This window comes from Oncorhynchus kisutch, linkage group LG1, assembly GCF_002021735.2.
Source record: "Oncorhynchus kisutch isolate 150728-3 linkage group LG1, Okis_V2, whole genome shotgun sequence".
NCBI classification, from domain to species: Eukaryota; Metazoa; Chordata; class Actinopteri; order Salmoniformes; family Salmonidae; genus Oncorhynchus; species Oncorhynchus kisutch.
In genome coordinates, this window is record NC_034174.2 from 55,251,437 (window position 1) to 55,395,615 (window position 144,179).

Consider the following 144,179-nt stretch of genomic DNA (forward strand, 5'->3'; position numbering starts at 1 on the left):
TAAGAAAAAACTAGAATCATCAGCATACGTTGACACTTTTGTTTTATCCACTGGATTTCTAACCCCTTGGTGTTCTTGTTGGATCTAATTTTAATAACTAGCAATTCAATGGCCATAATAAATAGATATGGAGACAACAGACAGCCTTGTTTAACTCCTCTTAAAAGCTCAATACTTTCTGAGAAGTAACCATTGTTTACTATTTTACATCTGTGGTTGCTGTACATAACTTTAACCCATTGTATAAGACCGATCAAGTGTAATATATTTAAAAGTAAAGCGAATTGGATGGAAAATGGGGAAAAATGCCAAAAAATTGTATAAGAGATACACCAAAATTAAAGTATTCCAGGCATTTATATATCAATTCTAATCATACTTTATCTAACGCCTTTTCAAAATCTGCTATCAATACCAGACCTGGTATCCTCTATGTTTCAAGTAATTGTCGTATATTATCTCCAATATACCGTCCATGTAAAAAACAATATCTGGTATAACCTTTTTTATTTTATATGCTATGCATTTCGCCAGGATTTTCGCATCACAACATTGAAGTGTTAGAGGCCTCCAGTTTTTTAAATGGACTGGATCTTTATACTTACCACCTGAGTCCTGTTTTAGTAGTAATGAATCAGACCTTCTTGTTGAGTACCTAAAAGTCTACCATTTATATAAGAGTAATTAAAACATGCTAATAATGGATATTTGAGTACAAAAAAAGGTCTGATATAACTCTACTGGTATACCGTCAAGCCCTGGTGTTTTTCCAGACTGAAAAGATTTTATTGCCTTAAAGTTCCTCTTCTGTAAAATAAATTATTATTATTATTGTCATTATTATTATTATTAGGAAAGAAATCCTTACAGTTAACATCTTTCAGTGGAAACGGAGGAGACTGAATCATGGATATCTCCATCATTTGTAACGAGTTTCTGTCAATTCTTTTTGGTAGAATTTCTGTGCTGAAGATTCAAGAAACATTTTGTGCATTCTTCCAAATTTTACATCCAATTCACTTTATTTTTGTAATACATTACACTTGATTGTTCTTGAATAAGTACCTCCATTTCTTTTTGTTTTTCCTCTAACCAATTTTGTGCCTCTATAGTACAGTTTCCATTACCATCTACCTGCGCTGTTACTTCCTTTATTTCCTTTATCAGTCTAATCTCTTTTGACCTAAACTGGTTTTGTTTTAATGATGAGTATTGTATTGAATGTTCTCTAAAAGTGTCCAAATCTATAAAGGGATCTGTTGTACAAAATAGTAAATTATTAATTATTTTGTCTTAGTTAAGAACACATTGTCATTCAATAGGCTTTGATTAAATTTCCAATATCCTCGTCCACGTGGAAATTCTGTAAGTTATATGGAAGACAATTAGATGGTGGTCCGATCGCATTCAGTTTCCTATTAATACTTTTTAAAACTTTTGATGCAAGCAAGAACGAGACTAGGAAGTAATCAAGATGGCTAGCTTGATTAAGCCTCCTCCGTATATATCTCACTAGGTCAGGGTTTTTCAACTTCCAAATATCCACTATTTCTAATGTATCCATGATCTTTGTAATCTCCTTAAGTGCTTGAGGGGGATAGTTTGTAGAATGATTTCCTTTACGATCCATTGAGGTACTTAAAACCATATTATAATCTCCCACCATAATAATTGATTATTTTGTTGCTTGTGAGCTCAATAGATTATTATATATATTTTCGAAAAAATATGGATCATCATTATTTGGCCCATATAGATTCATTAGCCAGATCTGTTTTGGTCAAATAGCATATTTAAAATAATCCATCTTCCTTGCGGATCTGTTTGCACAGTTTGCACAATCAGATCAAAATTTGTATTAATTAGTATAATCACCCCTTTTGAGTTTCTTTGACCATGACAAAAATATATTTCTCTCTCCCAGTCCTTTTCCCACCCAACCTCATCTATATTTGTAGAATGAGTTTCCTGTAAACCTGTCACGTTCTGACCATTGTTCTTATGTGTTTTCCTTGTTTTAGTGTTGGTCAGGACGTGAGCTGGGTGGGCATTCTATGTTGTGTGTCTGGTTTGTCTATTTCTATGTTTGGCCTGATATGGTTCTCAATCAGAGGCAGGTGTTAGTCATTGTCTCTGATTGGGAACCATATTTAGGTAGCCTGTTTTGTGTTGGGTTTTGTGGGTGATTGTTCCTGTCTCTGTGTTTGCACCAGATAGGGCTGTTTAGGTTTTCGCACGTTTATTGTTTTTGTTAGTTTATTCATGTATAGTGTCTTTATAAATTAAACATGAATAACCACCACGCTGCATTTTGGTCCGCCTCTCTTTCACCTAAAGAAAACCGTTACAAAACCATAGATATTATATTATTTCTCTTTTAGCCATGTAAAAATGTATATTCTTTTTTTATGATCTGCTAAGCCATTACAATTACAACTTACTATACTTATTTCCTCACTTAGCATAATGAGACACAAGTTTCAATTATATTTACCACAACCAATGTTTGTAAACTTACCATTAAAAAGAACCATGATGATGAATTGTCCATATAGCTGTTACATAATAATTTGTACTGTTAAGCATACTGTAGCTGCAAATTTGTAAACCTCCAATTGTCCTTATATTCCACCCACCTACTTTCCTAACGTTTCGCTCGTAGAACTCAAGAAAAGGTCTTCTCTTGATCAATTCGATGTATCCGTTTCTTTTTTGAGCGTATCAAAATGCCGATCAATAAATAGTTTCAGATTCTCTATATTGTCCAGAATATTTGTTTTGTAGTTATTAGCTAATCCTCAATTTTTGTGATTAATTCATGGGACAAGCTGTGCCTACCACGCTGCCACCTGTCACGTCATCCACCCTGATTAGTATGTTTTAAAGATGAGTATTGCATGGCCTCTAATTATGGGGTGCCATACAATACGGGGATCTGCTGTACCTACAGTATGTTATGTAGGAAAAAGCAAGTTGTCATCCAGTAGGCTTTGATTACCTTCCAATATCATTGCACTCGCAGAAATTTTGTAAGAGTAATGTGTATACCAATTATTTGATGGTCCAATCGCATTCTGTCCCCAACCAACAATCTTTTGGTGCCAGTGAAAATGACATAAGAAAGTAGTCAAGACGACTAGCTTGATTGAGCCTTCACCATATACAGTGGGGCAAATAAGTATTTAGTCAGCCACCAATTGTGCAAGTTCTCCCACTTAAAAAGATGGTACACTATGGAACTATGACAGACAAAATGAGAAAAAAATCCAGAAAATCACATTGTAGGATTTTATGAATTTATTAGCAAATTATGGTGGAAAATAAGTATTTGGTCACAAACAAGCAAGATTTCTGGCTCTCACAGAACTGTAACTTCTTCTTTAAGAGGCTCCTCTGTCCTCCCCTCGTTACTTGTATTAATGGCACCTGTTTGAACTTGCTATCAGTATAAAAGACACCTGTCCACAACCTCAAACTGTCACACTCCAAACTCCACTATGGCCAAGACCAAAGAGCTGTCAAAGGACACCAGAAACAAAATTGTAGACCTGCACCAGGCTGGGAAGACTGAATCTGCAATAGGTAAGCAGCTTGGTTTGAAGAAATCAACTGTGGGAGCAATTATTAGGAAATGGAAGAGATACAAGACCACTGATAATCTCCGTCAATCTGGGGCTCCACGCAAGATCTCACCCCGTGGGGTCAAAATTATCACAAGAACGGTGAGCAAAAACCCAGAACCACACAGGGGGACTTAGTGAATGACCTGCAGAGAGCTGGGACCAAAGTAACAAAGCCTACCATCAGTAACACACTACGCCGCCAGGGACTCAAATCCTGCAGTGCCAGACGTGTCCCCCTGCTTAAACCAGTACATGTCCAGGCCCGTCTGAAGTTTGCTAGAGAGCATTTGGATGATCCAGAAGAAGATTGGGAGAATGTCAGATGGTCAGATGAAACCAAAATATAATTTTTGGTAAAAACTCAACTCGTCGTGTTTGGAGGACAAAGAATGCTGAGTTGCATCCGAAGAACACCATACCTACTGTGAAGCATGGGGGTGGAAACATCATGCTTTGGGGCTGTTTTTCTGCAAAGGGTCTAAGACGACTGATCCGTGTAAAGGAAAGAATGAATGGTGCCATGTATCATGAGATTTTGAGTGAAAACCTCCTTCCATCAGCAAGGGCATTGAAGATAAAACGTGGCTGGGTCTTTCAGCATGACAATGATCCCAAACACACCGCCCGGGCAACGAAGGAGTGGCTTCATAAGAAGCATTTCAAGGTCCTGGAGTGGCCTAGCCAGTCTCCAGATCTCAACCCCATAGAAAATCTTTGGAGGGAGTTGAAAGTCCGTGTTGCCCAGCAACAGCCCCAAAACATCACTGCTCTAGAGGAGATCTGCATGGAGGAATGGGCCAAAATTCCAGCAACAGTGTGTGAAAACCTTGTGAAGACTTACAGAAAAAGTTTGACCTCTGTCATTGCCAACAAAGGGTATATAACAAAGTATTGAGATAAACCTTTGTTATTGACCAAATACTTATTTTCCACCATAATTTGCAAATAGATTAATTAAAAATCGTACAATGTGATTTTCTGGATTTCTTTTCTCATTTTGTCTGCCATAGTTGAAGTGTACCTATGATGAAAATTACATGCCTCTCTCATCTTTTTAAGTGGGAGAACTTGCACAATTGGTGACTGACTAAATACTTTTTTGCCCCACTGTATATCTGACTAGATCAGGATATTTAAGCCTCCTGACAGGGATGAACATACCTGAATTTGTCCAATAGAAACTCTCATTTACAACTGTTGGACTAATGACTACACTCTAGATCAGCTAGATGCAGGAAATATTGTGCAATTGAATGTGTCAATGTCTGTCACCTTGATTATTCAAATTTCTCTCAACCTCTGCACCTACGTTGTAAACTTTCATTCATAGACTAGGTTGTAGCAACCACCTGATGGGTATATGGACATTTGAGCATCATGTAGTAGCATAAACCTATCGATGTTACATTGAGCTGGGTGAATGGAATATGAATGACAGTCATCCAATAGGCTGTAATAGAAATAAGGCCATCCTCATTAAAACATTGTTTTTGTCCTTCCTCATCTTAAATGGCACCTACCACCACTAATAGCCACCCCTCCCCCTTTTTTCAGTCTGTAACACCTGAAGATGTTGTAATCAGCAATGTCAATGTACTTTTTCGGTATCAAGCCGTTTAGCTAAGTCACTGTGAGAACCAAAATATCCGGGCTTGTGTCATGCACCCAGATATCAAGAAGGTCCATATTTGACATCAAACTTTGCACATTGATCTGTAACTGTGACACGGTGAGGCTGGACCCAGGTGCAGAGAGGAGACCAGACGAGGAATCAGTGGTTAAGGATAAACATAATACTTTACAGAGAAATTGTAACGGAAGGATCACAGTAACACTGGGAAAACAACAAACACTAAGTCACAAACTCACTCAGGAGACACACGCACACAGCACACAATTCAAGCTTCTGCAAAGGACAACAGAAAACATACCTTTTTTAACAGGGAAATCATAATGAGTGAATAGGTCACACCTGAGTGCCGTTAATGTCTCTAGGACGGTCTCTGCGCCCTCTGGTGACAGGTGGAACCATGACAGTACCCCCCCCCCTTCTAGGAGTGACTCCAGCCGCAGAGCCAGGATGACCACCACATAGTTGGTTGAAGTACTGCCTGGATCTAGGATGTCCCAGGTAGGCACCCACTCCCGCTCCTCAGGGCTGTAGCCCTCCCAGTCCACCAGGTACTACAGTGTGCCTCGGACCCGACGAGCCTCCAACAGACGCCATGCAGTGTAGGCCCGGGCAACCATCAACAAGTCGAGTCAGCGGAGGAGCAGTTGTAGGGGAAGAGAAGGGACTGGGCCTTACCAGCTTGAGATGGGAGACATGGAAGGATGGACTGACCCTCATAGACCTGGGAAGCTTGAGACGATAGGTGACCGGTTGATGCGACTCAGAATCTTGAATGGTCCTATGTAGAGTGGAGCGAGCTTCCATGAGTCCATCTTTAAGGGAAGATCGTTGGTGGACAGCCACACTCGTTGACCTGTTCGGAGGTGCCAGTTTGCCTGGTGTTGGTGTTGGGTAGAGGAGCGGAGCAAGGAGGATCGCGCTTTGATCCAGGTGCGGCAACATCATCTAATGAACACCTTGGCTGATGGCATCCCCGCTTAGGCCTCTTGTTCAGGCGAACCCGAATTGACACTTGAACGGCAACAGTCCAGTGGACGAGTTCAGGCAGTAGGTTGTGAGCATACTCTGCCCAGACGAGGAACTTGCTCCAGTTGCTGGTCTGGGTGGGGAATAAGCAGCAGAGGAACTTCTCCAGTTCCTGGTTGGCCCGCTCCGCTTGCCCATTAGACTGTGGGTGGAACCCCGAGGAGAGACTCACTGACACCCTCAACAGGGAACAGAAGTCTTTCCAATACCGTGCGACGAACTGAGGCCCATGATCCGAGACAATGTCCTGGGGAAGTCTGTGTAGTCGAAAGACATGGGTAGTCATGAGATCAGCGGTCTCCTTCGCTGAGGGCAACTTGGGTAAGACAATGAAATGGGCTGCCTTGGAGAACCGATCAATGACCACCAGGATAGTGGTAAGCCCTTGGGATGGAGGTAACCCTGTGATAAAGTCTAGCGACAGGTGGGACCAGGGCCAGCTGGGGATGGGCAGAGGTTGGAGCTACCCAGCCAGTCACTGTCATGAGGACTTGATTTGGGCACAGGTGGAACAAGATGCAACAAATGTTCACACATCCTCAATCATGTTGGGACACCATCATTTCTGCCTCAGGACCTCCAGTGTCCGATTAAACCCTGGATGCCCAGTTAATTTAGAGGAGTGTCCCCATTGTAGCACTCGAGAATGGGCTGATCGCAGAACATAAAGTCTGTTAGTGAGCACCCCGCCGGGATCAGGTTCTCAGGTCTGGACTTGTCGTACAGTGGTCTCTATACTCCAGAACACAGGAGCCACAATACGGGAGCTGAGGATAATGAGCTCAGAGTCCCTCTCCTTGTTAGAGACATCATGTTGGTGGGACAGTGCAATCTGCTTTCTGATTCTTGGATCCTGGGCGGTAGACTAGAGTGAAAACAGAGCCCACCTAGCCTGGCGAGCGTTCAACCTCTTGGCTTCTTGAATGGAGACCAAGTTCTTATGGTCCGTCCAGATCACCAAAGGATGAGGTGCACCCTACAGCCAGTGTCTCCAAGGGCCCACTTGACTGCCAAGAGCTCCCGGTTGCCTACATCGTAGTTGCATACTGCTGGCGAGAACCGCTTGGAAAGAAAGGCACATGGGTGTAGTCTCTTGTCCCCTCGTTCTGCTGTGACAGGACCGCTCCGGTGTCCGAGGTGTCCACCTCTACCACGAAGGGACGAGTAGGATCAGGATGAACGAGGATGGGTCTGGAGGTGAAACGTCCCTCGATATCCATGAATGTAATTGTCCATACCTGCATGTCCAGGGATCAAGAGGGTGTAAAAACAGCCCCGGGGACGGCTGGAGCTGGGTAGGAGTTCTATGGCGCAGTTGTATGGATGATAAGGAGGGAGGGTGGCTGCTTGACTTTTACTGAAAGCCTGCCGTAGTTCGAAGTATTCGGGAGGGAGAGAAGAGAAGTCTTCTTGGTCTTTAATGGATGCATGGGGATGTGGCGAGGCTCTAGGTAATACTTTACTGAGAAACGGTATACCTTCTTTGTTTTCTTTCCAAAACACTTGAGCGTGCTGTCTCTGACCAACTCTCTGGCTATTTATCTAAGAACAATCTTCATAACCCTAACCAGTATGTGACCCTACTGGTCACTTCTCAATACTCAAAAGGTACTCTATTCGTGGAAAAAAGGTAAATTAGTCTAGCCAGCCTATCTGAAACTTGTAGTAATCATGGACAAATTGCAGACCGGCTCGCAGAGCAAGTCCCCAGGGGCTGCATCTCAGCTTTTATTTCTTTCATCACATTCTCAGTGGGTCAGAAGTTTACATGCACTCAATTAGTATTTGGTAGCATTTCCTTTAAATTGTTTAATTTGGGTCAAACGTTTCGGGTAGCCTTCCACAAGCTTCCCACAATAAGTTGTGTGAATTTTGGCCCATTCCTCCTGACAGAGCTGGTGTAACTGAGTCAGGTTTGTAGGCCTCCTTGCTCGCACATGCTTTTTCAGTTCTGCCCCCCAAAAAATTATATAGGATGAGGTCAGGGCCTTGTGATGGCCACTCCAATACCTTGACTTTGTTGTCCTTAAGCCATTTTGCCACAACTTTGGAAGTACGCTTGGGGTCCTTGTCCATTTGAAAGACCCATTTGCGACCAAGATTTTACTTCCTGACTGATGTCTTGAGATGTTGCTTCAATATATCTACATAATTTCCCTCCCTCATGACGCCATCTATTTTGGCAAGTGCACCAGTCCCTCCTGCAGCAAAGCACCCCCACAACATGATGCTGCCATCCCCGTGCTTCACGGATGGGGATGGTGTTCTTCGGCTTGCAAGACTCCCCCCTTTTCCTACAAACATAATGATGGTAATTATGGCCAAACAGTTCTATTTTTGTTTCATCAGACCAGAGGATATTTCTCCAAAAAGTACGATATTTGTCCCCATGTGCAGTTGCAAACCGTAGTCTGCCGTTTTTATGGTGGTTTTGGAGCAGTGGCTTCTTCCTTGCTGTGCGGCCTTTCAGGTTATGTCTATATGGGACTCGTTTTACTGTGGATATAGATACTTTTGTACCTGTTTGTTCCAGCACCTTCACAAGGTCTTTCTGGGATTGATTGATTTGCACTTTTCGCGCCAAAGTACGTTCATCTCTAGGAGACAGAACGTTTCTCCTTCTTGAGCAGTATGATGGCTGCGTGGTCCCATGGTGTTTATACTTGCGTACTATTGTTTGTACAGATGAACGTGGTACCTTCTGGCGTTTGGAAATTGCTCCCAAAGATGAAACAGACTTGTGGAGGTCTACAATGTTTTTTCTGAGGTCTTGGCTGATTTCTTTTGATTTTCCCATGATGTCAAGCAAAGAGGCACTGAGTTTGAAAGTAGGCCTTGAAATACATCCACAATTGGTACACCTCCAATTGACTCAAATTATGTCAATTAGCCTAATTATTTGTGTCATGCACAAAGTAGATGTCCTAACCGACTTGTTAATAAACTATGGTTTTGGCAAGAAATTTGTGGAGTGGTTGAAAAACAAGTTTTAATGACTCCAATTTAAGTGTTTGTAAACTTCTGACTTCAACTGTAAGAACAATTAGCACCTCTAAAAAAAATGCTTATCAATTGACCTCATTGGACAGAAAGGAGCACACCTCCCCACATATACACCATGCAGCCAATATTCAATATATTTTCATATATATATATATATATGAATGCTGGTTGTATGGCGTATTATGTAACATGAAACACAAAGGGGCACAGCTCCCCACACTCATGAGAAACAGCATACAATGCTTGCATGAAACTGAAAATGTTTCATGAGATAAGAAATGTATTCAACAATCAAGTAAACATTTTATATAAACAATTAGCATCTAAACTTCCATAGTGTGTCTTTAAATCAGAACTTTGAATAAGAAAATACTTAATTACGGCCTAAAACATTGCTAATAACACTAAATAAATACCTTATTAGCTACTTATATACAGATGTACAAACGAGTAATTAGTAGCTAATATGTGTACTTTAAAATACAATTTCACCAAATAAGTCCCAGTAGATTCATGCAGGGTAGTAACGACATGATTTAGCACTATGTTCATTGTTGTTTACCTACCTAACGTTAGCTGGCTGGCTCATTAGCTAAGGTTACGTGATGTGTGTGATCTTACACGTTGTTTACCTAGCTAGGGTAATTGTTTACCTAGCTAGTTAGCTACATGTCTTAAGCTAAAGTGTACTGTTAGCTAGCTAGCTGTCTCCCTAGCTGACATTATTATTCGTATCTCAGAGCCGTTTGATTTGCTAGTTAGAGCCTAATGCTGGTTAGCTCCCAGCAGATTCATACAGGATAGTAACAACATGATTTGGCACTATGTTCATTGCTGTTTCAATTTAAGTAACATATTAGAATGATTTGGCTGGATGCTACAATCCTTATTGACAGATTTAAAGTAACAGTGCAAAGTTTATTTTCTGAAAGGAATGAAAATAGTACATCCCTTTGTGTCAATATCGTCAAAATTATATAAGTAAATTTAGCACCTCTAAAAAAACACGCTTATCAATTGTGAACAATTGACTTCTTGATTACAGGTATAAACTATTTTACACACAGCCCTATCATTCACTATCACCCAATATGTAAATATACTCTATAATATAACCTAAATTACCTTTGGGTCTAATCCAGTGCAATATTCAGCCTACATTTTATTAATACTTTGCAACCCTGTCAACACAATGTTTCTTATGCAAAGTGAGCAATTAAATTATGTAAGAGCCTGCGGGATCCCAAATAATATTTGCTCAGGGGAGATAGCGTGGCGATAGCTTCAGCCTGCGCACAGCTGAATTGCTCAATGCTAAAAACATACAATGTACGCACCAAAGTCGAGAGTTTATCTAAAAGGTTTGAATGGTTTGTATTTTAACTGATATGGCTTGTCGCTTGAATCATTCTTTAGCCGAGGTTTTGCAAGACACATTTGAGTTTATGACTCTTTGGTACCCTTTAACTACCGCATAAGATATGGCTGAACTACGGAACATGAGGACAGGTTGCCATAAAAGGAAACCAGGGTTGTATTAATTAGGCACCAAACTGAAATGGATGGAAAATGGATTGAAAAAGTGAGGGAACCTGGTTTTCCATTATAAAACATTTTCCTTTGCATGTCCTAATGTATATGATCCAAGTCTCATATTCTCTTCTCTTTTCTAGTCCCAATGTATTTCACGTTTTGAAAGCATTTGTTAAAAGACAAGAGAGACCTGCAAACTGATCTTGCCAATATAATTTTGTTTATTAAGCTTTGAATGAGCACATTTTGGGACTGTTAAATGCACGTTTTAAAGGCAATGTACCACGGAGACGATCATTCACGGTAAACGCTGCATAATATGGCTCAATTGGAATTAGTTTTAAATGGCACATTGTCTAAATCAGCGATCGGATTGAAATCCCGGACATGTTTTGAGGCTACAGTGTTTGTTTACAATTGCATTGTTTATAAACAACGGAGTAAAACAATATTATATTTGGGGTTCTGATGGGGTATGAAAGTTTAACTAAGGAGGCATTTATATATATATTTATATTTGTCAAGAATCAATTGGTATACACAGAGAGGTGCAAATGTATTTGGACAGACACATTTTTGTTGTTGTTTTGGCTCTTATAGCACTTTAGATTTGAAATGATACAATGACTATGAGGTTAAAGTGCAGCTTTAATTGGAGGGTATTTTCATCTTTATCGGGTCAACCGTTTAGTAATTACAGCACTTTTTGTACATAGTCCCCCATTTTAGGGAACCAAAAGTTTACACTTATATGTGTATTAAAGTAGCCAAAAGTGTTGTATTTGTTGTACATGTTCTTACCATGCAATGACTACATCAAGGTTGTGACTACAAACTTGTTGGATGCATTTTCAGTTTGTTTTGGTTGTGTTTCAGATTATGTTGTGCCCAATTTAAATTAATCGTAGATAATGTAGTGTCATTTTGCAGTCACTTTTATTGCAAATAAGAATATAATATGTTTCTGAACATTTCTACTTTAGTATGGATGCTAAAATGATTACGGATTATCCTGAATGAATCTTGAAAAATTATGAGGGAAAAAGTTACAGAGGCACAAAGATCATAGCGCCAACACATGCTAACCTTTCATCATTACCTAAAACAGGGGTGGTATGTTTGGGGGAGGAATGCTATTTATACTTCTGTAACTGTACTATTCATGTAGAAATCACAGATTTTACCTTTAAAATAGTTTAACATAATTTTATTTCAACCTTATTTTCACAGACTGAAATGTGAAGTATTATTTGGATTCAGAGTTCTATGGTAATCAAGGACTTGCTTCAAAAAACAAGTTAATACCATGGCATTTGTTGGTACCACAACATAATTATTTTTGCCAATGTCATACAACATTACAAGAATACACCATCACCAGACAAAAAAGGAGAGCTGTTTTTAACAGACTATATTGTCGGAGGAAATGAATGCTAGATGACCTATTTGATACTGTGATGTTTAATCATAAACTCAATTCCCTTAATTCCTCTATCAAGAACCGTTACATAAGTCTTGAGTGAGAAAACTGACTTGTAGGAAACACAGTGTTCACTCTGTTCCACCCTTTGGATCATTAACTATACAGAATAATGTGGGATTCCTTAAAGCCACAATCCTGAGTTTGTGTTTCACCTTATAACAGCAGCCCCACCATTTTGTTTGTATTAAGCTGAGGGATGGGTCTGGGAAACTCCTATCCACAGAGCTATGCATGCAATGAATGACAGTCAATGAGATCAAAATGGGTTTTAAACATATTTTGAAGCTATTCATTTCGCAACAAAAATATACAAATTTGAGTTATACAACTTTAGATTTAGGGTTACAATAGGGTGATAATCTTCAAAGACAAATGCCTTATAAAGTGAAATAATGAGTTATATTATTTAAGAATCAATGGTATATTGTCAATTGAAATGACCATTAACAACTGGAAATCTTGTGTATTGTGAATTTGAATATGCTGTAGGGCAGGGGTATTCAACTCTTACCCTACGCGGTCCTGAGCCTGCTGGTTTTCTGTTCTACCTGATACTTAATTGCACACACCTGGTGTCGCAGGTCTAAATCAGTCCCTGATTAGAGGGGAACAATGAAAAAAGCAGTGGAACTAGTTGCAATGTCCAGAGTTGAGTTTGAGGGCTGTAGGGGGTCAGGTTGGGGGAATTCAGAACTTAACCTGTACTGCAGCTTAGTAAAATAAAGCATATGCTTGTGTAACCGCAAGAGTTTGTCACATTAAAAGGTATAGTTCAGTGCAATTACATATTTAGATATTTGTTTGGTTGGCTTGGGAGTAGGGGCTAGAGGTCAATTTGGAATCTAACATTAGTATGTAACTAGTACTCCAGCTCGTATACTGTGTGTGGTCTAGTAATAAGAATAAATTATAAAAGCCTACCTCCTGCTGGATACTGAGTGTCACTGCCTACAACTGGTGTACACTAGCATGGGGGAAAGCTGCAGCAAAGCGTTGCTCCAACAATTGTGTACAACTGCCATCTTGTGGTAGTAACCAATATCACTGTCAAATAAGCAACTGATTAAACTGGTAAAGTATCAGTGAATGACCATATACAATGTTAGGACTTTACTAATATTGTACATCCTCAGAGCAGTGAAAACTGTGAAATTGTCACTTATACTCTTACAATATGCAACAAAATAAATTGTGTAGTTTCAAGTTTTATTTGTCATATGTACAGGATATACGTGGTATACATCGTCCAACTAAATGCTTACTTGCAGGTTCTTGTCTTAGTCTCAACAATGCAACAATAAGAAATAATAAACTAAATATGGTGTGTTTTAATGTCTTCTATTCTTCAGGGTCAATGACGTGAGTAAAAAGTGAGTGAGTAAAAAGACAAAAAGCAGACAGTTTTTATAAAATGTTTTTACTTGTTTAATTGGGGGCTAATTGAAATGTATCAGATTCATAGCATGTTCTGTTATAGACATTGTCTCCTGTTCTTATCAAATAGAGATACAAACCCAGTAACACTTTAAGGATCCAATATAAATTTAAATAAACAATGTTGATACACGTAAGCAATTATTGTCGACAACAGTAGGCATCTATATATTTACTGCAATACATCTCGGCATAGAACATGTTATAGAATAGAACTGATTTTATATAGACAGTACAACATTACCTCTTCATCAGTACACAAAGCGTCATAACAAAATAAGCACCAGGATAGTCGGTTTTTCTGTACAGTTAATAAATTGCTTAAGAGTTTGATAAATATGCTTATACTGCAACCATATATATTTTTTTAATCATTGCTCATTTATTTATTTCAAAAAAGAAAAGACTCAAAGCAATGCTAATTTGAAGGGCAAAACAAGCAAAGCAACAGAACAGTAAAAAAAAACAGTCAAACAAAGGAAAATAACAAAGTTCAAGTCATTTTGACTCTTGACAGTCTAAAAGAGTCTGGTTAGGATGATTCCTTCTTTGGAAATGCTTTTTTTCCCCCACACTGAAACCCTCAACAGTAACATATTGAAGGAAATATCGGAATCTAAAGCAGATGATGATTACAATGCAGCAAAGTACGAACCCCTGTTTTATAATGCAGTAGTGGGACATGTACTGCATAATAGGACAGGTTCTGTTTGCTATGTTCTATATTCATAGAGCTGGGCCCTTAGAAACCTCTCCATCCCATGCTTCACCCATTTGGTTTACTTTAGTGCTTCAAGGTTAATATTTACTCTTATCGGTATGCATGCAGCGAAGTTTGAAATGATCATCGTATGATAGAACATGGGAGTCAATTCTCTATTGTATTTTTTGGTATTGTAAATAACAAGGGCGATTTGTTTCATGTGAAAAAGGCAACAGAATCCAGAGGAAGAAAATTGCGCTATAACACAAAATAAGTCTCAACCACAAAATCCTCAAAGGCACACATCTAGAAACTGAGCATGTGGTGGTGAAGGGAATCTATAGTGATTTGGGTATATAGACCAATAGGTAATATGGCAGAATTTAACCCATCCAGGTCCACTTTATGGTGTCCATATTAGGATGGCTTTAATCTCAGCTGTCCTAATATGGACTCCGTAAGGTTCACACTGGTCAAGGAGGCTGTAGTTGGGAGGGTGGACGAAGGTAAAGAAGGTTCTGGCCCAGGGTGATGCCTTTGAGCCTGTCCCCATCTGGTTGTTCCTTGTACTTGTCTTCAAAATGGTGCCGCCAAAAGCAAGAGGCATATATTCCACACTAAGTACTATAAGCGCATGTTGAAGACGACTAAAGGGTTCTCTAATAGCGAATAGGAGCAAAGGCATCGATCTGGCACTTGGTCACCTAAAAGTACTTCTCATCAACTCTACCAGTTTAAATAAAGTGCAGAAACCTGTGGTACTGGCTGCATTGAAACGAAGTGATGCCCAACCTGGTTTGGGCTATTGTCTCCAAAGCCTGACTCACTATGGTAGACAATATAGTTAGTGAAGACAACTGGTGGTCAAACCATGGAATAAATGTTCTGTTATCCATTCAGCAAAACCCTTATATGCGTGTACAATGAATTGGAGCAAAAATATATTTTTTTAAAGAAAAAAACGGAAGAAAAAAAACCCCATTACATTTCTCTAAGTTAAACAATTACTACATTATCAAAAGGCAAATAGTAGGTATATTGCAACACTCTCCACGACAACTCTGTCAACATTATCATCCATACGTCTGTCATTTTGTGAGTCAGTCTAGGGCAAGTCTAGGCAGACTGACAGCACAGACGGAGCCTAATCTGTCATCACAGGCAGGCGCACATAAACACTGAACATTTCCAAGGGGACCGACACCCAGCCAATGGCAGCACGAGGAAGGTCTATGTGGGACTCCATCATTGGACACGGGCATCTCTCTGGAACTGTAGCTCATTTCAGATGGGGACAGGGGGTGATGTAAGGTACCAACCCTAAGGGAACACCATTTGGAATATTCAGTATTATTTGTTTTGTCTGAGTGGTTCTGTTTGCTTTCATCTGAGCACCCAGTCTAGACGGTAAGAGGTCATTAGATGGGTAAGGTAGTGTACGAAAACAACGCAACCAAATATGTTAGGGGTTATTGGAGCTTGCAATGCCTTAAATTTCTGTACGAAGTGCATTGTATTAACAGAAATGTTGACAAGTTTAGAGTTCGGAGGAAAATGTAGCTCTTTACTTCATGCAAATTGACAGGATACCCACATTATGTAGTTGTCATTAGCATGTCTGTCAGCATTATACATGACATTTAATTTCAAGTACTGATATTGTTTTATTGTAACGAACAGTCATAGAATGTTACGACAGGCATAACGCCATGAAAGTGTTATGTCAAGGTCAAACAGGTTTACGGTTTAGTACGCTATGCCAATAGTGGTTCCTTTTTTTTGGTTCGTAATGTGTCACTTCCCCACCCTGCCTGTATTGTAATCAGTCAGCACTGGTTTCCCTGAAGCAAAGACTGAAATCAAAACCAAGCTCTCCTCCGAGGTCATCAAACTGCATCATGAGATGTCACTAGGGGTCAGAGGTCAAATGGCCACACCCCTTAAATCAATCCTTTGGCTGCTTGCTTATGAAGGGTCAGACATTTTTATTTTAATTCAGGTATTTGTCCTAAAATGAAATGTAAACATAAGAAATAAATCAAGTGGGGCCAACGGGAAGAAAGCGCATGGTGTCTTACACATATAGACATACACTACATGACCAAAAGTATGTGGAGAACTGCTTTTCAAACATCTCATTCCAAAATCATGGCCATTAATATGGAGCTGGTCCCCCCTTTGCTGCATTAACAGCCTCCACTCTTCTGGGAAGGCTTTCCACTAAATGTTGGAACATGGCTTCCATTCACCCACAAGAGCATTAGTGAGGTCGAGCATTGATTTTGGACAATTAGGCCTGGCTCACAGTCAGCGTTACAATTCATCCCAAAGGTTTTCGATGGGGTTGCGGTGAGGGCTCTGTGCAGGCCAGTCAAGTTCTTCTACACCGATCTCGACAAATAATTTCTGTATGGAGCTCGCTTTTTGCATGGAGGCATTGTCATGCTGAAACAGGAAAATGCTTTCCCCAAACTGTTGCCACAAAGTTGGAAGCACAGAATTGTCTAGAATGTAATTGTATGCTGTAGTGTTATGATGTCCCTTCACTGGAACTAAGGGGCCTAGCCCGACTATGAAAAACAGCCCCAGACCATTATTCCTCCTCCATCAAACTTTACAGTTGGCACTATGCATTAGGGCAGATAGCGTTGTCCTGGCATCCGCCAAACCCAGATTCGCCAAATGGTCAAGCGTGATTCATCATGCCAGAGAACGTGTTTCCACTGCTCCAGAGTCCAATGGAGTCCAACACTTGGCAAAGCACATGGTGATCTTAGGCTTGTGTGCGGCTGCTCGGCCATGGAAACCCATTTAATGAAGTTCCCAAAGAACAGTTCTTGTGCTGACGTTGCTTCCAGAGGCAGTTTGGAGCTCGGTAGTGAGTGTTGCAAATGAGGACAGACAATTTGTACGCACTACGCGCTTAAGCACTCGGCAGGCTCGTTCTGTGAGCTTTTGTGGCCTACCACCTCAGGGATGAGCCGTTGTTGCTCCTAGACGTTTCCACTTCACAATAACAGCACATACAGTAAAACGGGGCAGGCCTAGCAGTGCAGAAATTTGATGAACTGACTTGTTGGAAAGGTGGCATCCTATGACAGTGCCACGTTTAAAGTCACTGAGCTCTTCAGTAAGGCCATTCAACTTCCAATGTGTTATAGAGATTGCATGGCTGTGTGCTCGATTTGATAGACTTGTCAGCAAGAGGTGTGGCTGAAATAGCCTAATCCACTCATTTGAAAAGGTGTCCACACACTTTTGTACATTTTTTTACATTGTAGAATAATAGTGAAGCCATCAAAACTATGAAATAACACATATGGAATCATGTAGGAACCAAAAATGTGTTAAACAAATCAAAATACATGTTATATTTGAGATTCTTCAAAGTAGCCACCCCTTGCCTTGATGACAGCTTTGCACGCTCTTAGCATTCTCTCAACCAGGTTCATGTGGTATTCACCTGGAATGCATTTCAATTAACAGGTGTGCCTTGCTAAAAGTTAATTTGTGGAAATTCTTTCCTTCTTAATTCATTTGAGCCAATCAGCCAATCAGTTGTGTTGTGACAAGGTATGGGTGGTATACAGAAAGTCCATATTATGGCAGGAACAGCTCAAATAAGCAAAGAGCAATGACAGTCCATCATTACTTTAAGAAATGACGGTCAGTCAATACAGAACATTTCAAGAACTTTGAAAGTTTCTTCAAAAACCATCAAGCGCTATGATGAAACTGGCTCTCATGAGGACCGCCACAGGAAAGGAAGACCCAGATTTACCTCTGCTGCAGGAGATAGGTTCATTAGAGTTACCAGACTCTGAAATTGCAGGCCAAATAAATGCTTCAGAGTAACAGACATCTCAACATCAACTGTTCAGAGGAGACTGCGTGAATCAGGCCTTCATGGTCAAATTGCTGAAAAGAAACCACTACTAAAGGACACCAATAAGAAGATACTTGCTTGGTTTGATGAGTCCAAATTTGAGATTTCTGGTTCCAATCTCTTTGTGAGACGCTCTTTGTGAGAGTATGTGAACGGATTATCTACGCATGTGTGGTTCCCAGAGTGAAGCATGGAGGAGGTGGTGTGATGGTGCCTTGCTGTCGAAACTGTCAGTAATTTATTTAGAATTCAAGGCACCCTCAACCAGCATGGCTACCACAGCCTTTTGTAGCGATACGCCATCCTATCTGTTTGTGCTTAGTGGGACTATCATTTGCTTTTCAATAGGTCAATGAACCAACACACCTCCAGGCTGTGTAAGGACGATTAGACCAAGCAGGTGAGTGTTGGAGTGCTGCATCAGATGACCTGGCCTCCACAATCATCCGACCTTAACCCAATTGAGATGGTTTGGGATGAGTTGGACCGCAGAGTGAAGAAAAAACAGCCAACAAGTGCTCAGCATATGTGGGAACTCCTTCAAGACTGTTTGAAAAACCATTCCAGATGAAGCTGGTTGAGAGAATGCCAAGAGTGTGGAAAGCTATCATCAAGGCAAAGGGTGGCTTCTTTGAAGAATCTAAAATACACTTTTTTGGTTACTACATGATTCCATGTGTTTTGATGTCTTGACTATTATATATACATGTAGAAAATAGTAAACATAAAGAAAAACCCTTGACTGAGTTGACGTGTCCAAACGTTTTACTGGTCCTGTATATGTGAGCTCCAAAAGTATTAGGACAGTGACACATTTTTGTTTTGTTTTAGCTCTGTACTCCAGCACTTTGGATTTGAAATTATACAATGACTGAGGTTAAAGTGCAGACTGTCAGCTTTAATAAAAAAAATGTTTAATCCATATGGGGTGAACGCCAAAATGACACAATACATAATTTACTATTCATTTCTATTGGGCACAAAATAATCTGAAATACAACCAAAACAAAAGGAAAATGCTAATTTGTAGAATCACAAGCTTGATGTAGTCATTGCGTACTATGAATATGGTACCAAATACTTCACTTTTGACTACTTTAATACACAAGTGAATTTGTCCCAATACTTTTGGTCCCCTGAATTGAAGGGACTACGTACAAAAGGTGCTGTAATTTCTAAACAGTTGAAATTACCCTCAAATTAAAAATGACAATCTACACTTTAACCTCATAGTCATTATATACATAAAAATCCAAATTGCTGGAGTACAGAGCCAAAACAACCAAAAATGTGTCACTGTACCAATTTTTGGAGCTCACTGTGTGCACACGTGTATGTATGTGTGTGTGTGTGTGTGTCTGTATATATATATATATATATATATATAAAATAATATATATATATAAATACATTATTTATATACATATACATATATAATTTGTATGTTATTATTGTCACACACACATCTCTCTTCTTTGCTGTGATACCATCTTAAGTTGGGCCCCCTTGCAGTTTGAGTCTCACCTCAGAGGGAGCAGTTGCATAATATCAATATTGAAGTGAGACCAATGCTGACTGAGGGAGATTGCATCTCTCTCCTTCTTCATTAAAGTGCTAAGAGATGCCTGTTGGAGAAAAGCCCAGACGGTAGGAGGATGTGTGCAGCGTACAGTTGCCTGCTAAACGCTCAGTCATGCTCTCTATTGACAAAGCACTCTCGCGCTCACCTGGCCGCTTCAAAGGCCTGACATTCAGATACAAAGCTTAGAGGAAAGTGGTGAAGGTCACCACTCCAACTTTAGTTTCCTGATTAATCTTTTTCTGTTCCAAACCTACACATGGTGGAGGCTTGCATTAAAAAAAAAAAATCCATGAGTTGAAATTCAATACGGGCACTAACCATGAAAATATCTCAAGGTAGGTGAGACTACGTGCTTCACGTGTTGCTTGTTGAGGTAGTTTGTCAAAATAAATTATTTGACAAATACATCTTGAGTGATAGTAGGTAATTGAGGTTAATGGAGTTGTGTTGATTTGGACTTTCTAAAGGCCAAGAAAGGTGAAAGAGTTAAGCATATGGAATAGGGCCTACGAGCAGAATCCCGAATTAAAATCTGCAACTTTAACTCTAACGTTTGCCTAAAATCAATAGGAGATCAATTTGAAAGTTTTAAGTCCGATTTTGGCCTTACGGTACTGCTGTTTTGTTTAGTAGGCTACTGTACGCTGCAGTCCTATGAAATGGTGGTCAGATCCAGTTTCCCCTAGGTACAGATCTAGGATCAGCTTCTCTTCCCCTATCCTTACCTTAACCATTAGTAGGGAAAAAGCAAAACTGACTCAAGATCAGCATCTAGGAGCAACTTCACCCTACTTCTGGTCAGAAATCTGGGGGTTCTGCAGATAAACTTGAACTGGAGTTCAAAGGTGGGGGTTCAAAGGTTGAGGGCTCTGTCACTCATGATCACACATGCACGCAAAACTCCAGGTCTCTTTTTTCCTCGTTCCATTTTGTTATATAAAAAAATAGTGCAATTATTTTCAACAATTATATAAATAACTCTAAAATCGTGCTTTTTAACTTTGTTTTTCCGTTTCTATATACGTGTATACATGTTTACACACATACATTGATACATATACATACGGATGTATATGTATAGATAGCACAATGTTAAACACATTTGAGTTGGCACCCCAACAGATGACCGTTTTCACTTTTATTTCTAGAGCAGACAAAAAATAAAAAACAAAAAATGTATTTTTCTCTTTAGAATCCATGTTTACAAAAATACCCCTGCTCACACTCTCCTCTCTTATGATACATATTGCAGACTTCTTTTCTTTTTCTCCAGATAAACAGTCTTGAATCTTGTGCAAACATCTCTTTAAAAAAGATCCAGAAAAAAATGAAGAGCATTTGCACACGGGAACTCCTGAACTTGTCTGTCCAAAGACCCAAAGACAGTACTAAAATCGACTGGACAAGACCCAAAGTACAGTACTAAACTCAAATGGGTCCAGATAGTACAGCAAGATAGCCATAAAGCACTACAGTGGGCAAAGTACTGTACTCAATTGACCTCAAAGGACTCTCTATTCCAGTGCACATGTTGATACACAGACCCAGTCAGCTGTCAATCATGTGTTTCCATGGATGCCAACGCTGACCACCCTTTGATGTGGATTGATGAGCGACGGGGGTGTCTACACTGTGGCCAACTGGGTCATGAGCTGAGGCTAACTAGGGATAACATATGAGCTTCGATCTGGCAACCCGTGAAAGCCTGAATCTGGCAACCTGATACAAGATTGCTATCAATGCACTGTACAAGCCTGTACACAGCACACAAAGCTAGACGGGGTTAGGTGGCGGATCACTAAAAGAGCCATCTGCATCTAAAAAAAGGAAGACCTGGTCATTCTAAAAGACTCTGGGAGCAACTAAGGATAAACTACAAGGAGATAAGTGACTAGAAATGATGCAAAAGGGATACAAAAACAAAAACCTAAATACAAAATAAAATAAAAAATGTAACTCTTTTTTTGTTTTCGCATTTGTCAGTATAGAAAAAAAGCTGTAAGCACGGAGCAACAAAGAACAAGTAAATATTTATACAAAGTAAGTCAGGGGCGACGGTTGTCAGTTATGACGGTGACCGGGGGGGTAAAGTTCAGAGGGGAGGCATTTCTTTTTTTTGCGTCTGCCTCCCCCTGCCACCCCATGTCGACCTCCCCTCCCCAACCCTGCCTGACACCAACAGTTCAGCTGAAGTGCGCAGAGAAAGAAATAAACAGCCGACACCAACACTGCCGTCACACTTGCCGAGGCTTCTGCTTCTCCTTTTTGTTGCGTGCGTTCCTGCTCTCCAAGCTGCCCAGGTGGGCCTGCTGGAGTATCCCATGGAGCAGCGAGGGACCCGGGCTTCCTAACCCGCCTCCGCCCCCCATGACCCCACTGCCACTGGAAGTCTGGTGGTGGTGCCTGGGCAGGGAAGAGGGGTGGTAGTAGTGCCCTATAACCTCACTATAAGTCGGCGGCGCCCCTTCCACTCGGCTGGAGTAGGCCTGTGCGGATGTGGCTACAGTGGTAGCACTGACTCCTGCATTGAGGCTGGGCGGCGGGCACAGGGAGGTATCGAGGAGGTGGCTGTCGTAGACAGTGCGGTTGGGGGGCGCGCGCACCGACTCCCTGTTAAGCTCCAGCTGCTGCTCAGGGTCGCGAAGCTGCAGGGTGCAGGGGCCCTGGTAGGGCGGGGGCTCCTCGCCGTCCGACAGCGATATGGTGGGCGGCAGGTCAATGATGGCATGGGGCAGGTAGGGGTAGGTGGGCTGGAAGCGGGCCAGACGCTCCCTCTGCAGGTAGGAAGGGCCGCGGTCCGGGGGCCGGGGGGTGTACACCTGCTGCTTTAAGGGAGGAGTAGAGGGAAAGTTAGCACAAACACACATATTTGGTCATTCATTTTTGTGATGATTTTGATTAAATTGACAACTTGTATTTGGATGCAATGCACTTAAAATAATTGAGGATAACACAAAAAAAGTTGAACAACTTATTTCCATTGTGGTCCTCTTGTTCAGAACACTCTTTTTATCCACAGTGTCAAAATAGTGTGTGAAGGTATATTGAGTGAGGGTATATTGACAGGGGGCCGAGCAACCATAAAAAACAATACAGCACCATCGTTGTCATTTCTTTGCTATGAACATCCATAAACACCCATAGCCTCTCTTATATCAGCGGACAAATCCATAATACATTTCCGCCCATTTGGGATGAATTTTAGGTCCCTGGGTTTAGGGATGACCCCTATAGACGTAAAGTCTTAATGGCTAAACAAGATTACCCATAATCCCCCTTACCTCGCTCATTCCACTGGTGGACCCTGGGCCATCTGAGGACCACAGACTCCCATCCTGAGAGAGCGATGGCGAGGTGCAAGGAGAAAGACAGAGAGAGAAGAATTTATCATTCACTGGATACCATGTTGTGCAACTAAGTGGAGTACTTACCTTTCCAGCCAAAGAGCCAACCACCTTTGAGCATAGGGTGAAGGTGATGAGGTCAACCCCAAAGCCAGACAGAGTAAGGTATACTTGTATAGCATCTCTTAATAGGCAGAACCCAAGGGCTAATACTGGAGTGCCTTTGTAAACTTCCTGTCCTTCTATCTGAGCCTTGTTCTCTACACCTAGATGGGCTGTGAATTGGACAAGAGCTACATGTACTGTTCAAGTGCTCTTCACACAAGCAATCCTAAACAAACACACAGCCAGACACTGACCGTGACACAGAAAGCTCTGTCATCTCTGACTCATACCCCCTCCTGCAGAGTACACAGACGTCTGCCTAGCCCAAAACACACACGCACACACGGCATCATTCCCCACATCTCCTAACGAATGAATCACAGGCTAGGTGATTCAGAAAGCAGCAGTGTGTGTGGGTGATTCAGAAAGCAGCAGTGCAGTCATATGGTTTTGGAATCTTCAGATAACTGCACTGGGCGATGTGTCAGACATGTGGCAGACAACCTGTCTCCCGTAAGCCTCTGACAAAGACACACAAAGAAAGAAACACCAGACATTAAAACGAGTATACAAAACATTACATAGACTGACCAGGTGAAAGCTATGATCCCTTATTCACTTGTTAAATCCACTTCAATAAAGAAGGATTTATAAGCCCTGAGACATGGAATGTGTATATGTGCCATTCAGTGGGTGAATGGGTAAGACAAAATATTTAAGTGTCTTTGAACGGAGTATGGTAGTAGGTGCCAGGCACACCGGTTTGTGTCAAGAACTGCAACGCTGCTGGGATTTTCACACTCAACAGTTTCCTGAGTGTATCAACAAAGATCCAGCACATGAAGGACATCTAGCCAACTTGGCACAACTGTGGGGGCTGTCCCCGACTAAAACAAATCTTGTTAGATTGTTAAACATTTTTAAACGTGTATTTTTCCATATACGGTGCATTCAGAAAGTATTCAGACCCCTTGACCTTTTCCACATTTTGTTATGTTCCAGCCTTATTCTAAAATGGATTAAATCGTGTCTCCCCCCCATCAATCTACACACAATACCCCATAATGACGAAGCAAAAACTTTTTTTAATACATTTTTGCAAATGTATGTATGTATGCATGTATGCATGTATGTATATATATAAATAAATCACGCTACAAACTATCATCACCATGCCCTTAAGGAAATCACAAATATTATGGACACAGAAATAATGGATATTTGGAAACTCAGAAATAATGGCTATTTGTAAACTAAAAAACCCTGACCTAGTGAGATACACATGGAGGAGACTTAATCAAGCTAGTCGTCTTGACTACTTTATTTTTTCTTTCTCTCTTGCGTCAAATGTTTAAAAAGTATTGATAGGAGACAGAATGCGATCGGATCATCATCCAATTGGCCTTCACAATAACTGTTACAGAATTTCCACGTGGACAGCAATATTGGAAATTCTATCAAAGTTTACTGGGGGACAATGTATTATTTATAACTGAATTTTGCCAGTACAATATAGCTTCAATAAATCTCCTTATTGTTTGGGATACCTTTAAATGTATGTGCAGAGGTCATTCAATTCAAAATGTATCAATAAAAAAAAAGCAGTTTCTGTCTAAAGAGCCAAGACCAACAAGGGAAATACATGAAATAGTACAGGTAGATCAAAATAAAAACGATACTAGAGATTCAAAATAAGTTGGAGGAAAAAGAAAAAGAACTGGAGGAACTTATTCAAGAAAGATCTAATGTAATCTATTACAAAAATAAAACAAACTGGATGGAATATGGGAGAAAAAAAAGCAACAAATTCTTCCCGAATCTCCAACACAGGAATGCTACCAAAAATTATTTGCAGATACTCGTTATTATGATTCTACAAATGATATTTTAAAAGAGGAAGCTAAATATTTGAAGCAGATGTTCTCTATTCGGTCTCATCCTCAACCTCTTAATGATGATTACTGTAAGGAATTATTTGCACAAAAAAAAAATGTACAAAAAGGATCAGTGCGAAGACTAAATTACAGATGAAGAACTTTGAGGCTATATAATCCTTTCAGTCTGGAAAACCCCCAGGGCTTGATGGCATACCGGTAGAGGTATATCAAGCCTTTTTGATATTCTCAAAGCTTCATTGTTAGCTTGTTTTAACTACTCCTATAGAAATGGTAGTCTGTCAGGTACTCTGCAGAAAGGTCTGATTTCACTATTATTAAAACAAGACCCAGATGGCAAATATAAAGATCCAGTCTATCTAAAAAAAAACTGGAGGCCTTTTACCCTGTAATGTTGTTGCAAAAATACTAGTGAAATGCAGAGCACTCAGAATTTTAAAAAAAAAAACATTTTTTTTACCAGGTATTGTTCATCCTGATTAGACCGGTTTTCTACACGGACAATACATTGGAGATAATATATGACAACTACTAGAGATAAAAGAACAACATGAAACATCTAAGAAGTCAGGCCAGGTGTCAGTGGATTTTGAAAAAGCCTTTGATAAAGTAAGAACAGAATTTATTTATAAATGCCTGGATTTTTCCAATGTTGGTGATTCTCTTATATAAATGGGTAAAAGTAATGTACAACAACCCCAGATGTAAAATAGTAAATACCAGCTACTTCTCAGAGAGTTTTAAATTGTCAAGAGCAGTTAAACAAGGGTGTCCGCTGTCACCATATCTATTCATTATGGCTATCGAAATGTTAGTTAATAACATCAGATCAAATAACAACAACTCTCCTTCTATGGCCTCCAACCGCTCTTAAACGCAAGTAAAACTAAATGCATACTCTTCAACCGATCGCTGCCCATACCTGCCCACCCGCCCAGCATCAATACTCTGGACAGTTCTGACTTAGAATGTGGGCTACAAATACCTAGGTGTCTGTTTAGACTGTAAACTCTCCTTCCAGACTGACATAAAGCATTTCCAATCCAAAATGAAATCTAGAATCGGTTTCTATTTCGCAAAAAGCATCTTTCACTCATGCTGCCAAACATACACTCGTAAAACTGACTATCCTACCGATCCTTGACTTCGGCGATGTCATTTACAAAATAGCCTCCAGCACTCTACTCAGCAAATTGGATGCAGTCTATCACCGTGCCATCAGTTGTCACCAATACCCGAAAAACTACCCACCAATGCGACCTGTATGCTGTCATTGGCTGACCCTCGCTTCATATTCGTTGCCAAATCCACTGGCTCCAGGTCATCTATAATTATTTGCTAGGTAAAGCCCCGCCTTATCTCAGCTCACTGGTCACCATAGCAGCACCCACCCGTAGCACGTGCTCCAGCAGGGATATTTCACTGGTCATCCCCAAAGCCAATTCCTCATTAGGCCTCCTTTCCTATCAATTCTCTGCTGCCAATGACTAGAACGAACTGCAAAAATCACTGAAGTTGGAGACTCATATCTCCCTCACTAGCTTTAAGCACCAGCTGTCAGAGCAGCTCACAGATCACTGCACCTGTACATAGCCCATCTAAATACCTCATCCCCATACTGTTATTTATTTAATTTATTTTGCTCCTTTGCACCCCAGTATCTCTACCTGCACACTCATCTTCTGCCCATCTATCACTCCAGTGTTTAATTGCTATATTGTAATTTTTTCGCCACTATGGCCTATTTATTGCGTACCTCCCTTATTTGCACACACTGTATATAGACTTTTTCTATTGTATTATTGACCGTTTGTTTATTCCATGTGTAACTTTGTGTTGTTTGTGTCGCATTGCTTTGCTTCATCTTGGCCAGGTCGCAGTTGTAAAGGAGAACTTGTTCTCAACTAGCCCACCAGGTTAAATAAAGGTGAAAAAATAATAATAATAATAATAAATTAGAGGATTAGAAATCCAAGGCTTAAAATCAAAAAGGTGTCGATGTATGCCAATGACTCAGGTTTTATATTAAGTCCTCAAGCTAGATCACTGCAATGTCTCATTGAAGATCTAGATTTTTCTGGACTCTTTTCTGGACTCTCTGGAATAAAACCATATTACGCATTGGATCTTTAAAAAATACAACTTTTACATTACCCTGCAGTTCACCTATAAAATGAGCTGACGGTGAAGTAGACACACTTGGTATTCATATAACAATAGATATAAATGAGCTCTCTACAATGAATTTCAATAGAAAACTTGCAAGATCCTGCAATTATAGAGAGGTACAGTGGGGCAAAAAAGTATTTAGTCAGCCACCAATTGTGCAAGTTCTCCCACTTAAAAAGATGAGAGGCCTGTAATTTTCATTATAGGTACACTTCAACTATGACAGACAAAATGAGAAGAAAAAGAAATCCAGAAAATCACATTGTAGGATTTTTAAAATTAATTTATTGGCAAATTATGGTGGGAAATAAGTATTTGGTCAATAACAATTGTTTCTAAATATACCCTTTGTTGGCAATGACAGAGGTCAAACGTTTTCTGTAAGTCTTCACAAGGTTTTCACACACTGTTGCTGGTATTTTGGCCCATTCCTCCATGCAGATCTCCTCTAGAGCAGTGATGTTTTGGGGCTGTTGCTGGGCAACACAGACTTTCAACTCCCTCCAAAGATTTGCCAACAAAGGGTATATAACAAAGTATTGAGAAACTTTTGTTATTGACCAAATACTTATTTTCCACCATAATTTGCAAATAAATTTATAAAAAATCCTACAATGTGATTTTCTGGATATTTTTGGATATTTTTTCTCATTTTGTCTGTCATAGTTGAAGTGTACCTATGATGAATATTACAGGCCTCATCTTTTTAAGTGGGAGAACTTGCACAATTGGTGGCTAACTAAATACTTTTTTTGCCCCACTGTATATACACCTCTCTTTATGGAAATATTGCCCTGATTAACTCCTTAGTCATATCTTAGTTTACTCACTTACCTATGGCGCTGCCTACTCCTGGTGATTCATTTTTCAAATCATATGAGCAAAAAATATTACGCTTTATCTGGGATGCTAAACCAGGCAAAATAAAGTGTACCTTATCTATATATTGAATATGAACTGAGTGGGTTGAGATTATTAAATATAAAAGCATCTATTGTTTAAAAATGGCCTTTTTGTCTTTGTGCAGATTGCCACGTCTCATTTTCGATTAATTGAAAATGAAACATTTTTCAAAGTCTCTCTCTTTTTCAAACAAGCATCGCAGAGCTGGCTACAATTCCAAATTAATTCCCTTGAAAAGATAGAACAAAAATTACAACAAATATTATGGCTGACCACAAATGTGCTGGTTGATAAAAGACCTGTGTTTATGAATGTTTGAGGGTATTTTGTTTTTAAATTATATTGTAAATTGGAATGGTAGAGTTGTCTTTCATGGAGTTATTAGAATTGTATGGGAAGGTCTGCTCAATCCAAGATTACAACCAATTGATTACATCATTACCCCAAAACTAGGCAGGTGCCAGCGGGAGGAGGTAGGGGAATGGTCATCCAGAAGCGGCGCTCCTAGTGGCTGGGGACTTTAATGCAGGCAAACTTAACTAATTTCTAACAGCATGACACATGTGCAACCAGATGAAAAAAAACTGTAGACAACCTTTACTCCACACACAGGAAAGCATACAAAGCTCTCCCTCGTCCTCCATTTGGCAAATCTGACCATAATTCCATCCTCTTGATTCCTGTTTATAAGCAAAAACTAAAGCAGGAAGTACCTGTGACTCGTTCAATTCTGAAGTGGTCAGATGACGTGGAAGTTACGCTACAGGACTGTTTTGCTAGCACAGACTAGAATACATTCCGGGATTCATCCAAAGACATCGAGGAGTATACCACCTCAGTCATCGGCTTCATCAATAAGTGCATTGACAACATCGTCCCCCCAGTGATCGTACCTACAAATCTCAACCAGAAGCCATGGATTACAGGCAACATCCACATCGAGCTAAAGGCTAGAGCTGATGCTTTCAAGGAGCGGGACACTAATCCGGACGCTTATAAGATATCCCGCTATGCCCTCAGACGAACCATCAAACAAGCAAAGTGTCAATACAGGATTAAGTTAGAACCCTACAACACCGGATCTGATGATAGCAAAAAGCTTGGAGCACCTTAAATTAAATTCTGGGGAAAAAGGCAAACTCAGCTCCATCATTCATTGAAACAGATGGCTAATTCATCACAAAACCAACTGATATTGCCAACTACTTTAAAGATTTTTTTCATTGGCAAGATTAGCAAATTTAGGCATAACATGCCAGCAACAAATGTTGACACTACACATCCAAGTATAACTAACAAAATTATGAAATACAAGCAGTGTAATTTTTTAATCCGTATAGTTAGTGTGGAAGAGGTGAAAAATTTATTGTTGTCTATCAACAATGACAAGCCACCGGGGTCTGATAACTTGGATGGAAAATCACTGAGGATAATAGAAGATGATACTGCCACTCCTATTTGCCACATCTTCAATTTAAGCCTACTAGAAAGTGTGTGCCCTCAGGCTTAGAGGGAAGCAAAAGTCATTCTGCTACCTAAGAATAGTAAGGCCACCTTTACTGGAAAAAATGGTGTTTGACCAGATACAATGCTATTTTACAGTAAACAAATTGACAACAAACTTTCAGCATGCTTATAGAGGAGGACATTAACAAGCACAGCACTTACACAAATGACTGATGATTGGCTGAGAGAAATTGACGATAAAAAGATTGTGGGGGCTGTTTTGTTTCAGTGCGGCCTTTGACATTATGGATCATAGTCTGCTGCTGGCAAACCTTGTGTTATGGCTTTACACCCCCTGCTATATTGTGGATAAAGAGTTACCTGTCTAACAGAACACAGAGGGTGTTCTTTAATGGAAGCCTCTCCAACATAATCCAGGTAGAATCAGGAATTCCCCAAGGCAGCTGTCTAGGCCCATTACTTTTTTCAATCTTTACTAATGAATTTCCACTGGCTTTGAGAAAAGCCAGAGTGTCTATGTGGAATACTCAACACTATACATGTCAGCTCTTACAGCAACTGAAATGCCTGAAACACTTAAAGAGTTGCAGTTAGCTTCAGAGTGGGTGGCAAGGAATAAGTTTGTCCTAAATAGTTCTAAAACTAAAAGCATTGTATTTGGGACAAATCATTCACTAAACCTCAACTACATCTTGTAATAAATAATGTAGAAATTGAGCTAAATTGCTTGGAGTTACCCTGGATTGTAAACTGTCATGGTCAAAACATATTGATACAACAGTAGCTAAGATGGGGAGAAGTATGTCCATGATAAGGCACTGCTCTTGACACCACTGTCAACAAGGCAGGTCCTACAGGCCCTAGTTTTGTCACACCTGGACTACTGTTCAGTCGTGAAGTCAGGTACCACAAAGAGGAACCCCGGAGAACTACAATTGGTTTAGAACAGGGCAGCATGGCTGGCCCTTAAAATGTACACAGAGCTACCATTAATAATATGCATGTAAATCTCCCATAGCTCAAAGTGGAGGGGAGATTAACTTCATGACTACTTGTTTTTGTAAGAAGTGTTGACATGTTGAATGCACTGAGGTGTCTGTTTAAGCTACTAGCACACAGCTAGTACACCCATGCATACCCCACAAGACATGCCATCAAAGGTCTCACAATCCCAAAGTCAAGAACAGACTATGGGAGGCGCACAGTACTACATAGAGCCATGGCTACATGGAACATCTTTTCCCCCTCAGGAGACTGAAAATATTTGGCATGGGTCCCCAGATCCTCAAAAAGTTCTACAGCTGCACCATTGAGAGCATCCTGACCAGATGCATCACCGCCTGGTATGGCAACTGCTCGGCATCTGACCGTAAGGCGCTAGAGAGGGTAGTGCGTACGGCCCAGTATATCACTGGGGCCAAGCTTCCTGAAATCCAGGACCTATATACTAGGCGGTGTCAGAGGAAGGCCCAAAAAATGGTCCAAGACTCCAGTCACCAAAGTCATAGACTGTCCTCTCTGCTACCACACGGCAAGCGGTACCGGAGCACCAACTCTAGGACCAAAAGGCTCCTTAACAGCTTCTACCCCCAAGCCATAAGACTATTGAACAATGAATCAAATGGCCCGCCGGACTATTTACATTGACCACCCCCTTTGTTTTCACACTGCTGCTACTCACTGTTTATTATCTATGCATAGTCACTTTACAAATGACCTCGATACCCCTGCAATGATTAGGTACCGGTACCCCCTGTATATAGCGTCATTATTGTTTTGTACATTTGTGTTACTTTTGGATTGATTCGATGTTTTAACTCTATTTCTTGAACTGCATTGTTGGTTAGGGGCTTGCAAGTAAGCATTTCATGGTAATGTTGTATTCGGCTCATGTGACAAATAACATTTGATTAGAACTGGTCTGGCTTAGAACTGGTCTGTCTGCCTATAAAGGATCAAAACGGGCAGAGGAATAAAAATAGCATAAATAGGAATACCAGTTTCATTTGAGGACAAGGATGTTGACAGCTGTGCCATAAGGATTGCTAAATAGTTGGGAAGAGATTTTTGATGTACCGATTCCATGGTACAGGGTGTATGAGTTGATATACACTGCTCCAAAAAATAAAGGGAACACTAAAATAACACATCCTAGATCTGAATGAATGAAATATTCTTATTAAATACTTTTTTCTTTACATAGTTGAATGTGCTGACAACAAAATCACACAAAAATGATCAATGGAAATCAAATTTATCAACCCATGGAGGTCTGGATTTGGAGTCACACTCAAAATTAAAGTGGAAAACCACACTACAGGCTGATCCGACTTTGATGTAATGTCCTTAAAACAAGTCAAAATGAGGCTCAGTAGTGTGTGTGGCCTCCACGTGCCTGTATGACCTCCCTACAACGCCTGGGTATGCTCCTGATGAGGTGGAGGATGGTCTCCTGAGGGATCTCCTCCCAGACCTGGACTAAAGCATCAGCCAACTCCTGGACAGTCTGTGGTGCAACGTGGCGTTGATGGATGGAGCGAGACATGATGTCCCAGATGTGCTCAATTGGATTCAGGTCTGGGGAACAGGCGGGCCAGTCCATAGCATCAATGCCTTCCTCTTGCAGGAACTGCTGACATACTCCTGCCACATGAGGTCTAGCATTGTCTTGCATTAGGAGGAACCCAGGGCCAACCGCACCAGCATATGGTCTCACAAGGGGTCTGAGGATCTCATCTCGGTACCTAATGGCAGTCAGGCTACCTCTGGCGAGCACATGGAGGGTTGAGCGGCCCCCCAAAGAAATACCACCTCACACCATGACTGACCCACCGCCAAACCGGTCATGCTGGAGGATGTTGCAGGCAGCAGAACGTTCTCCACGGCGTCTCCAGACTCTGTCACATGTGCTCAGTGTGAACCTGCTTTCATCTGTGAAGAGCACAGGGCGCCAGTGGCGAATTTGCCAATCTTGGTGTTCTCTGGCAAATGCCAAACATCCTGCACGGTGTTGGGCTGTAAGCACAACCTCCACCTGTGAACGTCAAGCCCTCATACCACCGTCATGGAGTCTGCTTCTGACCGTTTGAGCAGACACATGCACATTTGTGGCCTGCTGGAGGTCATTTTGCAGGGCTCTGGCAGTGCTCCTCCTGCTCCTCCTTGCACAAAGGCGGAGGTAGCGGTCCTGCTGCTGGGTTGTTGCCCTCCTACGGCCTCCTCCACGTCTCCTGATGTACTGGCCTGTCTCCTGGTAGCGCCTCCATGCTCTGGACACTACGCTGACAGACACAGCAAACCTTCTTGCCACAGCTCGCATTGATGTGCCATCCTGGATGAGCTGCACTACCTGAGCCACTTGTGTGGGTTGTAGACTCCGTCTCATGCTACCACTAGAGTGAAAGCACCGCCAGCATTCAAAAGTGACCAAAACATCAGCCAGGAAGCACAGGAACTACGAAGTGGTCTGTGGTCACCACCTGCAGAACCACTCCTTTATTGGGGGTGTCTTGCTAATTGCCTATAATTTCCACCTGTTGTCTTTTCCATTTGCACAACAGCATGTGAAATGTATTGTCAATCAGTGTTGCTTCCTAAGTGGACAGTTTGATTTCACAGAAGTGTGATTGACTTGGAGTTACATTGTGTTGTTTATGTGTTCCCTTTATTTTTTTGAGCAGTGTATGATGTTGCTATGGATGGTTACAATGTGTTTAGGGATGATAGGAAAGGCAAAGGTGGTGGTGTTGCTATTTACACAAATAATCTTATTTTTGTGTCTTTGTTAAAGGCTACTTCCAGTCCTAAACAATTTGAATTGTTGGCTTTAAATCTGCATTTGTGTTTCAACTCAAGAAAAACAGTTATAGAAATCTATCATCCACCTTCCGCCAAAAAAATGTGTACTAAACAAACTCACTGACCTAATTGCCATTTCGATTACACCGGAGGTGTTGATTGCTGGAGATTTTAATCTTGCATGGATAACGCAGGATTCTGATTGTCTAAATGATTTTTGTACTAATATAAATTTGACCCAGCTGATTACAAAGCCCACTCATCCAAACTTAAAGGACCCTACAAAGTCGACTTTGATTGACCTCATATTTACAAACACTGCAGAGAAATACGCTGGGAGTGGGGTATTTGCTTTGGATATTAGTGACCACTGTCCTATTGCATATGTCAGGGATATATGGACGCCTTGATCCAAACCTTGTTTTATCAACAAGATCAATTTTAAACATTTTAATGAACAGGCCTTTTTTGTGACCTTTATTTTGGTGACTTTGATTGTATTGCATCTATACCTGACCCAGAGTTGGCTCTTAATCACTTCTCAAATGTTTTCAACCACTTCTCAAATGTTTTCAATTGTATTGTAGATTAACATGCTCCCTTAAAAAAAATGAATTAAAAAAATTGAATCTTGCCCGTGGTTCAGTCCAGAGCTATCTGAAGTCATACACAACAGAGATGCTGCCTGGGCCAAAGCTAGATTCACAGACTCCCAGACACAGACTGGCAGTCTTTTAGGCGGTCGAGAAATCTGTGTGTAAAACAAGTTAAAAAAGCAAAATCTGATTATTATGTTAATATACTATCTGAATGTACCGGGAACCCAGCTAAATTTTGAAAAGCTGTTAAATGACTGAAGAGTTGTATCCCCTCTTCTCTCCCCCAATAAATAAATTTTGATTCTGGCCCTATTACTGACTAAATTGATATCATGAATGCATTTAATCACCATTTTATCTCTGCAGGCTTTATATTTGAATATATTTCAAAGCCAGCTCTTGAAAAGAGTCGTTTGGATATAGATGGTGAAAATCTATTGAATGATACTGAAAATGCGTTTTTCAGTTTTTTTTGTTAACATTATACCTCCAAAAATCCACAGGGGCTAATAATTTGGATCCTGGTCTGCTTAAGTGTGCAGCACCCCTTATTGCTGGCTCAGTAGCCCACATTTTCAATTTAACATTATCAGGAAGTATTCCAAAAGCTTGGAAATCCACACGTTCTGCCACTCCATAAGGGTGGTGATGCAAATGATCTTGAAAACTATCGCCCCATTTCAAGACTACCTTGTTAAACTACAATTCTTGAATCCTTGGTTAATGTACAACTTCATCATTTTTATCTGATAATTGTATTCTTAATATAAACCAATCAGGGTTTAGGCCTGGGCATAGTACTACCACAGCAACCACACTAGTTGCTAATGATCTTGTCAATGCCTTGGATGTTAAAAAGAGCTGTGCTGCCTTGTTTATTGATTTGTCAAAGGCGTTCGACACTGTTGATCATTCTGTTTTGCTGAAGAAATTATCAAGAGTAGGCCTGGGATATACAGCCTGTTTATGGTTTCAGAATTATCCTAGCGACAGAACTCAGGCCATCTTGATAGGTGGGGTTAAATCAGAATTTCTTGAGAGGGTTCAATTTTGGGTCCATTATTGTTCACTTTGTTAGTTATTTTAGCATTCATCTCTGTGCAGATGACAGTTTTGTATTCCTGTGCTTTCTCAGTGCAGCAGGCCATTTTTGAACTTCTGCATGACTTTGATTCAATTCAGAATTCACTTACAGACCTTAAATTAGTGTTAAATACAAGTAACAACCAAGCTCATGCTGTTCTCTAGGTCACGAAATGTTGACCGGGAGAACCTGCATATTTGTGCTATAAATGGAGCCCAAATTGAGCTTGTTTCTCAATATAAGTACCTAGGTGTCTGGATTGATGACAAATTATCCTTCCTAACGCATATAACAAATCTGACTAAGAAGCTAAGTTCCAAGATATATTTTTTTATATCGAAATAAATCATGCCTTAGTATTAAAAATAGGAGAAATATTGTTAAAGCAACGCTTCTCCCTGTATTGAAATTTTGGTGAAATTGTTTACATGCATAAGGCAACCTCTGTTTTAATACCCTTGGACGCAGTCTACCATTGTGCAATATGTTTTATCACAGGGACAATTTCAGGACTCATCATTGTAGTCTATATACAAATGTGGGATGGGCCTCACTGTCTGTAAGAAGAGAGCTGAATTCTCATTTACAAAGTAATCTTACAGAAACTCCCTCCATATGTAACTTCATTAATTAAGATAAGAATAATAAGTTACCAAACCCGTTCACAGGAATGGATAACACTAGAGATCCCTTCAGTCTCCACAGACATAGGAAAATCCGCATTTAGTTTTTTGCACCTAATTTATGGAACAATATGCAGAGTTCACTGCAGCTAGATGTACTGGTGCCACTCAGGTAGTTTAAATTATTGATTGAGAACCTCTATGTAGTTGAATGTGATTGCTTTTATTAAATGTTTATTTTTGTTAATTGCGTGCTGAATTATATTGTTTTATACACGTGTATGTTTTAATATTCTGTTTTTATTGTAATGTGTACAGGCCTCTCTTGTAAAATATGTTTAATCTCAATGTGACTCCCTGTTGAAATCAAGGTTAAATAAAAACAAGATTCAAGACATCGTGCTTTTTAGCTAAAATTATTATACAGAATTCTTGCCACCAATAAAATGTTGAATATTTGGGGCATGCAATCATTGCAGCTCTGCAGATTTTGTTGTAAAATTATTGTACAGAATTCTTGCCACCAACAAAATGTTGAATTATTTGTGGCTTGCAATCATTGCAGCGCTGCAGATTTTGTTGTAAGGATACAGAATCAATATACCATTTGTTTTGGTATTGCCCTCAGGTAGCCTGTTTCTGGTCTCCGGTTCAGGAATGGCTGAAAATGCATAACATTGATCGAAAATTTACCCTAGAAATAGTATTGTAGGGAGATCTGGAGAGACCTGGTCAGTCAATCACTAATATACTAATACTCTTAGTTAAAATATTTATCTTCAACTCATAATCTGTGGATTCTGTTCGATTTAATAGATTCAAATTGTATGTTAAAACACTACAGCATAGTTGAAAGATATATGGTGCGTAGAAATCAAAAGAGGGTGGCCAGCAGAGATCGGTGGGATGGGCTGAAGGAAGCTGGGGGTTGGGATGTGGAATTGGAGACAAGTGAGAGTGTTCAAATTAAGGTGTTCCTAATGTTTGGTATACTCAGTATATTATATACCGATTATACAGTTGAAGTCAGAAGTTTACACACACTTTAGCCAAATACATTTAAACTCCGTTTTTCACAATTCCTGACATTTATTCCCAGTAAAAATTCCTCATCTTAGGTCAGTTAGACCCATTTACGACCAAGCTTTAACTTCCTGACTGATGTCTTGAGATGTTGCTTCGATATATTCACGTAATTTTCATGCCTCATGATGCCATCTATTTTGTGAAGTGCACCAGTCCCTCAAGCAGCAAAGCACTCCCACAACATGATGCTGCCACCCCCGTGCTTCATGGTTGGAATGGTGTTCTTTGGCTTGCAAGACTACCCCTTTTTCCTCCAAACATAATGGTAATTATGGCCAAACAGTTCTATTTTTGTTTCATCAGACCAGAGGACATTTCTCCAAAAAGTACCATCTTTGTCCCCATGTGCAGTTGCAAACCGTAGTCTGGCTTTTTTATGGCGGTTTTGGAGCAGTGGCTTCTTCCTTGCTGTGCGGCTTTTCAGGTTATGTTGATATAAGACTCGTTTTACTGTGGATACAGATACTTTTGTACCCGTTTCCTCCAGCATCTTCACAAGATCCTTTGCTGTTATTCTGGGATTGATTTGCACTTTTGCACCAAAGTACATTAATCTCTAGGAGACAGAATGCATCTCCGTCCTGAGCAGTATGATGGCTGCGTGGTCCCATGGTGTTTATACTTACGTACTATTGTTTGTACAGATGAACATGGTGGACTTGTGTAGGTCTACAATTTTTTTCTGAGGTCATGGCTGATTTATTTAGATTTTCTCATGATGTCAAGCAAAGAGCCACTGAGTTTGAGGGTAGGCCTTGAAATACATCCACAGGTACAACTCCAATTGACTCAAATGATGTCAATTGATGTCAATTGGAGTTGTAGCAGAAGCTGTTTAAAGGCACTGTCAACTTAGTGTATGTAAACGTCTTACCCACTGGAATTGTAATACGGTGAATTATAAGTGAAATAATCTGTCTAAACAATTGTTGGAAAAATTACTTGTGTCAAGTAGATGCTCTAAATCGACTTGCCAAAACTACAGTTTGTTAACAAGAAATGTGTGTATTTAAACTTCCGACTTCAAATGTATATTATCTTTTCTGCATACTTTATATCTGATATAGTTATTTAAATATGCACTATTGCCATTTCCTGGTTGCAAAAAATGTAATCGTTTTAGTTTATGTGACAAAACATGTAAGATTGTGCAATGATTATCTACACTGCTGTGAAATATATTTTCCACAACCAAAAATATTGTGTTTAAAGCTGGTGTAGAAAACCAAAAGCATAGAAGTAGCACACACAGAACACATCTACAGCTTCTTAGAATGGCTTTCAATGAGAATGACACATTTCTATGTGAATTTGGCCAGGTTGCCCAAAAAGTTACATATTGCAGCTTTAAGTTAACACTGAAAGTGGTGTCCATCCGGAAAATGTGCAATGCACCAAAATGTGTATCCCGCGACCTTTATCTCTTTCCCTGCCTTGACCCACAAGTGGGTCCCAACCCACAGTTTGGGAAGCACTGGTTAAGGCTGCATACTGGTCTGTGTGGCGGCTGTCAAGTAAAGTATATTCCCTGGTCAGTGAGATGTAATTATCAAGTACTTATAGGGCTGTAAAATAGTCTACACCCTTGTCTGTGTGATGGCTGTAAAGTAGACTCCCCACCCTGGTCAGTGTAGAGTACTTACTGAGGCCAGCGGTAGTTGGCGCCTGCGAGCCTGGCTGTGCCTGGAGATGAAGGAGCGTGCTGACAGGCGGTAGTGGTTGAGCAGGCATGTGATCACCACCACCATCACCATCATCACCACCACAATCACCAGGATCTGCACAAACTCCAACTGGGCTGGAGAGAGAAGGGAGAGGTTAGAGCTAGTGGAAGAGTGGAATACTTGATTGTATCACCTAAGCTTCATCAACATATCATCAAGTGAGAGGATACTATGTATTGGACCTTCTTTTAGTCTAGCTCCGGTTATTATATTGGATGTGCGTGAAACTCCCTTCATCGAAATTTGAAGAACCCAAGAGGACAGATAGGAGGATATGTACATTGCACAGTTTATTGGGAAAGGGTGTTTGGGACATTTTGGGACCATGGTAATTGAAGACAACTTAGTCCGATGTTACGAAAAGCAACTTGCATAGGTCTACAGTGCATTCCGAAAGTATTCAGACCCCGTGACTTTTCCACATTGTTACGTTACAGCCTTGTTCTAAAATGTATTAAACTTTTTATTTTCTTCTCATCAATCTACACACAATACCCCATAATGACAAAGTAAAAACTGGTTTGTAGAAATGTTTGCAAATTTGTAAAAAATAAAAATAAAAAATGAAATATTACATTTACATAAGTATTCAGACCTGATACTCAGTACTTTGTTGAAGCACCTTTGGCAGCGATTACAGTCTCGAGTCGTCTTGGGTATGACACCACAAGCTTGGCATACCTGTATTTGGAGAGTTTCTCCAAATCTTCTCTGCAGATCCTCTCAAGCTTTGTCATACCCAGAGATGTTAGATTGGGTTCAAATCCGACTTTTCCCGAAGCCACTCCTGCATTGTCTAGGCTGTGTGCTTAGGGTCATTGTCTTATTGGAAGGTGAACCTTCGCCCTAATCGGAGGTTCTGAGCACTCTGGAGAAGGTTTTCATCAAGGATCTCTATGTACTTTTCTCCATTCAACCCTGACAAGTCTCCCAGTTCCTGCTGCTGAAAAACATCCCCACAGCATGATGCTGCCACCACCATGCTTCATTGTAGGGATGGTGCCATGTTTTCTCCAGACGTGATGCTTGGCATTCAGGACAAAGAGTTCAATCTTGGTTTCATCAGACCAGAGGTGTGTGCCTTTGAAAATCATGTCCAATCAATTGAATTTACCACAGGTGGACTCCAAGTTGTAGAAACATCTCAACGATTATGAATGGAAACAGGATGCACCTGAGCTCAATTTCGAGTCTCATAGCAATGGGTCTGAATACTTATGTAAATAAGGTATCTGTTTTTTATTATTTTAATACATTTACAAAAATGTATTAAAACCTGTATTCCCTTAGTCATTATGGGGTGTTATGTGTAGATTAATGAGAAAAAATATATATTTGTATCCATTTTAGAATAAGGCTGTAACGTAACAAAATGTGGAAAAGTCGAGGGGTCTGAATGCTTTCCGAATGCACTGCATGTTTGGTAACCCTTCATTTTACAGCCCGGTAATTATTAGACAATAACTAGATAAATACAAAAAGTAAATACATGGTAACTATTTGGTCTAAAATGTACTTATTAGGTACCAAACAAGTACGTACTACATACTTACTTAGTAAATACAAAGTAGCAAAATGTAATTATATAATAGTCCTCTAAATTCCCAAAGGTTAGTATTGAGGACCTTATACTTATAAGGTCCTCAATACTAACCTTTGGCTAAAAGGGGACTGCTATATAATTCAATTGAGTTATTTTTCATTTCATATGTAGTACTTCCTTGCTTGGTTCCTAGTAAGTATGTTTGGGTAGAGCTGGGATGAGAAAGCAAAAATTAACGACACCGACATTGCCCTCCTCCTACCGAAGCATTTGGCTTTGGTCAGTAATATTGCGTGATTTTGCTAAACAATGTTCCTGACATTTTCTTTGTTCTAAAACCATTATTTTTGATCAACAGTAATAGCCTATGCATTATGTTGATTCCATCTATGAAAGTATCCGCCTGTCCCTGTTTCACTGTGGGCTGCCCTCTCACGACTGTGCGCACGGAGGAGGGAGAGATGCATTCTGATAAACACAAGCATATGACCATTACTCAAAATGCAATTGCAAGAAAAATACACTTTTCTTGTTACATAAGAGGAGAGTGTCACAGCTGTCTGAGTAAATAATGTATTTCTCACCTCTCAATATTGAGTTCATGGCACCACTTTCCAACCGGAGTAGGCTACGTAGTATGATTTTGATGCGCCCGCAGTGCCGAGTGGAACATGCCATTTGCACTGAATAGGCCCACATCAAGTAGCTTAGGCCTAGCACTGGAATGTTTTGTAGGACATTACATTTACTGATAAATTAATCAATTAGCGTACATGGCTATCTAGCAACAAGATCTTAGAGTTAGAAAGTGTTTTGAGTTCCCACTTTCTCAGGTGGTAAATAGGCTAATATAGCCTATGCCAATAGGCCCATGCACAAAGTGGTCTGCAAATTAATCTCTGAAGAGCCCCAAAAATAATTTGATCATTCTGGATCCTATTTTGACAGGTTGCACATCAACATTGCAATGATGCATTCCTGGGATATGTTGAAATAGCTCACTTTTTAATAACATAGCATACCATCTCAGTTGTCTTACTTGGCATAAAAATAAATCCTGCTGCATATATTTATTTTATTGATGGATTTACCTTTAGAGTAAAATAGTTACATTTATCTCTATATAACTTTTTGTCCATATCACCAAGCTATATATTTGGGACCAATATTGTGAAAATTATTTTGAAACATACCCTTAGTATTCGTAACATCTCTTAAAAGTAGGCACATATATCCTACTCAATAGAAAAGCCAAACAGGAACTATTTTAAGTACCACATCATCAATGATATGCAAGACATCTCAAGTATTATGACAGGTATGTTGTCATTGATGACAACTTATACTGTCATCATGACTGGCTGCTTCCAGTCTTATGTCATGTTTGAAAATTACCACCATAGCGCACCACGTGTGAGCGTGTAGTAAAATGAGTAGAGTTATTGGTCAGCTCAGAGGCTCTATTGATTCCGAGACGACGGGAGATCTTTTCCCAGAAGAGTTCACAACAGTGTCGAGGTAGACAGAGCAATCTTTGTTTGGAGCCAGGGCAGGACAACCTGACCTTCCCCTCCCCCACGTGACCCTGGCAGACGGAGCACACAAACAGACCCAGAAGCAGACAGAGACATACAAATGCAGGACTCCGCGCACACACACACTTTCTAACTCAGACATAATTTGTGTTCTTCTCACACTTCAACCGGCAGAGAGAGAGAAAGTTCACGGACAGCCCCACATAAAAAATCCAGCAGGGACTTTTGCCCCAAGCAACAACTCAAACCAAACACAGACAGTCTAACTGAGCAGATAAGCAAAGCATAAGCTAACACAGTAGCTTCCTCTGTGAAACAGCCTAAGGTAATTTCCATGTAAAAGCACCAACATATGAAGTTCATACGAGCATATCAAATTATGTGACAAAATAAAGCTGAGTCTATATTTTGGGGAAATGAAGGCATAGATACAAATTTCTACTATTACCCGTCTTACAAATTAATTAAATGGCTTTGATTTTTGTTCAAACAGATTGAAAAAGCTTCTTAGAAAACACCTACCAGAAAATAGGCATTACAATTCATCAAAACACAATCATGTTGAAGTAAAGACCCCTGCCAGCTAATATCACCACTTATACTTTGTTTTGGAGAAATTATTTGCCATCTGTAAATTTAAGCCACATTGCCTTGTAACTTGTCATTATGTTACAGCTTGAATTCAACATGGATTAAATATAATTTTTTCTCCATCACTCATCTACACACAATACCCCATAATTACAAAGTAAAAAAAATAAAAAATTAAAAAATAATCAAATTAAATCGCTTTAACATAACTATTCACACCCCTGAGTCAAAACACGTTAGAATCACCTTTGGCAATGATTACAGCTGTGAGTCTTTCTGGGTAAATCTAGAACAACTTTTCACATCTGGATTGTACAATATTTGTACATTATTATTAAGAAAATTCTTCAAGCTCTATCAAAGTTGGTTGTTCACTGCTGGACCACCATTTAAGTCTAACCATATATTTTCAAGCTGATTTAAGTAAAAACTGTAATTAGGCCACTCAGGAACATTCAACGTTGTCTTGGGTAAGCATCTCCAGTGTTTATTTGGCCTTGTGTTTTAGGCTATTGTCCTGCTGAAAGGCGAATTTGTCTTCCAGTGTCTGTTGAAAGCAGACTGAACCAGGTTTCCTCTAAGATTCTGCCTGTGCTTAGCTCTATTCTTTTTCTTTTTATCTCACAAAAACTCCCTTGTCCTTGCCGATGGCAAGCATACCCATAACATGATGCAGCCACCACCATGCTTAAAAATATGAAGAGTGGTACTCAGTGATGTGTTGATTTTGCCCCAAACATAAACACTTTGTATTCAGAACATGAAGTTAATTTCATTGCCACATTATTTGCAGTTTTACTTTAGTGCCTTATTGCAAACAGGATACATGTTTTGGAATACTTTTTATTCTGTACAGGCCTCCTTTTCACTTTGTCATTTAGGTTAGTATTGTGGATAACTACAATGTTGGTGATCTATCCTCAGTTTTCTCCTATCACAGTCATTCATCTCTAACTGGTTTAAAGTCACCATTGTTCTCATCGTGAAGTCCCTGAGCGGTTCCCTTCCTCTCTGGCATCTAAGTTATGAAGGACGCCTGCATCTTTGTAGTGACTGGGTGTATTGATACACGATCCAAAGTGTAATTAATAACTTCACCACAAATTCAATGCCTGTTTTTTAATATTTTTTTTAGGTAGTCATTCAAAAATAATGTTAAGCACTATTATTGCAAAGAGTGAGTCCATGCAACTTATGTGACTTGTTAAAACTGCAATATGTAACTTTTTTGGCAACCCGACCAAATTCGCGTAGAAAGGTGAGCTAAAGATCTGTCCTTCTCATTCAAAGAAACTCTAAGATCTGTTCTGTGTGTGTTATTTCTATGCTTCTTGTTCTTAAGTTTCATTTTTGCGTCTTTTACTTTCAGTTTTGTACACCAGCTTGGTTATGGAAAATATATTTCACAATGGTTTAGATGGTACATTGATTCTCTACACTATACTTACTTGTTTTGTCAAACTGAAATTAGGCAAACTATTTGAATTTGAGCAATTAGAAAAAGGCGTAGTGCATCATTAAGCACATTTTTACTCCTGAACGCATTTAGGCTCGGGGTTGAATACTAATTTACTCCAATACTAATTGACTTCAATTTTAATTAATTTGTACAAAAAAAAAAAAAATCTACTGACATGGGGTATTGTGTGTAGGCCAGTGACACATCTCAATTTAAACCCATTTTCAAATCAGGCTATAACACAACAAAATGTGGAAAAAGTCAAGGGGTGTGAATACTTTCTGAAGGCACTGTATGTTAAAGATATTTTCTAATGTCTATCCCCATGAGGAGAGAGGGTAACAAAAGTTCACAGAAGTAACAAGTAATTAGTAAAACATTATTTAAGTGATTAAAACTCGTAATTTTGTTACCAAATCCATAACAGAATTACCAACAAATCTAACAGAATTACTGCAATTGAATTGGCTACAATGAGAAATCATAGTAGTCACAAACCAGAGTTGGGTCACCTGCTACTGTCCTTCCTTCCTTCCTTCCTTCCTTCCTTCCTTCCTTCCTTCCTTCCTTCCTTCCTTCCTTCCTTCCTTCCTTCCTTCCTTCCTTCCTTCCTTCCTTCCTTCCTTCCTTCCTTCCTTCCTTCCTTCCTTCCTTCCTTCCTTCCTTCCTTCCTTCCTTCCTTCCTTCCTTCCTTCCTTCCTTCCTTCCTTCCTTCCTTCCTTCCTTCCTTCCTTCCTTCCTTCCTTCCTTCCTTCCTTCCTTCCTTCCTTCCTTCCTTCCTTCCTTCCTTCCTTCCTTCCTTCCTTCCTTCCACAGGCATACTGTTATGTTCAGCTCATACCTCATTCCTTCTGCAGACATCTTTGAATCTTCATTTTGAGAAGATATTTAACAGTATTTAAGAGTTTTTGGAAAACATGGTCGCATAAACAGAGGGAGATTTTACTGTAATTCTGTAGTCTCAGTGTAATTCTGTTGTCATGGATTTGCCCCTAACCTATTCTATTCAAAACAACAAAGAGACCAAGCTATGCAGTGTGCTCATAACTCAGATACTGAAATGCTCTCGCAGGCTAGAGACTTGAAAATAGTTTGTTCCAACATTCCAGAAGTCTTACCAGCGACTATTACACAACCATGTCTGACCTGCAGCAGCATTAAAGGAGAGTTTGCCGTCCTCACACAACAACAAAGGCTTTTATCACGCTAGTTATACACAGACAACCACACAATTGGCAAAGAAACTCAAATTCAAGATAGTCTAGAAAACGAGCTCAATGACTCATCGCATTGGACTTTTGACTTGGGGAAAAAAAAACTAATTCACGAAAAAACAAACTCCTACAGATTTTACCCAATGATTAAAATCCAAGATAGTAACGATTAATGCACAACTCACCGCTACATTGAGTTTGTACGCAGTTATGGTGGTGGTGGGGACCCCCTGAGACCAGCTGCATCATGTTACCCCTAATACCTCAACTTTGGCGAGCCCCAACCTGTGTGCTCACTGAGCAGAACGACACACTGCAGCCCGCAAAAGGTCTGTCTGCAGCCTTGTCCACACTTTCTCACACGCATTACTCGACACACACACACAATGAGTGTCCCCTACTGCTCCGAACAATGGGGTGCAAAAAAATATATATTTCCAAAGGGAGAGGAGAGGGAGAGGGGGAGGGGGAGTGGTGGCACAATCCAGAGAAAGACAGATGGGTCAGAGATGGAGAATAATGATGGGAGAGAGACAGAAAGAGGGAGAGAAAGACTAGACAGAATTACCAGAATTACTACGGAAAAGCACATTCATAAATGTTTATATGTTTAAGTCAAACGTTTGGACACTTCTACTCATTCAAGGATTTTCTTTATTTGTACTATTTTCTACAATTCCACAAATGAACTTAACAAGCCACACCGGTTAATCGAAATGCATTCCGGGTGACTACCTCATGAAGCTGGTTGAGAGAACACCAAGAGCGTGCAAAGCTGTCAAGGCAAAGGGTGGCTACTTTGAAGAATCTCAAATATAAAACATATTTAGTTTTTTTGGTTACTACATGATTCCATGTGTTATTTCATAGTTTTGAAAATAGTCACTATTATTCTACAATGTAGAAAATAGTAAAAATAAAGAAAAACTCTTGAATGAGTAGGTGTGTCCAAATTTTTGACTGGTCCTGTATATACACATGCCACATTTATTCACAGCCTAAAATACACAAACTGGAGGATAATACGAATGTATGTTATGAGAAATCATCGTTCCTCGGCCTCATTCCTCAATATTGACTTAAGGTAAATTCACGCTCATAAAACCAAAACACCCCCCAACCCTAAACCCGGCTCCCACAAACAAACAGTGTTGTTGCTAGGGTCTCTCTACTAAAGCATCAGGGTTAATATATGGCCAGTGACCTGAGCCAGCGACTATGCAAACCCACTGTCTGGAACGGCCCTGTCAGCTGGCGCACAGCCTTACTCTCTGACATGGTGCCCGGGGGCACGGACACACCAGCATGCACACACAGGGATGAGGCTCTACACAGATGGCAGGGCTAGCAGCAGGGCGACGTAGTGGGGCCAGTGTGTGCCAGGCACGCAAGAGAGGGTGGTAGGACTGTGTAGCTGGGCACGTCACTCTCTATTGCCATACAGGTCTCTTTTTTAGAACTGTTAACAACGATGACATAGTGGTAGAGAGTATACTACAAAATAATTGATTCCTCGACTCCTGACACATCGACTCCCGGTGCTGACTCCCATTTCTGAGTGTCAAGAGCGGAATCGACTCCTAAGATTCAGTATTTTTGGAACGGAGCTGTCCTTCCAAAAACACAATCAAACTTGCATCTTCCATTGTTAGCGAGGGACAGCGAGAGAAGGGGGGGGCACAGTATGTTGGCACCAGGCAGACAGAGTCAGAAGCGTGCACTAGGCGTATCTATTTGCAATCAAAAGCTGTCTCACAATTTCTTGTTTCTTCTTTCAATGTCTTGTAACTTCAGTAAAGCAGTGCCTATCACCAATGAATAGGCTAGGATATTGAAATGAGCAAGATGCAACGCTATCACATAGTCACAACCTGTATCTGCTCATGTGCACAGGTTCGCTTCACACTGTTGACAGCTTTGTAGCCAGGTACCAAAACAGTAGAGAAGTTGAGCCTTGCGCTTCAACACTCTTAGTTGTTGCGGAAATTGACCCACTATGCTGTATACTTTCTGCATCTACTTTATATCGCTGAGTGTACCTTTTAAATTACAGAACTTTTCCCAGGCCTTTATAGCTAGTTGTGTAATGAGGCTATATATGCAGGTATATGCTGTATACCCACTTTTATTTCAGTGGGCATTGCCTCTACTCACTTCTTAATCCCCTCTGATGTGTATAAAAAAAAAATGAAACCTGTGATTTACATTTGTTTTACTCCTTTTTCGCCCCAATTTCGTGGTATCCAATTGGTAGTTACAGTCTTGTCTCATCGCTGCAACTCCCGTACGGACTCGGGAGAGGTGAAGGTCGAGAGCCATGCGTCCTCTGAAACATAACCCAACCAAGTCGCACTGCTTCTTGACACAATGCCCGCTTAACCCGGAAGCCAGCCACACCAATGTGTTGGAGGAAACACCATATACCTGGCGACCGTGACAGCTTGCATGCGCCCGGCCCGTCACAGGAGTCGCTAGAGCGCGATGGGACAAGGACATCCCTGCCGGCCAAACCCTCCTCTAACCCGGACAACGCTGGGCCAATTGTGCGCTGCCCCATGGCTCTCCCGGTTTTCTACACAGGGCGTCTTTCCTTTACCAAGTGGGCCTTTTGAAAAATTTGAGTATACCCACTTCTCCAGGCACCCCTGTTTCTAGCCTATCGTCTAGTTAAAAAATAATATGTTTTGTAATAACTGTACCGTGATTTACATTTGGGGGGGGGGGGTTAATTCATGTTAAGGATCCCTATTTATTTAATTGTTTTAACAGTTAAACATTCACACCACTACCAGAGTCATGGTGTTATTGAGTACCATATATCATAAGGTAGACCTACATCATATACTAGGCCTAACCTATATCATAGAAACAAATGAAAGCCGCTACATTGTCCACCAGCAACACTGTGTCTTGTGAGAAGTATTTTTTTGTATTGCTATTAACAGCCTTTTTAATTATAGACATGAATCCACTTTATTCAAGTAGTCCATCTTCTATCTATTTCTCTGGGTATTTTTAATAGACAAAGCATTGCAAGAGAGGAGAGTAATGTTGTTCTGAGAAAAGCAAGCCTTCATGCTCCTGAAATGGCTTATCTTAAGGAATGCAAATGGAACGTTCAAAAAGGGATAGTCGGGGGTTGAGGAGAAAATGGCCTCTGAGCGGTTGCTGCCAGACCGAACAGAGAAGTTTACCAAAGCTTTCCAACAAAGCTTTCAGAATAAATCCCTAGGAACAGATTGTGGAAAAAAACTGCGCAATGAGGAGACCTTGCGGTTTGCCTTTTTCCAGACCACTGCAACAACATCTAAAGCCCGGGCTAAATTTAAACACACGCACACAAACAGATACACACACTGTTTAACCGTTCAAGAGTTGCTCCTAATGCCAGCAGCATACCACCCTGCATTCCACTGCTCCATTGCTTCTGAAGCTAAGCAGGGTTGGTCATGGTCAGTCCCTGGATTGGAGAACAGATGCTGCTGGAAGTGGTGTTGGAAGGCCAGGAGGAGGTACCCTTTCCCAACGGCCCAGGGCAATGATTGGGGACATTGCCCTGTGTAGGGTGCCGTCTTTTGGATGGGACGTTAATCAAGCAATCAAATTAATTTATAAAGCCCTTTTTTCATCAGCCGATGTCACAAAGTGCTATACCCCTATACCCAGCCTAAAACCCCAAACAGCAAGCAATGCAGATGTAGAAGCACGGTGGCTAGGAAAAACTCCATACAAAAGGCAGGAACCTAGGAAGACACCTAGAGAAGAAACAGGCTCTGAGGGATGGCCAGTCCTCTTCTGGCTGTGCCGGGGGGAGATTATAACAGAACATGGCCAAGATGTTCAAACGTTCATAGATGACCAGCAGGGTCAAATAATAATAATCACAATGGTTGTAGAGGGTGCAGGTCAGCACCTCAGGAGTACATGTCAGTTGGCTTTCATAGCCGATCATTCAGATTTAGAGACTGCAGGTGCGATATAGAGTCGAAAACAGCAGGTCCGGGACAAGGTAGCATGTCCGGTGAACAGGTCTGGGTTCCATAGCCGCAAGCAGAACAGTTGAAACTGGAGCAGCAGCAGGTGGACTGGGGACAGGCAGGTGGACTGGAGACGGGTGTCCTGACTCTCTGTGGTCACTAAATATCCCAGGGCACTTATTGTAAGAGTAGGGGTGTTAATCCTAGTGTCCTGGCTAAATTCCCAATCTGTCCCTCATACCATCATGGTCACCTAGGCATCACCAAGTCATCCCCAGTTTACAATTGGCTCATTCATCCCCGCTCCTCTCCGTTGTAACTATTCCCCAGGTCATTGATGTAAATGAGAATGTGTTCTCAGTCAACTTACCTGGTAAAACAAGGGTTAAATACAAAATAAATAAATAAATTATTATCATTCCCCAAAACTAGGCCTGTGTGCGCACACACCAGCTGACACGGAGGATGTTCAGGAGAGGGTTCTCTTTTGTGCGATTTTCAACATTAAAAAAAAGACGTTTTTTTTGTCACGTGCTTTGTCAACAACACGTGTAGACAAACAGTGAAATGCTGACTTACCAACAATGCAGAGAGAAATAATAGAAAAGTAATAAAAGTAATGATAAATACACAATGAGTAACAATAACTTGGTTATATTTACAGGGTACCAGGTAATTGAGGTAGATATGTACATGACTAGGAATAAAGTGACAGATAAACAGTAGCAGCAGCATATGTGATGAGTCAAAAAGGTTAGTGCAAAATGGGTCGCTGATTTTGTTTGTGTGTGTGTGTGTGTGTGTTCGAGCTAGAGAGCAACAGCTCCCCAGCCACTTGCTCTCTCTCTCTAGACAATACAGCTTGTGGCGATACTCACTCACCCCCAAATGGGGAAGGTGAGGGGGGTCAAGGGAGTCCCCTGTCACAGAAGGTAGACAACACCCCCCCCCCCCCCCCCCCTTCTCTGTTCCCTCCCTTGCTCAGTGTCAGACCGGGGCATTCGCGGTCACTGCTGAGCCAGACAGCTCTAAGCACGCAGACAGACAGCGGGACGAGGGGTGGGGGAAGGGTTAGCACTCCACTCTCTCATCTGTCTCTCCCTCCCTGTTACTGACTCGACACACTGTTAGTCTAGGGAATTTGGGAGTGGCCAGATAGCGGGGTGTGGGGAGGATGTGTGTGTAAGGAAAGGGGGATATATCAGTCTGTAAAACTGCCTGCTCACATGGGCAGGCAGGATGGGTGTGTGCGCTTGTGTTTGTGTGTGCTGGCGGCGGGTTGTAGGTCAGAGGTGCACAACATTTGCTTGCCAATTTCCATTAAAAAGGCTGGGTTGGGGGGGGTGCAATGCTCGGAGCAAACAGGGCAGGCCTGCATTGCGCAGAGTCACTGAGAAGGGCAGAGCAGGGAGAGACCGAGACAGTGGGGAGCAATAGTGAGACAGAAGGGGGAGAGGACAAAGCAACCCCTTTTCATTGACTTTGGAGCCACAGTCATACAGCCACAACCAACAAGTGTGGGAACTTTAGATCGGGACACTCACACTATTGATACGGGTGGGGGAAAAACGAGGAGGGAAGGGGGAGCTAAGTGAATTATTAGCTTTACCTTATATGTTAAAATGATAGCACTAGATGCTAATGCTAAGCGGAGTAGGCACAGCCTAAACGCTAGGAACTTTTAGTTAAACATAGTTTGATAGCAATGGGTGGTGAAGAACAGGAGGTGAGTAAGCGAGTTATTAGCTTTTGCTAACATGGTGTAGCCATTAGCACTGAAGCTAACACTAAGTGAAGTCTGTTCAGTGACAATTCTGAGACGGGTTTTTATTTTATTTAGCAGAGCAAATTTAACCACAAGCAAACCATGTACCACCCACCCAGTTTAGAACTGGAGCTTTGGTGAAGTTCAAGGGTGTTTGTGTGTTCACACATGTCTGGTGGGTTAAGGGGTGGGAGTAAGAGAGAGGGTGAGGAGAAGGCCCAAAGTAATGGGAAACCTTCCTGGAGTCTTTGTTTGAACAAGTCTTGGGGGAAGCAACGGTTCAATAAACAAAGCCGACTGTGCTTTAATCAAAATCAAGTTATAGTAATTATTTCAACCCAAACAACAGGGGCACACATGGAAGAGTCAAAAGGTAGATTTGATAGAATGAACGGCGAGTCCGGACAAGAGCTGTCGGAAAACAGGTCTAGTGGAAATATGGTTGTCATCTAGTCGGGAGGAAATCTAGACAAACAAAACCGGAATTGTTGCTCTTTAAAATCTCCACCTCTCTATATGTTGAGCTCTCAGGCGTAGCTTAACATCTCAGAGCAAGTTTCAATAGCGTGTCTCTAAAGCATTTCCAGATAACAGCAGATGCTCGGGATGCTGCTCCCCCCCCACAGAGATACACACAGTTTTGTAGAGATGCTGAATAGGAGACTCCTAGGCCAGGTTTGAGACATTCACAAATATATGTGCACATATGGGAATGCACACACACACTAAGTGGACATAACACACACAAACACTATAAGAGAGATACACAGGCAGACTTGACAAAATGATATGTACAGTGCTATTTTAATTGTACCTTTATTTCACCAGTTTGTGCCATGAAGGGATGTAAAATGTATTTCAGACCAAAACACTTTAACAAGAGCAGCATTGCAAAAGAGAGAAAAAAAACAAAAGTAACTGTAGTAAAGCACCAGGAAGGGACTCAAGGCATCATGCCATTAGTGTGTGTGGAGGACACTTGGATATTGAGATGCAGGGGTTGTACACTGAGCCTCATTCAACTCTGCCAAAGTACACCAGGCAACACAGAGTCCCAGCCCAATGTAGGACAATGAATTACCTCGAGAAGCAAATTAATTGCAGAAAGCAACTGTGCTCCAAACAGTGCAATGTAGTCCACTGTAGAGACATACAACTCTGAACTGATCTTACATCAGGGATGAAGGAAATGAATAATCTCACTGGAATGATGAGACAGGTCAACTGGGCACACATTTGGTGACTAGTTAGATTGTTGACTGGGAGGTACACCTTGGAAAAATAAAAATAAATTTAAAAGCAGAATAAGCACAGCCAATGTTTGTCCCAGTGCACAGCTTGTGATAACCCACTTTCGATCTGCGACAGCGGCCGATGATGCTTCTCTAGAAGACTGGAGTGAATCTGACAGACTTTGAATACGTGCCATTTTTTGGGGGGGGGGCTGGAGTCTCGTAGTAACCAGGTCAAGGTGCCAGGGGCCAAAAAACTAGAACCACACCACCCATCTTCACCAAGCCTGTGCCCCATTGAACTATGTTGAAATATGACAGACATGAAATATGTTGCGTGTCTGTCTGGGATTGACCACTCCCTGAACGTGTGTTGAGTCGCTCAATGTCATTTCAGCAAGCCATGACACCCACCATCTCAGATTGTTCCAAAATTATTTTGTTTAAATTAAAATGTACCTTCAAGAAAATTAAGCTAATTGATTGCACCCAAATTGGCCATTTAAATTTATAGGATTCAGATAATATTCAATAAATATAGTAACCTACATCCGATTTGGAACAAACTTCTTTCTACCAATGAGTAATTCATGAGGAATCCCCAAAAATTGGCAAAAGTCAACCACGGAACCCCACACCAATTGACCCCAACAACCAGTATGCAGTATCAGTTCTCTATTTGAATAGTATGAGGCTTGGAATATTTCTTCTCCATACTATGTAATGTATTCCTTGTGAATCTGGTGATGTTTCTCACCCACCGTGTTCAGAGAAATGTGTAATATAAGTTGGTTGCATTATTTATAGTACAATAGTATAAAAGTACCACGTTCTGACCACTAGATGGCGCTGTTTCTTCTATGTCACCAGACTCTTTTATCCAGTTTGCTGGTCTCGTGTTCATTAAATATACTGATATACTGAACAAAAATATAAATGCGACATGCAACAATTTAAAAGATGTTACTGAGTTACAGTTCATATAAATACATTCATTAGGCCCTAATCTATGGATTTCACATGACTGGGAATACAGATATGCATCTGTTGGTCACAGATACCTTTAAAAAAAAGGTAGAGGTGTGGATCAGAAAACCAGTCAGTATCTGGTTTGACCACCATTTGCCTCATGTAGTGAAACATCTCCTTTAGATAATGTTAATCAGGCTGTTGATTGTGGCCTGTGGAATGTTGTCCCACTCGTCTTCAATGGCTATGCCATGTTGCTGGATATTGGCGGGAACTAGATCACGCTGTTGTAGACGTCGATCCAGCGCATCCCACTAATGCTCAATCTGGTGAGTATGCAGGCCATGGAAGAACTGGGCCATTTTCAGAATTGTGTACAGATCCTTGCATTATTATGCTGAAACATGAGGTGATGGTGGCGGATGAACGGCACGACAATGGGCATCAGGTCACAGTATCACTGTGCATTCAAATTGCCATCGATAAAATGCTATTTTATTAATTGTCAATGGCTTATGCCTACCCATATCGTAACCCCACCAAGGGGCACTCTGTTCACAACATTGCCATGAGCTCGCCCACACAATGCCATACGTGTGGTCTGCGGTTGTGAGGCCGGTTGGACGTATTGCCAAATTCTCTAAAACGATGTTGGAGGTGGGTTATGGTAGAGAAATTAACATTTAATTATCTGGCAACAGCTATGGTGGACATTCCTGCAGTCACGCTCACTCAAAACTTGAGATCTGTGGCATTGTGTTGTGTGACAAAACAACAATGGGTGGCCTTTTATTGTCCCCCGCACAAGGTGCACCTGTGTAATGATCATGTTGTTTAATCAGCTTCTTGGTATGTCACACCTGTCAGGTGGATGGATTATCTTGGCAAAGGCGAACTGCTCACTAACAGGAATGTAAATAACATTTGAGAGCTTTTTGTGTGTACGGAACATTTCTGGGATCTTTTATTTCAGCTCATGAAACATGGGACCAACACTTTACATATTGCGTTTATATTTTTGTTCAGTGTAGATCACAACATTTTCTTCGGAACTTTGGGTATAAACCAATAGACTTGGCTCATGAATAAAAAACACATTTTGTGGTCATCCTCAGAATTCAAGCCAGTCCTCCATGAAAGCAAATCAGTTTGCCGCTCTTTTACGATAATATGTGTGCAGGAAACGGCCCCTTTGTGGTGGGTAAATTCCCTTCAAAAAAAGGTTGGGAATAGTAACTATTAGACCCTTCCTGGTGAATAAGCAAACCATTAGGCTACAGCAGTTCTACTCAGGAATGTAACTACATTGATCAATGCTCAGAGCGCTTATATCCTTGATCTGACCGAGTTCTAATCACACCTGCCTCTTTTCGAACTAGTGGAATCACAAACAGCGGTTTGTTTGTTATGTTTGCCTGCGTCCCCCTGGATTTGCAGCACATTCACCGCTCTCTCAAACAGCTGAGGCCCTGAGACGTGAAATTAACTACCCAGCTTAGAGTCGGCTCAACTAGAGTTTATATTTGGTCCCATATTTCTAGCACACAATGACTACATTAAGTTTGTGACTCTACAAACTTGTTGGATGAATGTGTTTGTTTTGGTTGTGTTTCAGATTATTTTGTGCCCAATAGAAATGAATGGTACATAATGCATTGTCATCATTTTATTGTAAATAAGAATAGAATGTTTCTAAACACTTCATGTGGATGCTATCGTGAATAAGGATAAACACGATTCATTCAGGATTATCCGTAATCATGTTAGCATCCACATTAATATAGAAGTGTTTAGAAACATATTCTATTCTTATTTACAATAAAATTATGACAATCATATGAGAACTGCATAAGGATAACCCTCTGACAGCGGCCACTTGTTGGACTATTCAAGGAGAGTTGGGTTGAAGCATTGGGTTGCTATTAGGACAAACTGAATTGCTTTCATGGAGTCTCATGGGTCTTGAATTGTGAGGATGACCACAATTGATTTTCATAATGAGACATATCTATTGGTTTTCTACCCAAAGTTGCCAAGGAAATGTGATCTATTTGATAAACACAAGAGATGAGCATAACGGATAAAAGAGTGTGGCAGTATAGCAGGAACAGCGCCATCTAGGTGGTCAAAACCTGGTACTTTTCCACTACTTTATGGTAAATAAGCGATGCAAGCTATTTCAGTGGCTAATTTCTCTGAACAGATGGGGAGAAAAAACATCACCAGATTCACAGGAACTACATTACAGATTACGGAGAAGCAATACTTTAAGCCACAGAGTCCATACTTGTCAAACATAGAAAACTGAAACTGTATACTGGTTGTTGGGGTGTGATTGGCATGAGGTCTTGGGGGGGGGGGGGGGTTCCTCATTTCTTACTCATTGGTAGGACGAAGTTTGTTCCAAATTGAATGTTGGATACTATATTTATTGAATATTATCTGAATCCTATAAATCCTATGTTAATCATATCTGTTACTAACTACATTAATTATTTCAGAACAATCTCATATGATGGGCATCGAAAACCTATTTCTTATGCTTTTTGAGGTGGAACGACCCTGTTAGAACATAAATAGAATAAACACACTCATTTTCTCACTCATCTCGGATTCGTCCCAAGGGAGGGGGGTGACAGACATCGCCTCCTCCTTCTCCTCTCCCTGACTAGACAGAGCTGGCAGCTTCAGGGAATCCTAGACTACATCCCCCCCTCTACCACCCCACCTACTCTCGCCACTAAATCCCACCCCCACCTATTAGAACCCACAGGGGAGGCCTGGCTGGCGAATTACTGAAACAGACAAGTGAAGGGAAGAACAAAGGATGAGCAGGGCTACTGGATTAACTTGAGTACTTCCACATTGCTAGAAGAGTGTCCTAAAGCAAAGGAGTTGTATGGGTGAAGGAGCTTTGAAAATAGGAAGAACAGATCTGTTCGATTCTGTGGCTACAGGACAGGAAAGGGAGTTTTGAAAGGTCAGGTTTTGGCTAGAGATATCATGAGATGGGAGTGTGGGAGGTTGCAGGTTAACGCCTTTACAGTGTGTGTGGCCTAAGGTATAGTCATACTGTACATACCCTTCTTGTGATTCACCACCCTTGAAACAATATGGAGGAAAAGTAAGCAACGTCACAATACGGAGCACAATAGTAGTGTTAAACACACAAAAATAAACATCCCTTCTAAAGATTGAAAAGGAAAGCCGGCAGAACAGCTTGAGAGCCGTCTGTCGAGTCTGTGCCCAGTGTTTTAAAAGAATCATGGCAGAATCTCAAATTGAGTTTCCTCCTCCGTGCCATCATTCACAGCTCAGCGGACGATTAGCGCACTGCTCACTGCGGGACTGAGCCTGCCTCTCCCACCGGCATGTACCCCCAGACCTGACTGTCTGAAGCTTATGAAAATCTAACCTTGTTATCAACTGGCCTGTCTGCGGGCCGAGCGGTGTGACGCTCATTGTTATTCTAGCCAGCGGGAGCTAGACCTAGACCTCGTCTCGCACTCCCCCGGTCCCTGGCTTGCCACCTCATTTATCTGTTGTCACCAAGGGCACACAGCCACGCTCTCCTTCATTTGAATAAGAAAACATGAGGAGCCAGACTGGGGAGCAAAGAGCAAGTCATCCAGTGCTTGGCTAACTCCAATAAGGACGCACCTCTCGCTCTGTCTGACAGTCATTCCCGTTTTGAGCTGGAGTGGTGCTAGACATAATTATTATCTAGGCTACAGTCTGAATAGGGTGGGATGTGCTTTGTCTCCCCTAACAACATCCATATACACAGACATACAAATCTAGAAGCTGTCCACTGTGAATTTCTCCCTACAGTTAATCTTGCCAACGGGTGTCCAGACATAAGACATGACATGCTTTTGTAGGGAAAACATACTCCAACTGTTAAATATAGCCTGGCCATATACAGGAAGGGATTCTAATGAGAATAGAAAGTTCAAGAGTTCAAGCGAAAATGTTTCACGTTCACCTTGATAATAAAAAAACAACAGTCTGCACCAGTGTTGACTTTAAGAGCTTGTGGGAACAGACGAAACGGCTAATGACTGCATGGGCCTTGGAGGCCGATAAAGAGAGGCCATTTCCAGGTGCTGGGTTTTATGTTCCAGGTCTGCGCTGTGTAAACTGTCTCTTGGAGGGAACACAGACGTCCCCCAACATGGCAGCCTCATCTATAAACAGATGGCTGCCAAGTTTTTCCAGAGCTGAAAACTTGCCATACCCATCAGCCGCAGCTGCAGACAGACTCAACACTCGTCCAGACATAACAGTGTCTGTCTAGAGAGAGAACACCACTTCCACCACCACCACAGTCAAACTCGTCTAACTACAAGAGCCCTGGCAGGAATCCGGTTCGTTTTCATCGGGGGAGGGAACTAGACAAAACAAACCCCAGCTACACAAATCCCACTTAATGAATGTATGCTCGGATGAGTGAGGTTGAATGAAGGACGATGAAGATCTGAATTGGGGTTGGAATCATAGACACTGCCCATACATTGAAAGGAACAATGTATTTTTTCCTTAAACATAGACAAGAGATTAGAGGAGAAAAGTCCAGTAACCTCAGCATTTACTAAAATTATTCCCACAGCTCTGACGACTAAGGGCTCGGCCAATGGAAAAAATTATTTGGCTCAGGATGAGGCACGTTAGTCGGCTGGTTTCTCAAATCCAAAAAAGTGGACTTTGGCTCAACATCCGACACAATTTCCCCCTGGGCTCTGTAAAGTCAGTGTTTACACCATGACTCATCGATATTGTTTCGAACGTTAATTTTACGAGCTAAAGCCCTCTAGGTACATAATGAAACGTGTCTCAAATCCAGTCATTTCTGATGGTGTACTGCTGGGACTTGAATGTACTGCCGGGACTTGGATGGACTTCTCGTCTTTGCACATAATCAAGCTTGGAGATATACACAACAGCCCTCCATGCTAGCGCTAACTGGGAAGGCTAAATGGTGCAGATGTGGAGGAAAAATAAAAGCAAAGTTGTTTGCTTTGGTCAGGAAACATAGCAAGCTGAACACATGTGGCAGACAGCCACAAGGGCTGCTGAGACTCATAGGGCATTAGTCACAACATCAAAGCAACTAGCTTAACACCTAATGTGGAAACTAGTCATTATATGCCAAGGGCTTTACAACATTTATTCTACAGATTTATGGTAGCTTGAACAAGTCTAACATGTCTGAAATGTGTTTAGATTACAAGGTCAATGGTGTTAAAACTACACAAGTGGGTGGTTAAGCTTTGTTCAATGTTATGAATAATTTTTTGGTATTTAGTTGGGGTTGTGTTGGTTCTTGAACGTAGCCCCATAAACCCCTTCTAATAACTGGTTGAACCTCGGCCGTGAAGCATGTTGCACTTCATTACGTGCTCTTGCCCAGCGCTGCGGAGGTCCAAATGAGTCATTTTAAGAGATGAAGACATCTGCCAGGATTGAGAAATAACAATAACAACAGCAAGAGCTCCATGTGCCAGGTTATAATTATGGCTGTAGGCGGGAGTAGGGGGGAGGAGCAGAAATGGAATGAATGGTGAAGGAAGCACAGCAGACCCCACTGCCAGCATGAAGTGAACACAGGTGCACAGGAGCCAGTGTGTGGCCAACACTCGTTCGTTCCCTCACTCCCTACGATCGCGTTCTCTCTTGGCTTCTGGAGGGAGTGCCAATACATGACCCCAGGAAAAAGGCAGCTCTCGAAAGGCACTTCCAAAAAGAGATTTGCTGTTCTGCAGAGGCCTGGATTGATGGTTTACAGCTGCTCTTAATTGCCCGTGCTGAATTCAGTCTAGGTGAGGCATTTCTTTGTCTGAGCCCTCATTTTTTGGGGATTATGGAATCACATCCTTTTTCAACCCAAAAAGACAACCGGAAGCCGTTTGGCGGGTTTAGGCTCTCTGTTATGTCACAACATCCATTCCAAGGTTTTAGTTTGATGAACCTGCGGAAGCATTACAATCATCAGCAGGTGGTTATGATTTACCTCAGAAACTATTTGTCAAATATGTTCTGTGCGGGGACTAGGGATAACTATACAGGAATCAATAATGAGGACTTCTGAAGTTTCACTACGGGTGCTGCCTTTTCTGGCAAATAAGAGAGAAAGCTATGAAAAGAAAGGGAAGGACAAATTAACAAATTGCATTAAACATCTGCAAAGGGCACCCCTGCACCCTATAGACAAACAATAGTGAACAATTCAGATGAGTGTGTATGGTATTTAGACAGTCCCAGCTGTTTCCTATTTTGAGGGTGGGAGGAGAGACAGACACACCCCTTTCTCTAAATCCGTGTCAGCACATACATATATACACATATATATGTGTGTGTGTTCAGTTGTCCCCTGCCGGGCAGAGGGGGATTCCTTTATGGGGCACACACACACACACACACACACACACACACACACACACACATATTCAGCAGCTTGCCGCATTGTTTGCTGCCTGCATCAGCAAGTAAGCCCAGTCGGCAGCCAGTCTAGACAAGGCCACAAACAATGGCCACTTCAGACCAGACGGGAGCACACACCATCACCAACATAAAAATGTAACATGTGTTACTATGCTTAGCAGGCAAATTGTCTGCAGCCAAACTCTTATAAAAATATTTAAAGAAGCACTGTAGAAATCACTCTTTTCTTGGTTGTTCAAATTCTAATAGTTTGCCTAATTTCCATTTATGTGACAAAACAAGCAAGTATAGTGTAGAGAATCATTGTACCATCTAAACATGTGTGAAAAGCTACATATTGCAGCTTTAAATCAACAATGTTTGATCAAAGCATGAAGTGACATTTGTAACTTCACAGAGAATAGGAGTGACAGGTGTTGACTTGATTCAATTTACTTCAAATTCAAAATCCTACCCAACCACAATCGTTAGGAAAGCTAAAAGAACCCCAATCTAAATTTCTCTCCCATTGTGACTGTTTGGAAAGTCGACGGGCATTTTCATGTAAAAAGCCCCATGAGCACTAACATGTGAAGTTCATACGAGCGCATCAAATTTGTTGTCAAATGAAAGCTAAGAGGATTTGACTTCTGTTCAAACAGATGGAATTTTAAGAAATATTGCCTAGTTTCTTGTCATGCTGATAGCAAAAACAAACACATCTAGGATATTTTCTAACTTCTCCCCCTCATGAGGGAGGATAATGAAAGTGCACAGAAGTAACGAGAAAAGGTAGACCAACCATTTACTGATTAAAACACGTCATTATGTTACCAAATCGGTAACAGAATGAACAACTGGGAATTCATACTAGACACAAACTTCCGTTGGGTCACCTGCTGCGGTCCTCCCTTCCACTGGCATACTAGTTATGTTCAACTACCATCTTTCTCTTTGTCGCGTGGGGTTCAAAGCAAGAGTGTGAAAACAGGTCAACCATTCTCTCTCTCGCGTTAATGTTACCTCTCCTGGCTCTCTCACCCCTCTCACCCACTGATCACCGGACATCCATGGACCTTAAAAAGTAGTTATGGTCCTTCCAAATCTGAACCTACCATAGGTAGTTTCACAAGTTTGGACAGCACAGTAGAGTAAAGAAGAGCAAAGTATAGGTCAGCACAAAACAGTAGAGTTTAGTATAATGCAATAGAGCACACTAGAGGTACAATTTACTGTATTGCACTGTACTTTACTGTACTGAAGTATGCTCAACTGTTTGTTTTACCCTACTGAACTTTACACCACATCTGTCACTGTCTTTATCAATAAGTGCATTGAGGACTTCGTCCCCACACAGTGACTGTACGTACATACCCCAACCAGAAGCCATGGATTTACAGGCAACATTTGCACTGAGCTAAAGGGTAGAGCTGCCGCTTTCAAGGAGCGGGACTCTAACCCAGAAGATTACAAGAAATCCTGCTATGCCCTACGACGAACCATCAAACTGGCAAAGCGTCAATACTAAATCACTTCTATGCTCGCTTCGAGGCAAGCAACACTGAGGCATACATGAGAGCATCAGCTATTCTGGACGACTGTGTGTGTGATCACGCTCTCTGTAGCCGATGTGAGTAAGACCTTTAAACAGGTCAACATACACAGGGCTGCAGAACCAGATGGATTACCAGGATGTGCGCTCCGGGCATGTGCTGACCAACTGGCAGGTGTCTTCACTGACATTTTCAACATGTCCCTGATTGAGTCTGTAATACCAACATGTTTCAAGCAGACCACCATTGTGTTCTTGGGCACAGAGACTAAGACAACCTGCCTAAACGACTACAGACCCGTAGCACTCATGTCTGTAGCCATGAAGCGCTTTGAAAGGTTTGTATTTGCTCACATCAACACCATTATCCCAGAAACCGTAGACCCACTCCAATTTGCATACCGTCCAAACAGATCCACAGATGATGCACTCCATTGCACTCTACAATGCCTTTTCACCCCTGGACTAAAGGAACCCCTATGTGAGAACGCTATTCATTGACTACAGCTCAAAGTTCAACACCATAGTACCCTCAAAGCTCATCACTAAGCTAAGGATGCTAGGACTAAACACCTCCCTCTGCAAATGGATCCAACACTTCCTGACGGGCCACCCCCAGGTGGTGAAGGTAGGTAGCAACATATCTGCGTGCTCAGTCCCCTCCTGTACTCCCTGTTCACCCACGACTGAATGGCCAGGCACAACTCCAACACCATCATTAAGTTTGCAGACGACAACAGTGGTAGGCCTGATCACCGACAACGATGAGACAGCCTATAGGGAGGTCAGAGACCTGACCGGGTAGTGCCAGAATAACAACCTATCCTTCAACGTAACCAAGACTAAGGAGATGATTGTGGAGGAAAAGGAGGACCGAGCACACCCCCATTCTCATCGACGGGGCTGTAGTGGAGCAGGTTGAGAGCTTCAAGTTCCTTGGTGTCCATATCAACAACAAACTAAAATGCTCCAAACACACCAAGATAGTCGTGAAGAGGGCACGACAAAGCCTATTCCCCCTCAGGAAACTAAAAAGATTTGGCATGGGACCTGAGATCCTCAAAAGGTTCTACAGCTGCAACATCGAGAGCATCCTGACTAGTTGCATCACTGCCTGGTACGGCAATTGCTCAGCCTCTAACCACAAGGCACTACAGAGGGTAGTGTGTACGGCCCAGTACATCACTGGGGCTAAGCTGCCTGTCATCTAGGACCTCTACACCAGGCAGTGTCAGAGGAAGGCCCTAAAAATTGTCAAAGACCCCAGCTACCCCAGTCATAGACTGTTCTCTCAACTACCGCATGGCAAGCGGTACCGGAGTGCCAAGTCTAGGACAAAAAGGAGTCTCAACAGTTTTTACCCCCAAGCCATAAGACTCCTGAACAGATAATCAAATGGCTACCCGGACTATTTGCATTGTGTGCCCCCCCCACAACCCCTTTTTTTACACTGCTGCTGCTACTGTCTGTTTATAATATATGCAGTCACTTTAACTATACATTCATGTACATACTACCTCAAATAGGGCCGACCAACCAGTGCTCCCACACATTGGCTAACCGGGCTTTCTGCATGGTGTCCCGCCACCCACCAACCCCTCTTTTACGCTACTGCTACTCTCTGTTGATCATATATGCATAGTCACTTTAACCATATCTACATGTACATACCACCTCAATTAGCCTGACTATCCGGTGTCTGTATGTAGCCTCGCTACTTTTACAGGTTTCGCTACTATATTTTACTTACCTATTGTTCATCTAACACCATTTCAGTCTGTAAGTAATCATTACACTGTAAGGTCGACACCTGTTGTATTCGGCTCACGTTGTGACGGCCCTGAATTTTTCTGAACCGTCTCAGTGCTTCTCCTTCCAATAGGGCGCTTTCCCTTAATTCCCAATTAAATAGCCAGCATCAGCTGCGCAAAAGTGGGGTTGTGATGGAGACGTGAATGAGGATGTGTTCAACCCTCAGTTCCGAAGCTTCTCTATTCCGTGTGTTTTGTAGCCTAAGAGAGTTTACCCAGGATCGGATCCACTCTTTGCGTAGGTGGACTACACCTCTCCGTTCTTCGTGGCCTTTCTCCGCTGGAGATCTATTGGCGGATTGGATTGTCTGACTGACCGACTGACTACAAACTTTTTGTATACGGTATTTCATTTGTTTTGATGTGAGGTATACTGTGATGATTTATGTAGTTAGTTGTAGTTGAGGACTTAGTAAGAGTTGATACGCTTTAAAGTTCTGTGGTAAAATAATTGTTATATTGATGGTATGTTTAATACTGGGTTTACGCTACACTGAATGAACGGACAAACATTGCGTGACAAAAGTCACTTGAGTTCACTGAACTCCTTTACCGGGCTGGACTCTTTTTAGGCCCGAGGTACAGGACATTTCTGGAGGAACCAGAACTCATTGTGATATTATTATATGTGTGTGTGTGTAATCATTGTTGTTGCTAATACAACCCACGCAAAAGAATAGTTGTTTTTGAAGTTCTTTCCAATGTTTTAAGGGTTTATTAAAAGTTTATTTCCATCCTGACTTTTACATAAGTCCTTTGTATTGGTGTAGACTTGACGGACCAGATGGGACTCATTCCCACCCAAACTAAAAGGAGAAACCAATGTTTTCTCTGGTAGGCACAACCTACCTGGCACCCCTATAAATAATAACCTCAAGTCAAAACCGTTACATAAAAAATGGCACCCCAGATGGGACAGCTCAACATTGAGAACTAACCAAAGCAAATCTTTTGTGTGGAATTAAAACAATGGATTCACCCCAAGATAATGTGCTCATCCATGTCATACCTGTCAATGGGAATACACAGGGCCATTCTGACCATCAAGCTGACAATACAAATCATAATGTGAGATAATGGAGTTGATTTGGGCCAGAGCCCTAGGAATCTGAATGCTCGGTCTGGACCACAGGCCACAGGAGGTCTAACCAGTTACTCGCTTATTGACATGGATCTGTGTGGAGGTACTGAGCTAGCCCTCCCTCTGACACCCAACCTTCCTCCATTGTCTGGTTTATCTCCAGAGGTTGTAGTCTTACAACTTCAAGGTGACATCCTTGATATTCGTCGGACTCAACAACATCTCCAAACTCTTATCCACCATAATTTCAAATGTCTGAGGGAAGAGCAACAACAGAGTGCCATGGAATTCAGAAACTCACTGAGCACTCTAACCCACACGCTGACAGAGCTCAGTGAGAGTGGAAAACGGGAAATTACTGGTGCCATGGACAGGCAGTTTGACTACCAACGAAACCAACTCACTGCCACTCTCCAATGGCGCCTGCAACATCACCACACTGAGGTCCTCAAGGACGTTAATTCTGTTTTTTCTCCCATGGTTAACACTGTAGGCCACTTGCAGACAGAACTCTCTAATTGTGTTAAAATGTTGGATGACGTGTCTGTGGACATGGCCTCCATTAGGCACAACTCCTTACACAGAGTTTCTCTGGTGTCCACTTCTGTTCAGACCACTGAGGGCCAAGCTGGCACCTCCGAACAGCCAAGACAAGGCCATGCTAGAGCCACCCCTTGCAGGATGCAATCCACCATGCATCCTGGTGTTCATTTTCATGGTCCGATAACTCCCTTCCCCTCTACTTCCTCAATCCCTCCTAGCTCGTTTGTTCATGGTGATTTGAGTAGACGTCATGTGGGGGCGATGCCCATTAAATTGCAATTTCCCACCTTTGGGAAAAAAGATGACAGTCCTGATCCGCTAATGTATCTAGAAAGATGTCGTGACTTTCTTGCCCTCAATCCCCTGGCTGACGAAGAACTCCTTGCCACATTGAGGAATGTGTTGCATGGGACAGCTCGAGACTGGTGGGATGTGGCACGTCTCACCACTACCTCCTGGGCTGACTTTGAGGCCCAGGAGGTAGTTTCCTCTGCATTTCTGTCTGAGGACTACACAGATGAATTGGCAGACAGAGTCAGAAATCGAGTACAAAGAGAGAAAGAGAGTATCCGTGACTTTGCATACGGTTACCACTCCCTGTGCAGAAGGTGGAAACCTGGCATTGAGGAGGAAGAGGTCATTAAATTGATCTTGAAGAACATCAACCCACTACTAGCCAGTCAACTCCGAGAACGAGTCACCACTGTCGATGGACTGGTTCGCTTGGGACAGCAGTTTGAGAAGGACAGAGAATGCCAACAGCAATATGGCCAGAGAAAGAAACAGACACCCAAACAGTTACCCAAGACAGACCATCAACCCAAGACAGAGTCTCCAGTCAAGACCCCTCTCATATTCTGTTGGAGATGTAGCCAAAAGGGACATTCTTCAGCTACATGTCCAAGACCGTATCAAGTAAACCATTCCAGAAACCACAAATCACAACAGGCCAACACACCTAACTCTCTTCGCAGGAATGACCATCCTACTCTGGGTGCTTTAACCAGAGCTGAAACCCCAAGAGTCACTGCCTACGCCCCCCCCATCGACATCCCCTTCCTTTCAGTTAATACCGCACCAACTGGTGTTACCCCTGTCCATAGGCCCATGGACAGGAAGAGCCATCTTGGATACCGTGTCATCCTACACACTGCTCAATGAGAAACTGTGGAAGGAGGTTAAAAGGTCCACAATACAACTTGAAGCCGTGGACAGAAGGTCCACTCTATCTGGCTGATGGTGAGGCTAGACGACCACTTGGATGGCGTGAGGTAGAGTTCCGCCTGTGTAACCGCTCCTATATGATTCCTTCTGTTATCCTACAAACCAAGAACCTTGCTTTTCCTGTCGTGTTGGGAATTGATTTCATGTACTTCAGTGGTGTCCAGATTGATATCGCACACAATTGCTACTGGTTTCCATACAATCCGAGCAAGAAGCATTTCTTCCAATCAGAAGCTATGAAGTTACATGATTGGGGTTCAAATGTGGCAGTCTTCTCTGCCGTTGCTCCGTTACCACTAACCCTTGATAATCCTTCTGACGATCTCCTTTTACAGGCTGTGAGAAGAGCTCAGCTGGAACAGCCAGAGGAGTTAAGGCTGTTGGAACAGCTGCAGAATAATGCTGATGTATGTACTTCAAAGCTGGGACGCACCGGGCTCCTGAAGCACAAAACATTCCTTACACAGGAAATGCCAATCAAGCAAAAGCCATATCATTTGTCCCCAGCGAAGCTAATCATCCAAAAGGGACTCATTAATGATATGTTAACACAAGATATAATAGAACGTTCCTCCTCTCCCTGGGCTGCTCCTGTTGTCCTCATCCCAAAAAAGACTGGTGGTCTTAGATTTTGTGTGGACTATAGGAAGACCAACAATGTTTCCCAGACTGATGCCTATCCTCTTCCCACCATCCATGAGATCCTGGAGTCATTGTCTGGCGCTGTTGTGTTCACTACCCTTGACCTCAATAGTGGCTATTGGCAGGTTGAGATGGACCAGGAAAGCAAGGATAAGACTGCTTTTGTCTGTGCTGAGGTCTTGTTTTCCTTTAAGGTGATGCCCTTTGGATTAAAGAATGCCCCTGCCACTTTCCAAAGACTCATGGAGATTGCGTTAGGTGAGCTCAAAGGGAAGATCTGTTTCGTCTACCTGGACGATATAATTATCTACTCTCAGAACAGAGAAAGACACTTTTAAGATCTTCAAGCAGTGTTGGACAAGCTAAGAGAAGCTGGTCTGACCTTGAATATGAAGAAGAGCAACTTCTGTCAAACCTCCCTGAAGTTCCTTGGGCATATTGTGTCTTTTGACGGCATTCATGTGGATCCTGAAAAGACGAAGGCTGTACAAGACTTCCCTGTGCCAACCACACTCAAGGCCCTTCAACGGTTCCTTGGGATCGCTGGATGGTACCATCGGTTTGTGTCGAACTTCTCCCAGGTGGCAGAACCCCTCAACGCGTTGAAGCGAAAAGGAGCGAAATTCCAATGGACGGCAGAGTGCCAGACCTCCTTTGAAACCCTGAAACGACACCTCGTCATACCTCCCATTTTAGGTCATCCCAACTTTGATTGCCCTTTTGTTGTTTACACTGATGCAAGTGATGTTGGACTTGGTGCTGTCCTAGTCCAACAGACTGGACTTGGCACTGAAGAAGTGCTAGCATTCGCCAGTCGGACATTGAATGGAGCAGAACGGAACTACTCCACAACAGAGCAAGAGTGCCTTGCAGTTGTCTGGGCTTTGGAAAAGTGGAGGTACTACCTGGAGGGTAGACACTTCACTGTGGTCACTGACCATTCCTCCCTTGTGTGGGTGTTCAAGACCAACAAACCAACTACCAGACTCATAAGATGGGCTCTACGGTTGCAAGAGTACACCTTTGCAGTGGAATACAGGAAAGGAAAATACAACACTGTTCCAGATGCCTTGTCCAGAGCTCCTGCTTGTGATAACGGTGGCCCTCATCTTACATGTGCTACTGTCCTGTCAAGCAGTCGAGACTCGCCCAAAACAGACTTTCCCATCTCTGATGAGGCCATATGGAAAGCCCAACAGGATGATCCAGAAGTACAGGCTTTGTACCAGACTATCCTGGAGGATGGAGAAAAGATGGTCAATCCTACCACAAAGCTGACCATCATTGAAGATAAAGTCTACCGAGTTGTACAACTACCTCACAGAACACTCTACCAAATGTACATACCTTAAACTCTACGCCTTCAACTGCTTCAACATTTCCATGAAGACCCATTAGCTGGTCATTTGGGCAGGTTCAAAACCTACAAGCGGTTGCAAGCGTTACTGTACTGGCCACATCTGAGCATGGATGTGAAGTCACACATCCGAAATTGTCACGTTTGTCAAATGTACAAACCAGAAGGTAGAAAGCCTGCTGGCAAGTTGCAACAAACGGTGGTTACCCGACCTTGGGAAATTTTAGGAGTGGATTTGATGGGTCCATTTCCTAGAAGCTCCAATCAGAATGTATATGCTTGTTTTTGTTGATTATTATTCAAAGTGGGTGGAGCTCTTTTCCTTGCGTCAGGCCACAGCAAGGACCGTCTCTAACATCCTTACGAAAAAGATCCTGATTCGCTGGGGAGTGCCTGATTACATCCTGTCTGATCGAGGTTCCCAATTTGTCTCTGATCTTTTTGAGGAGACCTGCCAAAGATGGAACCTGAGACAGAAGTTGACCACGGCCTATCACCCACAGACCAATCTCACTGAGAGAGTAAATCAAACCTTGAAGACAATGATTGCTTCCTATGTAGGGACCCAGCACAAACACTGGGACAAGCACCTTCACGAGTTTCGATTTGCCCTGAATTCTGCTGTGCAAGAGTCCACTGGAGTCACACCTGCAGAGCTGAACCTAAGTCGTCCCCTCCGAGGACCCTTGGATATGGTGCTACAGCCCCAGCAGCTTACTCCAGACGCTGCTTGCTATGACCAGGTAGTCCATCTCCATGACTTGAGAGCTCTTGTCTCAAAGAACATGATCCAGGCTCGACTCAAGCAGAAGAGAAATTATGATAACAGACGAGACATGCAGTTCCAGCTTCGTGATCGGGTGTGGCTTCGCTCTCATCCTTACTCGAAAGCTGAACAATTCTTCTTGGCCAAGCTCGCTCGCTCCTAAATGGCAAGGACCATATAGGATTGTGGAGCAGATGGGCCCTTTGAACTACCGAGTGGTGAAAGAGGACACGCATTGCGCATTGTCCATGTCTCATGCCTTAAGGCCTGTTGCCCCTCGGCTGAGGAATTGGAGGCGATTGAGCGCCGCAAGGTCCTGGATATCTTTGAAGAGGAAAGTGAGGAGACTTTTCTCGGATTCCCAGACCCAGAAGTCTCACACCTTAAGGCCTGTGACCACTCAGCTGAGGAGCGTGAGCTCCAAAAAGTTATTAATATGTTTGTAGAGGAAAGTGATGAGACCTTTCTCTGTTTCCCCGACCAAGATGTGCCTTCCAGGGCAATGGCCGGCTTTTTCCAGGGGAGGGGGTGTGTGACGGCCCTGAATTTTTCTGAACCGTCTCAGTGCTTCTCCTTCTAATAGGGCGCTTTCCCTTAATTCCCAATTAAATAGCCAGCATCAGCTGCGCAAAAGTGCGGTTGTGATGGAGACGTGAATGAGGATGTGTTCAACCCTCAGTTCCGAAGCTTCTCTATTCCGTTTGTTTTGTTGCCGTTAAACGTGTGTTTTGTAGCCTAAGAGAGTTTACCCAGGATCGGATCCACTCTTTGCATCCGTGGACTACACCTCTCTGTTCTTCGTGGCCTTTCTCCGCTGGAGATCTATTGGCGGATTGGATTGTCTGACTGACCGACTGACTACAACCTTTTTGTATACGGTATTTCATTTGTTTTGATGTGAGGTATACTGTGATGATTTATTCATTTTTCTACCTTTGTGTTCCTTTTCAGGATACATCACCATGAAGAGAATGACATTCATAATTATGCATCTCTTGTGTAGTACAGATCAGGGCCCCATGATGTCATTCTGTTACCATCACTCTGTTACCGGGTGTTAATCCACTTCACTTACAGTAGTTCAATAACCAAAATATATTTTCCAAACTCAACGTATCATATCATTACTGACACCCCAATCATTCTGCAGACATCTTTGAATCTTAATTCAGAGTAGATATCTAAGAGTTTTTAGAAAACATGGTCACAAACCAAGGTAGAGTTTACAATCATTCTGTTACAAAACTTTACATCTGCCATGTTTTTTGTCAAATGTTCTGTGAAAATTGTTCAAAGTAGTCCTTGTATAGTTTAACTTTGCAATCAATGGTTTTTGTTTGGCATACTTTTAAAGTGAAAAATCTGAGTCTTAGAATCATTCTCTTACAGTGGAATTGCCCCTATTCTAGTTGGAAGCAACATACTTACCGGCTTAAAAGGGAGGGGAAATAAGTCCTTAATACAATAAGCTTTAGGCCTTCATTAAAACATAAAAGTCAAAATACATAAAACCAGGTAAAAATTACTTTTGAGAGATTGTCTCCTAAATAAACTGTAGAATGCTATAAGAATTTGAAGTTTGAGGGGAAAAACAGACGGGGGAACTTTACCTCACTCTGACCTCTTTAGGCCGCACATTAGCCGCTGATGCTAACTGCAGACAGCCTAATGGTAATTAAAAAGGAAATTCATTTAGACAATTGCAAAGCCGGCTGTGCTAAAAAGCAATGCATAATACATGTCCAGTCGTCAAGCTAGGACCTTGGGGAGCCAGGTTTGTGCAAATATTATTACACTTGCCATTTAAGATTTCAGAGGACATTATCCATGGGCGGTTGAACTAAACTTCATTAGGTTTGAACAGCCATGTTGCCCCCTTAATGAATAATGCAGGGATAAAGGTTTACGCATCCCTCTGCTTCGCTATTCTCCCATAGTTTTGGGCTATTATAAACAAGGCAATTTGATTGCAATATAAAGGGTTATGGTTTTGTCGCATCACTGGAAATAGTCAAAATCTCTGCAAATGGTCCATGTAAGCTACCCAAGTTAGTTACATAGGGCAGAGAATGCAGGAAGCGGATGTGTATGACTATGGTTAATGAGATTGATCCGTCACACTGGACACAGACAGCTAAGCGTTCTGTACTGTGCAGGATGGTCTGGGTGAGTCTGTTCAGCTGCACTCTGCACAATGCCCCAGCTGGGAGGTTAGGAGCTGGGACATACACACTCCCACACACACTGACATGGACACACACACATGAACGCACACACACAAACCTCAGCCAGCAGCCCCTCTGCTCCATACGGAAGCAAATCAAGCAGCCATGAGTCAGTTTCAGGAAGAGCACATCGGGCCCAGAGGGCTGCTTCCTGGGTTTAAACTTTTATAGCTCCGTTCGAGGGGAGGAGAGAAAGGGCTTTACTTTCAACTCTGTCAGCGCTTACTCATGCCTGAGCCTCAAGTTCAGATGACTTCCGTCTGGATGGTTCTGGGCGAGATGTTGGGGCAGGACAAAACTTGAGCAACTGAAACCATCTCTCGCAGACTAGTATCGAGGAACATTTGTCATGTATTCCTGGCAGCCACTGGGAGGAAAAAAATCAAAAGGAAATGCAGTGGGTTTTAAAACGATTGTGGGGGATGTGGGAAAATACTTTTAAATTAGAGTATTTCTGAAATTATGGCTACAATTGTGAGTGTAATATTAAAGAACAGGGGTAGAGAACGGAGGGGGTGGTAGGGCTGATAAAGCTCTGTGGCTCTGTGGTCTTAGGGCAACAGAACTACCATCACCACACAAGCACTGCTCAGCCCCAACCCCCAGTCATTCTGACAATGAACCCTTTGCTTTGATTGCAGGGGTGCCACCCCATAATAACCAATGACCTTCCCCCCGAGACACAGCCAGGTTGCCAGGAGACACCCTGTCCCCACCCTTTTTCAATTTCCCCTAGACCTTCCCATTTCCCCTCTGATGCACGACAAGCCTGGTTTCATATGCAAAACTTAATTTACATACATCAGAATTCCTAAGCCAATCATCATAGAGGGAAAGATGGATGGGACTGGGAGGTGGGACCTGGGGCCTCTTGCTCTGGTCTGTGTGACCAGTTGGGTTTTATTAAGTGACAGCCCTCACAGCCACACATAGAAGAATGTTCACAGAATGTTCACAGAATACAACCTATTACACAATATAAGAGGACTGGAAAACTGGATAGGCCTTACAACTCTCATCTATGTTACACATGTTATTACTACCACTGAGTTACATGGAAAGAGGAATGTGACTTGTTCAGGCACACCCCTGTTCTATAGTGTATACATTGCATTCTGAAAGTATTCAGACCTAGACTTTTCCCATATTTTAACATTACAGCCTTGTTCTAAAATTGATAAAATAGTTTATTCCCCCTCAATCTACACACAATACCCCATAATCACAAAGCAAAAACATTTTAAAATGTTTGCAAATGCATAGAAAATTCTAACTGAAATGTCACATCTACATAAGTATTCATACCTGTTACTCAGTACTTTGTTGAAGCACCTTTAGCAGCGATTACAGTCTCGAGTCTTCTTGGGTATGACGCTACAAGCTTGGCACACCTGTATTTGGGGAGTTTCTACCATCCCTCTCTGCAGATCCTCTCAAGCTCTGTCAGGTTGGATGGGGAGCGTTGCTGCACAGCTATTTTCAGGTATCTCCAGAAGTGTTCGATCGGATTTAAGTCCAGGCTCTGGCGGGGCCACTCAAGGACATTCAGAGACTTGTCAGGAAGCCACTCCTGCGTTGACTTGGCTGTGTGCCTTGGTTCATTGTCCTGTTGGAAGGTGAACCTTTGCCCCAGTCTGAGGTCCTGAGTGCTCTGGAGCAGGTTTTCATCAAGGATCTGTCTGTACTTTGCTCTGTTCATCTTTCCCTTGATCCTGACTAGGTACCCAGTCCCTGCCGCTGAAAATCATCCACACAGCATGATGCTGCAACCACCATGCTTCAATGTAGGGATAGTGATAGGTTTCCAGAGATATGACGCTTGGCATTCAGGCCAAAGAGTTCAATCTTGGTTTCATCAGACCAGAGAATCTTGTTTCTCATGGACTAAGAGTCTTCAAATGCCTTTGGAAAACTCCAAGCGGAACGTTGTGACTTTTACTGAAGAGTGGCTTCCGTCTGGCCAGTCTACCATAAAGGCCTGATTTGTGGAGTGCTGCAGAGATGGTTGTCCAGAGAAGGTTCTCCCATCTCCACAGAGGAACTCTAGAGCTCTGTCAAATCAAATCAAATTTTATTGGCCACATACACTCGCAATAACATCTGCTAACCATATGTAACGAGATGCTTGTCAGAGTGACCATCGGGTTCTTGTTCACCTCCCTGACCAAGGCCCTTCTACCCCGATTGCTCAGTTCAGCCAGGTGGCCAACTCTAGGAAGGGTCTTGGTGGTTCTAAACTTATTCCATTTAAGAATGATGGAAGCCACTGTGTTCTTGGGGACCTTCAATGCTGCAGAAATGTTTTGATACCCTTCCCCAGATCTGTGCCGAAACAATCCTCCATTCAAATTGCAGAAACATCTCAAGGATGAGCTCAATTTCGAGTCTCATAGCAAAGGGCCTGAATTATGGAGTATTGTGTGCAGATTGCTGAAAAAAATGTTTTTAAAAATACATTTTAGAATAAGGCTGTAACGTAACAAAATGTAAAAAGTCAAGGGGTCTGAATACTTTCCGAAGGCACTGTATCTTCTATTCATTCCTACAAAATTATATTAGTCACAAAACAGAATTGTAGTTCTGTGTGTGTAGCCATTGTAAAGTTATATTGATAGTTATGACACAGATACGCTTTTTACCTCAGTCGTTGCACTAACAATCTAACCATTGAATTGTGCAAAGGCTAAAATATCACACGGGCAGTAACAATAAACAAAACCTGAATGGCTGAACTTAATTTGTGGGAAAAACTTGGCTACACCACCAGTCCAGTGCTTGGAGCCCCTCTGTAACCTCATCTAGAATGCAGATTATGCATATCACATATACGGCCCAATGTCCCATGTTCCTGCCCCCTACACACATACATGCATATATTAGGCCCGGCCGACTTTTGGGAGTGACAGGCAAGGGGTTAGGAGGTCTCGGTGCCTGTGAGTCGTGGCACTGCTGTATTCCCCTTTGCATCATGTCTAGACTGCTAAACAAAGGCCAGTCGAGAGCAGCTATGGAAGGAGGAGACTCACTCACCGGTTGGACACCATTAACAGCTCAGATAACGGGAAATCTGTTTCAGATTCACCTGCAGTGAGGTGCACTAGCTAGCTAGCCTCTAAGCTAGTGATAAAGCCAAATATGGCACTGGCTGAGCACTAAGCTACCATAGGGCTCAACATAAAATTGTAATAGACTAGAAATAGAGCTAACTACTGCAAAAAGCTTCAAGACTACTAAAAAAGCTAGGCCTAAATGGTGAAGGATCAACTTTGGAGCTAGCCATGGCGCAAGCTAAATAATACACTGTAATGCTAGGTTAGTCATGTTGCCTGGTGCTAATAGCTTGAGTCACCCTCCAAACTCCACTATGGCCAAGACCAAAGAGCTGTCAAAGGACACCAGAAACAAAATTGTAGACCTGCACCAGGCTGGGAAGACTGAATCTGCAATAGGTAAGCAGCTTGGTTTGAAGAAATCAACTGTGGGAGCAATTATTAGGAAATGGAAGACATACAAGACCACTGATAATCTCCCTCAATCTGGGGCTCCACGCAAGATCTCACCCCGTGGGGTCAAAATGATCACAAGAACGGTGAGCAAAAATCCCAGAACCACACGGGGGGACCTAGTGAATGACCTGCAGAGAGCTGGGACCAAAGTAACAAAGCCTACCATCAGTAACACACTACGCCGCCAGGGACTCAAATCCTGCAGTGCCAGACGTGTCCCCCTGCTTAAGCCAGTACATGTCCAGACCCATCTGAAGTTTGCTAGAGAGCATTTGGATGATCCAGAAGAAGATTGGGAGAATGTCATATGGTCAGATGAAACCAAAATATAACTTTTTGGTAAAAACTCAACTCGTCGTGTTTGGAGGACAAAGAATGCTGAGTTGCATCCAATACCTACTGTGAAGCATGGCAGTGGAAACATCATGCTTTGGGGCTGTTTTTCTGCAAAGGGACCAGGACGACTGATCCGTGTAAAGGAAAGAATGAATGGGGCCATGTTATTTTGATTAAAGCAACAAAACTGGCCTTCTTCAGACTAGTTGAGTATCTGGAGCATCAGCATTTGTGGGTTCGATTACAGGCTCAAAAATAGCCAGAAACAAAGACCTTTCTTCTGAAACTTGTCAGTCTATTCTTGTTCTGAGAAATGAATGCTATTCCATGTCAGAAATTGCCAAGAAACTGAAGATCTAATACAACGCTGTGTACTACTGCCTTCACAGAACAGCGCAAACTGTCTCTAACCAGATTATAAAGGAGTGGGAGGCCCCAGTGTACAACTGAGCAAGAGGACAAGTACATTAGAGTGCCTAGTTTGAGAAACAGATGCCTCCCATGTCCTCAACTAGTAGCTTCAATAAATTGTAACCGCAAAGATGCTGGCCTTCTAGGCAGAGTTGCAAAGAAAAAGCCACATCTCAAACTGGCCAATAAAAAGAAAATATTAAGATGGGTGAAATAACAGACACTGGACAGAGGAACTCTGCCTAGAAGGCCAGCATTATGACACTTCCTGAATGTGATGTCATTCTGGGAAGGGGATATTTTTTTTAAAGTGGAATAAAAAATAAAAACATGGTGGAAAAAAGTGAAACCAGGGACACAGAAAATCTTAAATACAATAATCATGAACAAATACTTCCTGGGGACAGAAAAGGCACCGCATTGTAGAAATGATCGACCTGATGCAAAAAATATATAATATATTTATATAAATATAATATAAATATATAATATATATCTATATATATATAAATATATAATATATATACATAATTAAATAAATAAATGGGCAAATCATTCAAACTAGCAAGGAATATCAACAACGGTGCACACGAGGCTACACGCAGCTCTGTGATTTGATCTCAAAGGGTAATTGAAAAAGACTGCTCATGCCCGTCAATGCAATCTGCAGAAATGGTAGAACACAGTGCAAAACATTGCATCTGGAGGACATTGATCCAATTCTGATCAGAGTAATTGTTTTATATTGCATGATATGTATTTACTTGCCCATTCGGACAACTTAGACCTAAATTCTGCTTGCCCAACATTTTATTTTTTACTTGTCCCGGACAGGCGTTAATGTCTTGCCCTGCCGTACATTCAAATCAAATGAAAATGTATTGGTCACATACACATGGTTAGCAGATGTTGGTGAGTGTAGGAAAATGCTTGTGCTTCTAGTTCTGACAGTGCAGTAATATCTAACAAGTAATCTAACAATTCTCCAACAACTACCTAATACACACAAATCTAAAGGGATGGAAAAATAATATGTACATTAAAAAAAAACTGCTCAAAAAAATAAAGGGAACACTAAAATAACACATCCTAGATCTGAATGAATGAAATATTCTTATTTCATGTGAAAGAGAAATCTTCTGCCGGAGTGCTGGACATTGTTCTCTGGGCTTTCCCAGAAGTGAACATATGCACTATTCAGGGCCAATATGGCTCAATACGTGAGAGAGAGGGAGACAGAGAATGAGGGACAGATAGCTACCCCACCCCACAGCCCAACCCCAAACTTTCTGCCACAGTGGGGGCAACCAGACATGGGTAGTGATTAGCAGAATGACTAATGAAGGCCTGTTAGGGGCTTTGGGTTAGTTTGTTCTGATGGGGAGTTGCCATCTTCTGTGCCAACATACGTTCCTCCCATCTCCACATATTCCCATGCCCCACTCCACTGTCCAGGCACAGCAGTGAATAACCCCTTTGTGAGGAGAAACTACAATGGTTTAAGATAATTTATTTAGATGTGAGACTCTTTAATATCATGTTTTCAATCAATAGAGTGACTGCCCAAGATCGATTATGCCCTACAGCAAAAAATGTACATCTTCGCCAAAAGCCTTGCTAAAAAACTTCAAACTCTGTTTAGATGAACGGTATAACTTACAAAAGACACTATACAAAAATTAGCACATCTGAGTTTAGTGTTCTATCAAATATGAATATCAAATAATATGTTGTCTTGCCTTTTTTAAACCATAGACAAAAAAAGACCCCCCAACACCAGCCTGTAAAAACATACTGGGTTTGCCATCAAATTGACTTTGACTGTAAATCCATAGGCGGATGCCAACAGCCAGCTCAAAGTGCTGAATAGCTCAGAAACAAAGCTGATCTCCTTGGAGCTTTCACACTGGATGCCAAGAACCAAAGTCACTGGGAGAACAGCAAGGAGGATCTGCTACAGGGAGGGTAGAGGGGGACAAGACAGACACTGACAGAGAGAGAACAAGAGAGAGAATAAGAGAGGTGGTGTAATGAATGAGTGCTCAATAGTGATAGCACCACTGGGCTCTATTTGCAACACATGGTGTTCTGTTTATAGCAAGGCTAGCTTGACTCTGGGACCTGCAAACCACTGATTGAGAGCCATTGTGGCCGGCTAACATTCAAAAGAGGCAAGCTGGAGAGTGTAGCTACACTTAGCCTAGCCATGCTAGCTCTATGGAACCTACGGGTAAGGGCATAGTTTGTGAACACACAGTGCCTTTGGAAAGTATTCTGAACCCTTGACTTTTTCCACATTTAGTTACATTACAGCCTTATTAGATAATGGATTCAATAGTTTTTTTCCTGTCATCAATCTACACATTATACCCTATAATAGTTGACTGAAATTTCTGCAAATGTATTTACATGAGTATTCAGACTTTGGTTCGTGGCATCCAGTGTGAAAGCTCCAATGAGATCAGCTTTGTTTCTGAGCTATTCAGCATTGAGCTGGCTGCTGGCATCTGCCTATGGATTTACAGTCAAACCCAGTGGGTTTACAAACCCAGAGGGTTTTTAGAGGCTTGGAGTTGGGGTCTTTTTTGCCACTGGTTTTTGTTACTCAGTACTTTGTTGAAGCACCGTTGGCAGCGATTACAGCCTTGAGTCTTCTTGGATATGATGCTACAAGCTTGGCACACCTGTATTTGGGGAGTTTCTCCCATTCTTCTCTCTGCAGATCCTCTCAAGCTTTGTCAGGTTGGATGCAGAGCGTTGCTGCAAAGCGATTTTCAGGTCTCTCCAGATATGTTCGATCGGGTTCAAGTCCGGGCTCTGGCTGGGCCACTCAAGGACATTCAGAGACTTGTCCGGAAGCCACTCCTGCGTTGACTTGGCTGTGTGCTTAGGTTCGTTGTCTTGTTGGAAGGTGAACTTTTACCCCAGTCTGATATCCTTAGAGCTCTGGAGCAGGGTTTCTTCAAAGGATATCTCTGCACTTTGCTCCGTTCATCTTTGCCTCGATCCGGACTAGTCTTCCAGTCCCTGTCACTGAAAAACATCCCCACAGCATGATGCCATCCCCACAGGGATGGTGCCAGGTTTCCTCCAGACTTAAAGCTTGGTATTCAGACCCAAGAGTTCAATCTTGGTTTCATCAGACCAGAGAATACTGTTTCTCATTGTCTGAGAGTCCTTTAGGTGCCAACTCCAAACCGGCTGTCATGTGCCTTTTTACCGAGTAGTGGCTTCCGTCTGGCCACTCTACCATAAAGGCCTGATTGGTGGAGTGCTGCAGAGATGGTTGTCCTTCTGGAAGGTTCTCCTGGATGGTCACTGTCAGAGTCAGGTTCTTGGTCACCTCCCTGACCAAGGCCCTTCTCCCTTGATTGCTCAGTTTGGCTGGGCAGCCAGCTCTAGGAAGAGTCTTGGTGGTATGAAACTTCTTCACTGTGTTCTTGGGAACCTTCAATGCTGCAGACATTTTTTGGTACCCTTCCCCAAATCTGTGCCCCGACACAATCCTGTCTCGGCGCTCTACAGATAATTCCCTTCAACCTCCTGGCTTGGTTTTGTTCTGACATGCACTGTCAACTGTGGGACCTTATATAGACAGGTGTGTGACGTTCCAAATTATGTCCAATCAAATTAATTTACCACAGATGGACGCCAATAAAGTTGTAGAAACATCTCCAGGATGATCAATGGAAACAGGATGCACATGAGCTCAATTTCGAGTCTCATAGCAAAGGGTCTGAATACTTCCATAAATAGGGTGTTTTAGAACACCTACTCATTCAGGTTTTTCTTTATTTTGATTATTTTCTTCATTGTAAAAGAGTGAAGACATTAAAACTATGAAATAACACATACGGAATCATGTAAACCAAAAAAAGTGTTCAACAAATCAAAAATATTTTATATTTGAGATTCTTCAAATAGCAACTGTTTGCTTTGATGACAGGTGTGCCTTGTTAAAAGTTAATTTGTGGAATTGATATCCTTCTTAATGCGTTTGAGCCAATCAGTTGTGTTGTGACAAGGTAGGGGGGTATACAGAAGAAAGCCTTATTTGGTGAAAGACCAAGTCCATATTATGGCAAGAACAGCTCAAATAAGCAAAGAGAAACAACAGTCTATCATTACTTTAAGACATGAAGGTCAGTCAATACAGTTAAGAACTTCATTAGAGTTACCAGCCTCAGAAATTGCAGCCCAAATAAAAGCTTCACAGAGTTAGACATCTCAACATCAACTGTTCAGAGGAGAATGTGTGAGTCAGGCCTTCATGGTCAAATTTCTGAAAAGAAACCTCTACTAAAGGACACCAATAATAAGAAGAGACTTGCTTGGGCCAAGAAACGCAAGCAATGGACATTAGACTGGTGGAAATTTGTCCTTTGGTCTGGAGTCCAAATTTGAGATTTTTGGTAACAACCGCTGTGTCTTTGTGAGACGCAGTGTGGTGTGAACGGATGACCCCTGCATGTGTATTTCCCACCGTAAAGCATGGAGGAGGTGGTGTTATGGTGTGGGGGTGCTTTGCTTGTGACACTGATTTATTTAGAATTCAAGGCTGTTTAACAGTCTTTCACCCGCATGGCTACCACAGCATTCTACAGTGATATGCCAACCCATCTGGTTTGGGATAAGTGGGACTATCATTTGTTTTTCAACAGGACAATAACCCAACACACCTCCAGGCTGTGTAGGGGCGGGAGTGTGATGGGAGTGCTGCATTAGATGAATCTCAAATATAAAATATATTCTGATTTGTTTAACACGGTGTTATTTCATAGTTTTGATGTCTTTATTATTCTACAATGTAGAAAATAGTACAAATTTAAGAAAAAACCTTTGAATGAGTAGGTGTTCTAAAACGTTTGACCGGTAGTGTATATTTGCAAAAATGTCAAAAAAGCTGTTTTCGCTTTATCATTATGGGGTATTGTTTGTAGACTGATGAGGATAAACATTTAATAAATTTTAGTATAAGGCTGTAACGTAACAAAATGTGGAAAAAGTGAAGGGGTCTGAATACTTTCCAAAGGCACGGTACATGTAGAAAGGACCCTTACAACAGATCTACAGTAGCCTACACTCAGTTTAGATCTATTCAATCCTAACCCTCACCACTAGGCCATAAAACTCTAGCCTGAACTTAGATCAGCTCTTACGGGTCAGCTTTAGCCTTCATTGCTAAAGTAGTAGCCATTTGTCCGAGACAGTCTGGCTCAGTGTCAGACAAGAGCCCGGGGCTACTAGCCAGCCAGCCACTGTAGTTAATAATTCAATTACAAAAGAGACACCACCTGTAAATGGGTATAAAAATAGAGAGGGCCCTCATGTGATCTAAGTTACTATTACAATGGAATGCTCCGTTTGCCTTGCGGCATTGTGCAATTGCAGTGCGTTCTGTGTGGTGCATAATTTGGATATATTGAACATACGCATCAAATTGTATGTGCAGACGGCTTGACAGAAAGGGGTAGCAGAAGGTTCATGTTGAACTTTTGTTGCACACATCCAGATGATGCTGCATACCATTTTGAGCAATGACGCTGTAGGTGTGTTTGAGGCCTTAGGCTAACAAATACAAAGCAGAAAGACGGCCATTTCTAAATAATCTGGGGGACAACAAAAATAATTTCATCGACAAAGCTCTGTCTGAACGCCCACTCCCGCCCGCAGCATGAAAAATGCAGACTGTGTAGCAATGATCTCTATCAGGACCCGCAGGTCCTGTGGGCATCCCACGGGAATGCAGCCCTCTACCCCCATGTGATCTGTGACTTTTATACTGGGCGGCGGGAGAAGGTTAGTGTAACTGCAAGTGTATGCTGTAGAGGAGGTAGGGGTGGCAGGGAGGGGGCTTGGAGTGACAGAGGGAGTTTGTATTTATAGAGAGGGAGAACCTCTGCTTAACAAGTGTGAGAACTTGTGCCAGATGGGCAGTGAATGATCCTTTGGTTTTAAATGGGGAAGAGAAAGGGGTGGTCAGTCGCTTAACAAAGGGGTACCCGATTGAATACTCAGTGGGGTCCGAAATTACTGACACCCTTGATTAAGACTAGGAAAAATGACTGTATAAAATAAAATGTTTCAAATACTGAACTACACTGCTCAAAATAAATAAAGGGAACACTAAAATAACACATCCTAGATCTGAATGAATGAAATATTCTTATTAAATACTTTTTTCTTTACATAGTTGAATGTGCTGACAACAAAATCACAAAAATCTATGGAAATCAAATTTATCAACCCATGGAGGTCTGGATTTGGAGTCACACCCAAAATTAAAGTGGAAAACCACACTACAGGCTGATCCAACTTTGATGGAATGTCCTTAAAACAAGTCAAAATGAGGCTCAGTAGTGTGTGTGGCCTCCACGTGCCTGTATGACCTCCCTACAACGCCTGGGCATGCTCCTGATGAGGTGGCGGATGGTCTCCTGAGGGATCTCCTCCCAGACCTGGACTAAAGCATCCGCCAACTCCTGGACAGTCTGTGGTGTAACGTGGCGTTGGTGGATGGAGCGAGACATGATGTCCCAGATGTGCTCAATTGGATTCAGGTCTGGGGAACGGGCGGGCCAGTCCATAGCATCAATGCATTCCTCTTGCAGGAACTGCTGACACACTCCAGCCACATGAGGTCTAGCATTGTCTTGCATTAGGAGGAACCCAGGGCCAACCACACCAGGATATGTCCTCACAAGGGGTCTGAGGATCTCATCTTGGTACCTAATGGCAGTCAGGCTACCTCTTGCGAGCACATGGAGGGCTGTGCGGCCCCCCAAAGAAATGCCACCCCACACCATGACTGACCCACCGCCAAACCGGTCATGCTGGAGGATGTTGCAGGCAGCAGAACGTTCTCCATGGCGTCTCCAGACTGTCACGTGCTCAGTGTGAACCTGCTTTCGTCGTCTGTGAAGAGCACAGGGCGCCAGTGGCGAATTTGCCAATCTTGGTGTTCTCTGGCAAATGCCAAACGTCCTGCACGGTGTTGGGCTGTAAGCACAACCCCCACCTGTGGACGTCGGGCCCTCATACCACCCTCATGGAGTCTGCTCAAACGGTCAGAAACAGACACATGCACATTTGTGGCCTGCTGGAGGTCATTTTGCAGGGCTCTGGCAGTGCTCCTCCTTGCACAAATGCGGAGGTAGCGGTCCTGCTGCTGGGTTGTTGCCCTCCTACGGCCTCCTCCACGTCTCCTGATGTACTGGCCTGTCTCCTGGTACCGCTTCCATGCTCTGGACCCTACGCGGACAGACACAGCAAACCTTCTTGCCCCAGCTCGCAATATATTCCATCCTGGATGAGCTGCACTACCGGAGCCACTTGTGTGGGTTGTAGACTCAGTCTCATGCTACCACTAGAGTGAAAGCACCACCAGCATTCAAAAGTGACCAAAACATCAGCCAGGAAGCATAGGAACTGAGAAGTGGTCTGGTCACCACCTGCAGAACCACTCCTTTATTGGGGGTGTCTTGCTCATTTCCTATAATTTCCACCTGTTGTCTATTCCATTTGCACAACAGCATGTGACATTTATTGTCAATCAGTGTTGCTTCCTAAGTGGACAGTTTGATTTCACAGAAGTGTGATTGACTTGGAGTTACATTGTGTTGTTTAAGTGTTCCCTTAATTTTTGAGCAGTGTATATTGTATGCTCCCAAAAAATGCCAAACTATATTATTTTATATAAATACAATTGCTCGAGGAAAGATTTGTATTACTTGTTACACAAAATCTCTATCAAAAAAATTTTGGGGTCAAAATGATTGACACCCCTCACCTTGCGAGCATAACGACACTGAATGTTTAAATGTTTTAAAAAGTTGGAAAACACATTGGAAGGGATCGTCGACCATTCCACCATACATAATCCTTCCAGATCCTTGATCTCATTTGTCTGGGCTTATGGACTACCCATGTCAATTGAAACCACAGGTTTTCAATGGGTTTGGAGTCTGGAGAGTGAAATGGCCATTGCAAAATTTTGATTTTGTGGCCAATTAACCATTTCTTTGAGGATTTTGATGTGTGGTTGGGGTTATTGTCTTGCTGGAAGCTCCACTGGTAGCCAAGTTTTAGCCTAAAATATCCTGGTAATGAGGAAAGTTGATGCCGTTGCCATTGACCCTAACAAGGGTCCCAGGATTTTATTTTCTGCTCATGCATTCTCATTTCGATGCCAAACCCACCATTGGTGTGCGTGGCCAAAGATATCTATTTTCATGTCATCTAACAAAAGTAAACACCATGGAATTTGCCAAAAGTCATTCTCTCCTGCAGATAAATTCTCCAGGTGATTATGTTTTCAGTTGAAAATAGTGTTTCCATCAAGAATCTTTTAAAATATTGTTTGGGAATAATTGCAACAGAGTGATCGAAGAAACCCTTCCTTTAAACGTTGATATTTTCCAAATTGGCCAGATGTGCTGGTGGACCAATCTAACTTTCACAGAAGACTCGGGGGGAAAGACAGAAACAAAACTCAAGCGGTTGATTCAATAACAGACAACTGCATTCGCTAATGCGAGCAGACATTTAGCCTCTACTCACCAAGGTTGCTCACATGCACATGCTCCTACACAAGCACCACTGTTATTAGTGCCAGACAGTGTCTGAGTCGCCTCCCACTGTCTGCAGGCTCCATTCATGCACCACAGTCGTCAAACAGGGACGACCCAGTCACACTTGACGCATCGACTTCTCTCCTACATTATTTTAGGGGATCCGCCATGTTAATCCGCTTCTCTCACTGGGGTCTGGGTCACAAAGAGAGGAGCAACAGTCTCTTAATATTACTGATCTCTTCCAAACGGGTTGGCGAGCTTCTTCGTAGTGTGTGTGTGTGTGTGTGCAGGCTAAATAAAGCCAGGGTTGCAGAGCAGTGAAGATGTGTGCAGCAAGCAGACGGCCTAGATACTGTCGCTGGGGTGAGTCTGCAAAAACCTGTGATGTGGTTTGCGCACACATATTGCTATAAAAATATATGAATCCAAAAATGAACATGGTAAAATGGATGCCCTCGTATGTCTCCGTTGGGCTCCAGGCAGGTTGATATCTTTCATTCTGTTTCATCCTCCCTCTCACTCGCACTCTTGTTTGGATGTTTGGATGGGAGATAACAGCTCTCTTCTCTCTATGTAATAGTTAAGGTGTTGAGTGGGCTATGTAAAATGGAAAGAGGGAGGGGCAGCTGGTGGAGCAGAGAAGCACACAGCCGAGTGCTTCTCATTGTTGCGGTTACAGTGGTACAGTCCAGTATCCCACAGACCCCCAAAGAATTTACAAAATGTTCCGAGTGGATAGGAATAAGCGAAACACAAAACAGAGGAGGGTGAGGGAGTGAGTGGTTTAGTGAAAGAGGAAATCGTGTTTTTGTTTGGGATAATTTGCTGAGTGGCAGAACACCTGTGCAGAACACCTGCACAGACAAGGCTCTACCTTTGCAGAGCACACGCCCCTTTGCCCTTCCTGTCTTCAAAGTGCCCTTTACGATGGTGGTATAATTTTCACCTAATGTTTTTTTAGGAGTATACATTTTTTGTTTTTGGTCTGAACTCACTGCCTGCAATCATTGTTAAATTTTCATCTATGCTTCAGAACCAAAAAGTTGCACATCTTGATTGTTGACCATTGACCAATCAGCAGCATTGGCACGCAAAGGCGGGCTCACATATCCAGATTAGTGACCAGAAGGAACTTGTTAATTTCCCCCAGTTTTACCTGGCAACATTTATCATCTATATAAAATAGTTTAGCAATCTACTACTAGCCAATTTGATTGATCATTTTCAGATATGCCTAATTAGGGTGGCTACTGGCTATATGACTAAAGAAAAGCAGCTGTAAAATTGCACTGCCTTCAATATTATGGGAGGAAGATGTAACATATTCTGGCAAAGAACAGGGCTACCCGGCTGGCAATGAGCACTCTGCTGGCAGGGTGCCCTCCTGCAACCTCCACTTAGTTTGCTACAGGTAGGCCATACGATTTCGCTTGCTCTGGACTCCAAAGTGACACACACACACACACACACCCCTTCAAATGAGTGGTATCGGCTATTTCAGCCACACCTGTTGCTGACAGGTGTATAAAAAAAAATTGAGCACACCGCCTTGCAATCTCCATAGACAAACTTTGGCAGTAGAATGGTCTTGCTGAAGAGCTCAGTGACTTTCAAAGTGGCACCGTTATAGGATGCCACCTTTTCAACAGGTCATTTTGTCAAATGTCTGCCCTGCTAGAGCTGCCCCGGTCAACTGTAACTGCAGTTATTGTGAAGTGGAAACGTCTAGGAGCAACAACGGCTCAGCCGCCAAGTGGTAGGCCACACAAGGTCACAGAATGGGACCGCTTAGTGCTGATGCGTGTAGCGTGTAAACATTGTCTGTCATCAGTTGCAACACTCCCTACCGAGTTCCAAACTGCCTCTGGATACAATGTCAGCACAATAACTGTTAGTCGGGAGCTTCATGAAATTGATGTCCATGGCTGAGCAGCCACACACAAGCCAAAGATCACTGTGTGCAATGCCTTTCCTGTTTAAGCAAAACAAGACCCTCATGCACAAAGCGAGGTCCATAAAGAAATGGTTTGTCGAGATCGGCGTGGAACTTTACTGGCCTGCACAGAGCCCTGACCTGGGATGAAAACCTAATTGCCCAACATCAGTGCCCGACCTCACTAATGCTCGTGGCTGAATCGAAGCAAATCCCCGCAGCAATGTTCCAACATCTAGTGGAAAGCCTTCCCAGAAGAGTGGAGGCTCTTCTGGGAAGAAGAGCAAAGGGGACACCAACTCCACATTAATGCACATGATTTTGGAAGATGAGATGTTTGAAAAGAGCAGGTGTCCACATACTGTATATTACACACACTACATGACGAAAAGTATGTATATGACAGTAGGTATAAACAGTATAGGAAAAGCAAAGGTGTACAGCAGTAGTTATACAGGATGAGCCTTGGCTATAATACAGAATCAAATATGAAGTAAGTAAAACAGTATGTAAAAATTGTCAAAGTGACCACTGTTCAATGGCTATGTACATTACCTTCAGAAAGTATTCATACCCCTCGACTTATTCAAAATGTTGTGTTTACAGCCTGAATTCAAAATGTATTAAATATATTTTTCCACCCATCTAAACACAATACTCCATAAAGACAAGGTGAATTTTTTCGTTGCTGATATTTTAGCAAATTTATTGAAAATTAAATACAGAAAAATATACATTTCTATAAGCATTTAACACACCCGAGTCAATACTCTGTGGAATCACCTTAGAAAGTGATTCGTCTTTAAGAGCTTTGCGCATCTGGATTGTACAATATTTGCCTATTATTCTTTCAAAAATTCTTCAAGCTCTGTCAAGTTGATTGCTGATCATTGCTAAAGAGACATTTTCAAATCTTGCCATAGATTTTCCAGCTGATTTAAGTCAAAACTGTAACTACGCCACCCAGGAAGATTCACGGTCGTCTTGGTAAGCAACTCCAGATCTGGCCTTGTGTTTTAGGTTATTGTCCTACTGTCACATGCACCAAATACAACAAGTGTTGACTTTACCGTGAAATTCTTACTTACAAGCCAATAACCAACAATGCAGTTCAAGATGAGTTAAGTAGACTAAAATAAAAACTAATAATAAAAAGTAACACAATGAGAATAACAATAACGAGGCTATGTACAGGGGGCACCGGTACCGAGTAAGTGTGCGGGGGTACAGGTTAGTTGAGTGACTATGCACAGATAATAAACTGCAAGTAGCAGCTGTGTACAAAAGGGAGGCGGGGTGTCAATATAAATTGTCCGTCTTATGGCTTGGGTGGGGGGGTGGAAGCTGTTGAGGCCAAGAATTCTTGTGAATTTGTCTCAAGGTGTTTGTTGGAAAACAGGTCTTCCTCTAGGATTTTGCCTGTGCGTATAGCTATATTCTGTTTATTTTTATCCCCCAAAAACTACCTGGTCCTTGCCAATGACAAGCATACCCATAGCATGATGCAGCCACCACCATGCTTGAAAATGAAGAGTTGTACTCAGCGATGTGTTGTGTTGGATTTGCCCCAAACATAACGCTTTGTATTCAGGACAAAAAGCTCATTGCTTTGCCACATTTTCTTGCAGTTTTACTTTAGTCCTTTGTTACAAACAGGATGCATGTGTTGGAACATTTTTATTCTGTACAGTAACTTCAATGTTGTTGATCCATCCTCAGTTCTCTCCTTACACAGCCATTAAACTCTGCAACTGTTTAAAATCAACATTGTCCTCTTGGTGAAATCTCGGAGCAGTTTCCTTCCTCTCCGGCAACAGCGTTAGGAAGGACGCCTGTATCTTTCAATGTCTATTTATTTTACTTTAAAAAATTTTTACCTACTGTATACCAAATCAGTGCACTTCTTTGCCAGGCATTGAAAAACCTCCCTGGTTTGTGGTTGAATCTGTGCTTGAAATTCACTTCTCGATTGAGGGACCTTCCAGATAATTGTATGTGTGGGGTACAGAGATAGGGTAGTCATTCAAAAATCATGTTAACCATTATTATTGAACACAGAACGGGTCCATGCATCTTATTAAATACTTACTGACTCAAGACATTTCAGCTTTATTTGTTATTAATTTCAAAACATTTCTACAAACAAAACTCCACTTTGACATTATGGCGAATGGAGTGTAGATCAGTGACACAAATTCAGGCACTGTACATAGATAGAGACTGCTACCCTAAGGTGTAGGTTTGAGTACCGGATGTTGGCCGGCTAGTAACAGTAACTAAAGTTCAGGGCAGGGTACTGGGCAGAGGCCAGCTAGTGGTGACTATTTAACAGTCGGATGGCCTGGAGATAGAAGCTGTTTCAGTCTCTGTCCCAGCTTTGATGCACCTGTACTGTCTCTATCTTGCAGATGGTAGCGAGGTGAACAGGCTGTTGCTCAGGTGGCTGAGGTCCTTGATGATCTTCTTGGCCTTCCCGTGACACTGAGCGGTAGATGTCTCGGACGGCAGGCAGTGTGCCCCCGGTGAAGCGTTGGGCTGTCTGCCCCACCCTCTGGAGAGCCCTGCAGTTGCGGACCGTGCAGTTGCCGTACTACGCAGTGATACAGCCCGACAGGATGCTCTCAATGGTGCATCTGTAAAAGTGCCTGAGGGTCTTAGGAGGCTGAAGAAATTCAGCTTAGCCCCTGAGGTTGAAGAGACGCTGCGGCGCCTTCACCACACTGTCTGTGTGAATGAATAATTTCAGGTTGTCAGTGATGAGTACGACGAGGAACTTGGAGCTTTTCACCCTCTCCACTGTGGCCCCGTTGATGTGGATTGGGTGTGTTCTCTCGGCTATCTACTGATGTCCATGAGCAGCTGCTTCGTTTTGTTGAGGGAGAGGTTATTTTCCTGGCACCACTCCGTGGGGGCCGTCACCTCCTCCTTGAAGGAGGTCTCATCGTTGTTGGTAATCAGGCCTACTCCTGTTGTGTCTTCTGCAAACTTGATTGAGTTGGAGACGTGTGTGGTCACGCAGTCATGGGTGAACAGAAGGGGGCTGAGCAAACACACTTGGGGTAGGCCTGTCAGGAAGTCCAGGACCTAGTTGCACAGGGCAGGGTTCAGACCCAGTGCCTCTAGTTTAGTGATGAGCTTTTAGGGCACTATGGTGTTGAAGGCTGGGCTATAGTCAATGAACAGCATTCTTACATAGGTATTACTCTTATCCAGAAGGGATGGGGCAATGTGCAGTGCGATGGCGTCATCCGTGGATCTGTTGGGGCGGATGCAAATTGTAGTGGGTCTAGGGTTTCAAGTGAGGTGGAGATGTTATGATCCTTAACTAGCCTCTCAAAGCACTTCATGATGATAGTCATTTAGTTCAGTTACTTTCGCTTTCTTCGGTACAGGAACAATGGTGGACATCTTGATGCAAGTGGGGACAACAGACCAGGAGAGATTGAATATGTTAGTAAAACCTCCAGGCACATGCTCTGAGAAGAAGGCTCGGGATGCCATCTGGACCGGCAGCCTTGCGAGGGTTAACACGCTTAAATGTCTTACTCACGTCAGCCACAGAGAACGAGAGCTCACAGTCCTCGTGAGCAGCGGTGGACCACGGCAGCTCAGTATTTTTTCCTCAAAGCTGGCAAAGAATCTGTTTAGGTTGTCCGGGAGCAAGGTGTCGGTATCCTCGATGTGGCCGTCTTTCCCTTTATAATCCGTGATTGTCCATGAGTCCCTGCCACATACTTCTCGTGTCTGAGCCAATTAATTTAGACTCCACTTTGTCCCTCTACTGTCGTTTTGCCTTCAATTACCTTACGGAGGGCATAGCTGGTCTGTTTGTACCAACATTGAACAGTTCTTACCACGGGTATTTCCTCAAATTTGCATTCCTGCAGCATTATTTTGTTGACATATATTTTGATTACTGAGGAATTAGGCTAATTGATTGCACCCAAATTGGCAATTTTAAATTGTTAGTATTCATATATTCAATAAATATAGTACCCAACATTCAATTAGGGCCAAACTTATTATATTTTTTACGAGTAAGACACGACGAATCCACAGATCTTTTTTTGCCACCCACGGACCCCCCACACCAAAAACATGTATATAGTATCAGTTTTCTATGTCTGGCAAGTAGTATAGAGCTGTGGCTTGGAGTATTGTTTCTTTATCCTATGTAATGTATTCTCAAAGAATTTGGTGAGGGTTTTGTTCCCCCTGTTCGGAGAAATTTGTCATTGAAGTTGTCCTCACTACTAGATAGTTAATTGGCCACAGCTGAAGTTGGGTACTGCCCAGATTATGCATTAAGTTTGTTCCTAAGGAAACCCATAGATGAGAATACAATGGTGAATGTGCGAGCCTCTAATTTTCTACTTTTCTTCTATGATGATGAGTATTGGATTGGAATTGTGGAGGATGTGAATGATGAAAACATTGAAGGAAAGCATGCATCTAAGTAATCCAGCAAAGTGACTTTCTTGGCAAAACAAAGAGAACACACGTTTTCTACCAAAACAAGCATCATCTGCACCATTAGAGTACCAAACACTGCTACTTGGCCACCAAAATAATATGGGATTTTAACGACATCACTGCAACAGGAGATGCACTGAAGACAGAAAAGAAAGTGAAATAATTAAATTAATAATAAATAGTCCTGTTTTTTGTTTTCATATGATGTTTCTTTGAGATCTATTTGGACAAATACATTCTCCCAACTGTAGCTCTTAATTGTACGTGTATAAATCATTATCATTTAAATATTAAGTTTTGAGTTAACATTGAGGGGAGGGGATTCTTATTTTTTCACCTAACAGCAGGATCAGCACCATCTAGGGGTTAGAACCTGGTATTATCAGGTTGTGTGATGGGACATAGACAACTTCTCTGAAAAGGGAAAAATAAACAGCACCAAATTTGCTGAGAATACATTACATAGGTTGAATAAATATTTATCCAAGCCGCAGCGTCATAATACTTGTCAAACCATAGAGAACAGATACTGTATACTTGCTGTTGGGTGGGCTTGGTATGGGGTCTTGGAGGTCCGTGGCTGGCTTTTGAACATTTATTTTGATTCTTCACATCTTAATCATTGTTAAGAAGAGGTTTGGTCGAAATCAGTATAATATCAATATAACTACAGAAACCATTTCAGAACAATTTGAGATGGTGGGTGTCATAGCTTGCTGAAATCACATGGAATGACCCAAAATGCTATTGAAATGTCATTTGCCATCGCGCGCATGTGGATTTTGTCCAGTCACACCAGATGTGGTCAGGACAAGCAGGTTGAAATATCAAAACGAACTCTGAACCAACAATATTAATTTGGGGACAAGGCAAAACATTATGAAGTATTCATGGATATTCAGCTAGCTAGCTTGCTGTTGCTAGCTATTATGTCCTGGGATAAAAACATTGGGTTGTTATTTTACCTGAAATGTGCACAGCCCTTTTTTCTTTTACTGGATCTTTGTAGAATTTTGAGCCATTTTCAGTCACACAAAATCGTGTGTTCCCTACTCCGACAATTCATCCACAGATAAAAGGGGAAACAAACTAGTAATCTCTCCTTGTTCAGTCTCCTTCTTCTTCTGTGGATTTTATATGGCGGTTGGCAACCAACTTTACGGTGCATTACTGCAACCAACTGGACTGGAATGTTCAACTTTCAATCACCCACATGGGTATATGCTCCTAAAAACCAATGAGGAGATGGAAGAGGCGGGACTTACAATGCATCAAGCATCTAAAATAGAACCAAGGTCTATTTTAGAGCCTAGCTACGCAGATGATCGCTGACGCGCAAGCAGTTTGAATTCAATTATTGAATAACATGTATATGTAAATGTATTTTGCAACACTCACGCATGCAAGGAGACCAGTGTGGTCAGCATGTAAGAGTTTCCTGCACCAGTGAGCTCGGGACAGACACAGCTGTAGGCTATCTGCGCAAGGGATAAGAGGTAATCAGGTAGGCCTATTTTATGACATTACCATTGGATCAGAGCATGACGTTTTTCCCTTTCACGCTGAGTGATTATCGAAGGGAAAGAACTGGAAAGATTTTACAAATATATTGAGGATCTATTGTCAATATCAATGGATGTAAAAACAGACTTGTTTGTTTGCTGTTTGAGGTGAAGAAAACATTACTTTGAGAATCTCCACAGCTCATTAGTGGTGGTGTATTAAACCAATCAGAAACACCATCAGATCCACAAGTGGGCACATTTATATGCATGCATTTGCGTGCAAGCCAGGTAGCCTATAAACCTACTTCTATGCCTGGGATGCAAACTGGTGAGGGCCCAAAAAGGTGACACTTTTTTTTGTTGCACTGAAACATTCAAAAAAAAAATCCCTGCTAGGGGGAAATGCAGGTTTTAACTAAGTAAAGAACAAAGAATATGATCTCTCTCTTTGTGTAAAAGAAAGTGGTTAATGTGAACCTAACACACAGCTAAAAAAAAGAAAGCAATCCAATGTTACTTGTTGCCTAGACTTTACTGCAAATGACACTCAAGTCTTGATAAAAAACAATACACTAATATTGCAGTTAGGCATGACAGCCTCTATAATAGAATGCTTGTAACCAGACAAACACTATAGGAAAAAAACATCTTAAAGTAGAAATAGAATGAAACATGCATTCTATTGTTGCTCTATTATAGTGCCCACTATAGTAGACATTGATCAAGTGCACAAGGCTACATGTGTGCAAAAATAACAATCACTGACTAACATTTTTATAATCCCCCCTCACTCTCACACACACACGTTACTGTCAAGTTCAACACAACAAAAACAATATCTTTGGGCTATACTTCACATTATTACATTGCACACTTTCTGTCTGTGGACATCTGTTCTACAATGTGCCAGCAGAGCCAGATATCAATTATGCCAACAAAGGGTCTCTTTCAGGCAGAGAGTACACCTGGCATACCCCTTGCCTCCGCAATGGATTAGTTCACTGAGCGTGCCATAAAAAAATATATATATATATTTGCTACTGCTGGATAAAAAAATAAAAAATCTTGTTGGACCAATAGCCTATCGACCAAACAATCAACCAGTCGACTAGTTGAACATGCACGTACAGTGGGGCAAAAGAGTATTTAGTCAGCCATCAATTGTGCAAGTTCTCCCACTTAAAAAGATGAGGCCTGTAATTTTCATCATAGGTACACTTCAACTATGACAGACAAAATGAGGAAAAAAAATCCAGAAAATCATCTTGTAGGATTTTTTATGAATTTATTTGCAAATTATGGTGATTATGATTTTTCACTGCCGATAACGATTAAATCAGCCGATTTTTATTTATTTATTTGTAATAATGGCAATTACAACAATACTGAATGAACACTTATTTTAACTTAATATAATACATCAATAAAATCAATTTAGCCTCAAGTAGATAATGAAACATGTTAAATTTGGTTTAAATAATGCAAAAACAAAGTGTTGGAGAAGAACGTAAAAGTGCAATATGTGCTATATGTAAGAAAGCTAACGTTTCAGTTCCTTGCTCAGAACATGAGAACATATGAAAGCTGGTGGTTCCTTTTAACATGCGTCTTCAATAGTCCCTGGTAAGAGGTTTTAGGTTGTAGTTATTATAGGAATTATAGGACTATTTCCCTCTATACCATTTGTATTTCATTAACCTTTGACTATTGGATGTTCTTATAGGCACTTTAGTATTGCCAGTGTAACAGTATAGCTTCCGTCCCTCTCCTCGCTCCTCCCTGGGCTCGAACCAGCAACACAACGACAACAGCCACCATCAAAGCAGTGTTACCCATGCAGAGCAAGGGGAACAACTACTAGAAGGCTCAGAGCGAGTGACGTTTGAAAAGCAATTAGCGCGCGCTAACTAGCTAGCCATTTCACTTCGGTTACACCAGCCTTGTCTCGGGAGTTGATAGGCTTGAAGTCATAAACAGCGCAATGTTCGATGCACAACGAAGAGCTGCTGGCAAAAGGCCCGAAAGTGCTGTTTGAATGAATGTTTACGCACCTGCTTCTGCCTACTACCGCTCAGTCAGATACTTAGATACTTGTATGCTCAGTCAGATTCTATGCAACGCAGGACACGCTAGATAATATCATCAACCATGTGTAGTTAACTAGTGATTATGATTGTTTTTTATAAGATAAGTTACCTTGGCTTACTGCATTCGCGTAACAGGCAGTCTCCTTGTGGAGTGCAACGAGAGAGAAGCAGGTCGTTATTGTTTTGGACTAGTTTACTGTAATGTTGCAAGATTGGATCCCCGAGCTGACAAGATGAAAATCTGTCGTTCTGCCCCTGAACGAGGCAGTTAACCCACCGTTCCTAGGCCGTCATTGAAAATAATAATGTGTTCTTAACTGACTTGCCTAGTTAAATAAAGGTTTAAAAATAAATAGGCGCCCAAAAATACCGATTTCCGATTTTCAAGTTTTCATGACATTGGCCCTAATTAATCAGCCATTCCGATTAATCGGTCGACCTCTAATGCACACACTAATATCCTCCCTTTCTCTCGGTCACTCTTTTCCCAGAACTGAATAACCCAAATAAATTCTAAATTCCAAAAAAGTCTCCCCAGTCTGGCATTCTGGCCAGCTTCAGACAACAAAGGACATGCATGTTAGTGCCTATCCCCCTAGGGCTGGGGGCGAGGGAGCAGGGGCAGAGGCAGGGGGGGGTGACTGGATGGGAATGGAGCCCAGGACTACACTGATAACAACTGAAGGGGGTGGGGAGATAAAGCATTATACAGCTCAGAGCTCGATCTGCTTGCTTGTGGCCCCTTATTCCCTGTACTGTACACAGGCAAGTCCTCACAGGGGCCCAATGGTACCCACAGATAGAGCCATAGGGGGAGAACTGAAGGGAGTTAAAGAATCGAATAGTCTTGATAAGTAGGGTTAGTGAGTAAGGTCTGTGGTCAGGACTCACTTTGTGATTTTTCCCGTGTTGCTTGCAGGTTTTGCCAGGTCTTGTGTCTTCCACCTCATTTCCAATGCAAATGGATGCCGGTTGGCTAGCTAGCTCACGCATAGCCGGTGTGTCAGAGCAGATGAGCAAGGACTTCAAAGGGAAGAGGCTTGTGTTTTTTCAATGACTGGGCAGTGAGTGGTACTGATGAGATCATTGGTTTTGGCTGCGGCCTAGTTCGGTAACCCATGGAGATGGGGTTAGGTGGGGATGGTGGGGATGGTGTACACAGGGTTATAGAGTGACTAAAATAATCATACCCTGCAATTACTGTACATGCAGGATCCGGGGAAGGGGGAGGGAGGTATGAGGGGAGGGAGGTAAATTTGAAGGTATGAGCAAATAGTAGACTCCCAAAGTTACATTCCTTCAACCTGAGTCAGAGATCTTGACTCCTGGTAACGGTTATGATATAATATAGAAATGAGGGTTTGATTAAAAATGGTTTCACATGAGCAGTCACACAAGGTCTGGAATGAAATGGTGCAACACTCTTACTTTCACCCTGACCCAAGTTCAGAAAGTATTGTACCTCCCCATTTCCCCTCCCCATTTAAAAGTGTTTTTGTCCATTTCATGACCACTGAACATGACCCTGATGTTGCTACATTTGGGTAAATTATAATTAAACCCTCTATTAGGCCTCTGTAACCAGAATAGGTCACTTTTGACTTGCTCCTAATGAGGAAAAAAAATATTCCTCCATTTACAAAAGAACAACATGTGTAGAAGGCATAAGAACTAATGGTAGCCTAACCATTAACAGGTTACTACCCACCTCAAAAAATTCCAATCGAACCACTGTCATTTCATTGAAGTAATTGTGTTGGATTAACGGTTCATTTTATCCGATTCTAAAATAATCTAAACACTAAATGGCATAATCAACCAACCATTGTCATGTTTGCACCTGACTGAAAAAGAATGGAAAAAGGAGAATAGCACTGTGTGGGAACAAGTGATAGAGAGAAAGAAGAGTGAAGGAGGGAGGGAGTTACTGAACAAAACCTGTATCCTGTCCAATGGAATATTCTTCATGTTCTCTTGAATTAGTAGCAGATTTGATTCTCTGTTTTCTTGGGTATGAGGAGAGGGGGAGTTGGGGTAGGGGGGCGATGTGAGCTAGACTTTCCTGGGTGGTCCGTCTTGTCACTGCCTGGGCCTGTTCTATGCCGGCCAGACGGTTACAAATCATAAATCATTTGTTCTTCAAAACAAGTAAATAGGAAGTGCTATTCCAATAAACATAAAATGGTGGGGATTGTGTTAGCGGCACTGAAAAGAAGGTGTCTGATAGTTAAAATAACGCTTAGGATGGCAATAGCTTCAGTGTTCTATTTCACAAGACTGTATCCAATTAATCATACTACATCCTATTTAGTACATGTTTAGTGTACCCTATGCAAGAATAAAAAGATGTGCAGTATATAAAAATGTGTCATAATTGGGGTATGCCTTGAATGACAGGATGTCATACTTAATTTAGCCTTTTCATGTAGTAGGAATTCACTGTACACTTTTCAGTAAGAGAATCACCCTTTTTAGACCAACAATTCAATGCAACCAGAAAAGGGGACGGCTGTAAGAGCAAAAGTTAACAAATGGTGGTCGATAACATGATGGAGCAATAGAACATTTCCTTAATATGGATGAACAGTAGCATGTTGGCCTAGTGTGTAACTGTAGTATGTAGGAGCTTACTGCATACATTATACTAACAGTATGTTCTAAGTAGTAGGCTATATGTAGTACAAGGTAAATACTTTTAGTATGAGAATCCCGACACAGCCAATGGGGTGACGTTCCCCACGAGACACTGAAATGTATTTTGCCAGCATTTAAGAGATTTACAGCATGACAAGAAACACATCAAAATAGACCTAGTGGTTTCCAACGATGAAGGACAGTCTTTGTTGCTCACCCAAGTCCAATTTGATCACAATCAAGACTGTACTTCACAATAAGAAAGAGCAGAATAGATTTTAATTTAAAATCACCTCAACCTCTAAGCTGCTGCGCTCTGATTCCAACAAATCTGCCAACCTGCAGATGTGCTCTGTTCTCTAAAGAATGACAGTCACTTGAAATTCAGACCTATGAGAGCTAGTCAGACAGACTCTCTCCTTACCAATGAAAAGAGAACAGAGAAACAAGAGAATGCATGAACGAACACCTCTTTGGGGGAATATGGGCTCTTATGCAGATTGCTCAACTGAAGACCTGCTAAGACAAAGAGAGAGAGAGAGAGAGAGAGAAAATGGTGTCGAACGCAGAACATTCCACGGTCTGTGGTTGGTTATGTTCCCCGATGCCTGTTTTCCCAACTGTCTACAGAGCAAGGATGCAGGAAAATTAAGTTGCGTGCCAGACTCCCAGCCTGGTTCACAGGTGTATGTGTGTGTAGGTGTACTGTGTGAATTCCCATTTCAAAAGAAAAGCCCTTGCTCTTAAAAACAGTATACAACCCTAACTACAAATTAAATTAGAGTGGGCACAATACTAGGCCTATTTAAAAATTACATTCTTTAGCGACAAATGATTAGGCCCATCTTGACTGCACTGGATCCCTCCTTTCTTCAAACTTTTGTGTGAATAGCAAGAATATGGACAGAACCCACACCGTATCATATTATTCATTATCAAATGTTACAATTGATTGAGAAATGAATTCCCCATGGAAATTAGTGAGACAACCATCCCTTGCCCAAGGCCCTTCCTTGTTTCCAATCCTTCTGAGAATTTAAGGTTGAATTAATGTTTGTAAGCCTCATTAGCTTTGGCGAGACTGACTGCTCTGTTGGTTTCACACCTCCAAGGCATTATTTTGACGTATACACCAAACTGCTATTAGTTAGTTGGTTGTAGAGCAGTGTTTACTGTGGTTTATACCCCGGAGGACATTGACATGCCTATTAGATTGTTTTCACATTGACAATAGCAAAGGGACATTTGAGAGGTTAGTCAAGAGGTATCAATTCTCGAGAGCCAATACTGTTGTATAAAGTCGTAAAATTAGAACGTCTCAAGAGCTACCTCCGGAGGTTGTGCACGACACTCTCCCAACAGTTTCCCCCCTTCCGATCAGGGTAGTGTATTGTCTTAGTTGAGCTCAACACTCCTACAGTGTAAATGATAATAGCAGAGCAATGTCTTTGAAACAGCTGAAATGTATAGACATTTTGGTTATAATTTAGACTTGTTTTATTGAGTTTTTACCTGAAATTGCAGTAACAGCCCGTTACATTCTGAAATTGTCACAGTAGCTGCCGCCTGCCGGCTGCATTGAGCTTATCTAAATCTATGGAAGCCCATTTCTCAACCGTTTTTTTTTATGTCAATACTATATTTTTTTTAAATGATAGTAAATCATACAAATCTGGGACCAGATTTTTTTCTAATCAGGACATGTTTTTTTTTTTGTCCTGGAAAAACTCCTTAGCGAGGATGAAAACAAAAACCCGGTTAAACAAATCATGAGGTGAATCAGTCAAAATAACAGTACTTTGTCCCTCTTTTCAACGCTTGTGTAAATATTTTTTTATTAAATCAAATGAAAAGTGCTAGGGCAAATAGAGGGCAATAGTAATGGAGTCTTTTTGTAGACACTTACAGAAGCTAACTCTGCCATGGCTTGTTGGACAAAGCCTATGGAGAAATTGTTTGTTTTGGATAAACATAAAAAATAAGGTCTGCAGTAAACCAAGGCTTAGATCTTATATATTTTGTTTTATGAGAATCTCATCAGCTAATATTACTGTGTGAATTTTGATGCATTTATGTAATAAAAACAAGTAAAAAGGTTGCAGCCTGAAACAAACAATATAACATCCTTGCATTTTCCTTCGAGCTGGGAAGCAGAAAGCTCTCTAAGCTAACTAGCTTTTTGGTGGACAGTAGCGTAGACTAATCTGCGTGGTCGACATAGTTACGTGAAAAAATGTATGACTAATGTTGTAGTTCCATTTCTGACAGTTAGCGACTCATTAGCAACTCGTTAGCAACTGACATTTTGAGCACGTAAAGGCTTCATAATTCATGTCACGTTAACTGACTAATATTATCTCATAGAACAAAATGAAACATATAAGATCTCCTAAACCTGTGTTAACCTTATTTTTAGCATATATCCCAAAGCTCCATTCCTTTCCCCATTAATTTCGCCCATAGGAATGCTCAATGAACTAGAGGTAGAAAATGCTAACTAATGTCTGTTTTTTTAGGACTACAAGCTGGCAAGTTTATTACACGTTTGTGGCAGCCCTGATGTGCTAATTTCTACAACGTGGACAGATGGAAATTGCCATACAATACTACAAATGAAGAAACAACCTATATGTATGTATTTTTTTGGGGGGGTGGTGGGAAAGGGCTTCCATATAAAACAGCTGAGGTCCCCAGTGAATTATACCCAAGTTCTCAGTAACAATTTGATTTTACCACAAAGCCTAATGATTTGCATGATATTGATAAAAATTGGTTGGTTGTAATGTTAAAAGGTAGGTCTACTGTACTTGTATATTCATATTAGAGGGGTAATTGTTCATTTTGATATGCTAACATTACTTGATGACATGCTGTTAGCTTTAGCTAGCAGTAACTCTGTGCTTTTGTCTTGAAGTAAAAATGTCTACAGTCAAAGAAAAAAAGTATTGACATGCTTGTGAAATGTTGCATTATTAAAGAGATTAATATGGTTTTGTTGCAATAATTAAGTGTAATATGGTAGACGCATGAAGAGTTGCTTGCATAACTTTAGCTAGTAGCTAGCTATGTGAATAGTTTGCTTGGCCTCCTGGCTAGTGGCTATTGTGACATTTACAGTACTTTTGAGCTGCGACGCAAGAACGTATACCGAACCCTCTCTCGGCTAGTGACATTCCCGTCGCTAATGTAAATAGAAAAGTGTATAGTTGAAGTCGTAAATTTACATACACCTTAGCCCAAAAAAATTAAACTCAGTTTTTCACAATTCCTGACATTTAATCCAAGTAAAAATGCCCCGTTTTAGGTCAGTTTAGGATCACCACCTTATTTTAAGAACGTGAAATGTCAGAATATTAGAGAGAATGATTTATTTCAGATTTTATTTCTTTCATCACATTCCCAGTGGGTCAGAAGTTTACATACACTCAATTAGTATTTGGTAGCATTGTCTTTAAATTGTTTAACTTGGGTCAAACATTTTGGATAGCCTTCCACAAGCCTCCCACAATAAGTTGGGTGAATTTTAGCCCACTCATCGTGACAGAGCTGGTGTAACTAAGGCAGGTTTGCAGGCCTCCTTGCTCACACACACTTTTTCAGTTCTGCCCACAACTTTTCTATGGGATTGAGATCAGGGCTTTGTGATGGCCACTCCAATACCTTGACCTTGTTGTCCTTAAACTAAATTGCCTCAACCTTAGAAGTATGCTTGGGGTCACTGTCCATTTGGAAGACCCATTTGCGACCAAGCTTTAACTTCATGACTGATGTCATGAGATGTTGCTTCAATATATCCAAATAATTTTCCTTTCAAGTGATGCCATCTATTTTGTGAAGTGCACCAGTCCCTCCTGCAGCTAAGCTTCCCCACAACATGATGCTGCCACCCCCATTGCTTCACGGTTGGGATGATGTTCTTCGGCTTGCAAGACTACCCCTTTTTCCTCCAAAACATAACAATGGTCATTATGGCCAAACAGTTCTATTTTTATTTCAACAGACCAGAGGACATTTCTCCAAAAAGTGAGATCTTTGTCCCAATGTTCAGCTGCAAACCATAGTCTGGCTTTTTTATGCCGGTTTTGGAGCAGTGGCTTCTCCCTTGCTGAGCGGCCTTTCAAGTTATGTCGATATAGTCGATATAGGACTCGTTTTACTGTGGATATGGATACTTTTGTACCCATTTCCTCCAGCATCTTCACAAGGTCCTTTGCTGTTGTTCTGGGATTGATTTGCACTTTTTGCACCAAAGTACATTCATCTCTAGGAGACAGATTGCGTCTCCTTCCTGAGCTGTATGACGGCTGCGTGGTCCCATGGTGTTTATACTTGCATACTGCTGTTTGTATAGATGAACGTGGTACATTCAGGCATTTGGAAATTGCTCCCAAGGATGAACCAGACTTGTGGAGGTCTACAATTTGTACAGGTTTTGGATTATTTATTTTGATTTTCCCATGAAGTCAAGCAAATAGGCACTGAGTTTGAAGGTAGGCCTTGAAATACATCCTTTAGGTCCACATCTAATTGACTCAAATTATGTAAATGAGCCTATCAGAAGCTTCTAAAGCCATGACATCATTTTATGGAATTTTCCAAGCTGTTTAAAGGCACAGTCAACTTAGTGTTTGTAAACTTCTGACCCACTGGAATTGTGATACAATGAATTATAAGTGAAATAATCTGTCTGTAAACAATTGCTGGAAAAATGACTTAGTTTGTTAACAAGAAATTTGTGGAGTGGTTGAAAAACGAGTTGTTGTCATCACTCCAACCTAAGTGTATGTAAACTTCTGACTTCAACTGTATGCACATATTATGTAAATAGACATTTCACCCCCATAACTCTATTCAGTGAGAATAAGCCCTTAAAAGACAAACTCATATTTCACTTTTTGGGGGACAGACCAAAACCGATTAAAAGAAAACCTAAACCTCTGCCTTTAGTGTTTGTATAATGGGAGAGTATCGTTTTACGATTAATTAAAGTATCACACTCGCTATCTCGAGCAGAGTAAAGTCTTTTCTGAATCCTCTTGGAGTCGGTCTTCAAAGCACTTGCTGGGAAGGAACCAGAGACTAGACAGAATCAAACGATCATCAACAGGAATTCATCACAAATCAAGAAACAATTCAGCCCTCTAGTCTGGGCAGTGAAAAACAGCCATAGAAGGTCCGTTTTTATCAATTACTTTATTTAGGCTAGATAACTTGGTATAGTGCATCAAACGCTCTTTTCCACCAGTGTTTATTATCATTGCATCGAATAAATTGGGTACATTTTACATTTTTGTCATTTAGCAGACGCTACATGAGTATCAGAGCTACTCACAGGAGCAATTATGGTTAAATGCCTTGCTCAAGGGCACAACGACAGTTTTTCATCTAGCCGTCTGGCCTGCTCTGGGATTCAAACCAGCGACCTTTCGGTTATGGCCCAACGCTCTTAACCGTTTAAAGGCTACCTGCCATGAAATTGTTAAGCAGTATTTGGAAGCTTAGAAATATACAGCTTCACTGAAGAAATAGGAGGAAAAGAGGAGTGTGTGTACTGAATAAGTGCATTGTATAATGTTGTGACAAATATCATCTGAGATTGAGAGGAAGTGTGGGTTGTCAAATATCTTTCATTGGCTTTCTGCTCTTTAGAACACCAGACAGCACCAAATCGAAGCTTGAGATGAGCTTCCCACCACCACCCACACAGTCAGATAAGCGTTGAAATTGATTTCAACATATTCTTTTAAATGCTCAGAGAGATAGAGCATTCCCAAAAAGGCTGAGTTTTTGAGTAACAGAGGCAAACAAAGTGAATAACCTAATTCTGGCCGTGGTATTTAGATTTTCCATTTATCTGATTTTGAAGCTTTGTCATCCACCACGTCTCATTCTTTCGGGGGGCTGTCTAGACAAAACGCAGTGGCTTCCTAATGCATTTGTTTCTGATAATGGAAACACTTTCAGACATGCACCTTTTACACTTCATCTTCAGTCAAGACTGCCCTACCACAGAGAAACAAAGCACTACAGACAGGATACAAGAAGGCACTTTTATTATGGGGAAACCAAGATCAGATCACGTTCAAAATTCCATAATTGCACCGGGGGGGGGTGAATTTTGTCTCTTTCCTGGCTAATAATATTTTTGTGTGGAAAAGAGGAGACTGTATGCAGGAGACATGAGCTCACAGTCCATTACTTTAAGGAATTCAATATGTCCAGATCAGTCCCAAGATATCCAGACTGGTTGTCTCTTTGGGAAAACTCTTATCAAACCAGGGACCATCTCTCGCTCTTTTTTATCCCCTCCATCTCTAGACAAAACATCATGTAGTTCTTGCAGGCAGAGCTTAGCACAACTGTCATTATAGGAAATTCCACTTTACTCCTAAATTAGTTTGTGACTATATCGAATCTCTATTATAACTGAATGACATTTCCGAGTGGATTTAGAAGAGACGATACTAATACAATTATTGTTAATGTCTAATAATCACCCCTCTACTCTAATTAAACTATTTCATAAATATATATAAATAAACATATTTATATTTGTAAACCGATTTATTGTGTTTTATTAATTCATTATGAATCCCTGGTAGAATAATCAATCTACTGATTTAAATATGCAAAATGTTGTGATAAAAAAAGCCTCTCATGCCACCATTAAATATTTGGCCCACTGGCTGCCTGGTATGATCAAGATTTAGGTTTACAAGATCACTCCAATAACCAGAATTAATTCATTTGCTTTCATTGTCCATATACATACACAATACATGTACACGGTTTGTATTATAAAATGTCTTCACTGAGCCACCTTTTATGGAAGTATAATTGACCTTATTTAGAGCCAATTACTGGAAATCAGAGATAGCCAGACGTCTGGCCTGCACAAGAGTCAACTTTGTTATGACGACCAGATAAGCTTTCATTTCATCATGTCAAACCACGGCAGACAGTCTAGACCTTTTTTAGTTGACAAAAATCCCCAAGACAAAAAGTAGCTGTGACATGTTATGGCTGAGAAACGTTGCACATAAAAACCGGGCAGTCAGCCAGACATTTTGCTGAATTGAAAGCAGAAAGAGCTTGCATAGATAGCTAAGCTAGCTAGCCTACCAGCCACGCAATGGAAGTCTGCGAGACCTAACAGACAGCTTAGCTTGGTTGACAAGCTTGGTCATTCGAAGTGGGAAAGAAAAGTACAGAAAAGTAGCAGCTTGAACATAACAAAAAGTACTTACTGATCTCCATGCTTTGGAATGAAGTCGAGCGTTTGCAGTTACATGTACAGGATACATTGGTCTGGATGGCCGCTGTACCGTTTATTAGACCCATGAAGTTGAACATTTAAATCTGGAAATGTAGAAGAAAAACGTATCGAAGATCTCTCTCCAGTTCACTTCTCTAGCGCGCGCGACGGTGCAGAAATCACATAAAAACGATATTTTCTTTCTTGGTAAATTCTTTGCGGGTGGAAGTCAGGGGTCTGGGGTCACAGTTGCCTTCGTCCTCCCCCCCTCCCCGGGCCGCAGCCTGCCGTCGGTACTCCAGTATCTCCGATGTTTGTGAACAGCTTGTGCTACTTTGTATCCGTCTGTCTGACGGGCTTCTGAGCTCACCTCATTCAAGTCCAAGTCGGCTGAGCTCCTCTTGGGGCGGGGCTTAGAGGCAGACAAGATTACGTCAACACCAGACTTGAACTGGCAAGAGTGACAGGATGTCTGGCCAATCGAATCGCAGTCTGAATGCCCACACAGTTTATTGTAGCCAATGTGCATTGGAAGCTGCATATTAGATTCAGACAGTAATTTTCATTCGTTTTGGAAAAGAAAATCAAACTGAAACACCAATCATACACTGATCAATTTAATATATTTTAATTTTAGTGTTCAAAAAGAGTAGTAACATGCTCTGTTTCAAGCATTTGTACTGCACATGGGTGGGCTTACTGGGCTATAATTAAAACGTTCTTGCATTTAATATTATCCAACGCAGTACATTTTGTTCTAACTTTACCACAGCCTCATTTGCTTGTCGTCTACTCTAATGCAAATAGATTAATGGTTTTAACGATGACATAACAATGTCTTGAAAGCCGCATGACTGTTCAGTGACCCAGAGAAAGAATAGCTTCTTCTATGTCTGAAGATATATAATAGCCTATATGATTTTCTACAATGTACATACATTTCAGACTATCATTGCAGATCTGTGTGATTCACATTTTTATTTCTCACATTTTCCAACGTAGCTAAACATTTGAGTGAGGTTTTTTCCTTGCCTGAGTAGCCTTGTTTCGGTGTCAAAATCAAATTTAATCATCTAGTGTTCAGCAAAATAACAACACAATGTCAAATACAGGTAGCCTAGTGAAATAATTAACATCCAATCACATTAACCGTTACTCTCTTGCGGGAATTCCACTAACAGGCCTTATGTAGCCAAACGTAGCTGCTGCTCATATTGGTATCTGTACTGATGGCGCAAAAGCCATGACAGAGAGACATAGTGGAGTGGTAAACGCGTGTGTGCAAGCAGTTGCTCCCGACGCAACTTGTTTTACACTGCTGCATCCACCGAGAGGCTCTTGCGGCCAAGGGAATGCCTGACAGCTTGAAAGACGTTTTGGACACAACAGTGAAAATGGTTAACTTTGTTAAAGCAAGGCCCCTGAACTCTCTTGTATTTTCTACACTATGCAATGATATGGGCAGCAACCATGTAACGCTTTTACAACATAGAGAAGTGCGCTGGTTATTAAGGATGCAAAGTATTGACACATTTTTTTTTATGAGAGCTTAGTTTGTTTTACTGACCATAATTTTCACTTGTCTGACGGCTTGCATGATGACGAGTTTCTCACACGACTGGCCTATCTGGGTGAGGCAACTATATTCAATGTGCGGTACAAAATTGAGGCTATGGTTAAGAAGTTGGAGCTCTTCTATGTCTGCATTAACAAGGACAACACAGGTCTTTCCATCATTGTATGCTTTTTTATGTGCAAATGAACTCAAGCTTACGGACAATGTCAAATGTGCTATAACAAAGCAGTTGAGTGAATTGGGAGTTCAATAACTGGATTTGTTATCCCTTAAATTTGATTTACATCAGAAGCCACTGCCAGATTTCTGGATTGGGCTGCGCTCAGAGTATCCTTCCTTGGCAAATCGCGCTGTTAAGACACTGATGCCCTTTTGCAACCACGTACCTATACGAGAGTGGATTCTCGGCCCTCACTAGCATGAAAACTAAATACAGGCACAGACTGTGTGGAAAATGATTTAAGACTGAGACTCTCTCCAATACAACATTGCAGAGTTATGTGCATCATTTCAAGCACACCCTTCTCATTAACCTGTGGTTAATTTTATATGTAAGATGGTTAAGAGCAAAATTATTGATTATTATATTATTATTTGTGCCCTGGTCCTATAAGAGCTCTGTCACTTCCTACGAGCTGGGTTGTGACAAAAACTCACACTCATTCTTATGTTTAATAAATGTATCATACAGTGTGTTTGTGACAGGCTTACAATGATGGCAAAAAACATTTGAGAGTGCGCTGACCCCGGTGCTAGAGCGTTGGTACGCAGCTTGAGGTTGAATGTTTGAAGGAGTACGGGACTATAAAACATTTGGGAACCACTGGACTAGAGGAATAGCTGCCCTCCAAAAATATGGAAATACAAGGCAAGTTCGCATTGAACACCATTTTTTTCTAAGGGGGGAAAAAAAATTGTAGTATGATGCACTTGTTTCTTTTTATGGATTTAAATGAAATATGTAACATTTTGACTGGTGACAAAATTCACTTGGGGCATATTCACTAGGAACCAAATGTAAGAAAAAAGGCAGGAATGGGGAGAGACTAACCTGAATTTGTCAAATAAAAATAAAAAACATTTTGCTACGGTTTACAATTGTGTGCCCTAATGAATACACCCCAGCCCAGGGTCTGACAGAATGGAACGGCCATGTCTTGGTTGTATAGTACTTCCCAATTGATGTATCTGTATTGCAATGCAATGGATGTCAAACCATCTCTGTCATGCCTTATTTATAAACGCAACATATTTGCACATGATGTATAAACAACCATTATCTTTTCTCTTTAAGGCCAACAAGACCACAAGTGATGTCAACGTTGCTTCAACCGACATCAAATCTATATTTTTTAAATCTATATTTTTAAAAACAATTTAAATACCTCCGCCAAACCCTGCTATTAAGTACAATGTTACATTTGTAGGTTTGGCCAGAGTTCCTCTGTTGCGATACGAGAACCTTCCAAAAGGACAACCATCTCTGCAGCACTCGACTAATCAGGCCTTTATGGTAGTGGCCAGACGGAAGCAACTCCCTCAGTAAAAGGCACACCAGCCCGCTTTGAGTTTGCCAAAAGGCACCTAAAGGACTCTCAGACCATGAGAAAAGAGATTCTCTGGTCTGATGAAGCCAATATTGAACTCTTTTTGCCTGTATGCCAAGTGTCATGTCTGGAGGAAACCTGGCACCATCCACTCTGTGAAGAATGGTGGTGGCAGCATCATGCTGTGGGGATGTTTTTCAGCAGCAGGGACTGAGACTAGTCAGGATCGAGGGGAGGATGAATGGAGCAAAGTAGAGAGATCCTTGATGAAAATCGGAGGTCCTGAGCGCTCAGGACCTCCGATTAGGGCGAAGGTTCACCTTCCAACAGGACAACGACCCTAAGCACACAGCCAAGACAACGCAGGAGTGCCTTCGGGACAAGTCTCTGAATGTCCTTGAGTGGTCCAGTCAGAGACCAGTCTAACATCTCTGAAGAGACCTGAAAATAGCTGTGCAGCGACGCTCCCCATCCAACCTGACAAAGCTTGAGAGGATCTGAAGAGAAGAATGGGAGAAACTCCCCAAATACAGGTGTGCCAAGCTTGTAGGGTCATACCCAAGAAGACTTGAGGCTGTAATCGCTGCCAACGGTGTTTCAACAAAGTACATTTCCAAAAATGTAAAAAAAAACTGTTTTTTGCTTTGTCATTATGGGGTATTGCGTGTAGATTGGTGAGGGGAAATCCTTTTTAGAATAAGGCTGTAACGTGGAAAAAGTGAAGCGGTCTGAATACTTTCAGAATGCAATGTATATAGCAAAAGAGCCTGGAACGAGGTTATGTTCCCCGCTGTTTTCTGACCAGGTAATAGTAGTTCCTTTTGTGACATCAACAAACACAACAAAAAGATGACATACATCAACATATTTTGATACGGTTTTAATCTGCGACCGGATTCATTTTCCCGGCCATCCTCACAAATAAAATAAAAAATAAAAATGTTGTTCCACTTCACGGTTTTCACCTATGGAGGGCATTTGATTGGTTTGATGTATTGTGATGTGTCATACATTTACAATGGTTTTCCACACCTTTTTAGCTATTTCCTGCCAAAGGATGTGTCCCTTTGCTCAGTTGGTGGATTGTGTAGCCATAGTGTCCCGTCCCCCCCCCCCATGTGCGTCTCTGCTGGGACAGCTTTAGAGATTCCTGCTTTTCTACAACCAAGACAGCCATGACTGCAATTATTTCACATAGAAGTTTACTTCCAATGAAGAAGACTTTGTCAATAACGTACTAAATCATGTGAAAGGATGTAATTCAAATAAGTTGACTTACCCACATAAGTATACCTGGATGCACATGTATCAACTTGGAAACATGGTTTGCTTTGTTTGGGCTAATGGCTATGGCTAATGGCTTCTATCTGAGCGTGTGGTAATTGTCTGCAATTCACACCTCCCAGTATAGATGGTGATGATTATCATAACGCTCCGTGCTCTGCCCCTCTTTTCCGCCAAACATTCCTTTGTTCTTTGAGCAGCTTTGCTGCGTGAGCCAGGCGGGGGAGAGGAAATATAGCGCTGCTCAATTCATGGCCATGTCGCCGACGCAGGCAGTATCTCCACTTCAGTCTGCGGCATCATTATTTTTGACAGCTTGGTTTAAATGTGGCTATGAAACCTGCGTTAACAGACAAGAATTTGCCATTGGCTGATGAGTTGCATTTCCTGAGTTCCGAATGGGCAGCAGAATGCGCCCATAGACCACGATGACGTATAACATCCTGGGCTCTATTTTAAACAAATCTAATGCAATGGTAAATCTTAGCACTAGCAGTAGTGTTATAGGTTCAGGGGTGTGTCAGAAATATTTGTGCTATTTTCACAACCGGAATTATGGGCTCATTATTTAAAACATATTTTTATTTAACCAGGTAGTCTAACCATGTTCTCATTTACAACTGTGACGTGGCCAAGAAAGCAAAGCAGTGTGACAAACAAAAATAAAATAAAAAGAGAGTTACATGGAATAAACAAACATACAGTCAATAATACAATAGAAAAAGTCTATATACAATGTGTGCAAACGAGGTAGGAAAATGGAGATAAGGCAATAAATAGGCCATAGGTGCAAAATAATTACAATTAAACACTGGAGTGATAGATGTACAGAAGATGAGTGTGCAGGTAGAGACACTGGGGTGCAAAGGAATAAAATAACAGTATGGGGAGGAGGTAGTTGGATGGGATATTTACAGATGGGCTATATACAGATGGGCTATATACAGGTGCTGTGATCTGTGAGCTGCTCTGACAGCTGGTGCTTAAAGTTAGTGAGGGAGATAAGTCTCCAGCTTGAGTGATTTTTGCAGTTCTTCTAGTCATTGGCAGCCAAGTACTGTATGGAAAGGCAGCAGAAAGAGGAATTGGCTTTGGGGGTGACCAGTGAAATATACCTGCTGGAGAACGTGCTACGGGTGGGTTCTGCTATGGTGACCAGTGAGCTGAGATAAGGCGGGGCTTTACCTAGCAAAGACTTAGAGATGACCTGGAGCCAGTTGGTTTGGTGACGAATCTGAAGCGAGGGCCAGCCGACGAGAGCATACAGTGGTGGGTACTATATGGGGCTTTGGTGACAAAACGGATGGCACTGTGATAGACTGCATCCAATTTGCTGACTCGTGACGGAGGCAATTTTGTTAATGACATCGCCAAAGTCGAGGATCGGTAGGATGGTCAGTTTTACGAGGGTATGTTTGGCAGCATGAGCGAAGGAGGCTTTTTTGCGAAATAGGAAGCCGATTCAAGATTAAATTTTTTACTGGAGCTGTTTAATAATGTGAGTCTGGAAGGAGAGTTTACAGTCTACACCTAGGTATTTGTAGTTGTCCACATAAGTCAGAACCGTCCAGAGTAGTGATGCTGGACGGGTGGGCAGCGATCGGTTGAAGATCATACGTTTAGTTTTACTTGCATTTAAGAGCAGGAGTGTTGTATGGAATTGAAGTTCATCTGGAGGTTAGTTAACACAGTGTCCAAAGACGGGCCAGAAGTATACAGAATGGTGTCGTCTGCGTAGAGGTGGATCAGAGAATCACCAGCATGCAAGAGTGACATCATTGATGTAGACAGAGAAAAGAATCAGCCAGAGGATTGAACCCTGGGGCAACCCCATAGAGACTGCCAGAGGTCCGGACAGGCCCTCAAATTTGACACACTAAACTCTGAGAAGTAGTTGGTGAACCAGGCGAGGCAGTCATTTGAGAAACCAAGGCTGTTGAGTCTGCAAATAAGAATGTGGTGATTGACAGAGTCGAAAGCCTTGATCAGGTCAATGAATACAGCTGCACAGTACTGCCTCTTATCGATGGCGGTTATGATATCGTTTAGGACCTTGAGCTTGGCTGAGGTGCACCCATGATCAGCTCGGAAACCAGATTGCATAGCAGAGAAGGTACGGTGGGATTCGAAATGGTCGGTGATCTGTTTGTTAACTTGGCTTTCGAAGTCCTTAGAAAGGCAGGGTAGGATAGATATAGGTCTGTAACAGTTTGGGTCTAGAGTGTCACCCACTTTGAAGAGGGGGATGACCACAGCAGCTTTCCAATCTTTAAAGATCTCAGACGATACGAAAGAGGTTGAACGGGCTAGTAATAAGGGTTGCAACAATTTCGGCAGATAATTTTAGAAAGAGAGGGTCCAGATTGTCTAGCCCGGCTGATTTGTAGCATGTCCAGATTTTGAAGCTCTTTCAGAACATCAGCTATCTGGATGAAGAATAAATGGGGGAGGCTTGGGCAAGTTGCTGTGAGGGTGCAGAGCTGTTGACTGGGGTAGGTGTAGCCAGGTGGAAAGCACGGCCAGCCGTAGACAAATGCTTTTTGAAATGATGGATTATCGTAGAGTTATCGGTGGTGAGAGTGTTTCTTAGCCTGAGTGCAGTGGGGAGCTGGGAGGAGGTGCTCTTATTTCCCATGGACTTTAGTATCCCATAACCTTTTGGAATTTGTGCTACAGGATGCAAATTTCTGTTTGAAAAAGCTAGCCTTTGCATAGTGGTTCCTAACTTCCCTGAAAAGTTGCACATCGCGAGGGCTATTCATTGCTAATGCAGAACGCCACAGGATGTTTTTGTGCTGGTCAAGGGCAGTCAGGTCTGGAGTGAACCAGGGGCACGCTTATTTAAGATTGTGAGGAAGCCACTTTTAAAAGAATAACCAGGCATCCTCTACTGACGGGATGAGGTCAATATCCTTCCAGGATACCCAGGCCAGGTCGATTATAAAGGCCTGCTCGCTGAAGTGTTTGACAGTGATGAGGGGTGGTCAGCAGAGGTATATTTGGAGGGCAGGTTGGTTAGATGGCGTAGCAGTAAAGACGTGTTTTGTTCGTCCTCTCATGTACTTTTGTATTTTTCGTATTTTTGGAATATATATTTCAATTTTATTTTCAATCTCTTTTCAATTTTACCTTCCGGTAACCTGCCTCACCCAATGTGATACGGAATCGCTATTACTTTTAATTTTAGAACACATTCAAGAACCTCCAGAAGCTAACCAGCTAATTAGCTACAAGCTATTTGGTCATTGTTAGCCACTATTGTTAGCCACTGCTAGCGGCTTTTACCTTCTGCACAGATACCAGCCCTGTTTTTAGCCTGGATAATACTCGCCAGTCTACCAGTATCGGACTGTCTCTCCACAACAACGCCGGATTCCTGCCGGAATCCCTGGACCACTACTTCTGATCCTCACAGCTAGCTTGCACCCAGTACCGAAACTATCCCTGAGGCCCACCTCCCGGCCTACTCAGCTGCTCACCCGAACCCCACTCATACACGGCTAGAGCCCAATACTCCACCGGATCCTTGCTGCAAACTCTGGACCTTGGCACCGGATCACCGCTGCTACCGATTGGCTATAGTGGCTAACGCCACTGCCACGAAGCTAGCACCAGTTAGCCGTGAGCCAGGCGCATCTCCCGGCTAGCAAACAAAATTCTACAATACCTCTTTCGCCATCTGGCTTGGATTCTCTATCGACACGGCGCCCCGCCGCACCACCACGACTGGTCTGCCGACGAATACTCCATCCGCTGTGCCTTCAACCGGCCTCCGTCGGAGCAGACGCTCCTACTAGCCCCGGGCTACTAACTTTAAACGCCGTGTCGCCCGCATGCTAGCGTAGTGGCAGCTTCCCTGTTCTATCTACTGCTGCCCCCTGCACACTATGATCACTTGGCTACATAGCTGATGCCCGCTGGACTGTCCATTAATCACGGTACTCCCTTCTGTTCATTATTATTTTTTATCTGTCAGCCCCAGCCGCAAACTCAGGCTCTGTGTGTAGTTAATCCGACCCTCTCTGCCTAGCCATCGCCATTTTACCTGCTGTTGTTGTGTTAGCTGATTAGCTGTTGTTGTCTCACCTGTTGTTTTAGCTAGCTCTCCCAATCAACACCTGCGATTACTTTATGCCTCGCTGTATGTCTCTCTCAAATATCAATATGCCTTGTATACTGTTGTTCAGGTTAGTTATCATTATTTTAATTAATTTTTTTACAAATAGAGCTCCTAGTTCCACTCCTCATACCTCTGATACCTCCTTTGTCCCACCTCCAACACATGCGGTGACCTCACCATTCTAACCAGCATGTCCAGAGATACAAACTCGCTTATCACCCAGTGCCTGGGCTTACCTCCGCTGTACCCACACCCCACCATACCCCTGTCTGCACATTATGCCCTGAATATATTCAAACATACCCAGAAATCTGCTCCTTTTATTCCTTGTCCCCAACACTCTAGGCGACCAGTTTTGATAGCCTTTAGCCGCACCATCATCCTACTCCTGCTCGGTTCCGCGGGTGATGTGGAGGTAAACCCAGGCCCTGCATGTCCCCAGGCACCCTCATTTGTTGACTGTGATCGAAAAAGCCTTGGTTTCATGCATGTCAACATCAGAAGCCTCCTCCCTAAGTTTGTTTTACTCACTGCTTTAGCACACTCTGCCAACCCTGATGTCCTTGCCGTGTCTGAATCCTGGCTTAGGAAGGCCACCAAAAATTCTGAGATTTCCATACCCAACTATAAAATTTTCCGTCAAGATAGAACTGCCAAAGGGGGAGGAGTTGCAATCTACTGCAGAGATAGCCTGCAAAGTTCTGTCATACTTTCCAGGTCTATACCCAAACAGTTTGAACTTCTAATTTAAAAATGTAACCTCTCCAGAAATAAGTCTCTCAACTGTTGCCACCTGCTACCGACCCCCTTCAGCTCCCAACTGTGCCTCGGACACCATCTATGAATTGATCGCCCCCCATCTAGCTTCAGAGTTTGTTCCGTTAGGTGACCTAAACTGGCATATGCTTAACACCCCGGCAGTCTTACAATCTAAGCTAGATGCCCTCAATCTCACACAAATCATCAAGGAACCCACCAGGTACAACCCTAAATCCGTAAATATGGGCACCCTAATAGACATCATCCTGACCAACTTGCCCTCCAAATACACCTCCGCTGTCTTCAATCAGGATCTCAGCGATCACTGCCTCATTGCCTGTATCCGCTACGAGCCCGCGGTCAAACAAACACCCCTCATCACTGTCAAACGCTCCCTAAAACACTTCTGCGAGCAGGCCTTTCTAATCGACCTGGCCCGGGTATCTTGGAAGGATATTGACCTCATCCCGTCAGTTGAGGATGCCTGGTCATTCTTTAAAAGTAACTTCCTCACCATCCTAGATAAGCATGCTCTGTTCAAAAAATGCAGAACTAAGAACAGATATAGCCCTTGGTTCACTCCAGACCTGACTGCCCTCGACCAGCACAAAAACATCCTGTGGCGGACTGCAATAGAATCGAATAGCCCCCACGATATGCAACTGTTCAGGGATGTCAGGAACCAATACACGTCAGTCAGGAAAGCAAAGGCCAGCTTTTTCAAGCAGAAATTTGCATCCTGTAGCTCTAACTCCAAAAAGTTCTGGGACACTGAAGTCCATGGAGAACAAGAGCACCTCCTCCCAGCTGCCCACTGCACTGAGGCTAGGTAACACGGTCACCACCGATTAATCCATGATAATTGATAACTTCAACAAGCATTTCTCAATGGCTGGCCATGCCTTCCTCTTGGCTACTCCAACCTCGGCCAACAGCCCCCCCCCCCCCCCCCGCAGCTACTCGCCCAAGCCTCCCCAGCTTCTCCTTTACCCAAATCCAGATAGCAGATGTTCTGAAAGAGCTGCAAAACCTGGACCCATACAAATCAACTGGGCTTGTTAATCTGGACCCTCTATTTCTGAAACTATCCGCTGCCATTGTCGCAACCCCTATTACCAGCCTGTTCAACCTCTCTTTCGTATCATCTGAGATCCCCAAGGACTGGAAAGCTGCCTCGGTCATTCCCCTCTTCAATGGAGGAGACACCTTGGACCCAAACTGTTACAGACCTATATCCATCCTGCCAAGCCTATCTAAGGTCTTCGAAAGCCAAGTTAACAAACAGATAACCCACCATCTCGAATCCCACCGTACCTTCTCCACTGTGCAATCCGGTTTCCGAGCCGGTCACGGGTGCACCTCAGCCACGCTCAAGGTACTAAACGATATCATAACCGCCATCGATAAGACAGTACTGTGCAGCCGTCTTCATCGACCTGGCCAAGGCTTTCGACTCTGTCAATTACCATTCTTATCGGCAGACTCATTAGCCTCGGTTTTTCTAATGACTGCCTTGCCTGGTTCACCAACTACTTTGCAGACAGAGTTCAGCGTGTCAAATCGGAGGGCTTGTTGTCCGGTCCTCTGGCAGTCTATGGGGGTGCCACAGGGTTAAATTCCCGGGCCGACTCTTTTCTCTGTATATATCAATGATGTTGCTCTTGCTGCGGGCGATTCCCTGATCCACCTCTACGCAGACGACACCATTCTGTAAACTTCTGGCCCTTCCTTGGACACTGTGCTATCTAACCTTCAAACGAGCTTCAACGCCATACAACACTCCTTCCGTGGCCTCCAAATGCTCTTAAACACTAGTAAAACAAAATGCATGCTTTTCAACTGTTCGCTGCCTGCACCCGCACGCCCGACTGGCATCACCACCCTGCATGGTTCCGACCTAGAATATGTGGACATCTAAGTTCCTAGGTGTCTGGCTGGACTGTAAACTCTCCTTCCAGACTCATATCAAACATCTCCAATCTAAAATCAAATCTAGAGTCGGCTTTCTATTTCGCAACAAAGCCTCCACCACTCACGCTGCCAAACTTACCCTAGTAAAACTGACTATCCTACCGATCCTCGACTTCGGCGATGTCATCTACAAAATAGCTTCCAATACTCTACTCAGCAAAATGGATGCAGTTTATCACAGTGCCATCCGTTTTGTTACTAAAGCACCTTATACCACCCACCACTGCGACCTGTATGCTCTAGTTGGCTGGCCCGCGCTACATATTCGTCGCCAGACCCACTGGCTCCAGGTCATCTACAAGTCCATGCTAGGTAAAGCTCCGCCTTATCTCAGTTCACTGGTCACGATGGCAACACCCACCGGTAGCACGCGCTCCAGCAGGTGTATCTCACTGATCATCCCTAAAGCCAACACCTCATTTGGCCCCCTTTCGTTCCAGTTTTCTGCTGCCTGTGACTGGAACGAATTGCAAAAATCGCTGAAGTTGGAGACGTTTACAGTGCCTTGCAAAAGTATTCGGCCCCCTTTTGACACATTTCAGGCTTCAAACATAAAGATATAAAACTGTATTTTTTTGTGAAGAATCAACAAGTGGGACACAATCCTGAAGTGGAACGACATTTATTGGATATTTCAAAGGAGTGGCCACTCGGATAGCAGCTAGCTAGCTGCGATGATCCAGGGGAAAAGGTTCAGAGCTTGCGGTAGGAATCCGGAGAGATGGAGAAAAATAAGTCCGATTTGCTCTGGTTTGAGTCGCGCTGTGCAGACTGGCGAGAGTTGTCCGGGCTAAAAGTAGCTGATGACCGCAAGCAGTGGCTAGCTGACAACTAGTTAGTTAGCTGGCTAGCTTCTGTTGGGGTTCCAGTTTAAAAGTAAATAAAATAGCAGATCCATTCCACATTGGGTGAGGCGGATTGCAGGAGAGTACAGTGCCTTGCGAAAGTATTCGGCCCCCTTGAACTTTGCGACCTTTTGCCACATTTCAGGCTTCAAACATAAAGATATAAAACTGTATTTTTTTGTGAAGAATCAACAACAAGTGGGACACAATCATGAAGTGGAACGACATTTATTGGATATTTCAAACTTTTTTAACAAATCAAAAACTGAAAAATTGGGCGTGCAAAATTATTCAGCCCCCTTAAGTTAATACTTTGTAGCACCACCTTTTGCTGCGATTACAGCTGTAAGTCGCTTGGGGTATGTCTCTATCAGTTTTGCACATCGAGAGACTGAATTTTTTTCCCATTCCTCCTTGCAAAACAGCTCGAGCTCAGTGAGGTTGGATGGAGAGCATTTGTGAACAGCAGTTTTCAGTTCTTTCCACAGATTCTCGATTGGATTCAGGTCTGGACTTTGACTTGGCCATTCTAACACCTGGATATGTTTATTTTTGAACCATTCCATTGTAGATTTTGCTTTATGTTTTGGATCATTGTCTTGTTGGAAGACAAATCTCCGTCCCAGTCTCAGGTCTTTTGCAGACTCCATCAGGTTTTCTTCCAGAATGGTCCTGTATTTGGCTCCATCCATCTTCCCATCAATTTTAACCATCTTCCCTGTCCCTGCTGAAGAAAAGCAGGCCCAAACCATGATGCTGCCACCACCATGTTTGACAGTGGGGATGGTGTGTTCAGGGTGATGAGCTGTGTTGCTTTTACGCCAAACATAATGTTTTGCATTGTTGCTAAAAAGTTCAATTTTGGTTTCATCTGACCAGAGCACCTTCTTCCACATGTTTGGTGTGTCTCCCAGGTGGCTTGTGGCAAACTTTAAACAACACTTTTTAAGGATATCTTTAAGAAATGGATTTCTTCTTGCCACTCTTCCATAAAGGCCAGATTTGTGCAATATACGACTGATTGTTGTCCTATGGACAGAGTCTCCCACCTCAGCTGTAGATCTCTGCAGTTCATCCAGAGTGATCATGGGCCTCTTGGCTGCATCTCTGATCAGTTTTCTCCTTGTATGAGCTGAAAGTTGAGGGACGGCCAGGTCTTGGTAGATTTGCAGTGGTCTGATACTCCTTCCATTTCAATATTATCGCTTGCACAGTGCTCCTTGGGATGTTTAAAGCTTGGGAAATCCTTTTGTATCCAAATCCGGCTTTAAACTTCTTCACAACAGTATCTCGGACCTGCCTGGTGTGTTCCTTGTTCTTCATGATGCTCTCTGCGCTTTTAACGGACCTCTGAGACTATCACAGGGCAGGTGCATTTATACGGAGACTTGATTACACACAGGTGGATTGTATTTATCATCATTAGTAATTTAGGTCAACATTGGATCATTCAGAGATCCTCACTGAACTTCTGGAGAGAGTTTGCTGCACTGAAAGTAAAGGGGCTGAATAATTTTGCACGCCCAATTTTTCAGTTTTTGATTTGTTAAAAAAGTTTGAAATATCCAATAAATGTCGTTCCACTTCATGATTGTGTCCCACTTGTTGTTGATTCTTCACAAAAAAATACAGTTTTATATCTTTATGTTTGAAGCCTGAAATGTGGCAAAAGGTCGCAAAGTTCAAGGGGGCCGAATACTTTCGCAAGGCACTGTATGTTGAAGTTAAGGACAATCAGAATGTGCTCCATGGCTAAATATGTTGTTGCTTCAAGTTGTGTACTTAAGGTCTTTTATGTATTGCTTTGTTATCAACTCCAATTCCAATGTTAGTTGGTTATCACCGATTTGATTAAATAAGCTGCCCCATATTCAGAAAAACATTGTTAAACATAGACTACAGAAATCTCAGTGATATAAGGGTTAGGCCTACTGTAAATTGCAGTCTGGACATGACAGTCAATAAGCAAGATTACATTTACTAGGCTGATAAGGCCTAAAAAGAAGGTGTATACTTTTTTGGGATAAAATTCTAATAAAACATAAAAACTTGTTTAAATAGGCTGTCTAAATACAGTTACAGGCACCATAATTTCTCCCCTGGGTGTATAATATAGACAAGGCAACTTAGACTATGGAGGGTTTTACGCACATCCAAACTTTTCATAGGAGCTGGATAAAGATTAAATATAAAGAGAATGGGGGAACTGTATACTGTATACCGTTATTCTCCTTGCAAATGTAATGTTTCATAAACATAATGGAACCATCTTACAGATCATATTTGTACTTTTCCAGAAATAGCAGACAAAATTGCAATGCAATCGAGCAATGTATCCTTCTCACATGAGGGAGGACAGCTCATAATCTCTGGAATGGAGTAAATGGAATGGTATCAAACACATGGAAACCATGTGTTTGATACCTTACCATTAATTCCATTCAACCCCTTACTATTGTAACACATACATAGGGAGTCAGGAAGCAGGTGCAGAAGGTGAGATTAAGAACCATGGCAATAATCAAACTAGGGGTAGCATACCTAACGTGAACAAAACCAACACTGCCTGAAGACTGAGGCTACTGAGGGCTAAATAAAGGGAGATTAATCAGGGTGATGATGAAGTACAGGTGTGAGCAATGATTGTTGCCAGGTGTGCGTAATGTCGGTTGCCATTACCGGTGGTTACTAGCGGGAGTAGTGACAACTATGACCACATCCTCCCCAATTAAAGTGCCAGCAGCCACCTGTGGTGCACACGTGTTGTTTTTACGCTTAACATTCGCAATTCTATACAAAATACTAGGCTCATGTCTAATGTATCATTGCCTGTGTGCGAGACAGATTCTAAAAAAAAATCTGCCGTTGATATGACATTAAGTCTGTGGCATGCTTCCAAGTCAAAACAGTTTGTGCATATATGATGACAAAATGTTTTGATTATGTTTTTGTTCGTTTCGCCAGGTTTTTTTTCTGCTGTTTATACACACATTTTTATTGAGGCAAGTTGAAGTTCGGTTGCCGAAGTCTACGCCCATACTTCTGTGATTGGTCAACCATACTAATCAAATCAAATTGTATTTGTCACATGCTTTGTAACAGGTGTAGAATAACAATGAAATGCAAGTTAATGTGCAGGTGTACGAGGTAATTGAAGTAGATATGTACATATAGGTAGGGATAAAGTGACTAGGCAATAGGATAGATAATTAACAGTAGTAGCAGTGTATGTAATGAGTCAAAAGACAGATAGTCAGGGTAGCTATTTGTTAACTATTAAGCAATCTTATGGCTTGGGGGTAGAACCTGTTCAGGGTCCTGTTGGTTCCAGACTTGCTTCATTGGTACCACTTGATGTGCGGTAGCAGAGAGAAGAGACTATGAATTGGGTGGCTGGAGTCTTGGACAATTTTTAGGGCCTTCCTCTGACACTGCCTGGTATAGAGGTCCTGGATGACAGGCAGCTCGGCCCCAGTGATGTACTGGGCCGTACGCACTACACTCTGTAGCAGCTTGCGATCAGAAGCAGTTGCCATACCAAGCGGTGATGCAGCCAGTCAAGATGCTCTCAATGGTGCAGCTGTAGAACATTTTAGGATCTGGGCCCATACAAAATATTCAGCCTCTTTAGTGGGAAGAGGCCCTGTCGGGCCATCTTCATGGCTGCATTGGTGTGTGAGGACCATGATAATTCCTTAATGGTGTGGACACCGATGAACTTGAAGCTCTCAACCCACTAAAGCCCCGCCGATGTGGATGGGGATGTGCTCTGCCCTCCGTTCCCTGTAGTCCACGAATCAGCTCCTTTGTCTTGCTGACGTTGAGGGAGAGGTTGTTGTCCTGGCACCACACTGCCAAGTCACTGACCTCCTTGCTATAGGCTGTCTCATTGTTGTCAGTGATCAGGCCAACCACCGTCATGTCATCAGCAAGCTTAATGGTGTTGGAGTCGTGCACGGCCACGCAGTCGTGGGTGAACATGCAGTACAGGAGGAGAATAAGCAAGCATGTGTTGCCAACCCTCACCACGTGGGAGCGGCCCGTCATGAAGTCCATGATCCAGTTGCAGTGGGAGGTGTTTAGTGGGAGGTTAGTTGTTAGGTTAGTTGTTACAAATGTAATAAAAAATAAGCTGAAATGTCTTGAGTCAATAAGTATTCAACCCCTTTTATGGCAAGCCTAAATAAGTTCAGGAGTATACATTTGCTTAACAAGTCACATAAGTTGCATGGACTCACTGTCTGCAATAGTGTTTAACATGGGTTTTTAATGACTACCTCATCTCTGTACCCCTCACATACAATTATTTGTAAGGTCCTTCAGTCGAGCAGTGAATTTCAATCACAGATTCGACCACAATAAACAGGGAGGTTTTCCAATTCCTCACTGTGACAAGGTAGAGTTGAACCCATGAGCAGAGAATGAACCTGACCAGGAATCAGCAACTTGGGAAAAACATAAACACTTTACTTGAATAATGGAGAACACAACGATACTTAAAACCAAAAACAACATCCTCTAGAACTCAAAACTCACACGGGGGAGACATACAGGGAACTGAATTGAAGAACTAACAAAGGGAAACAGAAAACACACCTCTCTTAAAGGGGAAACAATCATGAAATAATAAGACACACCTGAGTACAATAAAAGTCTCTAGGGCGATCTCTACCGCCCTCTGGTGCCAGGAGGAACCATGACACTCGCAAAGAAGGCTACCTACCTCAGATATTGAATATCCCTTTTAACATGGTGAAATTATTAATTACACTTTAGATGTCGTATCAATACACCCAGTCACTACAAAGATGCAGGTGTCCTTCCTAACTCAGTTGCCAGAGAGGAAGGAAACCACGTAGCGATTTCACCATGAGAACAAAGGTAACTTTAAAACAGTTACAGAGTTTAATGGCTGTGATGGGAAAAAATTGAGAATGGATCAACAACATTGTAGTTACTCCACAATACTAACCTAAATGACAGAGTGAAAAAAAGGAAGCCAATACATAAGAAACAATATTCCAAAATATGCATCATGTTCGCAAAAATAAACTAAAGTAAAACTGCAAATAAATATGGCAACGAAATTAACTTTATGTCTTGAATACAAAGCATTATGGTTGGGGCAAATACAACACATCACTGAGTACCACTGAATACCACGCATGTTGGGGGCTGCATCATTTTATGGGTATGCTTGTCATCCGCAAGGACTAAGGAGTTTTTTTTTAGGATAAAAATAAATGGAAAAAGAGTTAAGCACAGGCAAAATCCTAGAGGAAAACCTGGTTCAGTCTGCTTTTCAACAGACCGGGACACAAATTGAGGTTTCAGCAGGACAATAACCGAAAACTTTGGAGTTGCTTACTAAAATGACATTGAATGTTCCTGAGTGCCCTAGTTACAGTTTTGACTTAAATCGGCATGATAATCTATGACCAGAATTGAAAATGGCTGTCTAGCAATGATCAACAACCAACATGGAAGAGCAAATATACTTTGGAGTTGCTTACTAAAATGACATTGAATGTTCCTGAGTGCCCTAGTTACAGTTTTGACTTAAATTGGCATGATAATCTATGGCCATACTTGAAAATGGCTGTCTAGCAATGATCAACAACCAACATGAAGAGCTTGAAGAATAAAATAAAAAGTATAATGTGCAAATATTGTACAATCCTCGTGTGCAAAGCTCTTAGAGACCAGAAAGACTCACAGCTGTAATCACTGCCAAATGTGATGCTAACATGTATTGACTCAGGAGTGTGAATGAGATATTTGCAAACATTTCTACAAACGTGTTTTCACTTTGTCAATATGGGTATTGTGTGTTAAATCAATTTAATACATTTTTAATTTAGGCTGTAACACATTTATAAAAAAAGAAGTCAAGGTGTATGAATAATTTCTGAAGGCACTAAGCATTCTCACGTAGGTGTTCCTATTTTCCAGGTGGGAGAGGGCAGTGTGGAGTGAAATAGAGATTTCGTCATCTGTGGATCCATGACCAGCCTTTCAAAGCATTTCATGTCTACAGATGTGAGTACCTCGGGGCGATAGTCATTTAGACAGGTTTCCTTGACGTTCTTGGGCACAGGGACTATGGTGGTCTGCTTGAAACATGTAGGCATTACAGAATAGTTCAGGGAGAGATTGAAAATGTCAGTGAAGACACTTGTCAGCTGGTCAGCACATTCTCTGAGTACGCGGTCTGGTTATCCGTATGTGAATGTTATCCTGTTTAAAGAAATTACATCAGCTACGGAGAGCGAGATCACACAGTCATACGGAACAGCTGGTGCTCTCATGCATGGTTCAGTGTTGCTTGCCTCGAAGCGAGCATAGAAGGAATTTAGCTTGTCTGGTAGGCTTGTGTCAGTTGGCAGCTCATGGCTGGGTTTTCCTTTGTAATCTGTGATAGTTTGCAAGCCCTGCCACATCTGACGAGCGTCAGAGCTGGCATATTAGGATTCGATCTTTGTCCTGTATTGACATTTTATCGGTTTGATGGCTTGTTGGAGGTTGTAGCAGATTTTATTACAAGTGTCCAGATCAGTATCCTCTCCTTGAAAGCGGCAGCTCTATCCTTTAGCTCAGTGAAGATGTTGCCTGTAATCCATGGCTTCTGGTTTGGATATGTACGCATGGTCACTGTGGGGATGACGTCATCGATGCAGTTATTAATGAAGCCGGTGACTCATGTGGTAAATGCCTCAATGTTATCTGAACATATTCCAGTCTGTGCTACTGAAAAAGTCCTGTAGTTTAGCATCCACATCCTCAGACCACTTCACTGGTACTTCTTGTTTTAGTTTTTTCTTGTAAGTAGGAATCAGGAGGATAGAGTTAGGAGGGCGAGGGTGAGATTTCTATGTGTATGTGTGTGTGAATTAAAGGTGTTTTACAATTTTTTTGCCTCTAGTTGCACAGGTGACCGGTAAAAATTAAGTTTGACAGATTTCAGTTTCCCTGCATTATAATCAACGACCACTAGGACCGCTGCCTCTGGATGTGCATTTCTAGATTGCTTATGGACCTATACAGCTCATTGAGTGTGGTCTTAGTGCTAGTATCAGTTTGTGGTGGTAAATAGACAGCTACGAAAAATATAGATGAAAACTCTCTCTGGTAAAAAGTATGGTCTGCAGTTTATCATAAGATATTCTAACTCAGCCGAGCAAAACCTTGAGACTTCCTTATTAAAATTAGAGATTGCTCACCAGCTATTGTTAACAAAGAGACACACACCTCTACTCTTAACCTTATCCGAAGCTGCCTTTCGGTCTTGACGATACAAAAAAAACAGCTAGATGTTTAATATCCATATCTTTGTTCAGCCACGACTCCGGAACTCGTCCAGTTTGTTCTTTAAAGATTGTACGTTCGCCAATAGAACAGAGGGTAGAGGCGGATTACTTACTCGCCAAAGGGTAGAGGCGGATTACTTACTCTCGTCAGGGAGCCCAATTAATTTTCCTCTCTTGCGCCATCTCTTCATCTTTCGAGGCCCAGGGATAGGGCCTGGTCCAGAATGAGCAGTACATCCAAAACTGCCTACTCGTTGAAGTAGAAATCTTCATCCAAATCGAGGTTAGTGATCGCTGATGTCCAGAAGCTGTTTCCGGTCATAGGAAATTATGGTGGAAATATTATGTACAGAAAAAGTTAAGATCAGTGTGAAAAAACACACCAAATAGCAGAATTGGTCAGTAAAACGGCAGCTATCCATTGCAGCCCCATAATCTACTCTTACTCCTAGTAGCACGGGAACTAGGGATGGGATTCTTCAAGGAAGTGTTTGTTGTCATTGAACGAGATGACTAGTTTTCATGCAAATGTTTTCACTTGAGATAAACTGCACCAAACATCTTAGTTTGATGTAAAAACACTTCCTCTGTAAAAATGTCAAAATTAATGAGTGATTCTTGAGTTGATTAATTTGGACTATTTTGAGGAAGTGTATACTGGCTATGTTGTTTCCACAGTGTCTCAAAAGGAACACTAATATTGCCACTTTTGGATAGATAGCCTACTAAAAGCGAAATGCAGGTATGTGAATTGCAAATAATGAAAAGGCATGAGGGCAAAAACCGACAAAGATATTTCAACGCACACTCAGTAGACTATTTTAAACCCCTTCATTTATAGGGTACTTTTGGTTAGTGGCCAAGATAAAAAAGACGCACCTACTGTATGTGATGCTGCTAAACCAGCCTTAATGAAGGTGAGGGTAGGCTATGCTTGGTTTTTAAATGGGGGGAAACCAATGCTTTTGTTTGTTTCTACAATAAATACGAGACTTATCAGGACAAAAGGCAAATCTCTCTTTCCATGGGCACTGTGCATCATGGCTGGATAGACTGCTTATGCCATTATCAACTGCATTATTGTTAAGACCTGTATTTGTGGGTCCTAAAACTTTCCACTAGCTCTGCATGAAATTGTCACTTTTGCGCTTGTTTTTAAGGAACCTCAAATATTGCCACCCCTCCCACCTCAGCACCAGCGAGCTGATGTTAGACAGGTAAATAGAACCTTGCGTTAGAGCTGGATGAAATTGAAAACTAGCGTGCGTTTGACAATTGCACCTCCATTAGCGCCAGACGTAAATAGAGCCCCCTGTGTTGTTCCTGCTGTTTCTCACTTAATTTCTGTATGAAAAGGTCATAGAAGTAATGGTGTTGGGCTACTAACAGGCTGTTAAATGGCTCAGCTAAGGTATAATCTAAACAAGTAAAACATTCTCCTCATTATTTTTTTAAAATGTCTTCCTAACCATCTTAAATAAACATGCCCCATTCAAGAAATTTAGAACCAGGAACAGATATAGCCCTTGGTTCTCCCCAGACCTGACTGCCCTTAACCAACACAAAAACATCCTATGGCGTTCTGCATTAGCATCGAACAGCCCCCGTGATATGCAGCTGTTCAGGGAAGCTAGAAACCATTATACACAGGCAGTTAGAAAAGCCAAGGCTAGCTTTTTCAAGCAGAAATTTGCTTCCTGCAACACTAACTCAAAAAAGTTCTGGGACACTGTAAAGTCCATGGAGAATAAGAACACCTCCTCCCAGCTGCCCACTGCACTGAAGATAGGAAACACTGTCACCACTGATAAATCCACCATAATTGAGAATTTCAATAAGCATTTTTCTACGGCTGGCCATGCTTTCCACCTGGCTACTCCTACCCCGGACAACAGCACTGCACCCCCAACAGCAACTCGCCCAAGCCTTCCCCATTTCTCCTTCTCCCAAATCCATTCAGCTGATGTTCTGAAAGAGCTGCAAAATCTGGACCCCTACAAATCTGCCGGGCTAGACAATCTGGACCCTTTCTTTCTAAAATTATCTGCCGAAATTGTTGCCACCCCTATTACTAGCCTGTTCAACCTCTCTTTCGTGTCGTCTGAGATTCCCAAAGATTGGAAAGCAGCTGCAGTCATCCCCCTCTTCAAAGGGGGGGACACTCTTGACCCAAACTGCTACAGACCTATATCTATCCTACCGTGCCTTTCTAAGGTCTTCGAAAGCCAAGTCAACAAACAGATTACCGACCATTTCGAATCTCACCATACCTTCTCTGCTATGCAATCTGGTTTCAGAGCTGGTCATGGGTGCACCTCAGCCACGCTCAAGGTCCTAAACGATATCTTAACCGCCATCGATAAGAAACATTACTGTGCAGCCGTATTCATTGATCTGGCCAAGGCTTTCGACTCTGTCAATCACCATATCCTCATCGGCAGACTCGACACTCTTGGTTTCTCAAATGATTGCCTCGCCTGGTTCACCAACTACTTCTCTGATAGAGTTCAGTGTGTCAAATTTGAGGGTCTGCTGTCCGGACCTCTGGCAGTCTCTATGGGGGTGCCACAGGGTTCAATTCTTGGACCGACTCTCTTCTCTGTATACATCAATGAGGTCGCTCTTGCTGCTGGTGAGTCCCTGATCCACCTCTACGCAGACGACACCATTCTGTATACTTCCGGCCCTTCTTTGGACACTGTGTTAACAACCCTCCAGGCAAGCTTCAATGCCATACAACTCTCCTTCCGTGGCCTCCAATTGCTCTTAAATACAAGTAAAACTAAATGCATGCTCTTCAACCGATCGCTACCTGCACCTACCCGCCTGTCCAACATCACTACTCTGGACGGCTCTGACTTAGAATACGTGGACAACTACAAATACTTAGGTGTCTGGTTAGACTGTAAACTCTCCTTCCAGACCCATATCAAACATCTCCAATCCAAAGTTAAATCTAGAATTGGCTTCCTATTTCGCAACAAAGCATCCTTCACTCATGCTGCCAAACATACCCTTGTAAAACTGACCATCCTACCAATCCTCGACTTTGGCGATGTCATTTACAAAATAGCCTCCAATACCCTACTCAACAAATTGGATGCAGTCTATCACAGTGCAATCCGTTTTATCACCAAAGCCCCGTATACTACCCACCATTGCGACCTGTACGCTCTCGTTGGCTGGCCCTCGCTTCATACTCGTCGCCAAACCCACTGGCTCCATGTCATCTACAAGACCCTGCTAGGTAAAGTCCCCCCTTATCTCAGCTCGCTGGTCACCATAGCATCTCCCACCTGTAGCACACGCTCCAGCAGGTATATCTCTCTAGTCACCCCCAAAACCAATTCTTTCTTTGGCCGCCTCTCCTTCCAGTTCTCTGCTGCCAATGACTGGAACGAACTACAAAAATCTCTGAAACTGGAAACACTTATCTCCCTCACTAGCTTTAAGCACCAACTGTCAGAGCAGCTCACAGATTACTGCACCTGTACATAGACCACCTATAATTTAGCCCAAACAACTACCTCTTTCCCAACTGTATTTAATTTTAATTTATTTATTTATTTTGCTCCTTTGCACCCCATTATTTTTATTTCTACTTTGCACATTCTTCCATTGCAAAACTACCATTCCAGTATTTTACTTGCTATATTGTATTTACTTTGCCATCATGGCCTTTTTTGCCTTTACCTCCCTTCTCACCTCATTTGCTCACATTGTATATAGACTTGTTTATACTGCATTATTGACTGTATGTTTGTTTTTACTCCATGTGTAACTCTGTGTCGTTTTATCTGTCGAACTGCTTTGCTTTATCTTGGCCAGGTCGCAATTGTAAATGAGAACTTGTTCTCAACTTGCCTACCTGGTTAAATAAAGGTAAAATAAATAAATAAAAATGCATTCTTAATCATGTTCGCAGTGCTCAGCGTGACAGAGAGGGAGTAGAGAGAGTCGGGAGAGAGATAGCCAGAACATGGCGGTTGGTGGCATCTAAGGTGCGTTCTCTTCTAGTCTCCCTGTTACACACATAACGATTTGCAGTCTTAAGACTGGCACAATATAATTTTCAAAAGAGGATTTGCAGAGATTTACCATGTTCCTCATGAAGGTAGATGGATTAACTGTAATCTGTCTTCAATTTTAACAAAATGTCAGTTGTGGCATTCCTATGTACTGTCGCCTAAAATGTTGGTTCATTAGAAGAGGAAATTCACTTGTTTCCTCCCTGGTTTGCAGTCACACAATAGACCAAGTGTCATCATCTTATCTCTTAATTGGCTTCATAGACAGCATGTTGTTTGGTTTTTGAAGAATTAGTACCCACTGGGCAAACCCTGGTTGCATCAACTTTGTTCCATGTCATCGGCCTCCACAAAAATATCTGATGACGTTGAATCAATGTGGATTTTCAAAAAGTAATCAAAGTAAGGAAATTTCCTTTTTTTCACTAAACTTTTAACCAATGACATGCTGACATTTGTTGTCCATTTGACATTGAATTCACGTTAGTTGATTTCTCAAACAAATGTACATCAAAACTAGACGTTGAAATTCCATCTGTGCCCAGTGGGTAGTATGGTACAGGGCCCAGTTTCCAAAAAGCATCTTAAAGCTAAATTAATTGATAGAACCACATGAGTATTGTTAAATCTCTGAGATGTTTCCCAAAAGCATCTTTACTTAAGTTGCACTTCAAAACACTCGTTATTTACGACTGCCTCAGACCACTAGAACAGCTAAGTGCGTCGTTAGATGCTTTTTTGCCCTTCAGCATCACTTTATACACAGGAGATTTCCTCTAAATATAAAATTAAGGTGTTAATCTGTTTCTCTGCGACCACCAGAACTTCAGAACAAAGTTTACTATAAATACAAAGTTGCCAGTGTATTTGCAATTGTTAGAAACAAGCGAAAGATTAAAAAAATATGCTTCAAATGAAAGCCAAGATGACAGCATGAAAAGACAAATACAGTAGGCTATAGGCTACATAGGCCAATATATTTTAATCATATTAACGTCAAAGTAATCTTCAATCAGTTGAGTTCTATAGGTAACTGCCAAAATAATGGAAAAACTTGAGTAAATGAGGGATACAAAGTATATTGAAAGCCGGTGCTTCTAGACAGGTGTGGTTCCTGAGTTAATTAAGCAATTAACATCCCACCATGCTTATTTAGGGTCATGTATAAAAATGTTGTGATATTTTTTGCTACCATGGTTATGCTCCCACAGGGTGACAATACCCCCATCCACAGGGTACGAGTGGTCACTGAAGGGTTTGATGAGCATGAAAAAATGTAAATGTCAATGACACATGTCATGGCCGTCTCAGTCACCAGATTTCAACCCAGTTGAACACTTATGGGAGATTCTGGATCGGCGCCTGAGACAGCGTTTTCCACCACCATCGACAAAACACTAAATTATTGAATTTGTCATGGAAGAATGGTGTCACATCCCTCCAATAGAGTTCCAGACACTTGTAGAATCTATGCCAAGGTGTATTGAAGCTGTTCTGGCTCGTGGTAAACCAAAGCCCTATTAAGACATCTTATGTTGGTGTTTTCTTTATTTAGGCAGTTACCTGTAATTTGCGAATTGTAGGCTTCTGTCTGTCATTTTTGCCTCAAATTTTTTTTATGATGTGCAACAACATGTGTGCAATGATGTGCCAAATCAGTGATTTAGTACATCATTATAGGGTAAGCATTAGAATAAGCTGCCTCAATTGCAGCTATATAGTGATAATACACTACATGACCAAAGGTACTGTATGTGGACACATGCTTGTCAAATATCTCATTCCAATATCATGGGCATTAATATGGAGCTGGTCCCCCCTTTGCTGCTATAACAGCCTCCACGCTTCTGGGAAGGCTTTCCACAAGATGTTGGAACATGGCAAACAGTTATTGTGCTGACGTTGCTTCCAGAGGCAGTTTCGAACTCAGTAGTAAGTGTTACAACCAAGAACATGCGCTTCAGCTTGTGTGGCCTATCACTTCATGGCTGAGCCGTTGTTGCACCGAGACGTTTTCACTTCACAATAACAGCACTTACAGTTGACCGGGGGCAGCTCTAGCATGGCAGAAATTTGACGAATTGTGACGGTGCCACGTTGAAAGTCACTGAGCTCTCCAGAAGGCCATTCTTCTGCCAATATCTATCTATGGAGATAATCTGTTTATTTGTTTGTTTTTCCATGTTTCAGATTACCCCTATTTTTCCCCATTCCCCCAAAAGTAGATTCTCTGTGTTCACAGCAACGCTTAAACTGCATCAGAGGACCATTTTTGAGGTCTGGGAAAAATAGAAGAAACTTCGATTTTTGAGAGATGTTACCCTTTAATTACCTTTTAACACATGCACTGCTGTTTGGTTAGTGGTGTATCAGTAGCGGAGTAAACACACGTGATGGAATTTGCAAATCAAATGCCCACTTTTGGTGCCACTGGACAGCAAAAAATGTGTAAGTTTACCTTTATTTCTTGTCATTTAAATGACTTTGTAGTAGTTAAGCATCGAGTTAGATTACATAGCTACCTCAATCGTTATTTCAAATATTTTCGGTGACTTCAGAGCAATTGCTAGCCAGCTAACATTAGATAGCTAGCTCAACTAAAATAAATCCCCCTAGATATAGCCACGTCTCATAGTCATGTCATGAGATTTGTAAATGAAAGGGGAATATAATAACATGAATCGAAAGGAGTTTCCCATCTCCTCATTTATAGTATTTCTGGTGCAGCACAGATATTTCCTTATCCAGATGGTGTGACAAAAGCATTTCCTAACAGACCTGCTAACATTCTTTGTTATTACTTTTGAGGTTGGAACCTTGGTACCTTTAGCAGGCAGAGAGGCAAGAACCATTAATTCACCAGCTCAGGTACAAACTACACTATTCACAGGCCTGTGTAGTGTATTAAATGTAATTGCTGAACTTTGTGAAATTTAAAGCATGGGTATTGTTTAAAAATGTAAGAATAAAAGTATGGTTTAAACTTGTATTGAATTTTAATTTGTTTTAGCAGTTCCCTAAGTGTTAATACATTTGTGTTTACCATAAGCCTTTATGTATCTGTTATGAATGACCAAAGGTGTCTTTTAGAGTGACTTACAGGAGTAATTAGAGTTAAGTGCCTTGCTCAAAGGCACATTGACAGATGTTGGCTTGGGGATTTGAACCGCACTCTTAGCCCCTAGGCTACCTGCCGACCCTGCATTTATGTATGTGTTATAAATTACCAAAGGGGTCTGACATTAAAGTAAATACAGCGTCATGCGATATAGAGTCTTTATGGACGCGTTATGATTGACCGAAGGTGTCTCACTTCAAACTAAATATTACTGGACAATACATCCAGTGTCAATAAATAGGTTATCAACATTCTGCTAATTTATGAAGGTTTTCTCATGATCTACAGGTTACTGTAGGGTGTGAGCGGTATTTAGATGGGTTGTTGGACCTGCAAAGCTTGCATTTGTGTGTGTCAGAGCCAAAATGATTTAGAGTAGGCCTACCTGAGACTACCACATCAGCTTTTCCTTTTCTGTTCCCATGCTGGAAACCAGGGCATGATTACAACCTGTTACAATGGTACCAACATTTTTATGGCTGATCTTTCAGCGTGGGAGTGGGTGAATGTGTCAAAGATCTGACTGGGCACAGCAGTGCACGGCATGGCTTGTTATATTGTTGTGTGGGTGTTTGTGTACTGTAACTTGGTTCCAGAAAAAAGCCACTTTCAATTTACTTATGTTCAGTTTCCTGAAGTACAGTTGAAGTCAGAAGTTTACATACTCCTTAGCCAAATACATTTAAACTCAGTTTTTCACAATTCCTGGCATTTAATCCCAGTAAAAAATCCCTGTTTTAGGTCAGTTAGGATCACCACTTTATTTTAAGAATGTGAAATGTCAGAATAATAGTCGAGAGAATGATTTATTTCAGCTTTTATTTCTTTCATCACATTCCCAGTGGGTCAGAAGTTTACATACACTCAATTAGTATTTGGTAGCATTGTCTTTAAATTGTTTAACTTGGGTCAAATGTTTTGGGTAGCCTTCCACAAGCTTCCCACAACAAGTTGTGTGAATTTTGTCCCATTCCTCCTGATAGAGCTGGTGTAACTGAGTCAGGTTTGTAGGCCTACTTGCTTACACACGCTTTTTCAGTTCTGCCCACACATTTTCTATGACATTGAGGTCAGGGCTTTGTGATGACCACTCCAATACCTTGACTTTGTTGTCCTGAAGCCATTTTGCCACAACTTTGGAAGTATGCTTGGGGTCATTGTCCATTTGGAAGACCCATTTGCAACCAAGCTTTAACTTCCTGACTGATGTCTTGAGATTTTGCTTCAATATATCCACCTCATTTTCCTTCTCATGATGCGATCTATTTTGTGAAGTGCACCAGCCCCTCCTGCAGCATAGCACCCCCACGACATGATGCTGCCACCCCAGTGCTTCACGGTTGGGATGGTGTTCTTCGAATTGCAAGCTTCCCCCTTTTGTCCCCAAACATAGCAATGATCATTATGGCCAAACAGTTATATTTTTGTTTCATCAGACCAGAGGACATTTCTCCAAAAAGTACGATCGTTGTCCTTTGTTGTTGTTCTGGGATTGATTTGCACTTTTTGCACCAAAGTACGTTAATCTCCAGGAGACAGAATGCGTCTCCTTCCTGAGCTGCGTGGTACCATGGTGTTTATACTTGCGTACTATTGTTTGTACAGATGAACGTGGTACATTCAGGCATTTGGAAATTACTCCCAAGGATGAACCAGACTTGTGGAGGTCTACATTTTTTTTCTGAGGTCTTGGCTGATTTCTTTTGATTTCCCCATGATGTCAAGCAAAGAGGCACTGAGTTTAAAGGTAGGCCTTGAAATACATCTACAGGTACACTTCCAATTGACTCTAATGATGTCAATTAGCATATCAGAAGCTTCTAAAGCCATGACATAATTTTCTGAGCTGTTTAAAGGCACAGTCAACTTAGTGTATGTAAACTTCTGACCCACCAGAATTGTGATACAGTGAATTATAAGTGAAATAATCTGTCTGTAAACAATTGATGGAAAATTACTTGTGTCATGCACAAAGTAGATGTCCGAAACAACTTGCCAAAACTATAGTTTGTTAACAAGAGATTTGTGGAGTGGTTGAAAAATGTTTTAACCTCTCTGCACAGAACCCGGAAGCGGAATGAAATTCGACAACATACGGTGATCGCTACATAAATAGTCATATTAAACATTCATGAAAACACAAGTGTCTCACATGTTTTGAAAGCCTAGAATCTTGCTAATCCAACTGCACTGTCAGATATAAAAAATATTTTCTGCGAAAGAATACGATGCGATTATCTGAGGATAGAGCCCCATAAAAATAAAAAAAATTCAACCAGCACAGGCGTAACAAAATCACAAACTGCAATAAAATTAATCGTTTACCTTTGACGATCTTCCTCTGTTTGCAATCCCAATGCTCATTGTTACACAATGAATGGTCTTTTGTTTGATAAAATCCATTTTTATAGCCTAACACGAAACATTTTCTGAACCACTTGTGTCGTGAATTCCGTCTCATTCCATTTTTGACGACACATTCGAGGTAAATACACACACAAAACGTGACTTTTCCAGTCATGTTTGGTTTCATTGCAATCAACTGGTTTGTTTGTAACACAACCAAACCTGATGGGTCATTTCGCGGGACATATTGACTGAAAGAAACCGATTTGAAGACAACAAGTAATGACATCATTGTGCACCAATGATATGACCGCTGTTTCGTTGATTGACTGTATTTAACCCAATGACAACTGATCGTCTTGAAATCTAGCTGGGTAGATAGGCATTGAGCTGAGGTAAACGCAATATGTAATGTGTATGTGTTGGAAGACCAACCCATGTAGTAAACTCCGGCGTAAAGAGGTTCATTCGCCATTGACGATTCATACCGGAAGGAGCCACACATGTTGCACACAGTATTGTTTGGTAAAGCGCATATTCAGCTGTTTATATATCAATCAGTATGGTGACTAAGTCAGGGAAAGCTAAATCTAAGTCTCGATATACAGATGTACACACAATTTTAGAAGAAATTGATAGAGGTTTCATTTAGCGGGAGAGGATATCGTTTTGGACTGGTAAGTTCTTCTCATGCTAATGCCGTTGTTTGAAATTAATAATATAAAATATGATTTGTGAAACGAAATAGCCTATTTAAGGCTGTTGAAGGGAGGGCAGGCCCACAACAATGGCCAAAGTGAAATGGAGACAGTAGATACAGCTGGTCTGTTGTAATATAATAAAGACAGTAGATCTAGCTGGTCTGTCATAATATAATAGAGACAGTAGATCTAGCTGAAATAGCATAATATAAATGAGACAGTAGATCTAGCAGGTCTATAATAATATATTCAACCTTATGTTCCCTGTACTCATGTATATATATATATATATATATATATATATATATATATATGTTTATTATACCTGTTGATACAGGGCTCATATGTGAAACTATTCTAACTGAACATTTTCTTTCACAGTGACACTGACTCCGAATGGGAGCCCCCAGTGTCAAGATGTCCATCCCCCACTGAAGCTTTATTTCTGCAGGCATGGATGTGCCTCAGGGCCAAAAGGGCACAGCATGGAGGCGTCGCTGTGTTCTTTGCAAAATGAAGTCACCTGCACCACATGCTTGGTGACCCTCTGCTTTACAGCAGAAAGAGACTGCTATGGCACTTGGCATCAGCAGCACAATATTGTGTAGAGGACTGAGGGTCTTCCAAATATTGAAAGTGTTATTTTGTAAATGTATATATATTTTTTTTTTTCATGTTTTTTCTCAATTTTTTTGGGGGGTGTGTTAGAATACCATTTGGTATTTTGTATATTGTTATTCCATTCAAAATGTATAACTTGGGCTACTTGTGTGGGACACCTGGGTGACTTCATGATAAATGTCATGTAGCACACTCATTATGGAAGTTATCATTCTGAAACTTTGTACAAGTACTCTTACGTTTTTCACTGAAATTGTCCCCATCATCCTGTCTGAATGTTTGGATGTTCTTGTTCAGTTGAAAGATAAAAGATAAAAAAGATCAAAACAGAAAACGTATGTTTATTTCCTTGTATTTTCTTCTACCAGATCTATGGTGTTATATTCTCCTACATTCAATTCACATTTACACAAACTTCAGAGTGTTTCCTTTCAAATGTCTTTCCAGGAGACTTACAGTACAAACAAATCTTCTGCAAAAGGTCGAAGCAGTGGGTGTTGAAGAAAGTGCTGTCCACCTGGCTGTGGAGTGCAGAAAGGACCAGACGTTTGTCTACATAGAGTCACAGCCCCCTAAACCCAACATGCCTGTCAACATCGCCACAGCGGCAAAGCTTGCTAAACCAGCTGCCATTACCCAACACAAGAAGAGGTTCACCAGCTGAAGAACATTCTGGATCCTGCCCGGAAAATTCAACCAACACAACAACCATATTCAGTTAGAGTGATGTTGTAGAATATATGGAATGCCTAGTATGCTCAAAACTGCAATTTGGCATAGATATTGCTACTGTAGCTCTATGTAAATAATGGTGTTTTATATCATATTTTGGTAACACTTTACAAGACAACCAGCAGGTTAAACGCGTTACGACATGGTCATAACCATGTCATAGCAGTTGACATGACTTGTCATAACCTTTTGTAATATGGTAATAACACTGTCATGACACATATTTAGACCTGTTGTTACATATATTGCATTATTGTATGGCTAGTTATGGCACCTTAATAAGAGTGTAAAAACCCACAAAACCTTCCACACAAGGCAAAACATTCCATTACACCATAGCGTATGTGTCAAAAGTATGTTTATGGTATATATATATTAAATTGACCATATAAAATGATAATTGTCTTGCACACACATTGATGTCAGACATGCACCTACCCCAATGCTCTGTTGCTGATGACAGATGAATGCAGGAGTAGATTTCAGGAGCAGGACAAGGCACCCTCTTTTTGAATGATGACTCATATAAGGGCATGTACGTGATAGGGCTATCTGGCTTATATGGTTATGATGGTCAAAATGCTTCTTGACAGTGTCATTGTGTATTTTCTTAGTCCAAGTGAAGTGACACAGGATGGTCATAAGGCTTCTTAACAGTGGCATAAAGTGTATTTTCTCAGTCCAATTAAGGGTGCGTTTGTAAATTCACTCTGGCTATCTACTCTGATTTCAGAGCACTCTCGTCTGAGTGTGCCAGAGTGCAGAATAACTGATGAATTTAACAAACACTCAGCACCCGTTGAATATGGTCGGAGTCAGTAAACGTTTGCAAAAAAGCATCATTAAATTGTTGCCAGCAGCACAGTTACAGTCACCAAATCTCTGGATAACATGAAAACAGCCTAACCAACTCTGCTAGGTTGAGTAAATTGGTCAGAGTGAGGTTCTCTCATTTGTGTCTGGATGTAGCTAGTAGTAAGCTAGCCAGTTAGCTTGGGTGCTTGACTGCTGTTGTGACGTCAGAACTCTCAGATCAACTCTACTCTTCTGCCAGCACGTCCAGTGTGCACTCTGAACACTCAGAGAGTGAATGCTCTGAATTTAGGAATGGACAATCTGACAACCTCTGAATTTACTAACACGCTCTGTGCGCACTCTGGCACTCCAGATTGAATATACAAACACACCCTAATGTGGTACAGGATGGTCATAATGCTTCATAATAGTGTCAAGAAGTGCATTTTCTACAAGTTATTTAAAATATAATGAAAAAAAGAAGACTGTAAAGAATTATTTAAAACAACAAAGGATTCAAGTAACAAGCTTTAAAATGAAAGGGAACTTTCTTGGCAGGGATAAAAAAATAATAATACATGTGGGTTTTGACACTTATGTAGGTGTAACGGTTCTCCTCTTCGTCTGATGATGAGGATTAGTTATCATGGGACCAACACGCAGCGTGATAAGTGTTCATAGTCAATTTAATTAAATAAACTGAACACTGAATGACAAAAAACAACAAAGCGAGTGAACGAAACAGTCCTGTAAGGTGAAAAAAACACAAAACAGGAAACAACTACCCACAAAATCCCTGTGGGCAAGAGCTACTAAGTATGGTTCTCAATCAGAGACAACGATAGACAGCTGTCCCTGATTGAGAACCATACCGGCAAAAAACAAAGAAACACAAAAACATAGAAAAAAGAACATAGAATGCCCATCCTAGTCACACCCTGGCCTAACCAAAATAGAGAATAAAAACCTCTCTATGGCCAGGGCGTGACAGTAGGTGTCATAACTAGCCATAACATAATGCAATATATTATTGTGTTGGAAGAATGAGACTTTGTTCTTTATCAACGACACAAAGTTTATTCACTATCACTCTAACATGCCCACTGTCCTGAGCTCGCATAACAACCCCGTTTTACCAAAGTACGGTGGCTCTTCAGGATAACAATACAGTGAGTCAAAAGACCCACAACAAACTCACAAGAGCCCCCCCTGGTAGTATCAAAGTCCTGGACGTGCTCATTTTGTTGGCCTGATAAGGTCGACGGGCTCTGACTCAGAACTCGGGGGAGACTCACGTAGTGGGGTGAGAAGCAAAGCAGTAGTGAAGAAGGGTCTGGGAGAGTGCAGTCCCCAGAGAGTAACCTTCGGCAATGTGCGTGCGCAGCACATTTTTCAGGACTGATTAAATCAGTTTTTTTTATGTTGGGGGGGGGGGGCTAGATAAGCTATAATATTGCAGATAGATTGTGGTTCCATCAATGTAATTGTCTGCATCATTTCCAATCCCCCATATATTTTGGGGTAAATATATACAGTACCAGTCAAAAGTTTGGACACACCTACTCATTCAAGGGTTTTTCTTTCTTTTTACTATTTTCTACATTGTAGAATAATAGTGAAGACGTCAAAACTATGAAATAGCACATATGGAATCATGTAGTAACCAAAAAAGGGTTAAACAAATTAAAATATATTTTAGATTCTTCAAATTAGTCACCCTTTGCCTTGATGACTGTCACGTTTTGACCTTAGTTCCTTTGTTTTGTCTTTTCTTTTAGTATGGTCAAGGCGTGAGTTGGGTGGTTTGTCTATGTAAATTTTTCTATGATTTTCTATTTCTGTGTTTGGCCTGGTATGGTTCTCAATCAGAGGCAGCTGTCAATCGTTGTCCCTGATTGAGAACCATATTTAGCTAGCCTGTTTTCTATTGTGTTTCGTGGGTGGTTATTTTCAGTCTTTGTGTGTCTGCACCAGACAGAACTGTTTTGGTTGTTTCTTTGTTGTTTTGTTATTCAGTGTTACATTTACTTTATTAAAAAGATGAACACGTACAACGCTACGCATTGGTCCTCACCTTCTTCCCACGACAGCCATTACAATGACCGCTTTGCATGCTCTCCATATTGGTCAAATAGCCCTTACACAGCCTGGAGGTCTGTTGGGTCATCGTCCTGTTGAAATACAAATGATAGTCCCACTAAGCGCAAACTAGATGGGATGGTGATTTGCTGCAGAATGGTGTGGTAGCTATGTTGGTTAAGTGTGGCTTAAATATTAAATAAATCACAGACAATGTCACCAGCAAAGCACACCCACACCATCCCACTCCTCCACATCCTCCTCCTCCACATGCGGAGATAATCCGTTCACCTACTCTAAGTCTCACAAAGACACGGCGGTTGGAACCAAAAATCTCACATTTGGACTCATCAGACCAAAGGACAGATTTCCACCGGTCTCATGTCCATTGCTCGTGTTTCTTGGCACAACCATGTTTCTTCTTCTTTTTGGTGTTCTCTAGTAGTGGTTTCCTTGCAGCAATTTGACCATGAAGGCCTGATTCACACAGTCTGCTCTGAACAGTTAATGTTGAGATGTGCCTGTTACTTGAACTCTGTGAAGAATTTATTTGGGCTGCAATTTCTGAGGCTGGTAACTCGAATGAAATTATCCTCTGCAGCAGAGGTTACTCTGGGTCTTCCTTTCCTGTACTCATAAGAGCCAGTTTGATCATAGTGCTTGATGGTTTTTGAAACTGCCTCGAAGGCTAGCATCCCAGAGTCATCTCTTCACTGTTGACGTTGAGACTTATGTTTTGTGGGTACATTTTAATGAAGCTGGCAGTTGAGGACTTGTGAGGTGTCTGTTTCTCAAACTAGACACTCTAATGTACTTGACATCTTGCTCAGTTGTGCAACGGGGCCTCCCACTCCTCTTTCTTTTCTGGTTAGAGCCTGTTTGCGCTGTTCTGTGAATGGAGTAGTCACAGCGTTGTACGAGATTTTCAGTTTCTTTGCAATTTCTGACATGGAATAGCCTTAATTTCTCAGAACAAGAATAGACTGATGAGTTTCAGAAGAAGGTCCTTTGTTTCTGGCCATTTTGAGCCTGTAATCGAACCCACAAATTATGATGCTCCAGATACTCAACTAGTCCATAGAGGCCAGTTTTATTGTTTATTTAATCAGCACAACAGTTTTCAGCTGTGCTAACATAGCAATTAAACACTGGAATGGCAGAATGTGCAGAAGATGAATGTGCAAGTAGAGATACTGGGGTGCAGAGGAGCAAGATAAATTAATAAATACAGTATGGAGATGAGGTGGATTGGATGGGCTATTTACAGATGAGCTATGTACAGGTGCAGTTAGTGAGGGAGGTAGGAGTCTCCAGCTTTAGTGATTTTTGCAGTTCAGTCATTAGCAGCAGAGAACTGGAAGGAGAGGAGGCCGAAGGAAGAATTTGCTTTGGGGGTGACCAGTGAGATATACCTGCTTGATGCGAGTGCTACGGGTGGGTGCTGTTATGGTGACCAGTGAGCTGAGATAAGACAGGGTTTTACCTAGCAGAGAATTGTAGATGACCTGGAGCCAGTGGGTTTGACGACGAGTATGAAGCGAGGGCCAGCCAACGAGAGCGTACAGGTCACAGTGTTGGGTAGTATATGGGGCTTTGGTGACAAAACGGATGGCACTGTGGTAGACTGCATCCAATTTGTTGAGTAGAGTGTTGGAGGCTATTTTGTAAATGACATTGCAGAAGTTGAGGATCGGTAGGATGGTCAGTTTTACAAGGGTATGTTTGGCAGCATGAGCGAAGGATGCTTTGTTGCGAAATAGGAAGCCGATTCTAGATTTAGTTTTGGATTTGAGATGTTTAATGTAAGTCTGGAAGGAGAGTTTAGTCTAACCAGACACCTAGGTATTTGTAGTTGTCCACATATTCTAAGTCAGAACTGTCCAGAGTAGTGATGCTGGATGGGAGGGCAGGTGCGGGCAGCGATCGGTTGAAAAGTATGCATTTAGTTTTACTTGCATTTAAGAGCAGTTGGAGGCCACAGAAGGAGAGTTGTATGGCATTGAATCTCATCCGGAGGTTAGTTAACACAGTGTCCAAAGAAGGGCCAGAGGTATACAGAATGGTGTCGTCTGCGTAGAGGTGGATCAAAGAATCACCAGCAGCAAGAGGGACATCATTGATGTATACAGAGAAGAGAGTCGGCCCGAGAATTGAACCCTGTGGAACCCCCATATAGACTGCCAGAGGTCCGGACAACAGGCTATCCGATTTGACATACTGAACTCTATCAGAGAAGTAGTTGGTGAACCAGCTGAGGCAATCATTTGAGAAACCAAGGCTGTTGAGTCTGCCAATAAGAATGTTGTGATTGACAGAGTCGAAAGCCTTAGCCAGTTCGATGAACACAGCTGCACAGTCATGTCTCTTATCGATGGCAGTTATGATGTCGTTTAGGACCTTGAGCGTGGCTGAAGTGCACCCATGATCAGCTCTGAAACCAGATTGCATAGCGGAGAAGGTATGGTGGGATTCAAAATGGTTAACTTGGCTTTCGAAGACCTTAGAAAGGCAGGGTAGAATCGATATAGGTCTGTAGCAGTATGGGTCTAGAGTGTCTCCCCCTTTGAAGAGGGGGATGACCCGGCAGCTTTCCAACCTATGGGAATCTCAGACGAAGAGAGGTTAAACAGGCTAGTAATAGGGGTTGCAACAATTTCGGCAGATAATTTTAGAAAGAGAGGGTCCAGATTGTCTATCCCGGCTGATTTGTAGGGGTCCAGATTTTGCTGCTCTTTCAGAACATCAGCTATCTGGATTTGGGTGAAGGAAAGGTGGGGGAGGTTTGGGCGAGTTGCTGTGGGGAGCGCAGGGCTGTTGACCGGGGTAGGGGTAGCCAGGTAGAAAGCATGGCCAGCCGTAGAAAAATGCTTATTGAAATTCTCAATTATAGTGGATTTATCGGCGGTAACAGTGTTTCATAGCCTCAGTGCAGTGGGCAGCTGGGAGGAGGTGCTCTTATTCTCCATAGACTTTACAGTGTCCCAGAACGTTTTGGAGTTTGTGCTACAGGATGCAAATTTCTGCTTGAAAAAGCTAGCCTAGCTTTCTTAACTGCCTGTGTATATTTGTTCCTAACTTCTCTGAAAAGCTGCATATCACAGGGGCTGTTCGATGCTAATGCAGAATGCCACAGGATGTTTTTGTGCTGGTCAAGGGCAGTCAGGTCTGGAGAGAACCAAGGGCTATATCGGTTCCTGTTTCAATTCTTTTTAAATGTGGCATGCTAATTTAAGATAATTTAAGATCCTCTACAGACAGGATGAGGTCAATATCCTTCCAGGATACCCGGGCCAGGTCGATTATAAAGGCCTGCTCGCTGTGTTTTAGGGAGTGTTTGACAGTGATGAGGTGAGGTCGTTTGACCGCAGACCCATTACGGATGCAGGCAATGAGGCAGTGATCGCTGAGATCCTGGTTGAAAACAGCAGAGGTGTATTTGGAGGGCAAGTTGGTTAGGATGATATCTATGAGGGTGCCTGTGTTTACGGATTTGGGGTTGTACCTGGTGGGTTCATTGATCATTTGTGTGAGATTGAGGGCATCAGGCTTAGATTGTAGGATGGCCAGGGTGTTAAGCATGTCACAGTTTATGTCACCTAGCATCACAAGCTCTGAAGATATATCGGGGGCAATCAATTCACATATGGTGTCCAGGGCACAGTTGGGGCAGCTATAGCAAGTGGCAACAGTGAGAAACTTGTTTCTGGAAAGATGGATTTTTAAAAGTAGAAGTTCAAATTGCTTGGGTACAGAGCTGGATAGTAAGACAGTACTCTGCAGTAGATTGCAACACCGCCCCCTATGGCAGTTCTATCTTGTCAGAAAATGTTATAGTTAGGGATGGTTTTTGGTGGACTTCCTAAGCCAGGATTCAGACATGGCTAGGACATCCGGGTTGGCAGAGTGTGCTAAGGCAGTGAATAAAACAAATTTAGGGAGGAGGATTCTAATGTTAACATGCATGAAACCAAGGCTTTTACGGTTACAGAAGTCAACAAATGAGAGCACCTGGGGAGTAGGAGTGGAGCTATGGTAGGATGTGAGTACATTGAAGGTAAACCTAGGCATTGAGTAATGATGAGAGAGATATTGTCTCTAGAGACAATACCAGGTGATGTCACCGCATATGTGGGAGGTGGGAACTAAATGGTAGGTTAAGGCATATTGAGCAGGGCTAGAGGCTCTACAGTGAAATAAGACAATAATCACTAACCAGGATGGATAGTAATGGACAAGGCATATTGATATTAGAGAGAGGTATGCGTAGCCAGGTGTCAATAGGGTCCAGTGAGTGGTTGGGCTGGCTGGAGACACGGCGATTCAGACAGCTAGCAGACAGGGCCTAGCAAGCTAGCAGACCGGGGCTAAGGGGCCTCTATACCTATCTAGATAGTCCATTCAAAATCAGCTGTTTCCAGCTACAATTGTCATTTACATTAACAATGTCTACACTGTATTTCCGATCAATTTGATGTTATTTTAATGTACAAAAATGTGCTTTTCTTTCAAAAACAAGGACAGTTCTCAGTGACCCTGTCACGGATCCCTCCGGAACATTAATTACGCACACCTGTCCCCTGTTCCCATTGATTAGTACTTCTATAAGTGTGCCCTTTGGTTTCCATTGGGAAGTCGAATATTGTTACTATGTCCGTTGGTGCATGTGAATACCTGTGCAGTGTGTTTTGGCTTTCGTGCCATTGTGGATTGAGCAGATGATTACGGGTCTTAATGTTAATCATTGTGCGCGTGTGTTATTTATTCGAAGTACTCCTCACTCTTTTGCTTTGGGTTTCTACCCTGTGTTTTGTTATGTGTTTGTTTGGCCTTCGTCCCCGTGCCTTTACACGGCACACAGTAATTTGGGATTAATAAAACCCCTATTACGCATTCCTGCGCCTGTCTCCCGAATCTCTTCTGTGTATGGTACGAACTGGACATGACTGACCCAGCAGACTTGGACCAGCTCCGCGATACCATCTCCTCCCAAGAAGCCACCATCGGAAGGCACAAGGAGTTGCTTCGTGGTCTTATGGAAGGATTCCAGACTTTGGCCAAATGCCACGACCAAGTGTTGAAGACATTGCTGGAGTAATTCCACGGGTTGTCTGTTAGGCAGCCTACCATGACGGTAAACTCCCAGCCCCTCAGTAACCTGGCTGTTAGCAGCACCGCCTCCCCGGTTTTCCGGGAACCCCGCTTACCTCCCCCGGAACACTTGGAGAGTGGAGAGTTGGGCACCTGTCGGCGTTTCTCGCTCAATGTTCCCTCATCATCAATCTGCAGCCATCCTCCTTCCCCTCGGACCGCTCTAAGATAGCGTACCTCATCACGCTGATGTCCGGGAGGGCTCTCGCCTGGACTACGGCAGTATGGGAACAAAAGTCAGCCATATGTTTCAGTCTGGAAGAGGTTGTGGTGGAGGTAAAGAACGTTTGATGCTCCACTGTCCTGGAAAGAGGCTGCCTGGAAGTTACTCCAGCTTCGGCAAGATTCCCACAATGTGGCAGACTATATGTTGGATTTCCGCATGTTGGCAGCTGAGAGAGTGCCTGGAACCCGTAAGCGCTGTTCAACATGCTCCTGCAGTATCGGAGGAAGTAAAGGACGAGCTTGCAGCCTGGGAACTACTGACGGATCTCGACTCGCTCATCGCCTTGACCATTCGGATCGATGGGCGACTCGAGGATTCCACCTCGCCTCTGTGGCATCCCAGAAGTCCCTGACGGCTCCATTGCCAAGAGAACCCGAGGCTACCCGAGTTCCCCCGAGAGTCTCCGAAGACTGCCGATTCACCTCTTCCCGAGCCTATGCAACTAGGCAGAGCTAGGCTGTCTCCAGCTGAACGGCTATACAGGCTTCACACTAAGAGTTGCCTGTATTGTGAGACTACTGGTTATTTCGTCTCCACCTGTCCACTAAAAGACCAGACTCACCAGTAGAAGCGAGTACTCTGGTGGGCCATTCGGATAACTTTTCCTCTCCCCATACTCGCACCCCTTTTCATGCCATTTTTGCTGTGGGGGAACCAGTCAAAATCTCTCCGGGTACTCATCGACTCTGGGGCCGATGAGAGCTTGATGGACGCTACCCTGGCTTCAGAGCTGGACATCCCCACTCAGCCTCTCTCCATTCCCATGGACGTTAGAGCACTGGACAGGTGCCCTTATAGGCTGGGTCACCCACAATACCACCCCCATCAACCTACATGTGTCAGGGAGCCATAGCGAGATGATCCAATTCCTGCTCATTAAGTCTCCTTAGGTTCCCGTGGTATTGGATTCTCTTGGCTCCAGCGACACAATCCCCTCATTGACCTGTCTGCTGGTGCAATCATGGCTGGAGCCCGTTCTGCCACACCCATTGCCTGAAGTCAGCACAGCCTGCCCCGGGACGTCTTCCTGGGGGCTCGGAAGTTGCCCTGGACCTCTCCGCCATACCCACGGAGTACCAGGAACTGAGGGAGGTGTTCAGTAAGACACGCGCCACTTCGCTTCTACCGCACCGGCCATATGACTACGGGATTGACCTTCTCCCAGGCACCACTCCGCCCCGGGGATGACTGTATTCTCTGTCGGGTCTGGAGACCAAGGCTATGGAGAAGTACATTAAGGACTCCCTTGCTGCAGGGTTCATCCGTCCTTCTGCCTCTCCTGTCGACTCAGGGCTCTTCTTTGTGGAAAAGAAGGACAAAACCCTGCGCCCGTGCATCTACTACACCGGTCTCAACGACATCATGGTGAGGGAACCATGAACCATTACCCGTTACCCCTCATAGTCTGCAAACTGGGAGTTCAGCAGGGATTTAGCAAATGTCAGGCAGCTCCCGTCTGCTCTCCAAGGACATGATTCCGAGGGTATCAAGGGGTGCCCGGTAGCTGGTGTACGACGCACAGAATTATTCTGCAGGCTCTCTTTTGGACACACTCCAGCTGAGCTGTCAAGGTTTGAGTGAGGCCAGAGTACCAGGCAGGGACAGCATACTCCAAAACTGGTCTTATGTAGCCAATGCAGATGGTCTGCATAAA

At 42.1% G+C, this 144,179-nt stretch overlaps 1 protein-coding gene across 2 annotated transcripts; it reads right to left on the minus strand.

Annotated features, from left to right (window-relative positions):
* Positions 1-20,838: 20,838 nt before the first annotated feature.
* On the minus strand, positions 20,839-103,717 carry pmepa1 (prostate transmembrane protein, androgen induced 1). 2 transcript variants are annotated; one of them, XM_031827219.1, is made up of 4 exons: positions 103,315-103,717; positions 38,623-38,777; positions 23,188-23,241; positions 20,839-22,728 (listed from the first exon to the last, which is right to left on the minus strand). In XM_031827219.1, the coding sequence occupies exons 1-4, from the start codon at positions 103,418-103,420 to the stop codon at positions 22,141-22,143; spliced, it is 903 nt and encodes a 300-aa protein (XP_031683079.1). In that variant the 5' UTR covers positions 103,421-103,717; the 3' UTR covers positions 20,839-22,140. The 2 variants fall into 2 exon arrangements, with proteins under 2 accessions (XP_031683079.1, XP_031683077.1); XM_031827217.1 differs by having other exon boundaries at positions 20,839-22,731.
* Between the last annotated feature and the right edge of the window lie 40,462 nt (positions 103,718-144,179).

Excerpts from the sequence above, each read along its gene's own strand:
- pmepa1 (XM_031827217.1), bottom strand. The coding sequence starts at position 103,420 with ATGTTCAACTTCATGGGTCTAATAAACGGTACAGCGGCCATCCAGACC. Across the intron at positions 23,242-38,622 it reads GCCAACTACCGCTGGCCTCA|GATGGGAGTCTGTGGTCCTC; the intron begins GTAAGTACTCTA and ends TCGCTCTCTCAG. Across the intron at positions 22,732-23,187 it reads CCACCAGTGGAATGAGCGAG|CAGCAGGTGTACACCCCCCG; the intron begins GTAAGGGGGATT and ends CCTCCCTTAAAG.